At 46.7% G+C, this 109,515-nt stretch overlaps 4 protein-coding genes across 12 annotated transcripts; 1 reads left to right on the forward strand and 3 right to left on the reverse strand.

Annotated features, from left to right (window-relative positions):
• Positions 1–1,018: 1,018 nt before the first annotated feature.
• On the reverse strand, positions 1,019–47,888 carry SCARA3 (scavenger receptor class A member 3). 6 transcript variants are annotated; one of them, XM_048516513.1, is made up of 8 exons: positions 47,756–47,888; positions 43,733–43,778; positions 42,652–42,701; positions 33,339–33,395; positions 32,630–32,749; positions 20,238–20,336; positions 13,542–14,585; positions 1,019–5,035 (listed from the first exon to the last, which is right to left on the reverse strand). In XM_048516513.1, exons 3-8 carry the CDS (start codon positions 42,656–42,658, stop codon positions 4,596–4,598), a joined length of 1,767 nt encoding a protein of 588 aa, XP_048372470.1. In that variant the 5' UTR covers positions 42,659–42,701; positions 43,733–43,778; positions 47,756–47,888; the 3' UTR covers positions 1,019–4,595. The 6 variants fall into 6 exon arrangements, with proteins under 6 accessions (XP_048372470.1, XP_048372465.1, XP_048372485.1 ...); XM_048516508.1 differs by lacking the exons at positions 43,733–43,778; positions 47,756–47,888 and adding an exon at positions 43,011–43,663; XM_048516528.1 differs by lacking the exons at positions 42,652–42,701; positions 43,733–43,778.
• A 2,988-nt stretch (positions 47,889–50,876) lies between these two features.
• On the forward strand, positions 50,877–69,212 carry CLU (clusterin). 4 transcript variants are annotated; one of them, XM_048516553.1, is made up of 10 exons: positions 50,932–51,025; positions 54,086–54,131; positions 58,758–58,873; positions 60,389–60,537; positions 62,217–62,387; positions 63,310–63,721; positions 65,236–65,349; positions 66,611–66,837; positions 67,777–67,958; positions 68,974–69,212. In XM_048516553.1, the coding sequence occupies exons 3-10, from the start codon at positions 58,786–58,788 to the stop codon at positions 68,978–68,980; spliced, it is 1,350 nt and encodes a 449-aa protein (XP_048372510.1). In that variant the 5' UTR covers positions 50,932–51,025; positions 54,086–54,131; positions 58,758–58,785; the 3' UTR covers positions 68,981–69,212. The 4 variants fall into 4 exon arrangements, with proteins under 4 accessions (XP_048372502.1, XP_048372510.1, XP_048372518.1 ...); XM_048516539.1 differs by lacking the exon at positions 50,932–51,025 and adding an exon at positions 51,478–51,724; XM_048516545.1 differs by lacking the exon at positions 54,086–54,131 and having other exon boundaries at positions 50,877–51,025.
• A 2,119-nt stretch (positions 69,213–71,331) lies between these two features.
• LOC125444130 lies at positions 71,332–81,648 on the reverse strand. The gene is made up of 4 exons (XM_048516571.1): positions 81,227–81,648; positions 77,583–77,678; positions 75,388–75,799; positions 71,332–72,325 (listed from the first exon to the last, which is right to left on the reverse strand). Exons 1-4 carry the CDS (start codon positions 81,596–81,598, stop codon positions 72,111–72,113), a joined length of 1,095 nt encoding a protein of 364 aa, XP_048372528.1. The 5' UTR covers positions 81,599–81,648; the 3' UTR covers positions 71,332–72,110.
• Positions 81,649–93,310: 11,662 nt separating this feature from the next.
• On the reverse strand, positions 93,311–104,465 carry SLC35F6 (solute carrier family 35 member F6). Its single transcript, XM_048516581.1, has 6 exons — positions 104,261–104,465; positions 99,657–99,729; positions 98,201–98,372; positions 97,230–97,442; positions 96,272–96,382; positions 93,311–95,866 (listed from the first exon to the last, which is right to left on the reverse strand). Exons 1-6 carry the CDS (start codon positions 104,335–104,337, stop codon positions 95,385–95,387), a joined length of 1,128 nt encoding a protein of 375 aa, XP_048372538.1. The 5' UTR covers positions 104,338–104,465; the 3' UTR covers positions 93,311–95,384.
• Between the last annotated feature and the right edge of the window lie 5,050 nt (positions 104,466–109,515).

The following is a 109,515-nucleotide window of genomic DNA, read 5'->3' on the forward strand; positions in this document are numbered from 1 at the left end:
TTAAGATCAGGATAACAGTGTGGAGGAACAAGGCTCTGGGAAGCTCCCCCTGTATTTCCTAACTTGCAAGGCTCTGGGAAGCCATTTTCAGAATAAAATGTTTCAAGGAAAAATAAAACATTTTCCAAACATTTTGAGCAAAAACCTGTGTGGAAATCCTGTGGGAAACATTTTATTTTCTGACCTCACAACGTTTTGTGTGTGTGTTGTGTGGAAAGGGCCATTCATCAGTTTTATCCTCACAACAATCCTGTGAGATCAGTAAGACTGTGAAAGGCCATTTCTGTGCAGAATTACACTGGAGTAGACCCAGGATTGTATATACCGGGTCTATTTTATCCCAGTTTCTGCCTCTGCAGGACTCAATGCTTTTTCCCGGGAGCCGAGGCACGACTAGGAGGTAATATTCCAGTTTGTTCTGCACGGTCTGACTCTTTTGTATTTACCCCATTGACAAAAGGCAGAGGGAACGGCTCTCCCGCCCTCCAGCTTTCCCCTTCCTACATGATCCACACCTCAACGGCTCCAAAGGCAGAGAGAATGGCTCCCCACCCCAGCTTTCCCATACACGATCCAAGCCTCACTGGCCCCCCCCCCCCCCCCGAAGTGGGAAAGTGGCAAGGTGGGAGAAATGTACTGGGTCTGCTCCTGTGGTGTTTGCACGATAGTGGGGTCACCCCAGGATCTTTTCAAAGAGCCACCAAACTGGTGATTTTTGAATATTGCGGGGTAAGGGAAATATTGTGGGGCAGCACTGGGGCAGGCCCGTGTTAGCGCTGGGAGCCGAGTGGAATTCATGGCTGAACTGGGATACTTTTCTCCAGTTCACCCTGGGATATTTTGACCATGTGGAAACGGCCAAAGTGTGACTCACCAAAGATCCTAGTCTGGCACTCTGACCATGATACCCTGTTGGCTCAGTTGGTTTATTAAAAAAACAAATACGTTTTTGAATAGAAGGGAGGTCTTCCCCACCCACCCCACCCGCTGTCCCACCCCACCCAAGGAAGCCAGACAGTTTTTCTACACCTGCACATTCATAACTTTATTGGTCTGAGAATTATACATGTGGTTGTCATATGGTAGATAGATAACAGAGTTATGCAGCAGAAGGGGAAAGATGACGCAAACCAGCTGCTCCATGGAATGAATGCACACAACTACATAAGCAAATGGGCATACACACACACACATACAATGGGAAGCACAGCAACCAATTGCAACATTCACATAGCTGACATCAGAGTACTGGCTGGATGAGATTGTACAGTAGTCTTTTAGGCCTGTGGGTGAGGCAGCAACATGTTAGAGGTAAGAACTGAGAAATAAACAATTATCTGGATCTCTTGCAATATTGCAGAGATGCAATGTCCTGGCTGTATGGTGCACCCACATTTTATGCTGGTCCTGCAGGCTACATTTGACCAACTAAGGGGCTTCCCCAGCCAGTACTGCTGTTGGTAACAATTGCTTTCTCCGCCTGTGGATTATTGTAATGGAAGCAGGATAGAAAATGATAGAAAATCACCTCTCTCCATGTTGTGTGGAAAGGATATGGCTGGAATTGAATACATTCTGCCAATTCAGCCCAGAAGATTAGATTGGCGCTTGCATCTTACTCAGGACACCTGAATATTGTTGGATCTTTTTCTGGCCCAAAATGTTTGGAACAATGAGATACCTCAGGGCTCTGGAGGTTATGGTGGAAACTGATTTAAGAACATAAGAACATAAGAACAAGCCAGCTGGATCAGACCAGAGTCCATCTAGTCCAGCTCTCTGCTACTCGCAGTGGCCCACCAGGTGCCATTGGGAGCTCACATGCAGGATGTGAAAGCAATGGCCCTCTGCGGCTGTTGCTCCCGAGCACCTGGACTGTTAAGGCATTTGCAATCTCAGATCAAAGAGGATCAAGAGGATTTAATTTCTGAAAGCTATTAAGGATCCAGGTGCACTTAGTGATCCTAACCAGAGGGACTATTCCTCCCCTCCCCTGAAAAATGTATAGTGTAATTAGTTAGCCATAAATAGGGCTTTGACATTTACATGTCACTGCAAGCCCCACCCCCCAGATTGGGTGGACTGGAGGGTGCTAAATTGCTGAACATGTTCACAGCTTGCCTCCCTGATCTAGACTAGAAGAGAGCAGATGATGACAGATGTAAGTTTTTGCCTGGATGTACAGAGTGTTGTAAGAAGAGCTGGATCAGGCAGCCTGATTATAAGGCTCAAGGAAAGACGAACCAACACGCTCTGTGTAACTTTCAGAGCGGCAGAGGAGGAGACCAACTGATCTGAACTACAGGGCACAAATGTGAAGTTTTGAAATCCAGACCCTAAGCAAATTCACACAGGGGCCGGTTGGGCTGGAAGCTCGCCATTTACCCTTCATTCTAGCCATTAAGCCAGTCAGAGGTTGGAGCAGCTCCTTTGCAGACATGAAGAAGAGGGAAACCTTACCCTGCGCCTCCCAAAAGAGTTTTGGTGAACATGAGACCTCCAGCATCAACAGTAACACCATGCCCCAAGCATCTTTTGTAAGGTCTTGGGATGCTTTCAAACTTTGAATGTTTTTTCACTGCTCATGGAGCTCATTATTGTTTCCGTTTTACAGATCAGGAACTGAGGCTAAGAGATAATGTTTGGTCCTTCCAGCGGGTTCCGCTTTTTGTGCAACTCAGACGCAGTTCCTTATTCAGCTGCCAAGTGGAATCAAAACTAGAGTTTCTACAAAGCTTGTCCAGATAGGCAAGATTCTACTATAATGTTTGAAGTAAGCATGGAATACCAAAGTTTGGTTTCTTCTTGCAGTTTTCCGTTTGTTCCTTTGTTTTAGTTACTGTCTGTTCTCCACACAAGCAGCCATTTCTTTCCTGAATGAATTATTAATTATTGGGGGGGGGGGGGGTAAATACTGCCTTTCTCCTTGCAGGCAATGCCACTATTTGCTACTTTTAAAAAATATTTTTATTGTTGGTCTAGTGCAATAATGAACCTACAATTAAAAATAACGAAAGTAGCTTTGATTACAAAATGAAAAGCAATATTTATGCATCCATGGATGAGATGGCTGGACCAGCCAGGCTCTAAATGGGAAGCAACTGATTAATCTGGAAGTAGGAGGGAAAAATAAAGAGAAAGTCGACTCAGGAAGTTTCAGTAGTGCTTTGTCAGTCTACGGCTGGATGCCTCACATTGCGAATTGCTTTTATATTTTAAAAAACTGCCTCATAACAGATCTGAAAACATGTGGAAATGCAGTTAAAAAATGGCATCATCTGTTAAAACTGAGCGGATGAATCATGGCAATTCCAAACTAAAGGCTAGTGCAGAAGCAACGTTGGAGAGACAGAGATCAGCGTTTCACCCAATGCAAAATAGTTTCTGGAGTATAAAATCTGGTTTCTACAACATCTTGAAATACAAAATAAAATGAACAACCAAGTCACACCCATTGCCTCTCTTCCTTTCACTGGCATTGATACTCTTCCTTTCTGGTACAGCAGTGTCCAATTTCTTCACTTGCCAGGGCAAAATCTGTTTATGAGGACATGAAGCTTCCTTCTTCAGAGCTAGATCCGCTGTGCCTGGTACAGTCTCCTCTGACAGGCAGCAGATCTCAGGCAGTCTTTATCTGAGATCATTTTGCGTGAGGATGGCCCAAGACTGAAAGAAGGATCTTTAGCAAGCGAAGCAGATGCTCTTACCACTGAGCAACAGCCCCTTCCTAACTGGCCTACCCTTTATGTATTCCGTTGAGTGCAAAGCGAGGTGGAAAACAGAATGTGAACCTGCTCGTAGCAAGGATGCAGAGGAGTAGCTCCAAGGGGATGGTGGGGGGTGGTGGTGGTGGTGACGCACTGGGCCCTGTGGGGTGTGGCAAGTGCGTTCTGGGGGGGGGGTTCTGGGGGCATGGCATGGCATGGGCGGAGGACGCACCAATGCACCGGGTGCTTTCCCCCCTTGCTATGCCTCTGCAATGATGCCAACTTTTATTAGTGGCCCTCCACTTGTGCCTTCAGTAGCAACTTGGCATGGAGAAATGCTGTCGGCAGCCATGGAAACCAGTCAGGGGAGAAGCATCATGTGATAAGGTTCTGCACTAAAGGCGTAAATGCAGGGCCAGGAAAAATAAGATGGCAACCTTTTTATGCATATGTTCACAGACACAGTGAAATCTGTACATATCAAGAAGTTTAACTTTGCCTCTGGAACATCTGCAAGATTTCCATGCCCAAGGACAGCGGGAGTAAAGAGGTCCTCCGGTCTGGCTACAAGGAGCAGAGCCGGCTTTGTCTGTCTTGTAGGAAGGGGCAAAGGGATGAAGGTGCTTCAAACCAAGTGAGATAGCAGCAGCAGCAGCAGCAGCAGCAGCAGCAGCAGCAGCAGCAGGTCTTGGCCCTTGATGATTCCCCAGTGCAGGAAGTAGGATTTCCTAAATCTGCTGCTGGAAACAGGTCCTGGCTGCTTGGTGCAGGAGAGATGAGGGCTGGCATCTGTTGGACTGCTGTTCTTGCCACCTTCCAGAGGGGGAACACAGGTGTCTTTGGCTGTTTCACTGCCCACTCCCACTACTGTCCCTTTGTGGGGCAAACTTATGGTCCTGGAGGTCCAGGTGGTCCTGGTAACCCTGGCTTGCCTCGTAACCCAGGATCCCCTTTTGGCCCTGGTGGCCCAACTGGGCCCGGTTGCCCTGGTTTGCCTGGGAACCCTGGAACTCCTTTTACCCCAATAGGTCCAGCTGGCCCAGGTGAACCATCTGGCCCTGGAGGCCCCACATCACCCTTTGGGCCTGCCTGTCCTTTGGCACCAGACTGTCCGAAGCTTCCTTTGCTGCCTTTGAATCCAGGAAGGCCTTTTGGGCCCCCCGATCCTCTCTCACCCTGCGGTCCTTGGGTGCCTGCGGGACCCCGGGCTCCCTGTGGGCCAGGTGGCCCCATATTCCCAGGGTCGCCTTTTGGTCCTCTGCTTCCAGTGGGTCCCTTTCCACCAAGCTCTCCTCTGAATCCTCTGGGACCTGGGGGGCCAGGAACACCTAGGGAGAGAAAAAGAGCAATGATAAAAAGAGCAGGGAAAAGAGGGAAAAGAGCAACATGTGAGGATATCTACTTTGGGATGCCAATTTTGATTTAGGAAATTACCGGATATTTAGGAATGGGGCCTAAGGAGGGAGGGATTTGGGAAGGGGAGGCAGCATAGTAGGCTCTGCCCTTCAACAGTGCTATTTCCTTCAGATAAACTGATCACTGTAGAGTGGAGATCAATTGTAATTCCTGAAGAATTCCAGGCCTCACTACGAGGCTGGTAAGCCCAACTAGTGTTCTGTGCATCTGTCGATTTGGCTAGACCATACAGCTGCATGCTGTTTCTCATACAGCTATCTCCCCGTGAACACTCATTACCCAGAATCCTTTGTGACACGATCATCAGATACTGTGAGCTGCTGAGATAACCCTATAGGGAATTTTTTAAAAACCTTGAACGAGTTCTGGGTGCATATGACATGATCACATCTTAATCTTAGTAGGCATTTCACTTTTAATTCACAAGAACTAGACTTAGCCTGTACATTTGCAGATAAACCGATTTCCACACCCCAGTGCCAACAGGATTCCAAAGTGCTCTCTGAAAGGTACCCTCAATTCCGCATTACCTTTATTTAGCCACTCTGGAGAAACTGAGAGCGCCTAGTTTTGTTTTTGGAGAAAAACCATGTGTACAGAAAGCAGGCCTCTTTGCAAATGATTCTTTTTCAAAAACAAATTCTATCTGGCTACCTGGACAGGAGAGGCCAGGAACTGGGTGTACTCAACCCCACAGCCAGTGTGATAAACATCATCCAGGCTGCTTCCAGCCTGAGCTGTCTGGCTCCACCCAAAGAAAGCCAAGGAAAACCTCCAGGTGTTTTCGACCAGCCAACCAACCTTTTCAAACCTCTGTGCCCATCAGACTGGGGGATGTAGTCATCTATTGACTCAAGCAGTTCTGCCAGGCCAGGCCAAGCCAGACGGAGGCAGTACCCGCTTACAGCCTTTGCCTATGCCAGCCTGTTGGCTTGCTGTATATTGTGCTCTTTTTCCACAGTTAAAAAAAGAGGCAAGCTCAGAAACAGGAGAGACAAACCCATCTGTCTCATCTGCAGAGGCAGGGAGGCCCTTGCAGTAGGTGGATCTCAACAGGGGTTTAGCTGAAGCTCAGACCAGCAGGCTGGTGTGGAGAGGAATATGGCATCCCAAACACTTCTATTATTTGAAGGATTATTTTGATTCTGAACTTTAATCTTGGTCTGAATGCCAGGGTGCAGGCCTGGAAGATATAAGGTAGAGATAAAGAGAGCCTCTGCACATGTTCAAAGTGCCTTTATCACTGTCTAATTGCAGCTACTGCCAGGTATCTGGCTGGGCCAGAGATTTTCAAGCCTCCATTCACTGTGGTTCCCTTGTTAAATATTAACCAATGGCTGATTACCCACCTGGGCTGGGGTGAGCAGTAGGACCAGAAACGCATTGGGGCAAGAAATCTTGTCCTGATGTGCTTCCTCTTTGCAGCACGCCGAGAGAGGAGGCGTGTTGGGGCAAGATTCCTTGTCCAAATGCACTTCCTCTTGCCCTGTACATGCTTCTCGCCTGCCCTCTGCAATAGGTTCAGGGCAGGTAGAAGAATGTGTTTCTTTGTAGGATGCACAATTAATTTATGGAACTCACTGCTACAAGATGTAATGAGGCCCATTATCTTAGATGGCTAACCTTATTCATGAAAGAGAAGTAGATCCAGAGCGATTAGCCCTGATAGCTATATGGAATAACACAGTTCAAAAGTAGAAGAATCCTTTACCCCCCAGGACTGTCGTTATAGTCTCTTTTTCCAGGGTTGCCAACAGGCCTGGAGAGAACTGCCCTGTCCCTTTAATAAATGCTTAATGTGTGAAAACTGGCAACTAGAGTTTCTCACAACATCATGTGATAAACAACATCCTATTAAGTCCCTATTAAAAGAACAGGACATTTCCCCCCAGGCCTGCTGCTACTCTAGGCTTTGGAAATGGCAGCTCTGTGAGCAATCCTGAAATTGCCAGCAATCCTGGCTGAAAAGGTCCTGTCCCTTTAAGAAAGGTTTAACAGGCTATTTACCAGGAGAGGCGATTTACTTCCATGCTATGAAAAACTTCAGTTGCGTGTTTCCACACCTTAAGGCTCAATCAAAGGGATAGTAGGGATGGGGCATGGTCAATCTTAGCAGAAAAAGCAGGGCTGGTATTTGGATGGGAGACCACCAAGGAAGGCTGTACAGAGGAATGCAATGACAAACCACCTCCACTTGTTGCTTGCCTTGAAAGCACCTTGATGGGGTAGCCATAAGTGAGTTGAAACTTGATGACAGGTTTGTATATAAAGGGACAGGATATCCTTCTCCAGGTCTGCTGGCAACCCAATGACTTTCTTTTCCTTTATAACATGTAGTGAAAATTCTGACATGGTAATTTCTTTGCTAACCAAGAACAGAGACACAGGGGGGAGGGGTGTTAAAGCTATGACTCTCCAGATGTCCATGGACTACAATTCCCATCAGACCCTGCAAGCACGGCCAATTGGGAGAGCTGATGGGAATCATAGTCCATGAACATCTGGAGAGCCATTGTTTGGAGACCTTGGCAATAGACCATGTTTAACAAGCATGCGCAGAAGCTACCGTTCTTGTAAGTGTAGCTAACATAATCAGCTTGCAAGAAGTAAAATCAGTCCATGCAGGGATGGGGCCATTACAGGTCCACCTTAAGAACCCCAAACCTGTTGTAGAAATTCAACACCATTCTGAGCAAGACATTCAGTGTGCAGCGGCAGCAACAGCTGAGTGTCTTGTGAGGTCCGGATGGGAACCTCACATCGCACAGTGGACTTCCTCTGTCTGCAATAGATTTTCACTCTCTACTACCGCTCGCTTAGCTGTTTCCCACGTGAAAAGTATCTTCGTAAAATACAAATCCTATTCCTGTCCCAGGAGGCCGATTTCACAGCCAAAGAGTTGTCGCTTGGCTGTTTCCAATTGAGCATGTGCGTGTTTTACATTTGGTGTTGCAATGCCCCTTCATCAAATGGAAACCAACTGCACAGACATCCTCCTTAGATTACTTCTCTAAAGGCAGCTTTCACATGCACAGAAATCTAGCCCATGGAGCTGTACTGTAAACACCCTTTTCATGTTCCGGGAGTGCATTGCCTGCAAGGAAGACTGTGTTTGAGTGATGACGTGGGATTAGGCAGCCAACCTTGGAAGTCAGCCCACTGCATTCCCCCCCCCCCCCCCTATACATTCCTTCTTAGCCACTTGGGACCCAAAGAACTCACTTTTCCCAAGCTTTTTTGCCTGATTGCCCAGAGGTGATTTTAAAGCATCGCAACAGATCACGCAAATGGTTATTTACAAATCTGAATTGGCACGTGAGCTCCTGGGCCTCTGCAGTTAACTCTGAAAGGCTGATGAGAACATCCAGCACTGATGCAGGGAGTCTAAACTGTGAAACTGAAATGGGGCAGAAAGCAGGGTTGCCAAATCTGTGTTGGGAAATACTTGGAGATTTTGAGGGAGGAGCCTTGGGAGGGTGGGGTTTGGGGAGGGGAGAGACCTCAGCATGATATAATGCCATAGAGTCCAACCCCCAAAGCAAAGGGCAAGAGAATGTTGCCTATTTCATTTCTCTTTATATATTCTCTCCATAGTTTCCATTCTCTGCTTTTCACTGGTGGTTTTATGGATCCGTTGGTATTGTGTATGCTATATGGTTTTAATAAGCGTTCAACACACACACACACACGCATACATATTTACAGGCAATGCATACCATTTATACATATGTTACAAATACTTTTTTAAACAATGTGCATGCAATTTATGGCATAAATGCAAAAAGGCTGATCCCATTCAGGAATGTGCATGTGTTCTTGTAGCAGCAGTAGCAAGCAGAAAGGAAGCAGGTGGGTTAGAGTGGGCTGGAGATTTCCTGGAATTACAACTGATCTCCTCCCTTGTTTGTTTAAAACATTTATTCCATTTATTCCACCTGCAGAAAATGGCAGCTTTCGAAGATGGACTGCGTGACAGTTATACCCTACCAAAGTTCCTCTGTTCCTTAAATCCCCACTCTCTCAGGCTCCACCCTCTGAACCTGGAGTTGGTAACCCCAAGATGGAGACAACAACCTCATGTCCTGTCCCCTCTGCATTTGCTGCTGCTATCAACTCTCTCCCAGTGGCGTAGATGCAATGGGGAAATCCAGGGACAAATGCCCTGGACGTGCCCCATTGAGCCACGTGGGGGACCCCCACGCTTCGGGCCGAGAGGCAGGCCTCGACCCACCCCTCAGGCTGCAGACGACCCAGCCGCAGCGTGGAGTGGTCAGGTGCTGCCCAGGCAGGCCTCTCGGCATGTTGACTGCTGCCTGAGGGGTGGACTGCTGCTGAGGGGTGGACTGAGGCATGCCTGGGCAGCGCCTGGCTGCTCCGTGCTGTGGCTGCTGGCCCACCTGTTGGCGGAGTCCTCTCACGCCGCGGCCACCCCCTCTTCCTGACGGAGCAGCCGTGGCTGGCTCTCATTCCATTCCTCGTCCGGGCAGAGGAGGTAGCCGCGGCGTGAGAGCCAGCTGCGCCTCAGCCACCCCCTCTGCCCGGGTGAGCCATGGCAGTTCTCTCATGCCGCAGCCACCCCCACGCCACGGCCACATGCTCATAAAGTTAGTGGGGACGCAGTGCTCAAGGGGGCAGTGGCGAAGGTGCCTATGGGGAGGGCAGAAAACACAAATTCCGCCCCGGGTGCAGCTTTCTCCAGCTAGGCCTCTGCTCTCTCCCCCTTTCTTCTATCGCATCAACACAAATCCTGCCCCCCAAATCCAGCCTAAGTAAACCAAACAATGAACAAATCAAATGAATATTTTTGTATTCATATGATTCACAAGCATTGTTGCTGCACCTTTAAAATTCAAGGTTTATAGAGACTGCGGTCACCTCTATTTATGTAGCAGCAGACTGCGGTATTTCTAAGGTTTATATACAAGCCTTGAGCAGTATTCTTTTTGTGAAAAGGATTCAACATTAGAGAATCTGTACTGTGGGGATACTTTTATGGCTTTTGAAAGAATTGTGGATATTTGAAGATAGCACTGTTGTATTTGATTTTGTAGAATGAAACTCCCCCCTCCCACACTAGTATTGATTGCCTGAGGGGCTGTGTGGTTTGGTTTACTTGTGTGTCTTAGTCCACTTACTCCCAACCTTTGTATTGTGGTGGATTCACATATTGGGGCTGCAGCTGCTACAAATATGCTAAGCCCCACCTCCAGCCTGGCAACCCATTCCCCCTTTCCTCTCTCCCAGTTGAGCCACGGTGTAAAGCTACATTGCCCATGACCACCCCATAATTCCCCAAAGAACTGGATTTATCCAGCTCATTAAGGGATAGGGTTTTGCCAACGCTGGGCTGGAGAAGTCCTGGAGATTTGGGGATGGCTGCAGGAGGGTAGAGCTTGGGGAGAGGATGGACTTGGTTGGGGGAAGAAGAAGAAGAAGATGAAGTAGCAGTAGTTTGGATTTATAACCCCCCTTTCTCTCCTGTAAGGAGACTCAAAGGGGCTTACAATCTCCTTTTCTTTCCTCCCCCCCAACAACAAACACTCTGTGAGGTAGGTGGGGCTCAGAGAGTTCTGAAGAACTGTGACTAGCCCAAGGTCACCCAGCTGGCATGTGTTGGAGTGCACAAGCTAATCTGATTCACCAGGTAAGCCTCCACAGCTCCAGTGGCAGAGCGGGGAATCAAACCCGGTTCTCCAGATTAGAGTGCACCTGCTCTTAACCACTACACCACACTGGCTCTCACAGAGTCCACTCTCCAAAGCAGCCGCTTCCTCAGGAGGAACTGATCTATGCTGTCTGAAGATCAGTTCTAACTCCAGGAGATCTCCAGACCTCAGCTGGAGGTTGGCATCCTTATCAGGAGACACCCATGTTGTGCTTGGCTTGGGCACAATGCTCCCAAAGGCAGCAGTGCTTCCTGCTGTGCACAAAGCAAGAAAATCCTCATGGGGAAGAAACCAAAAACAAAATCACAAAGGAGAAGCAAAATGTCAATGGTGATTTTCATCTCAAGATGGCAGGGATGGGAAATTCAATTTTTCCCCTAACTCTGAGCCAGCTCAAACATTCTTTCATTTTAACTAAGCCATGAACAGCTATTTTGGATCAGAGAGTCAGAAATAAAAGTGGATGATCTTTAAAACATTCTGTCTGAGAATCTCTTTCGAGATGTTGATTCACAAGACTTAGGAGCATCCCAAAAAGCCACACGACAAATTGGACAAAATATGCCCATGAAACAGAAGCGGTTGCTCCTTAAGCCTGTTACTTGTTTCTTATTTAGGTGTCACAGCCCAAAGAAACCAACTCTGAAGCAATAATCAAAAGTCAAACAGAAAAACAACTCAGATTCATTAATCCCTGAAATGCATCCATGATAATATGTTATGCCTCCAAAGCAATGGCTGCGATCTGGGAACCAAACCCAGGCCAGAGTCCAAATCTGATCTGAGGACTTATAAGTCCACATGAAGACCCTCAAGCCAGGGAGTGAGTGAAGCTGTTGTCACTCAAAAGCCACATCTAGGCCCAAGCAATGAGAGGCTTCACTATTATAATCAGGTGCCAGGTTCTAATTTGGCAGGAGATGCCACTGAAGGCCTTCCTTTATCGCAGCCAGGAGAGGGATGTGTAATTTTGAAGGGTTAACCTTGATAAAACATCCTCTGCCAGCTGCCATTAGCCCCAAACTGGTTTGTAAGTGGCTTCAACTTAGGTGCAGCAGAAACGTATCTTTGCTCACGGAGGGAAGAATAAAACAGTTGAAAGGATTTTCCAGAATTGTCCAGTTCCACTTTCTCATCATTACCTCCCCCTCTCCTATCTTATTGACCCCCCCTCGGATTGTAAACCTCAATTTCCTGGTTAATCCAAGGCCAGTCAGAATCATATTCAAGCAACCCGGCAAGAAAGGGTCACAGAACTTTGTTCTCTCTGTTTCTTACAGGTTATGTAGGACTTCTAGCCCCGATCTGGATAGCACAGACTAGTCCAGTCTCTTTTGATCTGGGAAGCAAAGCAGGGTTGGCCATGATCAGTGTTTGGAAGGGAGACTGCCAAGGAATACCAGGTTGCGATGCAGAGGCGGCAGGCAATGGCAAACCACCTCTGAATGTCTCTTGCCTTGAAAATCCCACTGGTTCACCCTAAGTCAGCTGTGACTTGACAAAAAGAATACAGGTGCAGACAGGCTGTGCTACCAGAGCTAATAACATTTGTGGCTGTTACAGAAAGGTAGCTAAACACACCCAATTTGTATTATCTGTAAAGGTCCATATTTTAAAATGGACATGTTTCATGGAAACCTTTTACTCCAATTCTTCCTTCAGTGAACTCAAGGCAGCCTGTTTGGTTCTCCTGTTTTCCATTTAATCCTCACAACAGACTTCCACAGCAGGTTAGGCTGAGGAAACACAACTAGTCCTAGATCATCCTCACAGCTTCATGAATGAATGGGGAGTTGTATGTCAGCCCCACACATTATGAGCTGGTGTCCCCATGGTGCTCATGGGTGCCATAGCACCTATCAACACTTTTTCTGGTGCCCATCAAGTATTTTTAGAAAGGTGCTGGAGCCAGGTAGGGCTTTTTGCTCAGCAAGACTACTGATTGATGATTGGACATCTGATTGGCTGGGCAGATGTGAAAAAAAAACCTGTTTTGGCAGTAGCTGCCACTACAGCACAAGGATCCTCACTCTGTGACTAAAGGTAAGCTGGGAATAAACAAGAAAATATTTTTAAAGAATGTGTTCATTTAAAAATGCATCCTGCTAAGCAGAGCTTCTGTCTGAAATGTTGAAGAGTTACTACTAGAGCACAGGTGTCAAACTCGCAGCCCTCCAGATGTTATGGACTACAGTTCCCATCATCACTGCTGCTAGTGTTTTAATTATTGTTTTAATTGAAACTATTTGCTATATTCAAATGTTGATTGTTTTGTAAACCGCCCTGAGCCCTTCGGGGGTAGGGCGGTCTATTAAATTTAATAAATAATAATCATCATCATCATCCCCTGCCAGCATGATGCTGGCAGGGGATGATGGGAACTGTAGTCCATAACATCTGGAGGGCCACGAGTTTGACACCTATGTACTAGAGTAATGCATGACCTAACTTCTTGACATTTTGTGGTTGGCTCCGCCTCCTGTGGCAGCCATTTTGTGGTCATACCATCCTTTGCCAGAATTCCAAAGGTGCTCACAGGCTCAAAAATATTGGGGGACCCCTGCTGTAGACACTCAACCACACTGTTTTACTCAGCTTAACCAACATCAACATACACATCTTCTTTCCATTAAACCCAAGAAATAACTCTGGTTTTAGAAACCATAGCTCCAAAATCCCTCTGAATTTTGGAGGTTTTCAGTTGGAAATCCCACTTCATCCCAACCCTGTTTCCCACCATGGTGTCCCTCACCTCGTAAGATGGTGACATTCCGGAGGATTTCCCCATGCTGAGTGTCAACTGTCTTCATCTCTTCCATGATCATAGAGAGGTTGCGGATATCAAAGTCCAGCCGGGCACTGAGCAGACTAAAGCGTTCCCGTAGGAGGTCTGTGGTGCTCAACATGAGGCTGACTGATTTATTCAGGTAGTAGAGCTCCTCAGCATGTGTGTGGAAGCCCAGGGTGCAAGACAGCCGTACATCGTCAAGATACTTGAGCATGCTGTGGACATGGCTGTCAGTGGCATTAATGTTGGTGAAGATAGTATTGATTTCAATTTCATGGGAGGTCATGCGGCCTTCCAAGGTTTCAAAGCGCTCAGCTGTCCGGTTCTGGGTGTACCGTGTGTGATATTGAAAGTCGTGCATGTTTTCCTCGTGGTCATCCAAGAAGGAGGAGATGTTGTCCAGCTGCAACTGCAGGTTCATCACCTGGAGGACCAAGTCATGCATTCCTTCTGAATTCTGGCTGATCCTTTGTGAAGCAATACCCAAGCTGGTCTGGATGCTTTTAACCAAGTCCCCTGTTTTGGAAGATGTCGCTCGCAAACCACCAAAGATACGAGTGTAGTTCTGCCACTCGGACATGATCTTCTGCAGAGTCAGAGTCTCCTCGTTTGTCTTCCTCTGGATGACGTGGATCCAGTCAGTGGTCTGCCCTACAGTGAAGTTCATCTGCTGCACAGCAGCCTCAATGTCAAACCGCTCCTGCGACAACTCCTTCAGCGAACTGCCCAGCTCAGAGGTGACTGCCTGCCAACCTCGCACCTGGGCCAGGAAGAGACTCACACTCTGGTTGACCTGTTGAATGGCAGAAGAGCAGCTGTCCACCCCGCCGGTGATCTCCTTGTTGGCTGAGGAAAGCTTTTGGTGGGCTTGAGTGGTGCGGTCGAGGAGCACGTCCTGGGCTAAGAGTTTCTTCTGGATCTCCTCCAGCTCTTCCTGCAGTTTGCTGATCTCCTGGCCCAGCTGGCCTGTTTCATGACAAAAGGAACAGTTGCCCGGGGAATTCTGATCTGGACACAAGAGAGTGGAAAGAAAGAGGTGGAAAGAGGGTCTTACAGGACTGCAGAGACATAATGCAAGATCTGTAATGATGGCCTGGAGAAGAGACCTCCAAAGCTCAGTTTCCTGTCATCCTGCTAGGGCAGCCTGATGTCACATGTCAACAGGAGGCTAAATTCAGTCTCTCATTTATAATCCACAGCATCACATATAGGACTGTTACATTGCAATTCCATGAATGCATACACAGCATTCTGGGGCTCTCAACCAGTGGAGGGATTCAGCAGGTTCACACCACTTTGGTTGTTAAAATGGTGCTTGTAAACAACCAGTTGTTAAATTATTTGAATCCCACCACTGACCTCGACTGTAAGAACCTAAGAAGATCCCTACTGGATCAGACCAGTGATCCATCTAGTTCAGCATCCTGTCTCATACAGTGGCCAATCAGTTTCTCTGGAGATCCAACAACAGGCTTTCCTCAATGTTGCCTCCTGGCACTGGTATTCAGAGGTTAACAGTTAACTGGCTCTGACTGTGGTGGTCACCATGATTAGTAGCCACTGATAGATCTCTCCTTCAGGATCGAATCCCCTTTTAAAACAGTGTTTTTGTTTAGCAACAGTGTTCTACATACAAACATAGACTTGAAAACATGTACAGCTGTCTATTTCATTTTTATCCCATAACCATAACCCATGCCTTTTACCCTTATAACAAAATTGTGAAGTTAGTTAAGCTGAAAGCTTAGTGAAGGGCTCAAGAGCACGTACACCCACTCCACATTGGCCAATAAAGCCAGGTTGGGGGACGGTATAAACACTGTTGTGGGTGGGAACTTCGCATAGTTCCCACCCTGAACACGACAGTAACCTGCGCCACTGGCCTCAGAGCGAGTTATACGAAAATTGCTCAATGAGCGATTCTTTTGTTTTACCACAGAGCACTGCCAGGGCCGAGTGAATGGCCGTGGCTGTCAGCCACCTTAAACAGATTGAGCGATTCTCGTATAACCCCCTCCCCGGCCCCCATTCTCAGAGCCATCGGTGGAAAAAGGGGCTGTCCCATGGCCTCACAGGCAAGCAGGGATGAGGCGGGAGGTGGCGGGGAAGGGAACCACAGACACACCTCCATGCGAAGGCGCATCTGTCGCCCCCGGCAGCTGTGAGGCCGATCGCACGAGTGTGTGCGAACGGTCCCGGGGCTCCTCCAGTTTGATCCCGCCTCCCCGGCCTATGCGGAACAGGCCCTAGGATGTTTCATAATTTGAACCCAAATTTCCCCAGTCAAACACCACTGCAGCAGCTCTCTCTGTCTGCCTTATACTGAGTTTGACCATTGGCTTGACTACTGCAACACTATCTACTCTGACGGGCAGCATTTCTCCCAGGTGCCTGACAAAAGGAGGCCTAGCCCTGCCCTAACACCCTTAGCGGAGAAGGCTAAGGCTCCTTCTGCACATGCAGAATAATGCACTTTCAACCCACTTTCACAATTGTTTGCAAGTGGATCTTGCTATTCCGCACAGTAAAATCCAGCTGCAAAGTGCATTGAAAGTGGACTGAAAGTGCATTATTCTGCACATATGGAAGGGACCTGAGGATCGAACCTGGGACTATCACAGTAATAAACAAGGCTTCTACCAGTCAGCAAAGGCCCCTTGCTGGATTGCATCCCGATTCAGCCAGAAACATCTATTTAAAATAGCTTCCATCTTTTTTCCCCCTGCAGTGAGTCACACACGTGCTGATCATTTGCAGACGCTCGTAAATTTCATCCATATTTGCTGAATGATGAAAAACGAACCACAGTTTGCTGATTGTCACAAACGCTTTCACTCACACGCGGAAAAGAGGCTTTAATTTCATGCTTACAACAAAGCAGATGTTTTGCACTTCATCCTGAAATCTGCCTCAGAAGGATCTTCTGGTTTGCTTCCTCTGATTTTAATATCTTGCAGATTCTGGCTAAACATAGGCCTTAACACAAAGCAAACCTCAGCAGAGTTGCCCCAAGCGGCTGGTGCAAAAACCTTCAGCTTGAGCTTCATTCATTCATTTATATGACTTTTATTCATTCACCTACTCAGAGGACCCACGGAAACATACAATAAGAATATATTAACAATACGCAATATGAACTAAAAGCAACAAACAAGCAGCAAAGTACTCAGAGGCAGACAACTAAAAAGATCAAGATCACTGGAAAGATCAAGATCACTGAAAAACAATGAATATTATTTTGGAAGATATCCTAGTAGCTTTCAAAAAAAAACAACACCCCTCCAGAAGAACTGCAGTGCATTTAAACATCAGTTGCTTTCAAAGGCCTTTTGGAAATCTCCAAAGTGCTTCAGAGACCCAGCAAAGGAAAGGAAACAAACTCCACAGCTCCAAAGGAAAGAAATTCCACAATTTGGAGTCTACAGCTGACCTTCCGGCCGGGGGGAAGACGTGCAAAAAAGGAGATTTTTCTGAACAGCTGATGTTGCCTTGTACTAACTTGGAGCACAATATTAACTGGCTCAATACTGTCTATTCACGAACACATGAAACCGCCTCTGTACTAACCTTCTTCAGATGGCAAGTGTGCATGCTGAAACCACATTGAGTGGTATAACGGAACAGGCACCCCACTCTGCCACGGGGCAATGGACACAAATGTGTTTCTCCTGCATGACTGCAGGTTCATGAGCAAGAAGTCTATGTGCAGAAGTGCCATGCTTACAGGAAGGGAGATTACACACATAGACACTGTGCTCACCAGCTGGTAATTGCAAGGGGGAGGGCACTGCTGTCTATTCCCCTTCAATGCACATAATCTTGGCTCAAAAGTCTATTTTGACAGGCTGTACAAGTCTTGCAAAGCACTTGCTATCTTGACCCTGTCACTGGAGTTGCCAAGTATTGAACCTGAAACCTTCGGGAAGTGAAGCAGATATTGTGACACTGAGCCATGACTCCCCCTCTCCCAGCTCTGCTCTGAAGAGGTCCAGGGTTTCGGGCATGCAAAGATCTTTCTCAGCTGCTATTACTTGAGCTCTTGTAATGACATGCAAGGGACTGAACCCGAGACCTTCTTCATACTAGCTACGGAACCAACCACTGAGCTAGAGCCCTTGAGGTTTGTGCCAGCGTAGAAAAATAATCACTCCAGTTGTGTTCTGGACCACAGTGGTTGGCCTTAATATCTGCCTTGTAGACTGATCTGAACTGGAAATTCATGGCCTTCTTGTGCCTGAGGGAAATGCATCCTGGCAGAATGTATCGGTGGGATCCAGCCAAATGTTTATGTATTGTTTTCCTTAGTTCATTTGTACCTCACCTGTCTCCCCAATGGGTACACAAAGCCTCCTACATTGTTTTCCTCTCCTCTGTGTTATCATCACAACAACCCTGAGGGACCAACTAGGCTGGGAGTGTGTGAAAGGCCCGAGTTCACCCGCTAAATTTCCGTGGCAGAGTGGGGATTCGAATCTGGTTCATCTGACACGGACGCTATACCACGCTGGCTCCTGGGATTTCATTTATTCCCTTACTTGAGCATACAATGCTGTAAAATAAAAATGGTTGGCTTTTTCAATCTGTTGCCCATGCTGTAGAGCTTTTTCTCTCCAAGCAGGCTCAACTTTGGGTGCCTTTCAGCAGCTCATAAAAAAAGTTTCTTCTTTCTAAGGCATTATAACTCTTTTTTACAACACTACTTGAGGTTTTTTTTTCCAGCTGCTACAGTGGGTGGTTGGCACACTCTCTTTGTTTTATAGCACATTTTTTATTTTAATTGTTCTATTCGGTGGGTTTTTTAAAAGCTGCCTGTCGTCTTGTGAAAACATTCGATCGCTGTGATGAGGCAAGGAAGAGGGGAGCCTCGAGTCCTCTCTTTGGCCTTGCCCCTGGGGAAGGGGGTTTGCTCTCCATCTTGCGGGTTGGATCTCGTGGATTCATTCTGCTTGTGGTGAGGTTTTCCTCTGGCACAAGGCATCTCCCCCTGACAACGAGAGGCCCTCGTATGTGCTAGAACTTCTTGTGCTGGAGGAAAGCGCTGGAACAGATCCACAAGGTCCACCCTCTTGCCTTTCTCGGCCTTTCAGCCGCAGCTTCCCAGACATGCCCACTGGGAAATGGCAAAGCCTATTTTCTTTGCCTTGTTTACCTTGTTGGCCTTCACTCAAAAGCAGAGACCAGGAAATTTCACATACAAGCCACAAGGGTCAGTGCTATCAGTCACAGACCAGGAAAGGGATTTGGGCGTCTTAGTTGATAGTTCCATGGGAATGTCAACTCAATGCATGGCAGCTGTGAAAAAGGCAAACTCTATGCTGGGGATAATTAGGAAAGGAATTGAAAATAAAACTGCAAAGATTGTCATGCCCTTATATAAAGCCGTGGTGCGACCGCACTTGGAGTACTGTGTCCAGTTCTGGTCGCCGCATCTCAAAAAGGATATTGAGGAGATAAGTGCAGAGAAGGGCAACAAGGATGATTGAGGGACTGGAGCACCTTCCCTATGAGGAGAGGCTGCAGCGTTTGGGACTCTTTAGTTTGGAGAGGAGGTGGCTGAGGGGGGATATGATTGAAGTCTATAAAATTATGCATGTGGTAGAAAATGTTGACAGAGAAATTTTTCTCTCTTTCTCACAATACTAGAGCCAGGGGGCATTCATTGAAAATGCTGGGGGGAAGAATTAGGACTAATAAAAGGAAACACTTCTTCACGCAATGTGTGATTGGTGTTTGGAATATGCTGCCACAGGAGGTGGTGATGGCCACTAACCTGGATAGCTTTAAAAGGGGCTTGGACAGATGGATGGAGGAGAAGTTGATTTATGGCTACCAATCTTGATCCCCCTGGATCTGAGGTTGCAAATCCTTAGCAGACCAGGTGCTCGGGAGCAACAGCCGCAGAAGGCCACTGCTTTCACCTCCTGCACGTGAGCTCCCAAAGGCACCTGGTGGGCCACTGCGAGTAGCAGAGAGCTGGACTAGATGGACTCTGGTCTGATCCAGCTGGCTTGTTCTTATGTTCTTATGTTCTTATGAAATAAGGGATTAAGCTGCAAGCAGAAAGAAAGGGGGGAAATTTAAAGAGGCCTTAGTCCTGAGAAACCTCAATAGTGCTTTGACCATCAGCAATGGCGCTATACTTGCATTTTAAGTTTTTATAATTGCCACAAAACAGGTCTGAAAAAAACATGAAAAGGCAGAGGGGGAAACATCCAAACGCACCTGTTTGCCCATGATACTGTTTGGATTTTCCATGAAAACTGAGTGAACGTATCAAGGCAATTGCTAGAATTGGAATAAATAAATATTTGTACAATTAATTTAATACAAATCTGTGCTCCATCTCAGGGGTCTCCAAGATGGCTCCTGCTGGCATCATCCAGAGGCGTAGCTCCAAGGGGATGGGGTGTGTGTGTGACGCACTGGGCGTGTGCCCCTATGGGGGTGTGGCAGGGGCGTTCCGGGGCGTGGCAGGGGCATTCCAGGACAGGGCGGGGGACGCACCAGTGCACTGGGCGCTTTCCCCCCTTGCTACGCCTCTGGCATCATCACACCCATTGACACCGTCTTGGTGCCAAGCTGAAAAAGGTTGGGGATCCCTGCTCTAAAAGGTTGGGGATACTGCGCAGGTGTACATTGCCTGAGAGATATTACACTTACCGAGTTCTTGGAGGTTCCCCTGGACTGACTCAATTTTCTTCTCATAATACGTCTGAGCAGAGGTAACATCATAAACCATAGAGTCCACCTTCTTAAAAACTGAAAGAAAGATACGAAAAGTGTGAGTCCTTTATCATCTGTGCCTGGTGACTTTGAACTCAGGACTTAAACTCCATAATAATGGAGTTGTGTGACCTGCAGACCAGTGACTTTTCCCAAAGTAATGGGCATTCTTTTTCACTCCCTCTTCACACCATGACAAACACAGCTTAAAGTGTCTCAAAAACAGGCAAGTTGTACCCCAATTATTAAATCTTGTCTGCGCTAGATACAACTGGCTGCCATTCATTAATCCATAGACTAAACAGATGGGAATCTTGTTGTTCAAGCACTAATTTCCTTTAATTTGCAATGGTATATTTGCTCATTCGTCCTCCCAGAATTATGGTATAATGGTTAGAGTGGGACTAGAATCTTAGAAACTTTGGTTTGAGTCCCTTGCTTAGTGATCCTTGCTAAATGACTTTGGGCCAATTCTTCCCTCTCAGCCTAGCCTACCTCACATGGCTGTCGTGAGGATAAAAGAGAAGAGAGCCATACAGAAGAAGAAGAATTAGTTTTTATACCCTGCTTTTCTCTGCCTTTAGAGATTCTCAAAGCAGCTTACAATCGCCGTCCCTTTCTCTCTCTCCAACAGACACCTTGTGAGGTAGGTGGGCCTGAGAGAGTTCTGTGAGAACTGTGACTGGCCCAAGGTCACCCAGCAGGCTTCATGTGGAGGAGTGGGGAAACAAACCCAGTTCACCATATTAAAGTCCACTGCTCTTAACCATTACAACCATGCTTGCTCTCTGAGCTCTGCTCTGAACTCCTTGGAGGAAGGGTGGGATAGAAACGCAATGACTGTATTCATCTTGCTTTGCTTTACACCCCAAACTACATCAGCCTCTTTTTTCAAGGGTGGAGTCCCTCTTCCAGCCAAGGACTAAACAGTGCTAAGCAGAGCAGAATTTGTTCTTATTCTTCTGTAAATACAACCCAAAAATAACATTGCCGTCTTTTGGCAACTGCCCGTTTGTGCTGAGTCATGTTTAGTTTGCAGTTCACCATATCCCACCAGTTCCCCTCACATTCTGTATTTTCCCACTGGGAATTCCTTGCTTAGAGGCAACTCTTGCCTGCAGAAAAACAGGATGAAGATGACTTCTGTTGATAAATTGCACAAAACGCGAGCCTACCCTTGCGTTTGATCTGGAAGTTACAGCTGGTCCAACATGAGGCGGCCCGTTTGCTCACGGGGGGCGCCTTTCGTGATCATATTCAACCTGTGCTGCGTCGCCTGCATTGGCTCCCAGTTGAGTTCCAGGTCATCTTCAAGGTATGGGTGTTGACCTCTAAGGCCTTACACGGCCTGGGACCCTCGTACCTTCGGGACCGCATTACCCCATATGTCCCTACCATTACCCCATATGTCCCTACCCTACAATTTGCTGGTGGTTCCTGGCCCCTCAATGATGCGGCTGGCCTCCACTCTTCCTCCAGCTGTTCGGGCCCTGCGGGATCTTGGCCAGTTCCGCAGGGCCTGTAAGACGGAGCTGTTCCACCGGGCTTTTGGAGTGTCCAGCCGCTGATAAGTGCCTCCATTTTATTCTCCTGTGTTTGGGGTCCCTTACCATTTATGGGACCCTTTCCCCCCCTCTTTGGGAGGGTTTTTTAATAAGGGTTTTATTGCTGACGCTGTTTTATTATATTGACCGCTGTGTTTATTTTAATGGGCTTTTAATTGTATATGTTGTATATTTATGTTGTTCACCGCCCAGAGCCCTTCAGGGGTAGGGCGGTATATAAAACTCAATAATAAACAAACAAACAAACAAACAGACAGACAGACAGACAGACAGACAGACAGACAGACAGACAGACAGACAGACGCAAGGGTTGTAGATTATATCAAATCAAGATTGTGACAGATCTGTAGTCTGTGATAACTCTGTAGTAGTGAAAATCACTACAGTGGAAGCTGTCCGCATTAGTCATGCAGATGGAGTGATAGATTTCAAAACTGGCTTCTATATTTTGCTCCTAAGGGCCTTGTCCGTTGTGCTGTTCCTGGGACATCCTAGGGTTGGGTAGAGAGGTGTGTTCTGAAGCTCCCCATTTCCCAGATTCCCAGGTATTGGGAACTCTGCAGTAGGCTTCATGCTAGAGGAACACCAGATATAAGCAATGCAGAACAGTTCATGCACAGCTCTCAGTGGGACAAACAGTACCCCATGGATGTTTCTGGTTAGCAAAACTGGTGCAGGAGGACAGCATAATCCTGATCTGAATTGGGCATGTGCATACCTGGGAAGCATGGAGGCTCAGAACACCTCTGTCTGCCAGGCCCAGGGAGGGACATCTCGATGGAAAATGTACCGACAGGCCCTAACCTTCTATTTTATCCAGGGTACAAATGAAACCATGCATGCATTGGCAAGCTCAAAAAGGTTGAAATGTAACTGAAAATCACCCTCCCTCTTCAAGCAGTTCTGATAACCAAGCAGAGGCAAATTTAGAACTGCTTTTTTACACGTGCACACCAAGAGCAGAGGAAGCAATGAAAAGGGCTTTAAGTAGCATGTGCGAACTTAACCTAGGACTCAGTTTGAATATTTTGCAGAACCGTTGGTATCTTATGGAACAGGCATGGATGACAGGCATGCATAAGGTCTCCTGTTCCACTCCTGACAAAGTGCCCCATCCCCCATTGTTTCCAATGGGAGCTAATAGTAGATGGGGCTACCCTTTTGAGGGTCCATAAGTTTTGACCCCCTTAACCAATCTTCACCAAACCTGGGAGGTATCATCAGGAGAGTGTCCTAAAGATACCCTGCAATTTTGATGCTGCTAGCCTAAAAACTATGCCCCCTTCATGCCAAAAACTGAAAAAACACTAAAAATACAAAAAACACAAACGAAAATGGGGACAGCAAAACTCCGATTTTGCACTGGGCTCCATTTCCCCTAGCTATGCCTCTGCTCCTAGTTCCCTTCTCCTGGATAAATTCTGCTGTAGGGTCTATTCTGGGACCCCACTGTGAGGTCAAGAAAGGGCCTCATCACCATAAAATCTTGGCTGTTTTCCCCACCTCCTCTTCTGGTCTTCAGGAATTACTATAACTGGAAACAAGATCCTGAATAGGGTTCTGAGTAGAAAAAACCTTCCTGCCATATGTTTGTGAACACTGAATTATGCTGTGCGGTCTCTTTTGTGCCACCCATATAATGGCTGAGCTGCAACATTCTCAGATTTCTTGTGCAGAGCGCCTGGACAGGTCACAAACCTCAGGCCAGTGCTGTGCCAGGCCCACAGCTACAGTATGTGTTTGGGGTACACAATCTGAAGAAGGGGGTGGCGTCTCTCTGCCCAAAATAACAGGCTGCAAAAGAGACACTTTGGGTTTCTTTAAACAGCAGGAATCCCTGTCCCGGACCAATAAACAGGCCTCAAGCCAGGCCACCAGTGGTTCCAATTATGCCAAGTGGCTGTGGGTGGTCTCCGCTGTAGTAATGCACTGCTGACCCAGCAGCACCGTGGTAGAACGTTGGAACGCCAACGGACTTCCACGCCTCTGGTCGCGACCGGGCACTTTACCTCATCCCTATGAGTCGAACTGTCTTGCTCAGTCACTGGCGAGGGACAATGGTCTTGCCCCCCAGGTGAGGATTGTGGGCTCCAGACGCTTACGCCTTCCTCAAGACGTATTGTGGTGAGATCATGCATCGCTACGATGATCTCCGACCTCCCGGCCTCAGCTTCCGAACTCCCCGTCCTCCTACACCGATAGAATAACAATAAAGGTGCCAGGAACCGCATCGCTGGAGACTCTAGAACACGGACTCGGCTCCGGGCTGCTGGCTTATCTCCACCAGATGTTATCTCCGCTGCCTCGCTCCTCGTTTACGCTGACCATCGGCTCCATCTACAAGTTGCGCCGAAACCTGGAATCTCGAACCTCCACCCTGCTCACCGCCGCTTGAAAGGTCGCTGAGAATAAGTCCGCTGGATCGGGCGATCCAGGACTAATCGCTGTATCGCCGGTTCCTTCTGATCGGCGATCCAGAGACATCGCTGGCCCTAGACACTCTCTCGTCCGGCTGAACACCGTGAGTGGGAGCTTGGTAAAGCAGGGCTTATGACAAGCACGCTGGATCTAACTGAAAGCGCGAAATAAATGCGCAGGGTCCCCTCGTGAAGAGAAGGAGCTGGCGCTAAATTGGTTGAGGAGATTGAAGCCCAGTGTCCATGGTACCCAGAGTAATATCTAAGGACTGGAAAACATCGGCTTATCTTCGCGAGACAGAGCCTCGCTACCGATGTCACTGCTACTGACGTGCGGAGACAATGTTATGTCGCCATCAGCCTGCAGACCTATGGCTCCCTTTGCTGTAGGGTCAGCCCTTCGATCTTTCACCTTCAATTTCAACCCCGAATTTTCTATCCACTAAATTGGACGCTTCGTCCTCCTTCTTCTGCCCCCCCCCTGCTCCTCCTACCATTCTCTCAACTCTCCTCCCGCCGCTCAGTCACTCCCCTTTGCTCCGGCCATTTTCCTTAAAGCCACGACTCTCCGGCCGAAGCGCTATCGTAATGGCGCTGGAGCCCAAACGAGAGCCGTATTGAAGACGATCTTGCGAAAGAAACCCTGACTTAAACATCATCATTATTCCTTATCATTCCATCCATTTCATGATACCGGTGGGAGAGGGCGATGCTTGTCCCGCTGGTTGTCGAAAATTTCCCCTTAAGCTATAACATCTCACTGGAGCTCAAGAGCGCGGGATCGAGTCACCAGTCCCTGTATGCGTGAGAGGCATGCTAGAGGCAGTCAGCGTAGGAATCACTTTAATGGTTCCGACTCCACTGGAAGACCACCTTCCGCGATGCCCTGGAGCCCCTGCACACACTTTAGAAAGATCTGGGAAGCGAAGTTCCACCAGCAGCTTCATAAGGCACCGCCTTCATGGCTTCACAATCAACAAGACAGCTTTACGGCTCGATGCCTTCGCAACCCCAACAATCAGATTATCCTACCTGAAAGGCCATCCTACGATCGCCCGAAATTTCTACATGCTTTTGTCAAGGTTCCCACGCCGCCAGCCCACCCAGAGCTTCTCCATCCCGCAAAACCCAAGAACCCTATGCCGAGTTTCCAGAAAGCAGGCTCCAGGAAGCTCTCAAAAAAGGCAGGTTGGACAATCCAGGGAGGCTCAGGGCTAGCCTTGCTGCCTTGGTTAAGGAGAACGCCCGGCTGAGTGCCGAAAAGCAATCACAGGTATAGGTGGAACCCTCCTGAACTGGCCGACATGCTTAAGGCTTGCCAGGATATCGGGTCCTTCGCCCACTACGCTGACCTCCGGCCGCAGCCCTCCATTGCTAGTAGGAAACAGCCCCGGTGGCAGAGATGTTTCACCTGCTACCAGTCCCGACACTGGGAGAGATTGCAGGCTGCCTGGCAGTAGCCCTGCAACCTGCACCGGGGCCCCCCCCATGAGAGGGACTCCCAGGAGGCCCGCCCCCGGCCTTCTCCACCTTTTAAACAAGAACTATCCCTTACAGTAGGCCACTGACCTCGCTGTCTTCGAGTCTCGGGCAGACACCCCAATGTGTGTGGGCGGGTGGTATCCTGCAGGAACGCTCTCACGAGGCAGCCGCGACGCCGCTGGCTCCTACGCCTAGCATCCCACCACTTCACACACAGTTCAGAGGCCCAGGTAAACCCCAGGGTGCAGAGAGCCCTGCATCGCGGCGGACCGGCTGCCTGATCAATGGTCGCTGGGGCACATTTCACACCTGGGAAGAGAGGGAGGGAGCAGGCCACACCGAAGCCCCCAGGACCGGGCGGCACTACGCCTCCCCCATTGCCATGGGAGAGCTCTCGAGGCTGGTGTAAGCCCGCCCCCACTGCCCTCCCCGCCACAGCGGACCACGAAGACCCCAGTATGTGGGTGGTAACAGTGGCCACTGCCCAGAGAAAATTGACTGCCATGCACCAACTCGTGGAGGAACAGCTACGCGGGCCACATTGAGACCCTTAACATCACCAAGGGAAATACTGCCTTCTTGTGATAAAAAAGCAGCAGTGGCCATGCATTGCTACAGGATCTCAGAGCAGTAAATGCCTGTATCCAACCCATGGGCTCCTCTTTCACGCGTTTCTACCCAACCCCTAACCTTATCCTCGGACTACCAGGTCCCGATTGTTGACCTGAAGGATTGTTTCTTTGTATTCCTCCCAAAGACCGAAGTACATTTTCGCTAATGTCGCGTTTAATCATCAGCAGCTCCAATGGCCAGATACCAACAATGGAAAGTATTGCCCCAGGGAATGCTCAACAGCCCCACCTTGTGTCACGCTTTGTCCATCACGCCTCTAGTTCTCGCTACGCCAGCGCTTCGAGCTAATACCACCATTACATGGATGATATCCTAGTAGCCGCATCACTATCCGCAGTGGGATAACGCTACTGGCCGCACATTAAAACAGTCAGGCTCTATACATCGCCTCCCCTAAAAGGTGCAAAAGAACGAGCCATTCTTGTATCTGGGGCATAAACTCTCCACTTACCTCACTTGTCATACCAGAGATGCAAATCCCAGACACGCTTCATTACTCCTCCAGCTGCAGCAGCTGCTCGAACCTCAACTGGGTCCGTCCTTTCTTTGCCCTCACCACCTTCCTTGCTTCAGTTCCCTGTTCTCGCCTACTCCGCCAAAACCCAGGGGGGACAGGATCCAACTCACCCAAAGACAAGGACGCTGGGTGCAGGAGGTCTCATTCGCCGATGGGTGGATCGGTCCCTCAAGGATCAACCTTCTCCCTCTCCTTCTTGAACACTTCCAACCGGAGTCCTGTGGGTACAATTTACCGCCAGACAAACCCTTGGTCGAATAATGGCTCTCACTCTACCTCTATGCTCAGCAAAAAATCTCTCCACCCCGGCCAGCTTTTTATCGCGAGATCTCATCAACCAAGGCCAGACTATGGTACGGTGTAACTTCAAAACGCCATGCCTCTAAACAGAGCAGAATTCCAGCATCTCTTGAACGCTTTTCTTCACCCTTCCAGCTGGCCCTGGAGGATTTCGTGGGGAGATCCTTCCACCTCCCCCCCAGACCTCAGCCACTCTCCTCCACTCTACCCCTGTCCCGCCTTTTAGCTAGTCTCTGTCCCATCTCCAAAGCTTCCACCATCTTCGCCGACGGGAAACGTCGGCCGTATTTGCAGGATTTCAAATAAAATTGGCCACGGCATCATGGCATTTCAAGCTCAACGGAATAACTCCCCGGCCGCAGCCATTCTTGGCCTTTCAAACTTTCCCCAACCTTCAACCTTTAATGAGCCCTGCCACGTATGCGACGTGATCGCCTACCTACCCGAGCTCACGCCTCGGACCGACGAAACTCATGAGTCTTTTCCCTGACATGGAACCCCATCCAGAACTCCTCACATTGTGAGGCCATATGCGCAGCCACACGCCAGCCTCTAGGCCCTCAGCGAGGGGGGGAACCAGCGCAGACAACGCTACTCCACATCTCCACCCTCTTCTCCGGACTTCTTCCAGTCACACTCCATTTTTTTCCACCAGGGGCAGGCAAAAGCACTTCCGCCTCGATCTCAGCATCCCCAACGCACAATCTTATCGCTAAATCTTGTGCTCAATGCTCACGCTGCCCCTCGGCCAGACCCCCCGAACCCGAGGCCTTCTAGTAAATGACTTGTGGTAAATGGATCGTGAACTCCTGGTCCCTGCTCCTAGCCCCCCTGGAAGCACCTACATGTAACTATAGATACTCTTACTGATACGCCTGGGCCACTCCCACCCGAGGCTAAACAACCAATCAATACCGCCATTCAGCACCTTCTTGCATTTATAATCGCTTATGTAATTTCTCCGCTTAAACGGACAACGCTACCACAGATATTCTTTTTTCTCCGCAGCTATGCGTTCCAGTTCTGCACCAATTTAAAATCGCGTTAACACACGAATTCTACAACAGCACCGGCAAGCAATCAAGAGAGAGCAAATCAGAACTCAGCAAATTCTAGCCAAACAACTAAAGAAAGGGGAGGTAGCCCCATTTAGGCCACATACAACAGACAGTATCAAAAGTAATTTTTCACTATCAATCATTTAAATCTGCTCTCATTTCTACCATCAGGGTAAACAGACACTCCTAGAAAGACACTTCAGGTGAAGTCAGACCTCCCCCACGCCTCTGTCTACTACCGCTAGCGCTTCCTGATCGAACTCCATGGGACCGCCCCTATAACCTGGGAAGGGGGGTATGTTTAGTCCTTCTCCTCCTACAGGTCCCTCTTATGGATTCCAGCCCGACATGTCCAATGAAGCCTCGAGGAACGACAAACTAAGCCAGCCACTAATGGCGATGGAACAGGTCCCTCCGAGCCCGGCCCCAGCGCTTCAGCAGACTTTACAATCAGCATCGAACGACCCGAAGATCCAGAGGCATCCCAGCGTTTGTGAGCTACGATCAGCCTAACCCGGCGACTTCCCGCAGCAGCCGCCCTGACACCCAAGAATCCCAAAGCTGCAGCTCGCGCTATCGCTGCGGATTCCACAGCCATCAGCAGCTACTTCACACAACGCTACCCCCCCCACCGGTGACAATCGTCACCCCTGCAGGATCTTCATCTACAACCGCCATCCTTCTCCCCACTGCTGGAATTCTGAATTTACAGCCGGGAACATCCCCCCTGGATAGGTTAACCCTTGGAACTCTCCGTTTTCTAGCCGCAGTTGAATATTGTCGGAACACGCTTCACAACCTTTACCGTGAGAATCACTGGAACCTGCAATGCTAAAGACTATCGTAGCTCTCTCTACTTATCTTGAGAAATCCATGGACTCTAACGCTATCACTCTGTAGTTTTGGTAGTCAAACAGCAAGAGCCATGCATTGACAATTATGCAAACTAATGGTTGCCTTCCTTCCTCAGCATATCATCCAGCCTATGTATCATTTACGGTAGCCATGTTTTATTGCTTTAAATTTATTGCATGCCCTATCAATTTTGAAGTTGCGTTATTTGTTACGTTTTATCACCGTTCGTCTGCCGACTCTGCTACTACCATCGCCCAGCTCCCAGGCTCTACCGAGGAGCTCCGGACGCCACTTCGCCGCCGGGCTTCCGCCTTTCGGGATCCTCTTCTAGCCGAACGACGCGGTCAGCCTTCCAAAAGCGGAGTTTGTTCCCTGCATCCCCTTGTGGGAGCCTCCCCGACTGTTTCTGCAACATCGGTACATCGGTTGCCAGCCGGCCCGCGTTCTCGCGTCCACGTAACTCACCCGCCCATTCCTGCCTCCCAAAAGCAACCCCACGTAGTTTTACTCCTGTATGGCCCGTTCACCATCTGGTTTGCTGCCGCACCAAAAGCTGTGAGAATGCAATGTGGAATATGTGTTGCTTCTTTAATCTCTGATAATTCCCAGTTGATTCATATGAAAGTACGCGAGCTGCAAGAAGTTGTATCTAATCTGAAATATGATGCTTTTGCTCCATTGGTGGTCAGCCCTCTGGAGCTGGCTGCCGAAGGATGGTTGAGTGCTATTGTGCAGCCTGCATTGGTTTAATTGTGTGCCTCGCTATCGATCTTGTTTCCTGCCTCAATGTGTCTAATATTGCCTGCAACGGTGTAAGAAGCCCCTGACTTCCTTACCCCGCAACCAAGTTCTAATGTTACACAAGCAGCTCGGTCATGGACCAGACGGGCGAGGACAAGCGCCCTTTAAATCACCCCTTAGCATTTCGTCCCCTTCTAAAATGTGCGAGATGGGGTAATGCACTGCTGACCCAGCAGCACCGGGTGGTAGAACGTTGAACGCCAACGTGACTCATCGCCTTCTGGTCGCGACCAAGCACTCCTACTCCTCATCCCCCCCTATGAGTCACGGGTCATGAACTGGGTTCGGGTTCAGTCACCGGCTTAGGGACAATGGTCTTGCCCCCCAGGTGAGGGATTAGGCTCAGACGCTTTACGCCCTTCTCCTCAAGATCGTGAAGCCAGGTGAGATCATGCATCACATGATGATCTCCTCACCTCCGGGCCTCCCCGCCTTCCCCGAACTCCCGTCCTCCTCCTGCACACTGAGTATAGAATAACACAAAGGTGCCAGGAACCGGCACGCGGGAGACTCGCTAGGAACACGGACCTCCGGGCTCCCGCTGCTGGCGATCTCCACCAGATGTTATCTCCGCGTCTCGTCTCGTTCTTACGCTGACCACGTGGGTCGACTACACTCCGCTTAGCCTTCAATAGAAAGATCTCCTTGGGGAGTCTGATAGGGACTTGGATTCTCTAACAGGCAGCCAGGTTAGCCAGCAAGACGTCACAGGAATTCTTTGACTTCAGGAGCAAAGCCTTCCTATAAAACGTATTTGGTGCAGATCGAACACAGATGGTCAGTGGAAGGCACAGGATTCCTTGCTCTCTTTGGAGAGAAGAAGAGAAGAAGAAGAGTTTGGATTTATATCCCCCCATTTTCTCCTGCAGGAGACTCAAAGGGGCTTACAATCTCCTTGCCCTTCTCCCCTCACAACAAACACCCTGTGAGGCAGGTGGGGCTGAGGGAGCTCTGAGAAGCTGTGACCAGCCCAAGGTCACCCAGCTGGCATGTGTGGGAGTGTACAGGCTAATCTGAATTCCCCAGAGAAGCCTACACAGCTCAGGCGGCAGAGCTGGGAATCAAACCCGGTTCCTCCAGATTAGATACACGAGCTCTTAACCTCCTACGCCACTGCTGCTCCTGGAGTCAGGAACGGCATAACCTCCTCCTAAAAAGAGCTGTTCTCTGGAGCAAGGGGTCACACATTAGTGTGGTCCAGAGATGTATCCCGGTGATAATTTTATAAGTAGTTCCAGCATCTGTCAAGCAGCTTCATACATGAACTGGGTGCAGGTGGTGTAGTGATTAAGAGTGGTGGACTCTAATCTGAAGAACTTGGTTCAATTCCCTGCTCCTCCACATGAAGCCTGCTGGGAGACCTTTGGCCAGTCACAGTTCTCTCAGAACTCTTTTAGCCCCACCTACCTCACAAGGTGTCTGTTATGGGGAAAGGAAGGTGGTTATAAGCTGCTCTGAGACCCCTTAAAGGTAGAGAAAAGTGGGGTATAAAAACAATTCTTCTTCGTCTTTTGAGACTGTCTTGTACAGAGTCAGTTTATTGGGCCATCTAACCTGGTATCACCTAGTGCAAGGCTCTCTAACAAAACTTCCCTTGTTGCTCGCTGAGCTTTTCAGTAGGGCTTGTTATTGGCTGTGTGGCTCCATTTCATCTTCAGGCTTTCCTTCTCCCTGGGTGGTGTGACGGGAGAGGTATTCTGTTCAACTCTGCCTCCCGTGGAAGTATTGCAGCAGTGGCATAGGAGGTTAAGAGCTCGTGTATCTAATCTGGAGGAACCGGGTTTGATTCTCTGCTCTGCCGCCTGAGCTGTGGAGGCTTATCTGGGGAATTCAGATTAGCCTGTGCACTCCCACACACGCCAGCTGGGTGACCTTGGGCTAGTCACAGCTTCTCGGAACTCTCTCAGCCCCACCCACCTCACGGTGTTTGTTGTGAGGGGGGAAGGGCAAGGAGATTGTAAGCCCCTTTGAGTCTCCTACAGGAGAGAAAGCGGGGATATAAATCCAAACTCTTCTTCTTCTCCTCTTCTAGGGTGGCACTCACCACCCACTCTCAAAATTCCAAATATTCCCTCAGGCTCAGAAATGATGGGAACTCCCCGGCCTACTCTGACTGGCAGTTATTGTTCAGAGTTGTAGGCAGAAAAAGGTTCTGAAAACTTGCTCTCAGGAAGCCTTTAAAATGGAGGGACCAAATCAGAGATCTTGTGTATGCAGGGCAATTGCACTACCACTGAGGCCCCTTCCGCACATGCAGAATAGTGCACATTCAATCCACTTTCACAACTGTTTGAAAGTGGATTTTGCTATTCCGCACAGTAAAATCCAGTTTCAAAGTGCATTGAAAGTGGATTGAAAGTGCATTATTCTGCATGTGCGGAAGGGGCCTCAGTTCTGAGTTGAAGGAACCTTCTTGCCTTGTCACTAACCAGTTAGATTTGAAGAGGAATGGTGTCTCATGGGTGGGTGCTGAACACCATCTTGCAATTGTGTGTCCTCCGTGGAAAACCACGGGAAAGATTTTGCATGTATTAGGTTTATGCTCAGGATTCTCAACTCCCTGGTGTAATCTGAATTCCCGAGTGTTGTTACCAAGATCTCTTCTTCCTCTGCTTTGCCTGGAAAGTGACATCAGAGGCCAAATAAAAGGAACAGCAAGAGGATAGGTTGAGATACAAAACAGGCACACCCAGAAACTCACCCAAGGCAGCCAATACAACTACAACGATGATCAGCAGGACGACAAAGACATACAGCACCTTCACAGACGTCTGGAGGGTCAAAGTCTTCTCACACTGGCTGCAGTTGGTCCTCATCCGACCTGGGGGCAAGGGGTGAGATGAGACAAGAATAAGGAACCATTTTGTGTCTGAGTGCCAAGTTTAAATTGGATACACCTACCGTACTCATTCCCTCCTACACTAGGTTTCACATTTTAGCTATATAAGAACAGCTGGGAGTGTTGCATGCCCACTCAAGGAGAACTGATTACTCTTTAGATTAGTTCTTCCTTTGAACCAGCCTCTCTTTCTAAAATTCCCCCTCACTGCTGTTCTGTTGCACACACAAATCTGCCTAATGGATGTGCCCCTCATGCATCTGATGAAGTGAGCTCTGACATAGCTACCCACCCTGATCTAAACCCTGTGCCTCAACTTCCTCCAAGAGAATATGGGAATGTTGGGGATCCTGTCTTGGGCAGCAGGCGGATTTCTGAATGCCTATGGTGCTGCTTGTACAATCTGGCACAACCACTGCCCAATACAAGCATTCTTTACTTGCTACCAAGCCAGCCGTAGAGCCAAGGGGAAAAGAGGAATGCCTGGAAATGTGTGAAAACGCCAAGGGGAAAGAGAGATCTTTCCAAAAGCTCTCAGGCCTAGAATAAATGAGCAACTGAGGGCACTTACCATTTGGCCGGTATCTGAAGGACGGCATCTCGTCTTCTTCTCCAGTGAGGTCTCCTTCTAAAATAATAATAAAAAAGAATAATTACCAATTAAAATAGGATGCCATTAATCCCTCCCCCCCCTTAAAAACTCTATCATTTTGACTGGATTTTGTTTTCTGGAGCACTATTATTAGTTTTGACATCTTTTGCTGCTTTTTGTTTGTTTCTAGGTATGCACTTATTTGTGCAGTTCTATGCACGGCTACTCCCATTGATTTCAGTGGGTTTAGACTGGAGTATATATTTTATTTGTACCTCATCTTTTTTCTTGAAGGAGCACAGGGCAGGGGACAGTGCCCTTTCCTCTGTTTTAGCCTCACAACTACAACCCTGTGAGATAGATTAGGCTGAGAGAATTTGAGAATGTAGCTGTGTTGGTCTGCAGTATAAGTTTTCAAGATTCAAAGCTCCCTTTATCAGACTGATCTGATGAAGGGAGTTTTGGTCTTAAAAACTTGTACCTTGAAAATCATGGGGTCCTGAGGACGTCTTAAAAAGAACCGTCTTGGTGTTTTCCTACTGCACAGCACAAATAAAATGTCCTTAGGATGTTTTTAAAAGAACCCCTTTGGCGTTGTCATCTGCACAGTCAAACAGGAGACATCTTCAGGGCGACTTGCGGAAAAAAAGGTCCACATTTTAGTCACTTTTAAATAAGACGCCCTGAGCACAAATAAAATGCCCTGAGGATGTTTTTTGGGGAAAAGCTGCGCAGACTTCCTCCCCAAAACACTTCTTTAATATCCTCAAGATATTTTATGTGTGCTGTGCAGAATGGACAAATAACTGGCCCATGATCATCTATGACAGAGTGGGAAATCAAATCCAGCGTGTGGTCTTTGTCACTTTGGGCAGTGGCGTAATGTCCACTGGGAAAAGTGGGCAGCTGCCCAGGGCTCAGGAATTTTGCAGGGCATGCTCCAGCGTTTTTATTTTTTTGTGTTTTTTCATGTTTCGGCATGCAGGAGGCGCATTTTTAGAGATATCAGCACCAAAATTTCAGGGTATCATCAGGGGATACCTGACGGGGGAGAGCCACCTCTTTCCGCTGCCCATGGGGGGCATTAGCCAATGTTTTGTTCCCCTTGATAGATGCCACCATCACTTCAGGTAAAACCCATATCCTCTCACATGGGCTTCCCAAAGTCAACCTCACAGGGGTATTGCTCTGTAGCATACCAAGTGCCATATGGTTGGGTAAGGAATTGTGCAGATTCTCACCAATTAAACAAACCACTTCTACAAGGCACAAACTCAGGGTATTGCAGAGGCAGGATCTAGGTACACTAATGAAACAAAAGACAATCTCCAACTAAGTATGCACAATCCACATTACAACTGATCTTTGGCAACTGCAAGATGCCCCCAATCCAGTGGATTTGTTTCCATCGCAAAACACTCCTTTCACTTTTCTTTTCTATTTATTGCAGTATTTTTATTGTCTTGGATGGTTTTCTTGGATATTCTGTTTGTAATACTGCTTTTATCAGTTTCAAATTATACGTCATCCTGAGTCACTTTAACAGAACTGGATAGCAATCATGGTGATTTGGGGTGTTTTGAACTCACTGAGGCCAAGAAACTCTTCAGGCTCCTGGCCAGGAAGCAGGGATGGCCAAGTTGGATGAATCTTCCTTCTTTCTGTATGAGACTTCCACGTTTTTCAGACACTGCGGTTAGGTTAAGAGATTGGGCCACATCAGGGATTTCCTTGCCAGCCACAAACCGGGCACACTGACAAACGAATCACAGAGTTGGCAGGGACCTGGGCCATCGAGGGATGAAGAGAGATGCTGGATTTTAGGAGTTGTCACAAAGGGTTCTGCATGGATCTTCCAGGTGAACCCAGATTTGTAGCTTCCACTAGAGTTGACAGACAAGTCAGACACTGGATGAACCCTAAGTCTTGCTCCTCCGTTGTACATCAGGGTGGTCTGTTCTCTTTTAAATTGTTATGGTGGCACAGGGGCATTGATCTATCTATCTTTATCTACAGCAGGGGTGTCTCACTCTGGCCCTCCAGATGTTCTGGTGCTGATGGGAATCACAGTCCATGAATATCTGGAGGGCCAGAGTGGGACACCCCTGATCTAAAGCCATCCAGCCTTATTGTGTCTTATAGGTGTTGATTTATGGCAGATTTGCAGATATACAGCACTGTGAAGTCAGCAGACAGGCAACCTCTGACTACATCCAGTTTGTTGTAATAATCTGAAGGACTCACGAGTGAGCGAATTCACAAACTACCCTGGAGATAGATTATAAGCATTTTTGCACATTGTAAGTTTTGCCATCCCTTTTCCTGCATGGATTTCTTTTTTAAATACTTATAGTCAACAACAGAAGCACCTATTGTTTTTCTCACAATGCACTTTACCAAAGTAAGTATTTCACAAACTGTAAGACTGCTCTAGATGGTTTGAGTGTGTGTGTGGCTGAGAACTCCAGAGACAGTTTTCCCTTATACAAACCAATTCACTACAAAATAGGCAGAATTAATTTTTAGAGCTCAACCCAAGAACAAAACTGTGCACTGGATTGCAGAGATGACAACAGCACGGCCCCACAACACGTCAATCACACGTGAACACATGAAGGTGCCTTATACGATCTGAGTCAGACCTTTTGTCTATCATGGTCAGTACTGTCTACTCTGACTGGCTCTCCAGGGTCACAGACAGAGGTTTGTCACATCACCTGGTCCTTCTGACTGGATTGGGCCTGGGAATTTCTACATGCTGAGCAGGTGGTCTGGCCCCCAAGCCATAGTTTCCCCTATGGAAGTTCATGGCTTTGGTTCTCAGAAAATAGGGCAACTGGGGCTCGATTAGCAAAGTCTTATATTATGGCTGGTCATGAATTAGTTAGAGATGAATGTCCATCAAGGGCAGAGGAGTGAGAGAGAAGGCATCTATATTCTTACAACAGCTGACTTATGGCAACCCTATAGGGTTTTCAAGGCTAGAGATGTTCAGAAGTGGTTTGCCGTTGCCTTCCTCCGTGTGGTCTGAGAGAGTTCTGAGACAGCTGTCACTGGTTCAAGGTCACCAAGCACATGTGGAGGAGTAGAGAATTGAACCTGGTTTTCCAGATCAGAATTTACTGCTCTTAACCGCTCTGCTACACTGGCTTTCACTCTTATAGCTATTGGCTGGATTGAGGAAATTTCTGCTGGGGTCCTAGACCAGGGGTCTGCAACCTGCGACTCTCCAATTGGCCATGCTGGCAGGGGCTGATGGGAATTGTAGTCCATGAACATCTGGAGAGCCGCAGGTTGCAAACCCCTGTCCTAGACTCTTAATTATAGATCGATTCCCCTCGGTCAATTAATTGTGTGATACTCGCGCAAAATAGCCAGGTTTCAGCAAGAACTCCCCACTGCCTGATCGCCGAACACAGATTCACCCGGTTCTGGTGCTCCCTCTCCCCGATCGCGTGTTTTTTCAGAACCTGAATGAAAACCGCCCTCCCCCAAATCCAGACCCCAAATCCAGATTGGTGGGGAGGATCGGGGCTTAAATCTAGATTTAATTCCCTGCCGTTGGCAGTGACTTGGAGCCTTCCAGCCAATCAGAGCGATTTGCACGCAGCCCTTTTTTTTTGTTTCGCGCTGGCGGAGGCTGTGTGGAAACATGGCTGCGTGGAACGTGATTTCTGTGCCAACTGTAAACGAAAATTAGATTTTTGTGCCAGCACAGCTGTGTGGGTAAAGAGTACCGAAGCCGCACATAAACATAGCTTAGCGTGAAAAACAGCTACTGTCCTATCTACGCATGTGCATGGTGATATAGATGCGCCAAAAAAAAGTTTTTTAAAAATTCCCGCCCCAACACAGAGCAACAGCCAATCAGGATGAGGAAGAAAGAGCCACTCAGCAGATCGCGTGTTCGATTGATCGTGGGGAGTGCTGCACTGTTTGAAAGCGTGATAGACATCGATGTCCTCATTACAAACATGCTGCAGTGGGGAGAGTAAAACTGTGATGAAAAGGTGCCGTTTCTTTTGAAACCTGGTTGTATCTGGATTTAATTTCTTAGTGGGGATTCGACCATAGTGAAGAGAATGCGGCCAGATTCCAGTTCTTTGGAGAGGGGCTATTAATAACTTCCATTCCTTTATTTATTTTGTTTTGGAGCCTTTATCTGGCCACATTGCTCTATAAAGCCCCCAGGGCAGCTTAATATATACACACACAAACAAAGAATAAAAACTTTGTGTAATCAAACCAAACAGAGGTAAAATCAGATATCTTCATAAATAACCAGCAGCCAACATGTCCCAAATTTAAAAAAAATCCATTACTAATTAAATATCCAGGCCGAATATGTCCTGGTCCTAAGAAGTCTTTTATGATCCTTTTTATGAACTAAAAACCTTGCTAGCTTTGGAGAGAGAATTCCAAAACCGGGGTGCCACAACTGAAAAGGCCCTGTTTCTTCCATCCTTGCCATTCTCATCTTAACTGGAGAGGAGATTTGGAACAGAGTTCTGTCGATCTTAGCACATGGATCAGGGGCTGATAAAGGCAAAGGAGCTCCTACTGTAGATGCTTCCCATCACATCCTAAGACTGCCTCCTTCCTCAAGCTCAAAAGGAGAATACCATCAGTTGGTTCTTCACCCATTATTGCAGTGTTAACTAAAGAAGCAGTACCCAGTGTGGCACAGGAGCACTTTGACATACCAAACAGGGCAACCCAGTTCAGCGTGAGGCATGTTTTCCAGAGCCGGGTTGACTTTGCCTTTCAGAGCAATGTTTTCCCAGTTGCAGGTGGCCTTGCGTTCAGCAGCAGCCGAGCTTTTCATGTGGGATTAGTTCAGAACTGCAAGAAGGTACGCAAAGAGCCTTCATGTGTTTCAGCATCTGAGAGGTTTCCTTAGATCAACAGCTTATAAAACTCTCAGTTCCCTTTACGTAAACAAGAGAGGCTGCGAGGCTGGGGGTGGGGAGTGGTAGGAACATCCAGGTTCAAGTTATTTTCCAAAGCAGGAAAACTGCAGTCTGATTTTCCCTCTCTTTAGAGGATACCACAGCGGAGTGAAACAAATATTTACCGTATGAACGGATTAGGATTGCCAGGTGAAAATCTCAAAAACAAGAGACACCTTGGGTTATGGGTGGAATGGTTTTAAGTTTTAAGTTGGACTGCCCTCTGTTGGATTTTTAAGTTGCCATGATAGATTGTATATTGTTTATGGAAACGATGCTGGAAGCCACTCAGAGCCTGCTGTGACAAGGAGAGCAGGATAAAAGCCTAAGATATAAATAAACAGATAAATAAAATTCAGGAACAAACCAGTTGATGAAGTTGCCTTAAAAAGTTAGTCAGTCTCTGCCTGAAAATCTCCAGGAAGGGATCGAATGTGTCACATGATACCACGTTATTCAGTGAGTTATTCTCTCACCTGTTCAGTCAGTGCAGTGATCTGAAGGCAGAGCAGGAATGCCGCCCAAAGTTTGGAACGCTTCTTTATTGCACTTTGCAAGGTTCATTTTAATTCTTACAAGCTGACCCTAACCTGGAATTAAGGCAGAGCTTTGCATCTAGTATTTATTGATGCTGGGGAGCTAACTAGCAATCATTCCAGATTCAAACAGGAGGTGCGCCTTACCTCAAAGGCCTCTGTGTGCCTTAACTATAGAGCAGCTCACCGTGATACATATCATAATTCAGAAAGGAAAAAAATCCTGCAATCATGGACAGAGGAAAGAACCATATATTTTTGAAAGCTACGCTAGCTTTTGGGCAGTTGTGCACATGCACAGCAAACAATGATGTGTTACATTCCATAATTTTTTGTTTCTCAGCCTTTTCCAGAACGTCAAATGCTTCTACAATATCACAGTGTCCTGTTACATGTCATTTGACTGGGAAGTGACGCCACAGGATATCACAGTGTGACATCACATCCTTGCTAAGAACCACCCTGAAAAACTTCCTGGCAATCCCATTGCTGGAACAAGGCTGGAACAAGAACATTTTTTTGTTCTCTCGCAAAAACGTGCTGACGTTATGACATCAGCCCATCAGCCCGTCATCACATCTCCCCCACCCAAGTTTCTGGTTGGTTCTCATTCTCTCGTGCTCTCGCGAGAACAGCACCACACACACTGATTGGTTGTAAGGCATTTGTGTCATGCGACACGGAGGGAAATTTGAACCAAGATTAGACCCCCTATCCTCCCCTCCAAACTGGATCGAAGATGTGTTTTTTTTGAAAAAGTAGTACTTTCAAGCAGGTTCGGCAAAGATGCGGGATAAGCAGGAGAATGAGCGCCAGAACCGGGATGAATCCTTGTTCGTCGATCAGGCAGTGGGGAGCTCTTCCTGAATCCTTGATATTTCGCATGAGTATCACGCAATTGATTGACAGTGGGGAATCAGCCATAAGGGGATGTTCCAGCTCTGCCGTGGGGCAGGGGAGCTTGGTGTGTCAGAAAATTGCACCACATGCTTTGCAAAACGGTAAACATCCCTGCTGTCTTTCTGACATCCGTTGCACTCTCTCTCTGTATATATATATGTGTGTGTGTGTGTGTGTGTGCTGATCTTCTCTTTAAATGCTAATGACTCAAGAATTTTTACAGACCCTGAAAGAGTTTGAAAAATTCCAGCTATGCAAATCCCATTGTGCATTAGAAGTGAGCAGCCCCCAAGGCTGTGAGTCAATCAGACTTTGGGGTTGGGGGGCAGGATCACAAATCTAACAACAAACTCCTGAATGTTGGTGACCACAGCAAACAACATGGTGAAGGGAAAGGAATGGTGATCTGTCTTATTTTTCGGGGGGAGGGGGCGGGGCAGAGGCCCAGTGGAAAGAGCAATTTGCCCCTGGCCACTGAATCAGCTCACTGCAAGGATGGAATTTGTTGTAAACCTTGACAGGAGGTGGAAGGAGAGAAGAAGAAAAAACTCCCACTTGATGAGTATCCAGGACACTTCTGGGCCAAGAGCAGATTTCAGTGGCACTTCTGCTATTTCCTGAAGAAATCCACCCATAACATGAGTCCCAAAAAACATTGGAGGTGGGAATATCCATTTCCTCCCCCAATTTCAGGCCCACAATGGGGAGCCCTGGTGCTAAGTGAAGGGCTTTTACACGCTGGAAAACTTTTTATTTGTTTTCATGGAAATGCGCTCTCTGTGAAATCTGAGACACGGTTTTGATCTTTGAAGTCAGACCGGGAAAGAGAGGGAGGGGGACGTGCTCTGAGGGCTGCAGGCGCAAAAGCTCTGCCCACCACCACCACCAGTCTCCACTGCCTCTCCCAGGAGCTGTTGGTACTTTTGGTAACCCCAAACTCCCCTCCTTCCTTTCCAGCCAGTCCACTTTCTTCCTTAGCCTGTATACTCTCAGGTTCCGCCCCAGCCCTGACACCAATTCCTTACTATCTTATCTAGCCCCTTTCCCTCCCTCTGCCTACACCTGCTATGCATCTCCCTACAGCATTCGACTCTTGTACTGCATTGTGAGAACACAGGATCCACAGTACAACAAGCCGCTAGAGAAGAATCTTTCCAATATGAACTTCAAAGCTCAAATTTTCGTGCAACCAAGGCAGCACCTGTCTGCACCTGTCCTCAGGGTTAACCAAGACATTTTGCTGCCCACATGTATGAACTGGGCAATTTGTTAGGCATGCCCATGGTTGCTGGGGCAGAAAATCCTGGGTGCAATTCTGAGATCATGCAAATGTGCACACAGGTAACCCCAAGGTGCAGCTAAAGATATTTGAACACTAGAGGCAGATAATCTCAACACACACGCACACAGACACACACACAAAGATAAACAGGAAGATTAACTGACAAAGACATAGTGTGCTAGGAAGTTCTCTTGTAGATACCTCATGGAAAGTCATTCATGAACACTTTTGTTTTGGGCAGCTAAATATTCAAAGGCGAAACTTCCATATTCAAACAATCCATATTCAAAGGCTGGGTACAAACCTTAGCAGAAGACTGTTGTATTTTTGCCTTGCTTGCAAACATCCCAAAGAATATGGCAGATGGAAACGGGACACTAGCCTAGGTGACCCCCTGGTCAGATAAAGCTGGGCACTTATTTATTTGCATGCAGCTGCGATTCATTTCAAAGTGGGGCTTGGCTTCCACTGCAGAGATTTTGTCCACAGGGTTGTAGGTCTGGCAAATATCCTACCCTATTTGACGGCTGTGCATATGCCATAACCTGTTCACAATTTCCTACCCAGAGCAATACAGGAAAAACAACAACTAGATCTGATAGGGAATTGAAACTAGATCTGGAAGACCTACATTCGGATCCTTCCTATCTCACAAAATGAAATGAAGATCATGAATGAAAACCGTGAAGCAGTAAAAGGGCTGTATCAATTAAACACATGAAGCCGCCTTATACCTAATCAGATTGGTCTACCAAGGTCAAGACCAGGGATCTGCAACCTGTGGCTCTCCAGATGTTCATGGACTACAATTCCCATCAGCCCCTGCCAGCATGGTGCTGTCTACCCCTATTGGCAGCAGTCTTTCACATCACCTACTACCAGTGACCGTGTATGTTAAGAGCTATCAAGTCATTTCCAACTTATGGAGACTCTATGAATTACCTGCAGAACGCTCTATCTGAACAGCCTCACTCTGGTCTTGCAAACCGAGGGTTGTGGCTTCCTATTTCCTACTGTCTGACCCCCATTAAACTGGAGATGCTCTCCCATGAAGCTGCAGCAACTCCCCCAAGTCAAAAGCAGCACTGGCTCTCCTACAACAGAAATCTCACATGCAGTGTAAAACATAGGAAGGTCAAAATGGGACCACAAATCAGCTTTCCGGCCTGCCACCGCTCACATATTCTGAAACCTGGTACCATCATTGCCAAAACCCAGTACTTACACAGCTGGTTTTCACATGTGCACACTATCAACATGACAAGCGTGAAAATAGTTCCAGAACACACCCCCCCCTTTAAAAATGCCTATTTGCTCCCAGTCATCAAGACATCATTATCTGGAAGAACTGTGTTCTAATCCTACCTTGGTCATGGACCCATAACCACTTCTCCCCTTTGGTAAAATAGACTGTCCAAAGACTACTCAATCATCCATTGAATCCTCTGGGACAGCAGTATTTGAGGGGGCAGTCGAGCAGAATGGCAGCTGCTTCCTAGAATCCCTTGCAAGGGCACAGATGTTCTGAGCACGAAATCTCTTGGAGCAACCCTGGATGGCTGACTATCCATGTATACACCCCCCCTTCCCCCAGGCCATACTTTCCATCTGAGAAAAGAACTTACCTTTCATTATCCTCTTGCTGAGGAGTTCTGCAGCCAGATCCAAGGTGTTTCTAGTGAAACAAACAAGGGACAGGATTGAGGCTGGAACCTTTTGGGAGCAGGCCTCCGAGCCAGAGACTAATTCTGCCAGATGTCTCTTATCATAAGGATGGATCTGAAAGCGTTGCTCTACATTCCACAACATCACTGCTGTCCGGCTCCAAGAAATGAACATCAACATAGCTCTTAGAGAACGAGATAGCTACCCTCCCAGTGCTCTACCTTCCAGCAGTCCAGCGAATGGACTTTACAGTTCCACAGAATCCCACTAACACTATTTTTGTCATTTAGAATTGAGCGATGCCACCACCCCTACTCACCCGGTCACTGCCCCGCGAAGGCAGCAATAGAGTCCATCTTCTGCACCAGCATCCCACGCTTTCTTTCTGGAGTTTCCCGACTGGTCTTCTCCTTCAGTGTGCCGAGAGCACGCTGCCGGCCACACTCCCTTCTTTCTCTCTCTGGCTCTTGGGCTGCAGCCCAGACAAACTTCCTTGATATTTCAAAACAGGGCAAGTGGCTTCGCTGTGTGCCGGCTGTCTCCTGCTGGAGTCTCTGCTCTCGTGGATGCTGCCCCCAATCTGGGGTGGGGTGGGGGGGTTGGTTACAAGGCAAAGAGGCTTTGGAGCCTCGCTGAGATATGTGCGGCTCTCTCCCTCCAATCCTAATTGCTAACAAATGTCCTCTTTACCCATGGCAAACAGGGAAAAGCAGAGAGGAGGCGTGGGGGAGAAGGCAGGTTGTAAGAGCAGCGTGGTTGGAGGAGGGGGAGGCCTGTTGGAATGCTGGACCCTGGAGCTCGGATGCATTTCGGAAACGAAGGTGTGTCAGACCCATGAGGTCCCCCCGCCCCTTAACAGTGATGTAAACTTAGAAGAGGGCAGATGTTCAAATGCATTCATTAGGGACGTGATAGCTGGGATAAAGGATTGTGTTTCTGTGCAAATGTTATTCTGCCCTCTGCTCTCAGTTTGCCATGAGACACTGGACGGCACATTGCCGCAAGTGAATGCAAACAAGCATTCAGCAACTGGGGACTTACCTCTCTGAGCCCGTAACCGCATGGCAAGCCGGTTGTCCGTAGCAGCCTGCCAAGCAAAGAGTGGGATTTAACTGGGTGTGGGTTTGTGGTCAGATTCACTCAGCAATGTCCAGTGCACTAAGTGGGTACGCACACACACACTTTGCAGTAAAAGTATGTTTGACTTAATGGCTGTCTGTCGCTCAGCCTCAGTTTGCCATTTGGAAATGGGGAATAATTGTAGCTTGCCCCACACGATACTGGCAGTAAAATATTGGTCTGCACTTGCTGCTTCCTGAGCAGCTGGTTCCCTTACCTGGGTTGGGTCTCTTTGAAGCACTGTAGGCTTATGGTATTTTTGTAATACCGTATATATTTTATTTACAAATATACAAGTCCATGTGGCAGCAAAGAGGTAGGAGATCCACTGAGGTTCCTTCCGCACATGCAGAATAATGCACTTGCAATCTACTTTCACAATTGTTTGCAAGTGGATTTTGCTATTCCGCACAGCTGCAAAGTGCATTGAAAGTGGATTGAAAGTGGATTATTCTGCATGTGAGGGAGGGGCCTGAGACTCCCAGGGAGATCTTGCATCCCAAGATGCTTCAACCAACTCTCAACCCTCTCTCTTTTTAGACTCCGAACTGCTCTTTCTGCCTCCCATACACACCTTTCCGCTCCTCTCAGTTCGAAGGTCATTTTCTTCAAGCTCTGATGGATGCTTGAGATAGCAGTCATCTCCTCGTTATGGGGAACATCAACTGCCCATCCTCAGCCACTAACTTAAACAAGAAATGGTCATCTGGCACCTACAGCATTATGCTGAAGCAGGGGCGTAGCGCCAATGGGGCCAGGTGGGTGCGATGCCCCGGGCAAAGCAGCAGAGGGCGCATGGCTGGGCCACGGAGGGGGCGTGGTGGGGGTGCTCCGGGGTGGGCTTGGGCTATGTACTGAACATTCAATTCCCCTGCATTGCAGGGTATCTAGGACCACGAAGTGGGATAGAGGCAGCTTGACTTGAAACTCACATGAAGCTTTCTTCTATCAAGTCAAACCCATCAGGTCCATCAAGCTCAATATTATCTGTTGGGATTGACAGCAGCTCTCCCCAGTTGAGGCCTTTCACATCAACTGCTAACTATCCTTTCAACTGGAGGTGAAGGGAACTGAACCTGGGATTTTCTGCATACAGAGCAGATACCCTATCACTGAGCCACAGTCTTCTCCTCTCCCATTTGACTGTCCTGCTTGACTTGGCTTGACTTGGCTGAAGGCTGTTAGAAGTCCTAAGAAAAGACACAATCCTCACCTAGCTGCCTTACAAACCCACTATCACCACTGACGTTATTGTGTAAACAAACATATCAGCATGTGTTGGATTTGGTTCTAAACTTGTGTGAGCACAAGGGATCTGAATCAAACAGATCTTTTCCCGCCTTTCCCTTCTGACAGCTCCCCTTCCTGCTAATGCCACATGCCCAGAAAATGATGTACTCAAGGTCAGGAGACCCTAAAACAAATGCACTATTGGTTACAGTGAGGAGGGCAGATGGGGCAAAATGCCCCCCCCCTTACTGGAGGAATTTTGGAGGGCTGTTGTGGGAAAGGGAAACCTATTTGCACAAGTTCTTTCCACTCACCTAATATGAGATCCAACCCCAAACACGTAAGCACAAACACACACCGGTCCGTACAGAAATGGGGATGAAATTAACATCATGGGTTAACTTTACTAAGTATTTCCTGAAGCCACGAGACTTGCAATAAGATTATGAGAATATCCTGGGTTCTCAGATTACGAGCCAAATATGCAATTAAAAAAACCCAACCCACACCACATCAGTGGAAAAGTTACTGGGGCCCCAGATGCAGCGTTTTGGAACAGTTTGAGAACTCAGTAATTGGGGGGGGGGGGAGAGAACAATGACCAACCCCCTAATCATAGGGAAGGGGAGAATGAATAGACATTCCTGCTGAGCATTCCCCCCTACATCTTATTAATTTTTTTGGGAACCATAAGTCTAGGAGAGGGACAATTTTATCCCTCCAAGGAGGTCAAATTGCTTCTTAGCCAGTTATCACAAGATGGAGCCTCCCTGTTTGCTCAGTTTGCTAGGTGAACTCTGGATTACAGCTTGGTCCCTTCCGCACACACAAAATAATGTGTTTTCAAACCACTTTCACAACTGTTTGCAAGTGGATTTTGCTATTCTGCACAGCTTCAAAGAGCACTGAAAGCAGTTTGAAAGTGCATTATTCTGCATGTGCGGAATGAGCCCTTGTGGTCTAGGGAAAAGCATCTGCTTCATGCTTTACACCGACTGGACCAATGCAAAGAATTCTGGGATAAAAATGGCCACCAAGATAGAGTCATGCAAGTCCAGAGAAATGGGGCAGGGTGGCTGGCCCATCAAGGTCTGTACTGTCTACTCTGATTGGCAGTGGCTCTCCAGGGTCTCAGGCTGAGGTCCTTTGTCATCTTTGTCATTGCACATAGTTAAGAGCCTCCAGGGCCATCTTAATCGCAATATAGTATTTGAGGCAAAAGCCTACAACCACTCGTACCAAAATGGTGAGTGAGATATCTACATATACAGGCACGTGTGGTTGCAGAGGTGACTGTGGTATTAAATCAGAGTCGACTGTCAATGTCCACTTGTCATCATAAAAATGAACATTAATATTGTTCATTTAGTAAAACACACACATTTTCCAATAACAAATATTTATAGTTTAGTATAGTATTTATTTATTTATCTATCGACAGCAAGACGCATGGGTGTGGCGGGGCCCCAGGTGTAACCTCCAACATGCCCATCAAGGTGGCCTGGTGAGGACTCTCAATCTTACTCTTCCACATGAGAGGCGGACTCTTATTTGGTGAACTGGTTTTCCCTGTTTCCCTGCTTCTGCACGTGAAGTTTGCTGGGTGACCTTGGGCCAGACACAGTTCTCTCAGAACTCTCTCAGCCCCACCTACCTCAGAAGGTGCCTGTTGTCAGAAGGGGAAGGGAAGGAGTTTGTCAGTCACTTTGAGACTCCTTATGGTTGAGAAAAGCGGGGTACAAATCCAACCTCTTCTTTCCTTCTGCCTGATCGTTTTTTTAACTGGAGATGTTGGGGGCATTGAACCTAGAACTTTTTGCATATCAAGGAGATGCTCTATGACTGAGCCATGCCCCCACCCAAGACAAGAGGATGAGTCTTCTGAAGTGCAGCAGAAATATTAAGGTAGGGCTGGTGCACAAGGAACTAAGAGGAAAACTGATGGCATCAGGTCTTCATCCCTGTGGCCAGAAGTCTCCATGCCTGGTTCTGTAGGCGCTATCACATAGCATCCCAGCCTAGAGTCAACTGAGGGAGGGCTGACAGGCCAGCAAATCTGCTTGTTCTCACTGCTCGCTAGTTCTAGGAATGGACAGCATGTGCCTGCTGCCCTCTGGTGATGGAAGTCAGGACATCTGGTGGAAACGGAGGTGTGCCTTCAACCACTGGCCTGCCTTTGCTGTGGCTTACTCTTCTCTGTGCCTTTGTCATATCAAGCAATTACACGAAAGCCAGAGTTTCTTTTGCAACTCTGAAGGGTGGGCCCACCAAGTCAGGCTGACTGACCCCTGCAACACCACAAGCCATAGTGCTATTGGGGCTTGACTCTGCTTTCTCCTGGCCACCAGGGCTTGCACAAGAGACCATGAATTCGGAATTTCAGTGGCCAGTTCTCCTGCAGAGTAGGAAACAAAAAGGGACGCAGAGGAGCCCCCAAACAAGGGCATTTTAATAAAAGCAACCAAAAGAACACAATACAGGGAGGCAAGGATTTTGTGCATTATTCTGCCTGTGGTAACTTGAGCCCAGTTGAGCAGTGAGGGGGTCAGCCTAAATAATATTGTTCCATGCACCTGCCAAGACAGGTCCTCGTCCACTATCAGGATGGAGTGACCATAAAAACAGCCCTGCTGGATCAAATCAAAAATAATCTCCCTGTAGTTCGGCATTCTGTTTCCAGCCCACTAGTAATAAGCGTGGAGAATCTATACCTACCAATTCAGGAGACTTCCGCATGCGACTGATGGAATTGTATCTGATGGAAGCTCCTGCTGCAATAGGAATGCAGTTCTCTCAGGAGAGCACAGAATCGAAGCCCAAGTTTTAAGGGGCCACAAGACTCTCTTCCTTTCGGCTGTAACGGATTTTCTTGTGCATCCCTCTGGAACAAATTTGCTCCCTTTTAAGGCCCCACAGGGCTCTTTACGGTTTTGCCTCAGCAGGCTGACACAGCTCAGCTTCTGGAATGTGTCCCTAATTAACACATTGTCTGCTTCTTGGTTCTACATGGGATCAGACATGGCCTGGTACGCATCAGCGGCAATTCAGCATCAAAACCGGTCTCTAAAATACAAAGAAATCTGTAGCACATTCCCAACTGGATGGATCTTCCCAGATTATTTGTTCTTTCAATTGTACTGCATTCACAATGGTACTCTGTAGTGATGGGAAGGGAAACAGTTTTTAAAAATGAAATTATGTTAAAAAAATGTAATTTCCCTCCCGAAGGCCTTCCTGCTCCATAGTTACAGGCCTGCCAAGAGACTTCCCAATGTTCCCTAACTTCCTTCTCTTTTCCATTTCACTCCTTCTGAAAAGATCTGTGTAACTCAAAAACATCCCTATTGCTACACACAGAGCAAGACAAGCGTTTTCCCCACAGACAAAAAAAGTTTGTGAAACATTTAGTGCGGTGAGACCAGTGGTGGGATTCAGCAGGTTTGCCCCACTTCGGCAGAACCGGCTGTTAAAATGGTGCTTGTAAACAACCAGTTGTTAAATTATTTGAAACCCACCACCGGAACCAGTTGTTAAATTATTTGAATCCCACCACTGAGTGAGACTCTATTGCTGGTGTAGAAAAGCCCTCTAGAAATACCGTTTTCGGACAGTTGGTGGAAAGCCAGGAGACCGGAAGTCTTCCTGACCTTCCCAAGCAGCCTACAGCATCAGGTAAAGGCCACAATGGAGAAGAGACACGTATGGGCTGTTGCTGATTTTGTCCATATGCAGGTTTGGTCTCTGCTGTCTGTTTCTGACTGGCAGAAGTTCTCCAGGGTTTCAGAGTTCACCTTACCTACAACCTGGTCCTTCTAGCTGAGATGCTGGGGCTTGAACCTGGAATCTTCTGCACGCTGAGCAAATGCTCTATCACTGAGCCACAGCCGTCCTACACTTTTAGCCCTATGGAATAAGTCTTGCTGAACTCAAAGAGAACTTATTGTTCTGTATACAAACATAGGGTTGTGGAGCAAATGGCAAACTGAAGTTGATTGGGTGAAGACAAACAGACATGAAACTGCCTTACACTGAATCAGACCCTTGGCCCACCCTGATCAGTATTGTCTACTTAGATAGGAAGCCACTCTCCAGAGCCCAGGCAGAGGCCTTTCCCATCCCCATACCGATGGCAGGAACCAAACCTGCACCCTTCTGCATGCAAAGCAGACACTCTTCCCCTGAGCCACACAGACCCTATAGAGACATCTGTTTTCAAAACAGCTCTTTTCTACATGACATCATCTTCACACTTTTTCCCCAGTAGCATTTTAAAAGGTAGCCATGCGTGCTGCCACAAGTACCAATACAGCTGAAGCGTGTGCGCACGCGTGGCTTGTTGCTCGAGCTCACATAAAGAGCTTCTCCAACCCTTCCCTTCTTGCATGAGGCGTAATTAAGGATTCCTGGTGAGAAGCAAACATTGGTTCCCTGTGGCAGAGGCAATTCAGTTGGGTGCCTACATTCATATACTACAGGAAACTGGAGCTTATTTCTAAAACAAGAATCTTTAATTGGGCTCTGTATGAGAAGACCGAAGGGTGGTGGTCAGGGAGAATCATGAAGGCAACAATACTGTGTTCCTACCCAAGTCTTGGTTTATTGTAGTTTGTTGTGACATTCAAATGCTTCCGGAGTGAAAATCTTTCTTAAGACAGCTTGGTATGAAATGCATTCTTACATAAAGCCTGCCACATCTTACAGAGCAGCAGTTTCCAGCCTGGGATACATGTATTATTATTATTATTATTATTATTATTATTATTATTATTATTATTATTATTATTATTATTATTATACATATAACAACACAGCACAAGTATGTATAATAATAATAATAATAATAATAATAATAATAATAATAATAATAATAATAATAATAATAATAATAATAATAATAGTAATACATGTATCCCAGGCTGGAAACTGCTGCTCTGTAAGATGTGGCAGGCTTTATGTAAGAATGCATTTCATACCAAGATTTTATTATTATTATTATTATTATTATTATTATTATTATTATTATTATTATTATTATTATTATTATTATTATTATTGTTGTTGTTGTTGTTGTTGTTGTTGTTGTTGTTGTTGTTGTTGTTGTTGTTTGTTTGTTTATTAATTAGATTTTATAAACCGCCCAATCCCCGAGGGGCTCTGGGCGGTGTACAATAACAAATTATACACAATGAATACAATAAATACAAAATATAAATATTAGACACTAAAATCCTTAAAATCAGCAGCATTATCATAAAATAGCAATTTTAGGGCAATGAGATGCCAAGGAAGATGCAAGTGAAAACAGGTTGGGAACCACTGATATAGAGGAAGGGCCCCCTGCAGTTTCCTTTTCAATTATGCGTCAGCACTTTTTAAATACTAAAAACCCCTTTCATGAGACTTGGGTTCAGTTCTCCCACCTTCGCCACAGATTCGTGGAAGGGTGGTGGTGGTTAATTTTGTATAAGGTCTGAACCCTTATTGATTATCCTTCTCCCCCAGTTCCAGCAAAGCAATCCTGGCTCACCATGCAGGGCTGTTGTCAAGAAGTGATGAGCTGCGAAAAAACAAGAACCTCTACAGACGAAAGCACATTTTATGACCTCATTTTACAGATGGAGAAGTGCAACGGAGAAACAGTGGTGGCTTGCCGGGTATTTTCCAGCAGGCGGTGGCGGCTTTCGGGCTGATCCCGCAGGGATGCGAGGAAACCCAACAAGGAGCTCGGCGGCCACTGTAAAAACTAACTTCGGGATGTGAAGGAACAGCCTGGTTTTTCCGTGCGTGGAACGGGGGCGCCCCCTGGCGGCGCACCTGAGCTCCGCACTTTGTCAAGACAGACTCTTCGGCTGCGGCTCCAGACCTTTCGCTCCGCGACGGGGGGCGGCGGACGACGAGGAGGAGGAGCCAGCCTATAAAAGGGGCTTGTCGCCGGCCACTGCGCCAAGGCTCGTCCGGGTGAAGAAGGACCGGAGCGACACCGAGGTGGGGTGGAGATGCTGAGTTTGCGTTGCAAGGCTGGGGGAACGAGGGTGCTGCTGTCTCTGGGCTTGTTCTCCATCTTCCATCCCCGCTGGATCTTCTTGGTCCCTTTTCATGCAAGAGCGCAATCAAGCGCCGGGTATTTGAGCCCCAGGCTGCAGAGCACAGGGGTGGGAGTGGGAAAGCTCTGCCTTTGCAAAAGCGACTCGTGTCAGGGCATGTTCCCACGCACGCAAAAGGGGAGGGAGCGAAAAGTGGGGCATGGCGCAGTTCTCCTCTCTCCAGCAAACGAAAGCTGGGAAAGGGGTCGAGGAAACCCAGCAGGCCACCGTTTCTGCTCCGCTTGGGGATGAAGAAGCCGCCGCGGTTTTCCCAGGCATAAATAGAACCGGGCGGGCCCGGTGGGAAGAAGGCTGGGCCGTGGACCAGGTTTCGGAGTGGGTGTGTTGGAGAGGGAGCTGTGGGAAAAGATGGACCCGGTCCAGCCTGAGCTGGAGCAGTCGGGGTGCTGGAAGCCTGGGGGGAATGTTGTGTTGCCTAGTGGTTACATTTGCCCGGGTTGTTCTTTACCAGATGCTCGAACGTGCTTAGGTTCGGAGGAACTGGGAGCCGAGGTCTGTTGGGCTTGCTGTAATTCACTGCAGGGAGGCGTGTGGAGTTACACGCAAGCTAGATCCTTGCAAGAAGGACTCCTGGCTCCTGGTTTGTATATACAAAAGCAATGTTTCCGGGGGTGAGTGGGTGGGTTGCAGTGTTCTGTTTGCCTTTAGCGCTTTATTTACTTCAGCGCAGGAATAGAGTGCATGTTCAAGCCCTGGTCTTTTTCTGCAATCAGAGGCTCTTCCTGCTGCACATCCCTGACCACACTTTGAGATGAAGTGGCCCAGGTTCAAACTGTGCATTTAACATTTGGCCATTATGGTGCGGACTGTTGCTGCTGTCAGGTCTTTGAAATCCCACCTAACAATAATGCTGACTGTGGTTCTGGAGTGGTTCGCTGGTCCTCAGAATCGGTGGCGCATCTGTGTCTTTTCTTTCTGCTGGTTTTGTCATCTTTGTAAGCAGATTTGACCCCTGTAGTGTTAACAGGAACCCACAATTATGACTGAGTTCCAAATGGATAGCGTCAAGCTTTCTTACAAGATCACCAGTTTCTCTCTACAACCCCCCTGTGAAGTTCTATTGCCAAAGAATGTTGGCTTCCAGATTTGCAGAAGAACAGTCTTTGGTGTCATGTTTGTGTTCATTTATTCTGTTGTGTTGAGGCAGATCTCTGTGTCACATGGTAATGGTAGGGCCTTATTGACAGATAATGGTGTACATTACAGTGGAGGGTGAATGGGTGAAGAAGCCCTGATGGTATGAAATGTGAAGCAATTTGAAAATCGAAGGCTTTCACGGCCACATTCAGCTGGTTGTTGTGGGTTTTCTGTGCTGTGTGGCCGTAGTCTGGTAGATCTTGTTCCTAACGTTTCGCCTGCATCTGTGGCTGCCACAGATGCAGGCAAAATGTTAGGAATAAGATCTACCAGACCACGGCCACACAGCATGGAAAACCCACAACAACCAATTTGAAAGTCCCTTGCTGGGAATTCTAGGACCAGTTTCTGTATAACGAATGGACGAGGCCCTGAAGCTAGAACAATCCTGTCGGTATGGGGTATGTAGCAATTTGCATTTTCTTTGATCTTGCTTTGAACTGGACTTGCCTGAATAGCTGCTACACATGAGTGCTCAAAGAGCAGGAAGAAGGAGATGCCAGGTTCAGGGGCTATAGGAAATTGGTTTGACATATTCTGATGGAATGTGGGACTCTGGTTTATTATTAGTACATTCAGTGTTTTTTGTTTGGAACACCTGTGGCAAAAGGTTTATTTTCCAGAAAGGCTATAAACCTTATCTAAGCTTGCAGGAATTGCTAGCATGTTCTTGGACCTTTCCTATGAGCTTATGATGCTTGCTTTAAAAATTCTGTGAGAAAAACTCTGTAACGTTCATATAATTGGTTTTTAAAAAAAAATGTTTTGGCCATCAGTCGTATCCCACTTATGGTGACCCTGGAGGGCTTGCAAAGCAAGAGATTATCAGAGATGGGTTGCCATTGCTTGACTTTGGTAGCAACCCTAGACTTCTTTAATGGTCTCCCATCCAAATACTAACCAGGGTCAACCCTGCTTAGCTTTCAAGTGCTGACAAGATTGGACTGGTCAAGGCTCCCTAGATCAGGAAATTAACATCCTCCCCCATCCTCCTCCAATATGTACCCATAGCAACTTGCCTGAACTTTAGGGCTGATGAATAAGATTGAATTGAATTGAATTTTTAATTTCTATACGGGACCTACATCTTCTAAGTAACATCCATAGCAACTTGCAGGAGGGTTTAGGGGAGAGTTGTTGCCCCCCATCGTATGAAACGCTTTTCTGCGAGTGAGATTGGTGCTGTCCTTCTCGACCTACTCGAGGAAGCTGAAAATGCAGGACCACCTTTCAGTGATTGAACTGAATTGATTGTTATCCTCTGACATCTTTTGTGTTTGTTTTGTAGTTCTATTTTGTGTTTGTTTTGTAGTGCTATTAATACAGTTTTGTGTGAGTGTTTTATATGAATCGTCAGCTGTCTTGATTTCTTCATTCAGAAGAAAGGGACCATATATATTGGTCAAAGGAATATTGCAAAAAAAACCCCAAAACCTCAACCCGTTTTTCTTACCTGAACGAAGCAACTTGCCTGTGGCTAAACAGACAGCAATCCTTTGGCACAAACTGCATGAGTCAGACTGGAGGGTTTAGCCCGTGTCATTCCAAGGGCTGTGTTATGGTAGATGTTTTGAAGCTGTGAGGAAAAGAAGGAGACCGTTCCAAAACAAAACAAAGGGAAAGAAAGAAACAATCCAGAGGGAAACAATTTCCCCTGAAAGAAGCTGCTTGTGAAAAGCTAAGGGATTGTAAAAAGTATTAAACAACTTGTTCCACCTCTCCACCATTTCTTTCTTTGCCTTTAATCTGAAGCTATGCCTGCACCACAACATTGTGCAAGTGTTTTGCTTCCTTTTTTTGGCAGGAAGCCCTTTCTGCACTGAAGTCTTGACACTGCTACATCCTATCAGGTGAGCCTGGCACTCTTGAAAGTACACGATGGGGCCCGACACAGAATTCATGGCTTGGATGCTGGTTAGACTGTCTCATGGATGCATGGACTTCCACCCGTGGAGTTCAGCTCCCCTGCCTCCTCTCTTCCCGTGGCAGCCCAAAATACTCCCTGAAGTCCTGTTTCTGGACAGAAAGAACTGCCTGCTTGAGCTCGTTGACAGCTGCCAATATTTCTGGACAGCAGGAGAAAGCTGACCACTGAAAATTGGGAGTGGAGGAACCTGCAGAGCTTCAGCCTGTGTCTTAATCTGTCAGTTCTCTGCAAGTGTGAAAGGGAAGGGATGTGCCTGTGATTCAAAATGAAGAAGTATTGAAGATCATGGGGGCGGTAATGTAGGGATTCCCACTGCTTTTCACACAAATAGGAACAATCTTGACCTCCTCCCCAACTGGCACCTTATCTCTAGGAGCCACTGAGCTTGTTCCAGCATTCCCGTGTCTCTTTTGTTTCCCAGGCTAGGCAGAAGGGCACGTTTCCAACTTTGCTGGCTTTCCACAGTCTCCTCTCTCTGTCCTTCAGCTTCTGTTGAGTCAGTTGATGCTTTGCTGGGCCAGGGAAATGACGAGAGACAAAGCAGGCGCTGGCATGCCTTTCGGCCAGACCGCTTTCCTTCTGATGTGCATGATGCAACCTTGGCGTTTGTTATGCTGTGCTTGGTAGAGGGCACATGTTTCACCAGCTGGTTCGGAGCTGCTTTGCAAATTGGCTGGTTTCACATGAGGAGTCCTGGGACTGTGTCCCACAATCCCTTGCAAGATGCCGGAAGATACTGATGAGGAACACAGAACATCCCAGGGCAGAGCAACGATGTATCTTGGCCGTGGGTGTGAGGAAGGCAGCTCTATAATAAGGGGTCAAAAGGTAGCATTTGGAAACAGGAAAATTATCTGCAGAAGGTGTCGCTAACCACAGAGGTGGAGTCTGAATAGTCCTGACTAGATTGAGCTTGTCAGAGCTTGGAAGCCAAGCAAAGTTGGCCATGGTTGGATGGGAGTCCACCAACGAAGACCAGGATTGCTATGCAGGGAAAGGCCGTGGCAAACCACCTCTATTCACCTCTTGCCTTGACAGCCCCACAAAGAGTCATCAGAAGTTGGTTGCGAGTTGATGGCTCATTGTTGTAGTGAACTAGAGAGAAGGAGGGGAGTTAGCAGAAGTGGCTTCCCCCTTAGTGTGTGGCTGCAAGTGGAGACCCGTGTTGCTCAAGAAGCTAAATCTGCCTATTGGTCTCCTAGCCTAGAATTTTCTTCATCTGACTCAGCAGTTCTCCAGTGCTTAAGGCAAAGCTCTTTCAGTCAGAACTAGTGGAAACTGAACCTGGGACCTTTCACAGGCAAAGCACATGTATTGACCGTAGCTTTCCCCCTCGACAGTGTTTATCCTGGTCCCATTTGACTTCTTTGTGTGTTTGTTTCTTTCACTAGAGAGGGCCCTTACCAGCTTTTGCATAAATATGCAGTTGATGATTTAAAATAATATTTGTTTGTGACATTTAATGTAGTGACTCTTAACCTTTAGCTTGCCTTGTGGCGATTTGCAATTTTAAAAATTGGGATTTGAGCCAGATAGTTTTTCTTAAAGTGAGACTTCTGTTCCGGGCACGTTATTCCCCAGTGCTCCCCCCCGCCTCCAGTCAAAGTGAAATGTGGAATAGTACAGTGTAGCCTGAGTAACAACTTCTCTGATAGTGTGTATGCATGTGACTGCAAGTCAGGGAAATTGGTACTTGGAAGGGAGACCTCCAAGGAAGTCTCTGCAGAGGAAGGCAATGACAAACCACCTCTACTTTTATCAGCTGCCTTGAAAAACCCACGAGGGTCACTATGGGTCCACTGTGACTTGGCGGCAGTTTACACACATACATTCAAAGAACAACCTTTTATCATTGGAAAAGTGCACATTCTGCACACATCCACCTTCACATTCTAGCATGTGTCCCACCTTCTGTTAGAGGATGTTCCTCTAAAAAACCTTCCTTCAACTTCAGTGGCCCTTTCACATAACACTTATTCAGTGGAAGGTTATGACATTTGCCACAACCATTGGGACTGAGTTTGCTGTTGCAGTAGCAGTATGGAATGTGCTACATGATCAACTCTTATTGAGCAGTGCTTGTGACATCACTAGCAGCACAGCTGTCCTGGTCAAACCCCTACTCTACCCTTTTTGTGTACGCTTGCAAAAAGTTTAGAAAAACAGTCTGGCAAGGCCTTCCATGTTCCTTCTAACTGGATCCTTAAAAAGGTAGAAGGACCCTGTGGCTGCTCCAAGTCCACTTGGTGACACATCCCTACTCCTTGCTCCCCAAGGGTGCCGATTGTAAACTGGGTACCCACCAACTGCCACCACCAATGGCTTTTTGAAGTGTCTTCTCCCAGATGGAGTCATACATCTGACACTCCATACCTAAGTTGCTCTTTAGAGGCCCTGCCTAGCTGCCTTGCCTCCTACCATGCTTCTGCAAACAAGTGTGAGGCTAGGAAGGCTGGCCAAGTCCCGTATCAGTTGTTGTGTCCCACAAGGAGGGTTTCAGAATCCCCTGAGGTGGGCAGCTCTCGGGGCTTCTGGCAGGGCTTACTGCTGAAACTTCACCCACCCATTCTCTTGCTAGCATTCGACCACCCATTCTCCCAGATGATTTCATTGCTAGAGCCATTGCAGAAGGGGCCGTGAGCATTGGCAGGGAGAGGGCTCACAAGTGGGTAGGGGAAGAAGACACACAGGTGAGTGGAAGGCATGCAGGTGGGTGGAAAAGAAGCAGGGGTATTGCAGGCCTGGGGGAGCAGAGGAAAGCCCAGAGATCTCTGTGCCTGGGGGCCTGCAAAACCAGCCCATGTCTCTGCATAAGACACTTCCAAGATGATTTCTTTGACAACCTCGTGTGCTTATTTTCCTTTCCGTGTGTGGATCTTGGCATCCTGGCTGGCTGGCTGGCTTGTGCTCAGCTATTCCTGGGGTTGGGCTCTTCCTATCGCCAGCGTGAGAGGAAGCCACACAAACCCTGACCGCTTTCAAGTGTGTGTTTGGAGGAGCACCAGGAGACTTTTTGGCCACTGTGAAATGTTTGTGCCCACTGTTGCAAAACAGAGGCTTTGACACTCCCACCCCCCACCCCCCCGGCACCCCCACAAGCAACCCAGTACTGTGATGTTGAACTCCTGGTTCCAACAAACCCACTCTTGAATCTCAATAAATGAAGTTAGGTTTGCAGACTGTGAACATTTCATGAACAATAATCCAGAATTCAAGTGTCTTCTCCTTTCTTTTCTTTTTCGGCTGGGCAGATTAAATAGACTTTGAGCCTCTCGTGTTACGTATTTGACGTGATTTGTTTGTAACGTGAAACAGGAATCAACAGAGAGGTCTTTGCAACTTGAATTAACACTCTGGCTGATGTGGGTTTTTCAATTTGGGTTATGAAGTAATATAATGAAAAACTGCCCATGTCTGAAAATGCCCCATGAGGCTGTGGGAAGTTTATTTATGTACTTAAACTTTATTAGTTACCTTTCTAACAAATTAATTAAGTGAATGTCCTGGAGAGCTACCTGCCCTGGAAAGCAGGAAGAATTTGTATGCTGCACACAGGTACCTCTCCTCCAGGTTCTAGAGAGCTGCTAAATATCAGTTTGTTTAAAAGGGGGAGCAGAGACGTAGCTGGGCCAAACTGCGCTTGGTGGGCAGTCTATATTTTCTTCCCCTGTAAGCGTGACACCCCCCCCGTGGCACCTTTCCACCGTATGGATTCCTTGTTCTCTCTTTTCCCAGAATTTTTTTCAGGGTGAAAAAAAGGCCTATTCACAATTCAGGCTTAAAAATGGCCTGATGGGAACTATACTTCCCAGGAGACCTTGTGAGCCCCAAGGTCTCCTGGGAACTGTAGCTCCTTAGGCTGTTTTTAGCCTGTACTGTGAACTGACTTTTTTTTCACCCTGAAAAAGTTCTAGGAAAAGGAAAGGAACTAAGGTCAGTGTGGGGCGGGGGCGCTGTGGGGGGAGGGGCCTGGGAAGGGGGAGGGGTTGGGGGGAATATTGCACCCCCACGTGACCCAAAACCATGCGCCCGGTGCGTGGCGCCCCCCTGCCCCTTGGTAGCCCTGCCTCTGAGGGGGAGCAATCTTTTTTCCTTTTCAGCTTATGCACACAGCATCCCCATAACAGTGACATGCAGCCATCCTCTCTCTTGGTCAGAGTGTCCATATGACTTCTGATAAGAAACATACTCCTTTTGATCTGAGGAAATGGCTCTAATCTGGCTGCTCCCAAACATTCAAAGCTCTGCATGGTTACAAGAACTGTAGGTGTAGGTTGGGGGAGGCAGGAACATAGCAGAAGGGAGCTGATGTGCTCACTTCTCCTGGAAGTGGTTGGTGCTGTCCAGAGCTGTATAGAGAAATGTATTTCTGTATAGATGCCAAGACCTCTTTTGTGCTTTTCCCAAAGGAAAGTGGGTCATTCAATGTCCTACTGCTTGGAAGAACCACATAATAGGGGCATCCCTCCCCTCAAAACTGAGGCTTGTTGTAATTCAACCTTATTTGATTGGGCTGTTTTTTTAATTTCTATTGCTTTTTTTCCTGCAGGATTCTGGGAATTTTTTCTGGAGGCAAGATGACCCTGACTTTCCTGCTCCCCCTTCTGGGGCTTTTCCTCTGTGGGGAGAGGGGCTTTTGCCTTGTTCCTCCCAACAAACTGCAACGTAAGTAGGGGTGGGTGTTACTCTCCATTCATGGCTACTGGCACAGTGTGTTGCTACAGTCTGTGGATGCACATAGAGGTATGTGTGTGTCTGTGCATCAGAATGCCAGTTAGACAATATAAGGGAGAGGAGTTGCAATCAAGTTAGGTTCTGGATGAACCTCGATTTAAGTCTTGCATCCGTTTCCAGATTTTATTTTAATCGTGGAAACTTGGTGCAATTAGCTTGCTTAGACTCATCCTGGGTATGTAATAGGTGCAAACAATCTGTGCTGACCACAAAAACACCCACATCTGCCAGATGTGCTTTAGCTATGAGGGCACTGTTTCCTAACCAGACACCTGCATCATGAAGTCACTTCCCAGAGCAGTGAGTCATGGGCAGCTTGTGGCTGGCTAGCAGAAAATTTTGCTTGACCAGTCACAATAGTCTGCAGACACTGCCAGATTGCGCAACAGGGTTGGCAATCCAGTAGGCTGGACAGAGGTTAACTTCTGTCTTTTTGGAGCAGTAAAACTCAAGGACGCTGTGTTGTCGAAGGCTTTCGTGGCTGGAATCAACTGGCTGTTGTGGTTTTTGTGGGCTGTGTGGCTTTTTAATCAGTTTGCCTTTTTAATCAGATGTTCTTAAAACAGCAAACGATTTAAGGGGAGTGCTTAAAAAACAGATCTGCATTGGCGAGTGAGTATGTGTGGTCCTGGATGTGATCTTTAGTCTGTCCCTTGAATTGTGGAATATGTCTACAGCTAGCTCAGTATCTCATCTAATGTAGCCATCAAAGACACACGTGTTAAGGTTTCAGTAAAATGCAAACGAGCCAATTTGGTTAAATTCCTTAACAGTTATAAAGTCATCAGAGAGAAATTCCTGAAGCAGGTTTTGATGGTAACCAATGAATTTGCCAAAGTAACTTTCTTCAAAATGTTGTAGGCAGTAGTAGGTGACTGAGGACTATTTGCCTAGTTCGAGGGTTGCACATGTAGCCCATTAGCACACATGCAACCCCTCATTGGGGCAAATGATGCCCCCCTGGACCATTTCAGGTATGGGGAAAACATGGTGGGGGGAGGATGACATCACTTTACTCCCTGTGCCATGGATCTAATCCAGATTGGGGCCCAAGGTGCTTGGAAACCCAGGCCCTTGTACTCCTGACATCCGGCTGCTGGTACCAAAGTCAGGTTTGGAGAATTCCAATGCTGCCTTGTAGACTGTAGCATGCAGTATGGACCTTTTTGGAGTGGTCACTGAATAAAATCTTGGTAAGGGGCTGCCCCTGAAAGATTTATTCAGTTTCCAATACTAGACCTGTCGGACACTGTTGTAAAATACACAAACAGTGTCTGAAAGGAATGGTCAGCCCTCTTTGTCTTCATTATAAATGACTTTTTGGTACCATTTTAGCACTACAAAACCTTCAGTATAGAAATCTTGTATTGTGTGAAGTGGTTCCTAGAGGGATAGTACGGTGGAGATAACTAAAATAAACAAAGTCTTCCCTTTTCCCTACCCCAGAAATGTCTGAAACGGGGAGCAAGTACATTGACAGGGAGGTGGAGAATGCCATTAGTGGAGTCAAACAGATGAAAACTCTCATGGATGAAACAAACAGTGACCATCAGAAGATGCTGAACACCTTGGAAGACACGAAAAAGAAGAAAGAGGTTTGTGTTGGTATGAGGGCCCACAAGCTTGGGAACCAAAATATTTTCCCCTCCAAAATGTCTCTCTCTGAGGGCCACAGTCCTGTTTAATGTTTATTAGTAATCTCAGAACACACATTGGCTGAGATCCTTACACATAAAAAGAGTAGAAACAGGACAGATGGCTTTAGACGCATGTTTAGATATGGTGTGGTTATTCTAGCTGATGTTAAGTGACAGTCAGAATCAAGGGGTGTATATAATTGAGTAGAATGGCGAAACCCATTCTAGTCCAGGTTTTTATGACAAAGTGGCTGGATTTTTGAAAAAACTGCGATGCTTTTATGGTTGCTTAAGAGTATGCCAAATTTGAGATGGCAAGCAAAGTATCCTTCCCCTGTATTGTTGAAGGCTTTCACGGCAAGATTCAACTGGTTGTAGTGGGTTTTCCGGGCTGTGTGTCCGTGGTCTGGTCGATCTTGTTCCTAACGTTTCGCCTGCATCTGTGGCTGGCATCTTCAGAGGTGTATCATAGAGAGAAGTGTGTCACTGTGTTACACTGTGTGTTACACTGTGTAACAGACTTCTCTCTGTGATACACCACTGAAGATGCCAGCCACAGATGCAGGCGAAATGTTAGGAACAAGATCTACCGGACCATGGCCACACAGTCTGGAAAACCCACCACAACCAGTATCCTTCCCCTCTCCTCAAATTAAGCCTTGTCTAGGTGTGGCTGCTAACTCCTATATGGTAGCCCAATCCAGAGGGGGTGGGGATTCCCCTCTGGAGGCAGCGTGGGCCTGTGCTAGCAGAAATGCCTTTCCTGGGGCACTTACTATGCCAAAGGGGCAAATCCTCTGGTGTCTGGCTGTGGCGCCCATCTTTGCAGTGTGGTGGGGGCATTCCCGGGGATAGAGCCAATGTTGGTTGGCTTCCACCGTGGGGTTTGGCACCAGTTGTGCTCCGGCCCTGCACTTATGCCACCATTTTGGGTGATGTAAGTGCATAGGGCTCCATTGGGGGAGTCCCAGTGGCGAGGAGGATTTTTTGAGTTTCTTCCTTTCCTGCGCTGCTGGGGAAGCTTGCTGGAGGCTGTGCAGCACTGCTTCCATCACACCAACCCCGCCTGTGCCAGACATCAGTATTGGGCTGTCAGAGTGCCTCTTGAGGGCTCCCTCCCTCCCTTTCTCCAAGAATACTCCAGTTGGTGAGAAGACAGGCACTATATTGGAATCATTTTTTGTTAATGTTTGAGATAATTTCTTTCAAATGCTTTGTTAGGCTTCTCCCAGCTTTAAACAGTGGGGAAACTAGCATGTGACCCTTCCATCAGTTGAGGATTTTCCTTGTGAAAAGAGAAGCAATCTCTGGAGAGTTGTAGAGTTTCTGGGCCGTATGGCCGGCCGTGTTCCTGTAGCATTTTCTCCTGACATTTTGCCTGCATCTGTGGCTGGCATCTTCAGAGGATCAGCCAGCCACAGATGCTGGCGAAATGTCAGGCAGTAGGTAATCCAACTGGAACGTGGCTATGTACAGCTCCTGGTATTTCCTCAATGTTCCCAGTGATTCTGGCTGTGAAAGCCTTCGACAATACACACAAACAATCTCCTTCATCTCTTTCAACTTCTGATATGATCTTGCCTATGAAGGCCCCTTGATGTGTTTCAGAGGAATTGACTTCCTGGTTTTGTCTGCAGGAGGCTCTCCTCCTCGCCAAGGAGACCGAGCAGAAGCTGACTGCAAAGCAGGAGGTTTGCAACGAGACCATGTTGGCCCTTTGGGAAGAGTGCAAGCCGTGCCTGAAGCAGACCTGCATGAGATTCTACTCTAGGACGTGCCACAGCGGTGCCGGCCTGGTTGGCAGGCAGGTGAGTTGGCCAGTTAAGTGTTGCCAGAAGATGCACTTGGATGTGTGGTGGAAAAGTGTGGGATGCTCAATCTGTGCTGATCCAAGTGTTTTGTAAGAGTGTGGGGTAAAGATGTTTCATGTTCTCCTGGAAGAAATCTGTGTTCTGGTGGTCCTGCCTTAGAGAAAGAAATGATTCCATCTGCATTTTATCTGTAGCTATGGGTGTGGGGAGCATTAGAGGCTAGCAGTGCTTTTCTTGGAGAATGTGAGGTGAAGACTGTCCTCAGGCTATGCTAATGAGTGGCCAAAACCTTGGGTGAGAGACTGATTCACTCATGGACCATCAGCATGTCTGTCCATTGCCTCAGGGGCTTGCAAAGCCAGGCATGCTTACCTTACTCTATCAAAATAATTTCATCAGCAAATGCAAGTCTTCCTGAGTGCAAAATCTAATTATTATCTAACAGCCAGGTGAGCTGTTTACATTTGCTCACCTTCTATCTTACCAGCCTGCCCCAGGCATGGGGGAAGAAGAAGAGTTTGGATTTATATCCCCCCTTTCTCTCCTGTAAAGAGACTCAAAGGGGATTACAATCTCCTTTCCCTTCCACCCTCACAACAAACACCCTGTGAGGTGGGTGGGGCTGAGAGAGCTCCAAAGAACTGTGACTAGCCTAAGGTCTCCCAGCTGGCATGTGTGGGAGTACACAAGCTAATTTGGTTCACCACATAACCCTCCACAGAGCAAGTGGCAGAGCGGGGAATCAAACCCAGTCCTCCAGATTAGAATGCACCTGCTCTTAACCACTATACCAGGCTGACAGCATTGGTGTAGTGACAGCACTTTCCACCCCCATGTGCTATTGAGAACTGTGTCATGAGACAGTGTGGACTCCTGTTACTCTGTTTTGATGCCAAGAACCTGACCTTGTTCCTTGCAGCTGGAGGAGCTTCTGAACCACACTTCTCCTTTCTCCATCTGGGTGAACGGAGAGCGTGTTGATTCCCTGATGGATCAGACTGAAGAGCAAGACCGGAGATTGCATGACCTGGAGGAACGCTACGGCGTGATGGCGGATGGCGTGGATGACCTTTTCCAAGAGAGCAGGCAGGCCTCTGGGCGTCTCCCCCCCTCCTCCGGTTTCTTCCCAAGTAACTTTTGGAATCCTTTCAGTGGCATCGGTTTCCCTTTTACTCGGTCCAGAGTTGCCAGAAACGTCCACTCTTTCTTTCCAAGCCGTCTTTTCCCCACTGAGGACTTCTCCCAGCTTTTCCGGCCATTGCTTGAAGCTTTTGAGCATGATCCGTGGCTGGGGGGAAACCACGGAAGTTGGCTGGATAGATTCCCGACAGGTAAGGATCAGGGGAGGGGCCATGGTTTAGTGGTAGAACATCTGCTTGGCATGCAGAATGACCCAGGTTAAATCCCTAACATCACCAGTCGAAAGTACCCGGCAGCAGGTGATGTGAAAGAACTCTTCCTGTGACCCTGTAGAGCCACTACCAATCTGAGAAGGCAGCAGTGATCATGACGGACTGATTATCTGACTCAGTCTAAGGCAGTTTCCTGAGTGCACTGAACTGAGCTTGCCTTAACCGTTTGAATGCCCTGCCTTACCCGGTCCTATTTTTTGCATTTTTATTCTACCCTTGCCAGATATGGTTCTCTCCATCTCCATTTTTATAGCAATCCTGTGAGGTATGCCAGGCAAAGGCGAGAACAACAGGCCCAAAGTCACCTCGAGGGCTTCATGAGATTGAACATGAGTCCCCTCAGTCTTAGCTGGTACCTTTAACCGCTGTTCCACACTGTCCATCCCTTCCATGTGGGTTTTGCTATGGAAATGCTTACCAGAATATTAGAGCTTGATGCATAGGAATTTGTTCTAGGGAAAAGAGCAGTAGTCTGTTCCATTTCCATAATTTGACACACATTCAACAAGATTATTCTTCAGACTGGGGAGACTTGGTTCAGTGAATGGAGCATTGCTAGTGATCCTTTGTGTCGAATCCTTGGTTTTCTGGTCATTGCCTCATAAGCTTACCTTACTTTATAAGAAGGGCATGGGAAGAGCGGTATAGTGGTTAAGAAAGTTGGACTAGGATCTAGGAGACCCAGGTTTGAATCCCTACGCGTGCCATGGAAGCTTGTTGGGTGACCTTCGGCCAGCCACATTCTCTCAGCCTTACCAACTTGGCAGGGTTGTTGTGAGGATAAAATGCAGGTGAGGAAAATGATGTAAGCTGCTCCGAGTCCTTGTGGAGGAGAAAGGGGGAGTATAAATGGATTAATTAAAACTCTTATTTACCTATAAGATGATCTTGCAAGATAGGTTAGTATTCCGTGTTGCAGATGCCTGTCAGCAACTTGCACAAGTCCAATTAGTGAGTTTGTAATAAAGGTCTGATTTTATTCGAGGGTTTTCCTGACTCCCTCTTGTCTAATGATAACAAATGGAACTCTCTTTTTAAAAATCTGCTTTTGTTATTCCGCCCATGATATCTGAGGAAGTGGTTCCTGTATTCTAATTGTGAAGGTAAACAGAAACAGATTTATGCCATTTAGTGCCTTCTAGATTCCAGCAGTTGCTGCCAGATGTTCACAGGAAGCTGACAAGCAGGGCAGGAAAGCAGTAGCTCTACCCCAATATTAATCCCCAGCACTTGGTATTTAGAGAGATACTTCCCCTGAATATAGAGGCTCTAGTTTTATCATATGAAGGCTGAAATGTTAAACTGGAGGCTTGAATGAAGCAACGCACTCAAAATGCTAAGATCAAGTTTCACTACTGATCCTCATGACTTAAACGTATCTAGTAGGGCTGGAGGCTGTTAACCTTCAAGTGATGCTCCCTTGCCCCTTTCAGAGGCACGCAATTTCAGCAATGACCGCATGGTGTGTCGTGAGATCCGACGAAATTCTTCAGGCTGCCTGAGGATGAAGGGGAAGTGTGAGAAATGTCAAGCAATCTTGGATGTGGGTAAGTGTGGGAAGGTGTTATGCTTTGCTATAGGAAAAATGGCACCCAAAGTGTTAAATGCCAGGGATCTCTACTCTCCTGCATTGCATCTGGTCGTCCTCATTCTCTGTATCTCTCTTTTTCTAAGTGACTGGTGGCATTGACTAAGTGACTGGGCCCACTTAGGGGTTCTGCCCAACAGTTGAATACCAGCATTTTCCTGCATTTGGCTAGACTGCTACAGAAGTGAACCATGGATGGTATGGTTTTGCTGTGGCTCTCCAAAGCTGCCAGATTAGGGTGATTTTCTAAGTGAATAAAAGTTTGCAAAGATACCCTCTGAACCAAATTCCACAAGGGAGAGTCCTGGTAACTTATTTTGAATGTCTGATTGACTGATGGAATATGCTGCCACAGGAAATGGTGATGGCCACTAACCTAATCCTTAACTTAAATAGCTTTAAAGGGGGCTTGGCCAGATTTATGAAGTCGATCTATGGCTACCAATCTTGATCCTCCTTGATCTGAGATTGCAAATGCCTTAGCAGACCAGGTGCTCGGGAGCAACAGCCGCAGAAGGCCATTGCTTTCACATCCTGCATGTGAGCTCTCAAAGGCATCTGGGGGGCACTGCGAGTAGCAGAGTCCTGGACTAGATGGACTCTGGTCTGATCCAGCAAGGCTCCTTCTTATGTTCTTATGGTGGTAATCACTTAAAAGCAAGCAGGCTTACCTTCAGCTGGCCTCTTGTTTAGGGTTGCCAGTTCTTTTATGCACAATAATGCTAGCATGCCAGTGTGACATATATCTGGACTATCAGTCTTTGCAGAAGGGCCAATAACCCAATTTAAATGGGAGGACTTGCCCTGGGCGATTCTGCATGTTATTTTGTCTTTTTGAACGAGCTCAGCATAGCATTTCATTTAAACTGGGCCAGAGTTTCTCTGTTCCTGCAACCTCACAATGGGGAGCTGGCATTCATTTGGGGTAATTTTGCTCCCTGACGCGATGAATACATCATTAGAATTTAGAGTTCAAGGCTTCAAAGATAAGAGCGTTGGGATTAGTTTTGGAGAGTGACTATGTTGATCTGCGGTAGAAGAAATAGACTCAAATACCTGAGAATCTGATACCTGACAAAGGCAGCTTTGACTGTCAAAAGCTTATAACCCAATGATTTCATTGGCCTCTAAGGTGCAAGTGGACTCAAATCTGGTTTTGCTTTGGGATTGATCCTAAGACCACTCTCTCTCTCTCTCTTGATTTTCCCCATTACACACAGATTGCTCCCAGACAGATCCAGATCAGAGCCGGCTCAGGGAGCGCTTTGAGGATGCTCTGCGAAGGGCTGAACAGTTCAGCCGGACGTATGACAATCTCTTCAAGACCTTCCAAGAGGGAATGTTCAACACCACAAGTCTTCTTGATCAACTCAATTCCCAATTTGGGTGGGTCTCTCGCTTAGCCAACCTCACTCGGAGCAACAACAGACCTCTGCGTGTCAGCACGGTGAGTCCCACTGTGTAGACATTTGTGTGTCGACGTGCTTTCACGCTAATCTGTATGCTGTGCCTCGTTCTGGTCTGGGCGAATTCAAGTAGGGGGCATGGATGTTGATGTTTCCAGGTTCAGTCTTTGGCATATTACATTTTTCAGAAGGGATTTTAATAGTATTGTTGAAGGCCTTCATGGCCTTAATCAACTGGCTGTTGTGGTTTTCCAGGCTGTGTGGCTGTAGTCTGGTAGTTTTTGCTCCTAATGTTTCGCCCGCATTTCTTTTCAGAGGTATGTCATGGTGAGATGTGTTTCTCTCCATGGCACTCAGTGGCACTCGCTGTGACATACCTCTGGAGATGCCCGCCATAGATGCGGGCAAAACATTGAAGCAGAAGCTACCAGGTCATGGCCACAGAGCTTGGAAAACCGACAACAGCCAGATTTTAACAGTGCAGGGAAAAGCTGATGCCATTTGTACTAACATTATGGTACTAGAGAGGTACCACTGTATATGGCACGGTGCTCTTCTGCTGGAATGGGACACAAAAGCTGAAATACTTAACACAGGCAAGTTATGACAAAACACCCGTTTATCTCTTGCCTTGAAAACTCTGTAAGGTCTCTATAAGGTGCCTGTAGCTGGACAGCACTTTTCACCAGCTATTATGCTTTTGTACCATGAAGGACATGAACAGCAATGAACATTTGTTTTGCTTTCTTGTTTTTAGAGGCTGGGAAGTGAACTTAAGCATGTGTTTTGTCCAGGGTCAACTAGTGAGTCTGTAGCAAGGCTGGAATGCCCTTAGATGGATTCTGTTAAACGCAATGTGTTGTCTGTATCGCACCTTCTTGCCCACAATCAGAAAAGATGGCTTGCTTGTTTCTGTATCAGCACTGGTTTTCCAGATGAATGACTTGTGCTTAATAGCCAGCGGCTTTCCTCTCTTGAAGGTTCTTTCCAAATCCTCCAATCCAGAGGACCCATCCAAACCATCTGACACTGAGGTGACCATCCAGCTCTTTGATTCCGAGCCTCAGCATCTGACTGTGCCAGGAAGCATTCCTTGGGAAGATCCCAAGTTCATGGAAATAGTGGCAGAAGAGGCACTGCGCCATTTCAAAGACACTGAAGTGTGAGTACGTCACTGAGTGAGATTCTGGGTGTGGTGGAGTGGGACTGAACCTGGAGGTTAACTGTTTAGCAGCAGTGCATTGTGGGAGGTTCATCTGGTACAGCTATGGCCAAGTTCATGTTGAGATGAACAGCCAGTGTCTGAAATGTACCATTTCAGATGGCAGGTAACAGCTTGCATGACTGAATAATCTCTCATGTAAAAAAGAACGACCCCTGTATGTGGGGAAACTGGAACATTGGGAAGGCAGCTAAGACTGAATCCTGATGTTTCGTTTCCGGTGGAGCGATTGTTAGTCTAAAGCTGTCAGTTATATGGAGCCCAGCTTGCAATTTGAAGTGGTTCAGTCTGGATACAGTTTTATTTATTGATTTGTGAGATTTATAGACCACTCTCCCCCATCAAAACAGGCTCAGAGTGGTTTCTCCTACAGATTATTTCACAATAAAACACTACATACATTCATCCAATCTAATCTTATGGCACCCTTCTCTTACACATAAATCTGGTGAGGAAGGAACTAATTAGAAGCCTTGTTGAGCAAAATAATAGACATGTCGAAACATCTCCACTAAATACTGGCTAGAAAAGGTCCTAAAATCATGATGTGAAAAGTCGTCGTCCCCCTTCATTTTGTTACATCTGGCTTAATGAAGAATTCTAGAGATCTTGAAAGCTTGTGTTCTGCTATGTGTCAGTGAGGTTGGTCTTCATAAAAGGTAATTGGCTTTTTGGATTTTGCCCCATGAAAAGCCTCTTTTCAGGGCATCAAGAGATGATACAGCAAGAAAGGAACCTCCTCCAGATATTGGATTTCAAAAGTGTTGTCCCTTCACTGGAAATGAGAACTGAAAAGGCAAAAGAAAGTTCTCTCTTTTCCTCTATATTTGCTTGTGACCTGGAACAATGCTTACCAAAGGGCTGTGCTCCATAGAATCACACAGAAATATCCATTTTTCCCCCTTAGTATGATATAATCTGCTCCTCATAAAAGCGTTTTCCTTCTTTCCACTAGGCTGTAGCTGTTTCTGCTGCTTGGATCTTTGGCAAAGACAAAGGAGACAAAGAAGCCATAGCCTCCTGCCATTCCTGCCTTCCCGCCTCGTAGCTGTCCTAGCGCCACAGCAGAGCTGCACCCACCAAATCCCATCTGTTTGCACTTGGTAGTTCATACACTGTGTCGCCTGCCCTACTTCTGCTGCTGGGTCTTGGCTGACCCGAATCTGAAATAAAAGATTTAGGCCTGACATTGAACACTGGCATGTCTAGATTCAGTTTTCTTGAGATTTAAAAGTGAATTCGTAAGCATTGGCTTTCATGGCCAGAATCTGCTGGCTGTTGGGAATTTTGGGGGCTGTGTGGTTGTGGTCTTGTAGTCTTTGCTTCTTTCGCCCAGATCTATGGCTGGCATCTTCAGAGGCATGTCATAGCGAGATCTGTTTCTCTCTGTGGAACAGTGTGGAGCGATTGTGTGGTATGGAGAAGAATTAGGACTAATAAAAGGAAACACTTCTTCACGCAACGTGTGATTGGTGTTTGGAATATGCTGCCACAGGAGGTGGTGATGGCCACTAACCTGGATAGATTTAAAAGGGGCTTGGACAGATTTATGGAGGAGAAGTCGATTTATGGCTACCAATCTTGATCCTCTTTGATCTGAGATTGCAAATGCCTTAACAGACCAGGTGATCGGGAGCAACAGCCGCAGAAGGCCATTGCTTTCACATCCTGCGTATGAGCTCCCAAAGGCACCTGGTGGGCCACTGCGAGTAGCAGAGAGCTGGACTAGATGGACTCTGGTCTGATCCAGCTGGCTTGCTCTTATGTTCTTATGGATTTTTCTCATACATGCAAATATCTGTTGGCATTCAACCAATGTGCTGTAGTCAAAGCTATGCTCACAATCTGAGTTCAATCCTGACAGAAGTTGGTTTCAGGTAGTCGGCTCAAGGTTGACTCAGCCTTCCATTCTTCCAAGCTTGGTAAAATGAATACCCAGCTTGCTGGGGGTACAGTGTAGAAGACTAGGGAAGGCAATGGGCAACCACCCTGTAAACAAAGTCCAACTAGTGAACGTTGTGATGTGACGTTACCCCGTGGGTCAGTGCTTGCAAACACTTATATTTTAGGATTTGGGAGACCCAGTTTCAAATCTCCCCTCTGTCATGCGGTTAGCTGAGGAACAGTTTATTGTGGAAAGCTTTCATGGCTGGAATCAACTGGATGTTTTGGGTTTTTCATGGTCATACAGCCCAGAAAATCCACAACAGCCACTTGCTGGGAAACCTTGGGTTAGATGGATGCTCTAACCTTAACCTGCAGGTCTGTCGAGGATAAAATGGAGAGATTGTAAGCCATTCTGAGTCCCCATTCAAAGAATCGCACGATATAAATGGAAATAAATAGAATTCATCTACATAGGAATTGTAAACAAATGAAGATCCACAACAAAATGTAGTAGTTAGTTTTCATAAGTACTGTATTTGTGGGGGGCAGGGATACTTTGTTTTCCTTTTTGGCATACTGTTTTACAACTTTGCTTAATTTTTGGCAGGATTGTATGCAGGGTTTATAAAGGGTCATTCCTGGTTTTAGTGTTTTATTGTTGCTGTTAACCAGTCAGTTTGGAGACAGGTCCTTTATTTAAACTGTTCCCAGCTACTGACATCCACTTCTGCTTGCTTGTCCCTCTTTGTCAATTTGCCACAGCTTCCCGAGGGCTGTTTCCCTTGTTATGTGGCTGGAAAGGACCTCTAGGGAAATCTAAGTCAGACCCCCTGCACAACAGGGAAAATACACAGCTGCCTCCCCCCACTCCCCCAGTGGACCCCCCCCTCTGTTCAGAGGAAGGCAAAAAACATCTAGCATCCCTGGCCAGTCTGGCCTGGAGGACAATTGCTTCCTGACCCCAAAGTGATTGCATTACTGTGGGCATGTTAAGAAAGGGCCAAGAGAGCCCAGCGCGGATGCACTCCTTCCTGCCCTCCCTCTCACAATCTGCCTTGGTTCACAGAATCAGCCTTGCTTTCATGTAGCCATTTAGCTCTGCTTAAAAACCTCCAAAGGAGATCACCACTTTCCAAGGAAGTCTGTCCTGCTGAGAAAGTGCTCTAACTGTTAGGTGATTCTTCCTAATGTTTAGCCTTTAACTCTTAATTTCTACCTGTTGGTTTTAATCTGACCTTCTGTGGAAATAGAAAACAACTCCGCACCATCCTCTATATGAGAGTCCTTCAAGTAAAGATGTTATAGATACTTATATAAAGAATGTCATAGTACAAAAAATGTCGTATTTTAGTGATTTTACAAGGGATATTTTATGGAAAAAATTTCAATGTTCCCTGAAATTTCTAATGTTTCACTGGAAAAACAATTAAAAACCAAGTTTCCCATTTTTTAATGGCCTTCCCATATATAAGCTAGTTTTCATACAAAACAGAATGCACTTCTTGTATCTTCATCTTGAACAGCTGTCACTACATTCACGTCACATCTGTACAGTTGATATAGTGAGTTGAGCCCTCCCAAAGGATGATTTATTTATACCAAACAAGAATTTTTTGTTGGAGAGAGAAAATCAACTCCTGCCAAAGAAAGACTCACTAAATAGAAGGAAACTGTTGGATCCAACCCAATTCAGCATTTTTTTAAAATCTCAGGCTGTTCAGTGTATTTTAATGAGGGAATTAATTCCGAAACCCTTTGTGAAAATGAATGAGATTGCAGTTGCTCAGGAGATGATTATTCTGCTTTGATAATGCTTGAAACTATTGACCCGAATTAAGTTAAATGACAACTTTCTATCCTCGGATTAAGACAGTATCAAAATAAATCTTGTTCCCTCCTCCAATAGCCTTAAACATCTATAAAATTTCACTCTAGGGAAGGGTTGGAGAAGCTCTTGGTATTGAGTATTCCTGCCTGTATTCCCAACACGTATTGCACCGAGCTTCCTAACTGCTTGAAAAAGACTCTTCAGTTCTTCAGCACTGTTTCTCCTTGATGGGTCTTCCCTCAGCTACTGTGTCAGAAGAGTTCTTTCCATGTTTAAAAGATGGACATTCTGCCTTTCCACAATGACCTTGAACAAACATTTTTTTTAAAGCAGATTAAAATCAGTGAAACGGAACCTCAGAAGTTGCGCATCTTGCCTCAGCTGTCTTGGGTAAACTGCATGATGGTAGCTGCCACAGACTCCACGGCATCCTGATTAATCTGGCAGTGGTAGAATCCATCTTGCATGGAGAAGCAGGCGTGCACAGTTCCCACCAAGGCCGGGTGTGGAACTTTCGGCTTGATGTCAACAAATAATTTAGTGTTGTTCTTTTGCTTATAATGGAGAACAACCAAGAGGGCCTTTCGAGTACCTGAAAGGGGATTCAGAGCAACACAAATTCAGACACAGTCAAGAGCAGGCTATTGGTTGAAGTGATTTGCTACAGTTCCCAGGGGGAGGGAAGAGATCTAACTGCTCATGTATTTATTTAAAATGCCTTTTCATCCAAGTGGGATCCCCAAATTCCAGACATCAAACATTAATAAATTTCAACATCGAAAACTGTAAAAATAAAGTATGTGTATAATGCTTCAATAAAACATAGCATAACGCCAATACCGGGGAGGAGGCCAATTGGAGTTAGTGAGCATATACCAAACAGAACAAAAATGTTTTCACCTTTTGGTGAAATACAGCAATTGATTAATCTCCCTGGGGAGGGAATTCTAACATTTGGTGCCATGACCAAGAAGGTCCTTTTTCAGATAACTGCCTTTTAAAGCTTCAGATGGAAAAGGGCACTCACAGCAGGGCCTCCACAGATGGCCACAATGGATGGGCAGGTACATATGGGGGAAGTTGGCCAAGCCATAGGGAGCTTTAAAGGTCAATACCAGCAACTTGAACTAGACACAGAAGTAAACCGGGAGCCAATGTTGATGGAATAAGACTGGAATGATATAGTCCCTATGACCCACTCCAAATTCAGTCAATAGCATTCTCTGCCAACCATAGCCACTGGATTGTCTTCAAGGACAGTCCCATATAGAGTGCATTGCAGTGATCTAATCTAGATGTTATCAGAAATCTTTGAAGTTGGCCAGAAAGCACCTGCCCCGTTCCCAGTCACCTTGCTCAAAAATGGTACATTGGAGACTGAATACAAAGATTTGTTACCTCAGCTCTCCTTGAGTCTCACAGATTTCTTACCAAGAGAGTACAAATTGTATAGTGTAGTGGTTAAGAGCAGCGGATTCTAATCTGGAGAATGTGGTTTGATCCCCCACTCCACATGAGCGGCAGACTCTAATCTGATGAATCAGTTTGTTTTCCCCTTTCTCCACATGTAAGCTGTTTTGAAACTCCTTATAGTTGAGCAAACCCAAACACCTCTTCTTCTTCAAGGCAGTAGCAAGCACCTCCTCTTTCAGGGAGGCATTTCTAGTTTCACAAACCTACCCCACTAGCCTACACCAACAGATTTAAGAAGCCAGGAAGGGCACAAATTATAAAAGAAGGTAGCAGGTCTCAAATTTCCAAGAAACCTGTCCCCATCCTCAGACTGTCCATGCTGAAAGTATCCCACACCACTGGACAAATCAATATCCTAGGACTTGCTACTGTTACTGTTCATGCAAGGTATTTTATCTGCAAAATGTGTCACAAAAAGGGTTGCAGTTGGCTGCAGAGAAGTCCACCTCCTCCTGTGGGCTGAGACTCCAAAAGCCCTGAGCTCCTGGAAGAGTTTCACTAGTTTATGCTGTGTGGATGAAAAGGTGATAGAGAAATATTGTTTACATTTCACATACTGTCCTAAATCATCCCCATGGAATAGTCAATTTCCACTTCACCCCAGAGTCCCTCTTTTGGGTTTTGCATCATCTGTAAGGTGCTTGCTAAAACTCCTGCAATGGAAATTCGAATTTTCATCTACACAGGGCACAATTTAGATTGGGACTACGATAGGCAAAGAGAAGAGGCCACAGTGCCTCCCCTTCCCAGCCATTTCTGTAACCTGAAATAGCTGTGCAGGACTATTTGTCCCAATGGGGCCTCTAAGTATACAGATGGCATATACAAAGGTTTCCTAATGGGGAAAACAGCACTCCCTGAGGCAGTTTGGGGTTGGGAAAACAGAACAGCAGGAAAGCTGAGTAGGCACCCTCTCTCATGTTGCCAGCTCACAATCTGAATGGGACTCTGGCAATGCGTGGAAATTAATCTCCCTGGCAACCAAATATCTGGACTGGACGAGGTCCTTGTAGTGGACTCTGATGACTGTGTTTCAAGCAGTTATGTCTTTGAATAAGGAGAACAGCTGATAAGCTGGGAATAATGACCCTGTGCAAGTACCCTATCTCCCATCAGAAATAACGAGAAAATGGCTCCTGGGAGGGAAGGGGCACAGAGGCTGCAAAAAGTTGTATTTGCCTAAAGCTAGGCTCTGATGCCAGTGTGATCCAAAGAAACCTCTGGGAAGCCAAGGGAAGAGGCCAATTGTCATGAACAACCCAAACTATCTCACAGACCTGACTTGAGCCCACACAACTTAAAAGACCTACTTACTTTTGAGCCCATCAAGAGGCAGTAGTCGCCAGATTCATGCAAAGTTCACGGGAAGATACGTGGTAGAAACGCCACTATCAGCAGAAGGTGCCCCTGAATCCCTTCTTCCTTGACGTTACTTCCACCTGGGAGTGAGAATCCTGCTGGCCATTGCCAGCAGCTTAGTCCACCCTTTCTACTCAAGAACTGCTTCTCTATAACCGCAAATCTTTGCCTTTGGTTACTTGTCCAGGAACTCTGCACAGGGGAAGGCCTGGGAGGAGAAAAGGTGGAGGAGAGGGGCAAATCTCCATTAATATCCAAAGGAAAGTCTCATCTCTCTTTCTCCCCACAAGAATACAGTGGCAACTTTCAACCTCCCAGCAGCCCCTGCTGTGAAAGGCACACAGCAATTCTCCTCTGGGTTGGATGCACTCATGTCTAACAGAATGCACTTTTATATATTTTTGGTGTCAGCTGAACATGAATAACTACTAATGTCCATTCCAGACTAACAATCAGCACCATGTTAATCCATAAGCATATGTTGAATTGTATCTCTGTTCATAGGCATCTATCTATCATTGCCATTTTTATCCTATACTTTCGGCAAATAGCAGTGGCATACAGGGCTTCCCCTCCCTATTTTATCATAAGGTAAAACCATAACAACCTTGGGAAGTAGATCAGGATGAGCAAGTCAGACTGGCCCAAAGTCATCCGGTAATCCCATGACACAGTGAGCAGCCAGGTCCCCCAGGTTCTTGTCTAACCACCACCCCACTCTAATTCCACACTGTCATCGTAGAAAGCCCACAGTTGAAGCTGAAGCATCTAAGCCTCTGCTCTTGACCATTATCAATCCCTTCTAGATGCTTTCATATATACCTGTCATCTGCGGGACTGGTGGTTCATCAGCTTCTGTCTTACTCTTGGGTACCAGCTGCCTCTGAAACTCCTCAAGCTCTTCCCGGAGATCCTGATTTTCAACCTGCAGGTTGGCTATCACAACTTCCTGGACATTCTTCACTTCCTCCAACTCATTCAGCTCTTGCTGAAGCCTTTGATTTTCAGCCACCAGGCGATTTTCTGAGACCTTCTTGCTGTCTTGTTGCTTCAGCAACTCTTGCTGAAGCCGCTTAACTTCAGCTTGCAGAGAACGTACTTGCAGGCCCTGGCTGTTATTTAGCTCTTTCTGAAGCCGCTGATTCTCAGCCAACAACTCATTCATAATTTGGACAGGCCTCTCCAGAGCCTGCAGGAATTGTGAGGACTGGGGGTGGGAGGAACTCCTCAGAACCTGAAGACAAGAACTACTGTCAACCACAAGCTAGGGAAATAAGGATTATCCTAAAGCACAGAGACATTATGGGGAAAATCCGCTTAGTATGGGCACCAGGGTGCCTGAGAAGTAAGCCAAAGAAGTACAGGATTCTATCTCATAGGATTTTAATGGCCAGACTAGATGTGAATGCATCCATGGTTCTGACCAGCAAGCAATGACACCATTTTAAAAACAAATGAGACAATTTTAAAGGCTGCAAGTTCCATAGCATGGGGGTCCCACGCCATGCCTTTTATGTGCCAAAACAAGGAGGGAGTGTGGCCATTTCAGGATCTGAAAAGACCCTCAGCCTACCACGTGACATTTTAAAATTGCTTTAACGTTCAATCATTGTCCATGGACTAATGAGGATCATCACATCTGGTTTGGCCACAAGACCCCTGATAAATCCCTCTGGCCTAGCACCTGTTTCCAGGAGTGGCCAACAGGATGCATTTACAAGTGGGCATAAACACAACAATCTTCCCTTGTTAATTGTCACAGCATCTGGCACTCAGAGGTATATTGCTTCTATTCAGTTAGGGCTAGTCACAATCGATAGACATCCCCCCCTCCCCTATTAAGCTGTATAATTTTTTAAAAGTTGCCAAAGACAGAAATCTTTTGCAACAGACATTTTCATGAAATAGCCAACTCCCTCCCACTCGGGTGCCTCATTTTCTGCACCCCTGCAATGACCTGGGATGGGAGGAGACAGAGATATCAGAAAAAGCATTCTTTGTGTTTGAGGGGCTCACAGACACATGTTGTTCCCCTGCTGGATCAGGCCGTATGATTGACATGTACACATTGCTCATAGATGACTGCAGTGTCAAGGAATGACTTGCCTGTGTGAACGAGACTCATAGATGTAATGCCAAAGAGAAAAGCCTTCTGAAGGTGCCACCTGGCAAATAATTAAAACTGACAGCTGCCTTTGTTGTGGTTTCCATTTTGTGGAATGACCTGCCTGAGAAAAGGCAGTAAGGGCCTCCCTGCTTCTGCCATTCTGCAAATTATGTCAAAGAGGCCATTTTGCAAAACGGGAATAGGGCAGCAGTGGGTCTAATGGAAGGGTCTAAGGGGGAACTTATGCAAACAGAACAGGATTCAAACACATTCCACTGCTTATTGCATCTTGCTTTGACTGTAATGTTATCAACTGTTTATGTTCTGGTTGTTGTGGGTTTTCCGGGCTGCGTGACCGTGGTCTGGTAGATCTTGTTCCTAATGTTTCACCTGCATCTGTGGCTGGCATCTTCAGAGGTGGATCACAGAGAGAAGTCTGTTATACACTGTGTCCAGGAAGAAGGGAATGTTTAGCTCCCTTCTCACTAAACATTCCCTTCTCACTGGACACAGTGTATAACAGACTTCTCTCTGTGATCCACCTCTGAAGATGCCAGCCACAGATGCAGGTGAAACATTAGGAACAAGATCAACCAGACCACGGCCACACAGCCCGGAAAACCCACAACAACCAGTAGAATCCGGCTGTGAAAGCCTTCGACAATACATTGTTTATGTTCTGTTGTTACCCCACTGGGAGAAAGACAGGATGAAAAAAATCTAACTAAATAAAATAAATCTCTCTAGTGCATTTTTATCCCAGTCTTTCTCTAAAGAGCTCTGGGCAGCATTCTCCTTTCCCTATTTTATCTGCAAAATCACCCTGCAATGCAGGTGATACAGACAGGAATTGCTTCATGCCAGAATAAGGACTCGAACCTGTGAACATTTTGTTTTAAGGTGTTTTTACCTTCAGCTCTGCCTCCAGTGGGTTAGTTTTTGCTAGGGTCTTGTCTGTTGCTAGGCTCAAAGAGGTTCTGGCCTCCACTTTGCCTTGCTCCAGGTGCTGCAATAAATAATCAAGCGCATTAAAAGCAGAAAGAAAAACCAATCCCAAATGAAAGACTAGTCTTGCGAGGGGAAAAAAAGGATGCCGGACTAGGATCAGTTCATTTGGGAATGCTGAACTGGAAGACAAACCCACAAGACTTGCACTGCACATTAGGAGAATGTTTTCCATTCTGATTTGACTTCCTCTCAGACCAGTCTTGTCAGGTACAAAATACAAGTGGGAAATGGAAGCTGAAAGTGACTTGCCTGAGGACACAGAACGAATCACTGCAGAGGAGGGAGTAAATTCCCACATCCAAGTGATGTTGTCCCCAACTATTGTTCTGCACTGGTCCAGCACATTCTTTTTGGACAGTACCTAGCACCACAGCAATCCTAGGCGTCTTTGTACAGCACTGACAACATAAGCATTCTCCAACAAAAACTGGGCTTTTGATTTGGCCACATCTGGGACTGTGTTCATCCCCTGGACCTCTTTCCTTCCATGAACTTTATTTTGAAAATTGAAGACCGGGGGCGGGGTCTTTGCAAGTGTAGCCTGGTGACATGAACCCTGGAGGTCAAGCCCTGCTGCCCCATATCTCAACACCCAGAATCCATTTCAATCTTTATATATCTTTGTATACCTTTCCCCCTCCTATAAACCAGGGAATTAGAATGATACTCTATTTTGTCTATATATGTTTCCCTTATACTCTTGTTCTCCAAGAACGTTTTAATGGAGACATTTTACAGTTTCTGAAAGCAGGTGAAGAGATAGCAGAGGTGTATCTAGGGAAAATGTAGCCCGGTGCAAAATCTGAGCCCCCCCTCATATGGGTGGCTGTCCTCCCTGTGTATGGACTCGGGGGAAGGAGGAGGGGCATGGGGGGCGATTTTCCGTTCCCCCACGTGACTAAATGGCTGAAGCCCAGGGGCATTTGACCCCCTATGTCCCCTTGGGCAGTACATCCTTGAGAGACAGTCCTGTAAGACCTACCCCCTTTTGTACTGTGGCCTGTATTAACTCTGGGAATTAGTGATGCTCCCTTATTGGAAGTGTGTGGGAATTTCCAGAAGACCCTTGCAGGGAAGTGAGCTGTTTGGACTCAGTATCACTTTCACTCTGCACTTGGAAGCCAGCAGCGGGCCTGGAACAGATCCAAAATGTGCAGTTCAAAATCAGGATTCAGTTTTGAATTAGTAGTGCACAGTTTTGAATTAGTAGTCAAATACAGAAGAGAAGACACACTTCTTTATTGGACAACATTCGACACCATTATATTTTTGATTTTTTTTTACTGTAGCTCCCCAATATTTTGGCCTTTAGCCTGAACACATGAAGCTGCCTCATACCTGAGATGAGGATCTTTGGTCACGTAAAGGTCAGTTTTGTCTTACTCAAGACTGAGCAGAGGGTTCGCTTTACAGGGGCCTCCAGGTGACAGGGAACTCTTCCACATCACCTGGATCCTTTCACCGGCTGGGAGATACTGGGGACTGAACCTCAGACATATGAGGGCGTGCATGCCAAGCATAAAGCCTATAATTCTCTGAGGCCACCAAGTCTCACCCTGTATGAGTTTCTTCTGGCATTCATTTCTACTCCAGTAAGGAGGTAAGGAATTCGTCTTCACAGGCTTTTACTTCAGCCTAGAGACACTTTGGAGACATGGGAAGTCTTTTGCCTCTGGAGCCTGCTAATTTGGATATTGCTGACCCTGGGATGCCCACAGTCCTACCTTCCTGCATGCACCGAGAATTACCTAGCAACAGAAAGGTTTTCCTGGTACCTATAGTCAGAGTACTCCACACATCTAAGCCTGTGTAGGGGCGGTGCTGATAAATGGCACTATACAACAGCCAGTTATGCTACGTTGAGATACAGCAAGTGAATTGGATAGAGGGATGGTGGTGATTTAGGAAGGAAGCTCTCTTGCCTCAGTGATAGGAATGAATCACCGCTTGGCGGCTTTACCAGAAGAGTCCCGAAAGCTCTTCAATTTCTGACATCTCCAGCTGAAACGATCAGGTGGTCATTGGCTCCTTCCCCCTAGGATGGGTGGGCCTCAACCAGATGATGGGCTCCCTTCCCCCTCCCCTACGCCCCAGAGTGGGTGATCCGGGTCTCTACCAGATGAGGGGCCCACTCCTCCTTCCCTATTTTGGAGCAGCAGTGGTGTAGTGGTTAAGAGCAGGTGCATTCTAATCTGGAGGAACCGGGTTTGATTTCCCGCCCTGCCATTTGTTGCTGTGGAGGTTTATCTGGGGAATTCAGATTAGCCTGTGCACTCCCACACACGCCCCAACAAGATGACCTTGTAAGCTAGTCACAGTTCTTCAGAGACTTCCTCTCGAAGCCCCACACACCCTCAACAGGGTGTTTGTTGTGAGGGGGGAAGGGTAAGGGGATTGTAATCCCCTTTGAGTCTCCTATAGGAGAGAAAGGGGGGATATAAATCCAAACTCTTCTTCTTCATCATCTTCTATCCCTTCCCCTGAGGGTGAGTGGGCCTCAACCAGATGACGGGCTCCCTTCCCCCTCCCCCCAATGATGGCCCCTCACCCTCCCTCTAAATGAGACCCTGCTGCCAGTTTGAGTGGACAATACCGACCTTGATAGGCCAATGGGGTGACTCAGTATAAGGCATGTGAGCAGTGGTGGGATCTCACAGGTTTGCACCACTTCGGCAGAACCGGTTGTTAAAATGGTGCTTGTAAACAACCAGCTGTAAAATTATTTGAATCCCACCACTGCATGTGAGGGTGTGTACACATACCATGAAAATAAATAGGTGTCTTGAAACTCTACAAGGAGCATCTTAGACCAACAATATTTCCAGGGTAGAAACTTATTGAGAATCAAAGCTCCCTTCCTCAGATACCAGAACTTTGGCTGTTGAAAGCTTGTACCCTGGAGATTTTGTGGGTCTCTAAGATGCTGTCGGACTCAAACCTTGCTCTTCTACTGCAGATTAACAAGACTTTCCACCAGAAACTAGAGTCCTGGTGAATGTCCACCAGCCATTCTCCCCATGCATTTCTCAATTCCCCTTAGAAATTTCTGGGCCAGTAAAAATGGTTCCACTGACAATGTGTCATGATCACACCCACAAGGGAAAAGGGTGCTCAGCACATGTCAAATGTTCATGCATGCCCCTTGGGAGTAGTGGTTAAGAGCAGGTGCGTTCTAATCTGGAGAACCAGAGTTAGCTAGTGAACTCCCACACATGCCAGCTGGGTGACCTTGGGCTAGTCACAGTTCTTCGGAGCTCTCTCAGCCCCACCTACCTCACAGGGTGTTTGCTATGGGGGAGGAGGGAAAGGAGAGTGTAAACCCCTTTGAGTCTCCTTACAGGAGAGAAAGGGGGGATATAAAGTCAAACACTTCTTTTTCTTCATAAACGGCGGGGCGGGGCGGGGCTCCCAAAACTTCCCCGCCTCCCAACATCTATAAGACGCCTCCCTTCCAGAAGCCTCCCCGGCCCCATTAGGGCTCACTAGAGGCGGTTTTCCAAGGGGCTTGAGCCCCGGAACCTAGTCTTCCCAGCGGCTTATTCTCACCTTAGGAGGGGAGCTTCCTGGACACTCCCTAGAGAGCCGGCTGGCACTCAAGGAAGACCCCGCATCTCTGCTGCTCCAGAGCCAACGGAACCGGGAATCCATGTCCTGCGCCTTGTGCCCAGCGGAATCCTGTCTCCGGGGGGCAGATCTTTGATCGCTCCTCGGATACACTGTTACGCCAGATCCTCCTTTTTGCCTAATGGGATCTCCTCGAGCTATCCCCTCACAAGCCAAACCCAGAGCCTGGTGGGAGGTGTCGTAGGAGTGGAGGCTCTTAAAAGAATCCTCCGAGGAAAAGTCTTCTGTTGGAGGGAGGATCCCCTTAGCGGTGCCCCGGGGCCTGCAGACTGGCCTTGGAGGGATCCCTCGCATCCGATTCCCCTCCCCGGTGGTTCGCTTGCACTTTCTTCTTCGGTCGCGGGTTTCATTGTAGGGGAAAGTGAAACCGAAACCCGCGAGGAGGATTCGGGGATCTCCTCGGAGGACTCTGCTGCCCCCTAGCGGCCGTCCTGGCTGCAGCTTTTGGTTAGTCGAAGTGAGGCTCCGAAAGTCTCCGAGGGTGGGCGAAGTTGCTTCCCTCCTGGGAACGCGCGGACACACAGCTTCCTGCTCCGTCCAGGTGTGTGGTGGAGTGGTGCACTCTGTGTTCAGTCATGGCCTGATCCTGGAAGCTAAGCTGGGTCGGTTCTGGTCAGTCTTTGGATGGGAGACCAACAAGGAACTCAAGGGTTGCTAGGCAAAGGCTGGCAATGCCAAATCTCCCCTGTGAGTCTCTTGCCTTGCAAACACTGCAGGCTGGCCGTAAGTCGGCTGTGATTTGACGCCCCTCCCCCGCCTATTAGAGAAGAAGACTTGAAGATCCAGTGGTTGCCCTTTGGGGAGGCTAGCAGAACCTGTGATACGCACTGCCACAGTAAAAATCTGGACCTAGGGAGGGCAGCAACTTCAGTGGGGTATAATGTCATATAGGCCTGGCATCCCTATTTAGCCCTTATCTGCCTCCTGACCTTTCCTGTCACTATAGCCTTAAAGATTAGAAACTTGCTTGGGGTAAAAATCAGTAATGGCTATAAGCTATGGCACGGAAATTCCTGAATTTATCCACTGTTCATAATATGGGTTTGCCGTTCTTCCTAGTAGCACTTCCTGGGCTCCTATCTGCATAACAGCCTCCAATGTAGTTGCATGTTCCACTCGTTCTTCGGGATGCCATTTTAATGTCCATGAAATAGAATTCTTCTTTAATTATCTTACTCTGGAATTCACACCTGGCTCCAAAGTCAGAAATCCCAGATTGCCTAAGAAATGTAAGTGCTAGAATGGTGGTCCCACTCTTCTTGAATAGGAGGACCTCTTTTTAAAATTAAAAAAAAACACAACCAATTGCCCCCCGCCCCCAATTATAGTAGTTCTATTACTAGTAACCATTGACTAAGAAAATATGTAATTACACAAAGATCAGGTGTGCATATGGATTTATTGATGCTTTGCAGTAACAACCCCAGCATCCCCCGCTCTCTGGTTCCAGGACTTTCAAAGTGATTTGAATCTATATCAGATTTCCTTATGCTAATACGTGTGATGATTCAGACGAAACTAGTGCATGTGATTTGGAAATACCGAGTTCGTGAAGCCTTTTGGAAAGGTGTCATTTAGAATCACCTTAGTATTATCATTAGAGTGAACTCTTCTTTGATTATATGCCTCCATGCAAACCTAGCAGCTTCCCAAAACCTGGCCATCATTTGCATCAAAGGATGCCATTTTACAGTTATGGAAAGCAATCATTTTCTGCACCGTTGACAAGGGGACTGGAGGCCTATTAGACCAGATAAATCAGATAACGTGAATGCAGTGTAACTGATTTTTTAGAAACATTATGTGACTGAAGATTAATCTTGTACTGTACGAAAAGTCCTTCCTCGTTGCACCCGCCCTCTAATTTTATACTTCACTAGCGGGCCTGGCCACGCATTGCTGTGGCAATTGTCCTTCTCATCACAGTCCGCAACCCACACAGATGTCCATGCAGGTCCAATGATCCCCAGCAGAGCCTTTTGGGGTGGTCAAATGGAATCCCTCTTTCCCTTTTCAATGCACATCGTTATACGGTGCTGTCTTGATTTTTTAGTATAAGGTAACCCTTCCCATTCCACAACAGAACTGTCCAGAGTGTGAATCCCGCTGTGGCGAATATGGGTGAGGAAGTAGGTAAGTGGTGGTTGGATGTGAGGGAGGGCAGAGTGAGGTGTGTGAGGATGAGCTGGATGTGTGTTGTGTGGTAGCAGTGGGTGAGGCACAGAGAGTGAAAGTTACCTGGTTTTTCTTTTCAGAGGGCTTTTCTTAAAGCCACATCTTTTAAACAGTGTATTTTAAACAGGGGTTTTCTCTTTTTTTTCTCCTTGTCCTGGAGCTGCTGATTGGTGGGGGCTGCTGAGGCTGCTGATTGGTGGGGCTGCTGAGAGGTGGGGCTTTTCAAATTTTTAAATCTTTTCAGTTAGTCTCTGGAACCAGCAGAGAAGAGTAGCAGTGTGTTTTACTAAATAAGAACATATTTTAAGGGATAGTAGAAGGTATAGAAACCTTAAGAGGGAGGCAGGCCAGAAATGTATTAACAAAGATCAGAGCAGCAAAAAGAAACTACTCTGAAAAGCTAAAAAATCAGTTTTCACCAAACGAAACAGCAAACATGTGGAAAACTCTCAAAAATATCACCGGTTACAGCAAACCACCTTCCCAAGCTGAAGGAAATCAGCAATTGGCAGATGACCTGAATGTGTTCTACTGTAGGTTTGAAAACAATCTACAGTCACCTTTCTCCACAACCTCTATTTCAGATGCACCAACAATAGCCAAACTTCCTACAACTGAACCCATTTCATTGGTTTTACAACCCCTGGTGATCTCAGAAAAGGAAGTGCAAGATCTATTTCACAGACAGAAGCCTGGAAAAGCACCAGGCCCAGACAAGATAACACCTTCTTGCTTAAAAGTCTGTGCTGTCCAATTGGCCCCCATCTTCACCCAAATCTTCAACAAATCACTAGAGATGTGCTACGTTCCTTCCTGCTTCAAACACTCCACTATCGTCCCAGTGCCGAAGAAGCCTTCCATCAAGGAACTGAACGACTACAGACCAGTTGCTCTAACATCTGTAGTTATGAAAACTTTTGAAAGGCTAGTGATGTACCATTTGAAAACCATCACGGATCCACTGTTGGACCCCTTGCAATTTGCATACCGAGCAAATAGATCGACAGATGATGCTGTTAATATGGCTTTGCACTATATCCTACAGCATCTTGAATCGCCAAAGACCTATGCAAGGGTCCTTTTTGTTGACTTTAGTTCAGCATTCAATACTATCATACCGGACATTCTTCTAACCAAACTAAATCAGCTAGCAGTACCTGAGCATATTTGTAAGTGGATCACAAGCTTCCTAACAGATAGGAAACAGCAGGTGAAGCTAGGAAAAATTACATCAGACACCTGTAAAATGAGCACAGGGGCCCCCCAAGGCTGTGTACTTTCACCACTTCTCTTCTCTCTGTATACCAATGACTGCATCTCAAATGATCCATCTGTTAAAATACTGAAATTTGCAGATGATACAACAGTGATTGGTCTCATTCGAGACAACGATGAAACCGCATACAGACGGGAGGTTGAACAACTAGCCTCGTGGTGCCACTGGAACAATCTAGAACTGAACACACTTAAAACCGTAGAAATGGTGGTAGATTTCAGGAGAAACCCTCCCATCCTACCTCCTCTCACAATACTAGACAACACAGTATCAACAGTAGAGACCTTTAAATTTCTAGGCTCCATCATATCTCATGACCTAAAATGGTCACCTAACATCAAAAATGTCATCAAAAAAGCACAACAAAGAATGTTCTTTCTGCGCCAACTCAGGAAGCTCAAACTGCCCAAGGAGCTGCTGATACAGTTCTACAGAGGAATCATTGAGTCTGTCATCTGCACCTCTATAACTGTGTGGTTTGGTTCTGCAACTCAACAAGATCGATACAGACTTCAGAGAATAATCAGAACTGCAGAAAAAACAATTGCTGCTAGCCTGCCTTCCATTGAAGACCTGTATATTGCACGGGTCAAAAAAAGGGCTGTGAAAATATTTACTGACCCCTCGCATCCTGGACATAAACTGTTTCAACTCTTACCCTCTAAACGTCGCTATAGAGCACTGCACACCAAGACAACTAGACATAAGAACAGTTTTTTCCCGAATGCCATCACTCTGCTAAACAAATAATTCCCTCGATAATGTCAAACTATTTATTATATATTTATTATATAATTACTGCACTACTTTTTTCATCATTCCTATTATCTATCTCCTCCCACTTATGACTGTATGACTATAGCCTGTGCTGACATTTCATTTTATTTTATGATTTTACATTTTATGTTTTCATTACTATTGATTGTTTCCTGATTGCTTACTAGACCTATATGACAATCATTAAGTGTTGTACCTTATGATTCTTGACAAATGTATTTTTCTTTTATGTACACTGAGAGCATATGCACTGGAGACAAATTCCTTGTGTGTCCAATCACACTTGGCCAATAAAGATTCTATTCTATTCTATTCTATTCTATTCTATTCTATTCTATTCTATTCTATTCTATTCTATTCACTAATTAAAATCAGTATTTGAAAATCTAAACAAAATTAGATATGAAGGCAGGAAGCCAGCAGGGGGGTGAAGGCTTTCCAGTGTTTTGCACTAAGTGTCACATGTATGACTATCTGCCACTAGGACAGAAGTCGTGGGTGTGCCCTCGCTGCAATGAGCTCCTGGCACTCAAGGAACACTGATGCAGAGAGTCTTAGGCGACCCCTGTAAAAGGGTCGTTCAACCCCCAAAGGGATCGCGACCCCCAGGTTGAGAACTGCTGCCCTAAATGCACAAGCAAGACACATTAGCCCCTCAGCCCTTGGTGGTTTTCTCCCATTTCTACACCAAAAGGTGCTCAGTTCCCCACGTGCAGCAATCGCCCCACAGCAGCTGCCACAGAAGCCACCGCATCCTCGTTAGCCTTGCAGTGGTAGAACCCATCTTGCATGGAGAAGCGGGCATGCACAGTCACTATCAGAGCTGGGCGCAGCACCTGCAGCTGGCTGTTGGGGAAGAACAACTTGGCATCCTTTGGCTTATGGTGCAGCACGACCAGGAGGATCTTTGGCACACCTGAAAGCAGAAGGAGAGAAGCAACAACTGGCAGGAAAAGATGGAATAAAAAGGGACCAGGAGCAAACAGCTGTAAAGAGCAAAATGTGGACGTTGTCTTTCAAATGAGGTAATAAATGTCTACGGTGCTGTCTAAACATCATAAATGCTTATGATGCTGACTAAATTGGCACTACGCTGCATTGAAGAACTGAACATGAAAGTTGAGTGCAAACAGAACTGAGAACCATGAACTTCAAGGCCAGCAGAAGCAACCTTGCCTCTGAAAAGCCAGAGAGAGAACTATTTACAGTAGAAGGGTGGCAATGGCATGAGACTGGGAGGGGCACACCGAGGCTGCTCTTAAGCCGTGCATGAGTTTTACTTGGATCTGTTGTAGGCAACATGAAGGGAAACAAGCTGGAAGGTGGGAAGCCAATTGTGCAGAACAGGATGTTGACAATAAAATCCTTCATGTAGCCTGGGAAAGAACAGCTCACTTTGTTGCTAGAGTGGGGGCATGAAGCTCTCCTGAAGTTCTGACTGATCTACAGAGGTCAGTTCTTGAGGGAAAAATGGCTACTTTGGAAGATAGACTCTATGGATTATACTCTGCTCAGGTATTTCTCCTCCCTAAACCCCACTCTCCCTAGACCCCACACCCAAATCCTGAAATTTCCAATCCTGACTTTTCGCTGAGACTGGATTAAAATGTACAGCTCCTGATCCCTAGGTCCATCCTACTTGGATATGGACTTCTTGCTGAGTTTTCTGGATCCATAGCTTATGTCCACAGTAAAGCTGTCAGGAACATTCAGAGGCGTAGCTCCAAGGGGGCCGGGGTGCGCGCAACGCACCAGATGTGCATCCCTGTGGGGGTGTGGCGAGGGCGTTCCGGGGCGGGATGGAGATGGAGGACGCACCAGTGCACTGGGCGCTTTCCCCCTTGCTACGCCTCTGGGAACATCCCAGACCATCTCTGCTTATCCTGGCCTCCCTTCTGGATGAGGTTTTGCCTGCCTAGCTTCAAAGTGGCATTTACCTTCAAGTCCCTTGAGACAGTTGTTTACATCAGCAGCCATGTTGGTAGCTACTGAACAGAAGAGTAACAGGAGGTGCTTTGAATTCTCTTTATAGTCCTCTGCCTGCAGCAAGATCTCTTGACCAACCAGGAGCTTAGTCACATCATCCAGGATTTGCTTCTCACAGCCACCCGTCTCCCCTCTGACCAGGACTTGAACAGGGAAGTCTGGGGCAGAGGAAGGGAATGGGGTGAGGGATGAGGACAAAAATAACTACATTGACTACATGGTTGCATCTCTAAAAATTTTGGTCAGCCTAACTTGACAATCTCCATTCCATTTGAGATAGAATTCTGTGCTGGCACAATAGGCCAAGAATGCATCCACGGTCTGTGACACAAGCAAAAACCACTCCCCCCTTCACTTGGATGAGGCCATTGGCTGCCTTTCATCAGTGCTGATGGGGAAGGTGCTACACGACTGAAAAGGAATTTCCTGATCGATCCAAGTAACTTTAAAATCTTCTCTTCTCTAATCCTAACCTCTAGGTGTAGAATATATTGTGTGGAACTGACACAGCCCAGGTAACAAGTAAAAGATTCTATTTTGAAGCCCTTTGCTATGGCTTGAAAATAAAAGAAGTCTTGAAACCAGCCCTGTTTTTGTTGGAAGCAGCAATGTCTAGTGTGCAATAGATCTGGGTCGTCAGCTAGATAGGGCTGCTGTGAGATTAGAAACCCTTCTATCCTTTTGTGTCACTTCTTGTCTAGACTGATACTCTCCAGTCTAAGATCCTTCTTCTTGGAAGTAGAGATTTCTCTTCACCCTAGCTAACAAAGTAGTGGCAGGCTATCCTACCTAAAACATAGTTCCCTAATAAACATTTACCTTTAATTGTGCTTAATCTGCCACCATTTTTTGGGGGGGGACGGGGACAACACCATGCAGGCTGTGTAATACCTTGTGCCAGGCATAGCCAAAAGGAAGTTGCCTAAGGTACATGTTGGTAAGGTCCTTGTTGGTTTCTTTTCAATTTTAGAAATATTTTCTTCTTTCAATGTTTGAATGTACCCTCATTCACATGGCATTTTACCTTCAAGTTTTATCCTATGCATGGAGCAGGGGTTCAGATATCTGCTATCATGCCACTGTGGTGCTCATTAATCATACCCAGAGGAAACGGGTCTCTTTTAGCAATGGGAATTTTTTTGAGTGGCTTGACGGACAGTCATTGTCGGGGCAGCTTACAAAGACTTTTGTCTGTTTTCGAACAGCATTTGCAAGTGCAGGAGATATTGTATAAACATCTTCGTATGGACCCAGAATTCAAGTACTTTGAAAAAAATGTAACTTAGTATGGATTATCTGCCCTGGCACAGCTGCTATTGGTAGTGCAGAGATATGAGAGATAGACTAAGGAAGATATGGAGAAACATGCGCTGTGGACTCCCTATTGTCACTGAACTGTACCAGCAGCCACTGCAGCAACCAGGAAACCACACATGCCTGTTCCTGTAAGAAAAACATCTAAGTGAAGAAAATGGAGACCATCCACCCCTTGGATAAAAATACCCCCATTATTCAGGTCACAACCTGTGACATTGAGGTCTAAAACAACCAAGTTCTACTTGCTGCCAAACAAGTGGGGTAGAAGAGATGCTGGTTTGACCTGAGTGCCACCCTAATATTTCTACAGGGCCCTGGGGAGGAAAGACTCGTGTTGCCTTCTACATCTTTATAGCAGCTCCTTCTCTTGCCCATTACCAACCCTGTCCAGATGCATTGCTTCCTACCTGTAGATTCTGGAGATGGCACTTGGGGAGCAGTGTCCTCAGGTACCTGAGTCTTCTTACCGTACTTCCGCTGTAGCTCCTCCTGAAGCTGCTGGTTCTCAGCCAGGAGGGCCTGTTGGCTACTCTGAAGATTCTGCACCTCTTGCCGAAGCTGCTGGTTCTCAGCCTTAAAGGCATCCAGAGTGCTCTGGAGACAGTGGATGATATCCACCAGTTGTTGTTGGAAATGGTTCTTAGCAAGTTGTGAAAACATACTTTTCAGTTTCTGCACCTCCTGCTGAAGGCTCTGGTTCTCAGCCCCCAAGGAGTGTTGGGGCCTCTGGCTGTTCTTCACTTTCTGCAGGTGCTCCTCTTGAGTGCTGCTGATTCTCAGCCAGAGGGTGGAGTTTGGAGGACCCGGTCTCTTCTCAAGATCCACCTGCACCAAATTATGGTATTAATACCAACTAGTAGCTTCAGACACCATGATCTTGTCTGATCTCAGAAGCTAAGCAGGGTTGACCTTGGTTGGTACTTGGATGGGAGACCACCAAGGAATACCAGAGTTGCTATGCAAAGCAGTATAGCCTCTGTAAGTCTCTTGCCTTGAAAACCCCACTGGTTTGGCTGTGGCTTGAGAACACTATACATGCACAGTAGCTATTGACCGACCCATCACTCTGAAAAACCACCTAAGCTGGCGACTTCTTTTGCATAATGTCAAACTCTTTCATGGTTGGAATCAATTGGGTATTATGGGTTTCCCGGGCTTTAGATTAGTAGATTTTGTTCCTAATATTTCACCCACATCAATGGCTGTCATCTTCAGAGGCACATTTCATGTTTCTATGTTAGTGGGACGTGCCTCTGAAGATGCAAGCCATAGATGCAGGCAAAACATCAGGAGCAAATACTACCACACTATGGCCACACAGCCCAGAAAATCCACAATACCCAGGTTCTTTTGCATTAGCCAGTACATCTCCCTTCTTAATATTCTGCACAGTATTTGTGTAGGGGTAGTAGGAAACAGATACATATGATTAGCAAAATCTTGCCTCTGTATATGAGAGGCTCACAAGTGCAAGCCGGCAGAATTCACTTGCTGGCTCAGATTCCACAGGCTGGTGTGGTTGACACATACCTATTACACATCATAATTGTAACATCAAAGAATGATATCTCTCGGAACAGAGCCCACAGACCTAGTGGCACACAAATAAGTTTTATTCACATTTTTATATCCCACTTTTCTCCCCTGTGGACTTTCAAAGCAGGTTTCAACCATTTTCTTTAAGCACTAGGCCATGTTAGGTCATTTGGAAGTGACAGATGAGAAAAGGCTGTGCTGGTATGTTTCATTCTGATGAGATGGAAGAAATCAGGTTGGAAGGGGAGGGTTTGTAAGCCCACAATTTTCTGCCCACCTCTCAAGAACAATATGCAGTAAACGTATCTCTGACATGCCCCTGCAAATCTGCACAATCCTAAAGTAAAGTTTCCCCTTCAGTCGTGTCCGACCCTGGGGTACCACTGTGAGCAGTGATTTCATAGGCAAGCCTCTTTTGTGGGGTAGTTTGCCATTGCTTTCCCCAGCTACTCTTTACCCCCTAGCTACGAGCCAGGTACTCATTTACCGACCAAGTATGGATGGATGGCTGAGTTGACCATGAGCCAGCTGCCAGGATATCTGACCCGCAGGGGGGCGCGAACTCCTGACCGCGTGAGTGGCAGTGCAAGCACTTAACCACTACGCCACGTGGCTCCTCAACACAATCCTATACTTTGGGGAAAAAATCAAATTCAATGTTTTCTTGAGTCTCCTTTCAAATCAAGATTATTTGGTGATGCTCCCTCTCTTGAAGTGTATGTGACTTGTGAGACAAGCCCTTAAGTGGCCCATGTTAATCTATTTTGAATCTGCTGAAAACAGGTTTTACAGCCTGACCTGGGACTTGTTTTCTTTGCACTTGGAGAGTTGGGCAGAGCCATTGTAAACTGCAAAAAAGTGTGTGTGTGTGGGGGGTCAACCTCCAGATAATAGCCTCGGGGAGGAGGTCAGTTCCGGTCCTGACTCTTGATCCCAGATCCTACCTGTTTCCGATTGTGCGAGATTCTGCCAGGAGACCTATTCCTTTGTAAAGGAGAATCTTGCAGATCCTGCCTCTGGGGCTTGGGAGCAGATCCAGCCCATTGGCAGTCAAAGTGACACATATGAGACCCCCCCCCCCCACACACACACACTTGCCTGGTTGGATCCACTCGATTTTGTAGAGTCTTGATACCATCAGCAAGAGGACCCAGCTGTTATCTGTTCTTGTCTCGTAAGGGGATTTGGGACAGGCAGGCAGGAGCTCTGGGGAGCGAAGTCCCTTAGCAGGGCTGTCGATCTGGTCTTTGCTCCCGAGCAGGTTATATGATCTTTCAGAGCCTGGTCTAGGGGAAAATGAAACCTGACAGAAAGATCAGCAGCTGTGATCCCACTTAACTCTCCTGCCCCTTGGTGGCTGCCAGTGTCATTGCTCCCGATGCCCTGGGGCTCTGGGCACATCCCCATGGTGACAGACGCAGGGCTCGGCTGTCCACTAGACCAGGCTGTCTGTCTGCAGCTAGGAACATACCAGTACTTAAACTGACAGAGATTGCCCATAGAGAATAATAGAAAGCATGATTGTCCATAGGGAATAATGCAGGGATCCCCAAACTTTTCCAGGCTGCTGCCCTCTTCGGCTCCCACGCCACATCCCTAGTGCCTCCTGCTCCCCATACACACACATGGACACATACTTCTTTCTTGGTATTAGGTCTACTGCAAATTCAAAACAACTTCTAACACTGTAAATGTATGCATGATTTCACAAAAGAAACATAAAAAGAAATCAATATATTAAGCTGTTTTAGCAACATGAAAAGGTACTGGAAGGAAGGAAAGAGCAAGAGTGCGTGTGCGCGCTTTGGCTGCTACCCAGAGAATTCAACATTCGTGGCCACTTCTTTGGGGAACAGAAGGCCGTCTGTGCCCTTTTGCCAGTAGCGTATCTACAGAAAATGGTGCCTGGGGCAAAAACTGAAAATGCTGGTCGCAGTGCAAAGGTTGCCACACCTGGATCAGGGCCACAGCTGGGTTCTGCCCCTAGAATGTGCCAGCTGCCCAGAAATCCCAGTTCTGCCGCCCTACTGCTCCAAAATTCTCTGCAACCCAGCTACCACCACAAAATTTCTTACCACCCCCCTTGATATTCCACCATCCCCAGAGGATGGAACACCCACTTTGGGGGTCCCTAAATTAAATTAAATTACCGTATATACCGGCGTATAAGACGACTGGGCATATAAGACGACCCCCCCACTTTTCCAGTTAAAATATAGAGTTTGGGATATATTCGCCATATAAGAGTACCCGGCGTATAAGACGACCCCACACTTTACAGATGATTTCCCAGGGTTCAAAAGTAGTCTTATACGCCAGTATATACAGTATCTTAGCCCCGGTTACCTCTAGACCCCACACACTAATGTGGAATTTGTAAAGGAATTCTTCCATTATTCCTTATGAGCAATCATGCCTTCCATTATTCCTCACGGGGCAATTGTTCTTTCCATCGTTCCCTATGGGCAATCACTGTCCTTAGGTTTAGTAAATCCCCTGCAGCCCCATAGGAAAAACATGGCTGGGGGTGGGGACAGCATGCTTGCTTGTATATTCTTCTGGTCTGTAATATTCCTTTTCCCCCCGCTCTCAAGTCACAACTGACTTATGGTGATGCTGAAGGCCTTTCAAAGGAATGGATGGGTTGCCCTTGCCAGCCTGCAGATCATGAGAGGTCTCCTGTCCAAACACTAGGCAGCCTCGGGGCTGACTGACAGCATCAGGGTCCTGGGTGGGGCTGGAGGGACACTAAGGGCACCTTCAAAATCAACCAGTTTTTTTTTCTAGTACAGAATACTTTTATCAGCTCTATGTAGTCTCCATAGGCAGATAAGCGCGTGGGGTTCAGCTAACCTGTGCTGACTCACTTAAGAGGCTCAGGGTTATAGTAGATTCAGTTATTACTGTTGAAAAAGCAATTAATATAGCTGCAAAAATGCTTTATTCCAACTCGGTCTTTATTCCAAATCCCAGATAGAATTCAGGAGAGCTTTGTGGACAAATATTTTCATCAGACGTTCAGATGTAGGAGGGCAGACCTCCAATCAGGCTGTGTTTATTGATTACAAGGAAAAGTTGCTTGTTAACATTCTAAGACAAAGAGAGTGCCCATTCTTCATCTGTACCCTGATAGAATCAGTAGTGATCAACACTAAAAACAACTCCCCCTTCCAACAACTAAAAACAGAAATCACTTATCAAGAATAGAGTTTCTCTGTCCAGATAGCTCAGCCGCTTCTATGGCTTCATCCTGGGTACACTGGAAAAGACAGGGGGTGGACTCTGCCCAACTGAAGGGAAAGATGCCTCTCAACATGCAAGAGCCAACAGCATGCCAGCATCTCTCCCCTAAGCTGAGGTTTGCTGCAAAAACTGGGTAGTAAGAGTAGCTCTGCCTGCCTGGATAAAATCACAGTTTGCAGACAAAGGCTCAGATGGCAAAAATAAGAATACAATAAACGTTTCCTTCTCTTATCCATATTAGACATCTGACAAGGACAGATGCAATAAATTTCTGTGAGGCTGCCTTTCAAGGGTTCAGCCTGCATTCCTGCTTCTAAAGAACACTCCAGAACTCTTTCAACCTTAATTGTTGCCCTTTCAAAACAATTAAAGAAAAGAGCAGCCACCAGAATACTCGTTTGCTCTTTGTGATATTCTCCCTATCCTCCACCCACAACTGCAACTGGAGGATTCCTGAGATAACAAGCCTCTGACAACTGATTGTATTGGACCACCAGATGAAGTGGTGTGACATTGAGGGCCATTTCCCCAGGTGGCAAAAGAGACTGGGCCACAACTCTCCAAGGGTGCACAACTGCTCACCACGTCACTGGTGCAAGTGTTGAATGGTCCTGCCATTCACACGCTCCAAATTTAGACTCTGAAATAGGGCCTCATTTTAAGTCGGGTGCCCGATCTGTACAACTGCTCCCTTCTTCATGGGAACTGGGGACCTAAAAGCAGATTCTTGCTGATCTTGTTTAGGAATTTTCTGCTAACAGGAATAGAGAGAGAAGCTTGCTGGTGAGCAAGAATTAGAGAAAGCAGTGTGGGCATGAAGTTACATCAGTGGTTTGTTGCATCACAGAGGATTTTGGAAAAGATGCCGCTGCAGAAGAGAAATCATTGTTATGGACTGCATGAATACAGCATGGGTCTCTCTAAGCATCTTTAACCTCTCCTTCTGGGGAGACAACAGGAAGTTAGAATCTGTTTCACAACAACAAGAACAAAAGATAATCTTTATGTTAAAGCACTATTAAAGTATAGTCGAAGGCTTTCACAGCCAGACCCAACTGGCTGTTGTGGGGTTTCTGGGATACGTGGCTGTCGTCTGGGAGTTTTTCCTCCTAACATTTTGCCTGCATCTACGGCTGGCATCTTCAGAGGTGTGTCACAGCGAGATGTGTTTCTCTCTTTGGCGCAGGAACACATCTTGCCATGACATGCCGCTGAAGATGCCAGCCGTAGATGCAAGTGAAGCATTAGAAGCAAAAACTATGAGACCATGGTTACAAAGCCCACAATAGCCAGACTATTAAAGTCTTCACAAAACAGCTTACCCATCACTGTCTGATGTTACATGAGGGGGGGGGGGGGAATAGGAAGCCTTATTGAAGAGATCAATCTACAGTAACCAAAGCCATGTCTCCATGCAGGTGGTCCAGGAATTCAGCTGACAGAGGCAACCACCTTAAGCTTTCCTAGAGACAACAAAAGGTGGTCCCCTTTCAATTTCTGGATTGCTAAGAAGCAGAGAGCACTGCCTTGGCCACTAAGGAAACTGCAAAGCACTTTGTTTGGTTTCTCCCATCAGAATCAGCACAATGGCCAGACCGTGCAACAAAAACCTCAAATTAAAAGTGAAATGTCAACCCAAAGCAAGGCATCTCCAAGTGTACCAAGTCTGTCTCATGACCAGTTTGACGTTCCAGGCCTGAATGGTCCAGCAATAAAATCCATTCGATAGAAGCCCAGCAAAGTTCCAACGCAATAAAAGTCCTGTGGCTATCAGCTATCCCCATTAATGGACGACCCATCTGCAGCCAAGAGGCCCTCTCTATCTACATCTGTGCCTGGGGCATCTGCTGGTGCCCTGCCCCACGGCAGGTGGGCAAGAAGGGGCTGGTGTAGACCATTGTAGAGAGCAGCACCAACTAGGAGGATGATGAACCCCAGGATCTGTAGTGCATGGAAGACCTCCCAGCCAACAGCCAAGCTGACTGCCCAAATAACCACGGTGCGCAAGCTGTCGAGCACCATCCGGGTGGTGGCGCTAATCTCCTTGGTGACGCTGATGCCAGCGAAGTTGAAAAAGGCGATGCTGCTGATGTTGCCTAGCAGGGCCACAACAATGAGTGGGGTGTGGCCTATCTGACAGAAGGCCTCCAGAGCATCTTCTAGCACTCTTCGTGGGTTGCCGCTGAAGCTGCCACCAGGAATGTAGTACATGGGTACCAAGAGTAGAGAAAGGATGATGAAACCGAAGAAGCCTGAAGGGAAGAAGAGGGAGAAACCAAAGGTCATAAAGAACCTGGGCTTTGTCCATACAAATGCTGCCAAGTGACAGAGGCTTTCTAGCAGTCATCCAATAGTTTAAATGCACAAATGGTTTAATACATTTGAAACTTCAAAACAAGATGGTATTTTGAAGATACTGGAGAAAGAGTAAATCCTTTATAAACAGGGAATAAATTTTGCAGTGAGAAACAATTAGTCAAACTTCCCCCCTCTACTCTGTTCTTCGAAGAAGAAGACATTAAGGTAGTCCACAGATCCTCCAAGTCTCACTTAGGATCAAATATCTCAAGACCAGAAAAGACAAGCCAGAAACCCTAACAAATAGGTCTGCAGCAGGTCTGCTCCTTGGATCCCTCTGCACTCCTTTCCTGGCCTACCTTCAGTGCCAACAGCCCGCAGAGGGTGAACATCATGCTTGTAGACAAACTTCTCCTCCAGCACCATCTGGATGGCAACAATCACCTGAGCCAGGATGATAAGAAGGTCACCTGCAGGAAAGAGTGAGGTTGGTCATTTCAGAAGCAATGTTCCGCTTGCCTGTGGTATAACTGGAAGCAGAATTATTGCCTCAACTGGACTGCTATCCCTATCCTGCCCAACATTGGAAGAAAACAAACTGCTTAGAGACTGAACAATTCATTACACACCCCTCAACACTGCCCCCTCTCTCCGAGCCACAACTCTGCTCATTTATCCTCACAAGTATACCCGTCTATGCTACTGCCCAATAAAATAACTGCAAATGAGAACATAAGTTAGATTCCCCATGTCCATGTAGTTCAGCATTATATTTCCTAATGGCAGCCTGTCAGAAATCTCTGGGAAATCCACAAAAGAAGGGTGTGAAGACATTGGTATTTGTTGGTATGCTGCCTTGGTTCCAGGAAGTTGTGAGGAAGAAGAGAAGAGGGAAAGAGGGTCAGGGAGAGGTTTGAAAGAAGAAGAAGAGAGGAGAAGAAGAAGAATACCCCCTTTCTCTCCTGTAAGGAGACTCAAAGGGGCTTACAATCTCCTTTCCCTTCTCCCCTCACAACAAACACCCTGTGAGGTAGGTGGGGTTGAGAGCTCCAAATTACTGTGACTAGCCGAAGGTCACGCAGCTGGCATGTGTTGGAGTGCACACGCTAATTTGGTTCACCAGATAAGCCTCCGCAGCTCAAGTGGCAGAGCGGGGAATCAAACCCTGTTCTCCAGACTAGAGTGCACCTGCTCTTAACCACTACGCCATGCTGGTTCTCAAAGAGGATGGAGAGGGGAGTCCCTGAAGGAAGGGGAGGAGCCTGGGTCCAAAAAGGAACACACGCAGCAGGACGTGACCCTGCCCACTCTAAGTACCTGTGATGACTTCACTCAGCTTGTGCGTCTCGTCATTGTTGTTCAGCAGATCTGCCAGGCCAACCACCACCAGCCCAAGGATGGTCACCAGGATGCCCAGCCACTGGCTCAACACCAGCTTCCGCCTGAGAAAGGCCACCGAGAGCAGCCCTGTGAAGATGATCACAGCCCCTCGCAGCATCTGGAAGCTGGAGGCACTGGTCATGTTGAGAGCTGGGTTTGTGGGGGGAAAAAAGATAAATTTGGTCCAACATAGGAAGAACATTTACATCATATGTCTCTCCTTATTTACAAAATGGCAAAGCTGTAATTGTAGTAGGTGTAATAGGTCTTAGTGTAGTAGGTCTTTGTAGTAGGTCTTTGGGTGAAGTAGGTCTTTCAAATGGACTCTCGAAAACCTGAACTTTTAATTAAAATTGGATCTCCGGAAGAAAAAAAATGGCAACGAACTGTTTGAAAGTGAACCTGGCTCCAAATGGCTTTTAGGGATTGAAAGCAAAAAACCAACACAATAAGCAGATCAGCTCCTTCCAGGCAGCAAGTGGGTGTCTGCCACTCTGTCAATAGCTGTGAAGCTTCTGGGACCTTAGGCAACTGGTGTATTAGAAAGTCTGGTGAACCAACTGATGCTTATGGTTCAGTCCAAACTAAGGGCTGATTCTGAGCCAAACAGAGATAATTTCTCAGTTTGTGTCAGATGATGGTCTCTCCGCCTCACAAGGCCATTGCAAGAATAAAAATGGAGCTGGGAAGAACTGCATATACTGCCCTGAGCTCCTTGGAGGAAGGACAGGATATAAAGACCCCCCCCCCCCCCGCACACACACACACACAGGGACTGTGGTGATGGGTAGGAAATAACTGTACAGTAAATAAATAAATCCAACATATTTCTTCTTTTGTATTCTTCAATTTCTATGCCTCACATGAGCCTTCATGTTCCTCAAAAAAAGACAAATCCCCTCACTTACCCACATACATCAGGCTGGTCCCTGTCATGTCACAGAGAGCCGGGGGTAGGAAAAGCAGTGGGTTAAAGGACTGAGCTGGTGCCATGGTGGGCTCTGGTCTCCTCCGGTCAATGCAGAGCAGGAAGTAGAAGGCAGCCAGGCAGGAAAACTCCCCCAGGAACATGCCCACGGCCTGGAATACAACCAAGATGGCGGATGAATTTTTGGATCTCAAGAAACAGTAAGATGCATTGGGCTGTATCTGACCAAGCTGGCTGCTAGTGAAAGGAGTCCCTTATTGTAGTAATGCACCGCTGACCCAGCAGCACCGTGGTCGAGCGCTGGAACACCTACGCTCCTACGGCCTTCTGGTCGCACCGCACCCCCACTCCTCATCCCCCTATGAGTCACGGGTCATGAACTGTCTGGCTCAGTCACCGGGCGCAGGGACAATGGTCTTGCCCCCAGGTGAGGATTAGGCTCAGACGCTTACGCTCCTCTCCGCACGTAGCCAGGTGAGATCATGCATCACATGATGATCTCCCGACCTCCATCTCCCCTCGAACTCCCTCCGTTCCTCCCTTCTACACGCCCCCGATAGAATCACAATAAAAGGTGCCAGGAACCAGCACGCGGAAGACTCGCTAGGAACACGGACCTCCGCGCTCCCGCTGCTGGCGATCTCCACCAGATGTTATCTCCGCGTCTCGTCTCGTTCTTGCGCTGACCACGTGGGTCGACTTCACTTATAATCACCAAAAAGGCTATGCAAGGGATCATGGGACATATCTGGGCTACAGCTGGGGAGGGAGGGGTATTAAGTCGAATTAAATAGAATTAAAAAGGGAATTAAATAGAACCAGGGGGCATACATTGAAAATGCTGGGGGGAAGAATTAGGACTAATAAAAGGAAACATTTTTTCACGCAACGTGTGATTGGTGTTTGGAATATGCTGCCACAGGAGGTGGTGATGGCCACTAACCTGGATAGCTTTAAAAAGGGCTTGGACAGATTTATGGAGAAGTCGATCTTTGGCTACCAATCCTGATCCTCCTTGATCTGAGATTGCAAATGCCTTAGCAGACCAGGTGCTCGGGAGCAGCAGCAGCATTGCTTTCAAATCCTGCATGTGAGCTCCCAAAGGCACCTGGTGAGCCACTGCAAGTAGCAGAGTGCTGCACTAGATGGACTGGTCTGATCCAGCAGGCTGGTTCTTATGTTTAAATAATAAAAATAAAATGAATTCACATGGGACAGTAGCTACAATGGAGGGAAATCATATGAGAGAGAATTCAGTTGCCAGCTCTCACAATTCTGGAACTGGTTTGGAATTTTCTAGCCTGTGTTTGCAGGAGGCTGCAGAATTTGGGGAATACTTGAGACTGTTTAATCTTCCATCTGTAGTGACACACAGGTGCAAGATGCTTCTAGTTACACCGGGGAGGGTAAAAATGTCAGAATTCAAGTGCCCTTACCTGGAGGAAGGGATGATCGAAGGTATATGGATCTTTGCCATCGCAGCCCGAAGCACTCAGCTTGTCAGCCCACCTGAAAGATAGGGGCATCCTTTATGTTCTATATGCCATGCAGTCCTACTGACTACGCGAACACACTTTGCAAGGAAGGAAATTTCATAAACCATCTGGCATCTGAGCAGCTTTCTCTATTTTGTTTTTCAAACCCAAGACAATGAAAGGGGCAGTCTAATACTGCCCAATCAAGCCCATGAAAGCAGCGCCACATCATCTTAAAAAAATAAAAAAAACCCTTAGGGTCTTTAAAAGTCTCAGTGGCAAATTCATATATTTTGCATCTAGTTAGAACTACAGGGTGCGCGGAGACCTCCCTGCTCACAAATCGGTTTAACGTTGCTCATCCTTTCAAATACATCCTTTCAATTCAGTTTTATTTTGCAGCTTTTTAGTCCAGACATGTCCCCAACGCTCTGCAGTGAACACAGATGCAAAGTCTTCCAGTTGACATCAGGCCAAGACTCTCCTTGGTGCTTGTAACCAGAAACCTCAGTGTAACAAAGAGCAAAGCACAAGAACTGCATCTCCCATAGATCAGATGCTGGGGCTGCCATTCATTTCTGCCAAAACTGCCATGCTTAGAGACAAGGCTTGCTGCTTCGCGTAACAAGACTGACAACAGATACCCCACAAGTCTTCTTGGCTGGGGAAAAAAAATGTAACTCTTGCCAATTCTGAATCTGCCTGATGTTTTCACCTACAGGAGGGTAGGGACACAAGGAAGGTCTGAAAGAGTGATGGGAGGGATGTTAGACAACCAGCATCGTGCAGTGGTTCAAGTGTTAACTAGGATCTGGGATGGCTGAATCCTTGCTCTGCCATGAAAACTTGCTGAGTGGCCTTGGGCCAGTCATGCATCCTCTGCCTAATTTACCTCAGAGGGTTTCTATAAGGAAAAAAAGGAAGGAAAGAACAATACAAATTGCTTTGTGTTCCCACTGGAGAGAAAGGTAGGGTATTCCTTTGTACAGTAAATAAATAAAATTGTTCTTAGGATTACACTTCAAGTTGCCATTTTAATTCTTTCCTAGGAGTACACTCAGGTGACTAGTTTTCAGTAGGTTTTTGAATAGACATGCTTAGGATCCCATTGTCACCTTCTAAAATAGAAGTATGCTGAATCTTAAGATGGGGCTGGACCAAAGTGACCCTGAAGCCTCAGAGTCTCAGACAGAATATCTTTGTCTTGTAAGGAAGTAGCACCAAGAAAAAATCCCTCACCTGCTCACCCAGTTTATTTATTTACTTTGTTTACACCCTGAATAACTTTCCAAAAAAGGAATATCATTATTTATTTGATTTATGCATGGCACTCCCCATAAAACAGGCTCAGAGCAGTGCAAACAATAAATTAACAATTAAAAGCAACCCAAATACTCACATGATGGCACCCATTCATATAACCGAAAGTCTAATAATCAAAGAAAGAGCAGAGGAGAGGCCAGCTGATGGAACACCCCTGCTGCTCTCAAAGGCCTGGAAGAACAGCTCTGTCTGCAGAACTGTGATAGATTCCACAGAGCCCTGGACTCATTAGGCAGAGGACACTACTGAGGAGACCCAGACAGATGGTTGTTATTTGCAAAGCATAACATTCTCGGGGACGGGGGGGGATATATTGGGTATCCAAAGTGGCTTACGTCACTCTCCTCTCTTCCATTTATCCTCACAACAACATTGGGAGGAGGTAAGTTAGGTTGAGAGCGTGTGAGATTCCACAGTTGTGAGATTCCATGGCAAAGTCAGCATTTTAATCTCTAATTACTACATGACTCAGAAATGATTATTATAAATAAAAACAGCAGTGGCAAATGACCAGGGACTTTGCAGAATAGTATAAGCAGAAAAAATATATCTTTGTCTAAGTAGCCTACAGTCTGAATTCCACTTATGATCAGGAAAACAATGGATCAGGAAAACAATTCCCATATTTACAGTAAGAACTGAGGAAACCTGATTTCCCAGTCTAACCCTCTGGGAACATCCAGACAAGAAGTCCCTAATCCACAAACAGATTGAATGTGAGAGTCCAAGATCCACAAGTTTTGTCACCAGTCTTTGTGGTAAGATTGTATTAAATGCGGAACTAAAGTCCGCAAAGAGCATTCACACATAATTCCCGTTGTTCCAGATGCGTCAAAGCAGTGTGGAGACTAATGGCAATGGCGTCCTCCATAGAGAAGAGGGATAGGAAGAGAAGGCCAAGAGAAGAGGGATAGGAAGGAAAGAGGTGGTATTACTATCCAGATGTTTCAGATATATGGAGAACAGGGAGAAAATTGGGTGTTACCATTTAAGCTAATAGGATTCCTAGTTTTATTGGCCTAGATCTCACACAGAGCAGATGAGGCAGGCAATCTGGATCTGGCTGTACCACCACAGATTACAGGTAGGTGCTCTCCATAAGAAGATATTCCCCACACATAGAAAACCTGAGTGCAGGGAGAAAGGTTCCCTGTACACAGAGGGAACTTTGTTGCATAGGAGGAGCATTCAGTTTCACGAGCCTCCCTTTCTTGCAATCTGTACTGGTACTTCAGCCTAGGCGTAGGTGGGCCATGGATAGTGAGCTGTTCCTGGTGTACACATGCCTAATTCTAAAGAAATATTTTGATAAAGCTGCCTGATTTCTCATACTCACAGGGTTGTGTCACAACTATACAAAGTACACTGTGTGGTACACAAAGTAGGCAAAAAAAATCTAGAGACAGCTGTGATAACTTCTTTTAAACCAGGTCAGCAGAATTTCAGGTCATGGGTGACCTCGTCTGAAATGCCACCGACAATGCAAATGTTGGGATATTTGCTTAGACTTGAATTTTGTAAGAAGGATCCAAGAGAAAAACAGCTCAGTGTTGTTTTTGAAGGTGTGTAAAACACAATACTGCTTCAGGGTTCAAGTGCCTCATCTCTGCATTCACTTTTCACAAATATCAACGATATGAAAGTGGACAGAACAAAGTTGCAGATCATAGGAGAATGCATCTAAGAAATAGAAGTCTACTCGCTAAAGGCTGCCTGTTATAGGCCCCATTTGAATGCTTTTGAGACCCTTCATTATAATGAGATATAGAAACTTGGGCTTTTAATTTCCAAACATTAACAGTTCATGGATTATATGCACCATCCAAAATACCATGCAGAAATGTTTTTAAAGAATCCTCTCTACACTAGGAAAGCACTATTTTGTTTAGACAATCCATTTAAATAAGTCCTCCAAACCAGAAAGCTACCAGACTATCACACTCCCTCCCCTCCAAGAAGTCAGCCCTGACTCTCACCAAAGACAGGCAATGAACCAGAAAAAGGGCACAAGGAGGAGAGGAGAAACAATCCCTCTGGCAAGACATTTGAATGAAAGAGGTATATCTTTCAATCTATATCCCAATTACAAAGAAGTATCTTTGAGTGAATCATTCTGCCCTAAAGGATCATAGAAGAAGCCTCATTAAATGAAGTTATGAAAAGCTGGAAATGCATTACTACTTCTTTTAGACAAATGCACTCTCTCCTATTTGCTTGTCTGTATTTCTGCAAATATTTTTCCCAGCTGGTCCACCAAGGTCTTTCTGGAATCCAATGACTGAATAAAGATAAAGGAAGTCAACAGTATTTGTTGGCTTCTCAGACCCTAATTCAGATATTCCCAATCAACAACTGCTCCCATTGGTTGTTGTGGGTTTTCCTGGGTGTGGCTGTGGTCTGGTAGATCTTGTTCCTAAAGTTTCACCTGCATGTGGGGCTGGCATCTTCAGATGTGTATCACAGCAAGAAGTCTGTTACACACTACTTTTCTCTGTGATACACCTCTGAAGATGCCAGCCACAGATGCAGGAAAAACGTTAGAAACAAGATCTACCAGACCACGCCACACAGCCTGGAAAACCCACAACAACCAGTTGAATCCGGCTGTGAAAGCCTTTGACAATACAGCTGCTCCCATCTTTGGCAAAGACTCAATGAACAACTGGCAGAGCAAACAAGGGAAAAGAGAATCACGAATAACCCCCCCACCCAACACACAAATGAAGGTGGAAGCTACTTTCTTGATCCCCCAAGAATGCTTGAAAACGAGATGCCAGTTCACCCCAAATTTCCTTTAGGCCCAATTCTTCCTCTCCAGCCCAAGAGAAAACGAATGGGATGAAAAAGTACAGCAAGAGAAAGGTGTTAATGAACAGCTCTCCCCCCCACCCCTCATTTCAGTAGCCTCTTGATCCCGGCCCACCAGAGTTCATGTCACACTAAACCTGTTAGTCTTTAAAGCACCACAAATTTGGGTTATAGCTTATGCATGCAGGCATTCAGCTACCTCTTCCTTCTAGGAAGTTCATTTGCAACCATTCCCAATGTCATGTCAGACAATTTTCGAGACTCCCACCTTTGCCATTTTGCAGCACCCCCCCCCCCCCCCTTTCGGGCTCTTCTACTAGACACCAGAGCAAAAAGGGAGTTTCTACAGCAGCTGCCCCTTAAAGCTAGATACAAGATCCCTTAGGAGCTGTCTCCCGGCAGCACCGGAAGCCCATTCCCCCTCTCCGACTTACTTTGCAGAAAGGGTGTTGATGGAGCCTGTGATGAGCATCAGGCCAGCCAAGAAGAGCTGGTACTTGGTCCAGGCCATGCTTGCCGCCCCCCACTACCAACCTCTTCAATGACCACCACGAGGCTCAGATGCCGCTCATTGCATTTCCTCTTGGGTAAAAAGAACACTCGGTCACATGACCGCAGCCGGTCAGCTGATCGCAGGAGGCGACTCTCAAATCTGACTTTCTGCTTGCGGGAGGCTGTAGAAAGGGCGCGTGACTTCCGTTCGGGTCACGTTCAAAGGTGCTTTGTTTGCAGGACTGCGCGTTGCACAAACCCAGACAAATGAGGATTTTCTTTTTTGCCGTGCAGGGAAGAGCAGTGCTGTAGCCCTCCATAATGGCAGGCGGAAATTCAACCCGTCTAGCTCGTTCCCCGCTCTTGGTTTTTATGCGGCAAAAACAGAACTTGACCTGGTGATTTATGTCCGCTCTGCAGCATCTAGCATTGGGAGCATGGCGCTTGGGAGCATGGCGCTTCCTTGGGTTTTATTACTTCCCCCAGTCATCCACGGGGGCGTTTGTGCTGCCGGGCCAGTTCAACTGTGGTTCCAATAGCAGAAATTGGTCACGTGGGGGGCAATTTTGTGCCCCCCACGTGACCAGATAAGTGGCACCCGGGGACATGGGGTGACCCCATGTCCCTCTAGCACACAAGTGTCAAACTTGCGGCCCTCCAGATGTTATAGACTACAGTTCCCATCATCCCCTACCAGCATGATTCTGGCAGGGGATGATGGGAACTGTAGTCCATATCATCTGGAGGGCTGCGAGTTTGACACCTATGCTCTAGCAGCTGGTATGCCCCTGGTCACTCAGCTGACCACTTGCAAAAATCCTGTCTTAGAACATGAGCAATTAACATGACGGCAATTTAATGTCTTTGGCGGATACCTTTGTAGAAATGGTCTCTAGCCTTATGCAAAAGGAAGTATGCAGTTAATTTGAGTATGCAGTTAATTAAATACAAGAAGAGATTGAATTAGGGAGGAATTTAGAAGAAGAAGAAGAGTTTGGATTTATATCCCCCCTTTCTCTTCTGTAGGAGACTCAAAGGGGCTTACTACTTCCTTGCCCTTCCCCCCTGACAACAAACACCCTGTGAGGTAGGTGGGGCTGAGAGAGCTCCGAGAAGCTGTGACTAGCCCAAGGTCACCCAGCTGGCGTATGTGGGAGTGTACAGGCTAATCTGAATTCCCCAGATAAGCCTCCCCAGCTCAGGCGGCAGAGCGGGGAATCAAACCCGGTTCCTCCAGATTAGATACACGAGCTCTTAACCTCCTACGCCACATCCAGGAAGACTGGATGATTCATCAGAACAGACCTGTATGAAGTTGTCTGTGGGACACTGTAAAAGGAGAGAGGAAGGAAAAGTATCTAATTTGCAAAGGAATGTAGCAGCTGCTTTTGAAAAGGCTTCTAATCTGAGAGGTGTATCATAGGACAATCAAGAGAAAAAAAGGTCTTCTAATTCTGCTGTAACATGTTATAGGTGTGGCTCTAAACCAAGGCCAAGGATGACACACCTTGGTATACAATATCCGGTGATCTGTTATATCTAGGGTTGCTACCTCTGTTTTGGGAAATTCCTGTTGGATTTGGAGGTAGAGCCTGGGGACCTTAGGGTTTAGGGAGTCAGTGGGGTACAATGCCATAGAGTTTATCCTCTCCAGCTAGCATTTTTCCCCCTCAGGAGTGCTGATCTGTGTCGTCTGGAGACCAGATGCAATTCTGAGAACTCTCCAGGAGATTGGTAGTCTTGTTCCTATTTGTCTGACTTGCTTGCTGAAACAGACCCATTCAGAAGTGCTTTTGGGGAGTTATCAAGATTTGGGTGAGTTACATTGTGATGATTTACAGTATTATTTTCTGTAATATATTTACACATAAAGAAGGATTCTGTATTTTTACAGTTGTCAGAGCTGTTGGAAGAGACCTATTGTATTGTTTTCAAGCTGGGAAATGCAACTTGAAGGGCTGCCAAAATGAGCGTGCTTGGAATCTTAAATTATCGAGTGAGGCTCTTTTGTGCATCTGCACTATCAGAGCTTCAGCTGATGGCTTTTTTGGTGGGTGCATTGAGCCGGTGGTATTCATTCAACCATGAGGCACATCTAGCACGTCTCTTTGTGTGCTTTTTTTCAGAGCAGCCTTTAAACTGTACTCTTCGATATCTTTTTCAGCATGGCCCCTTCCGCACACACAGAATAATGTGTTTTCAAACCACTTTCACAACTGTTTGCAAGTGGATTTTGCTATTCCACACAGCTTCAAAGAGCATTGAAAGCAGTTTGAAAGTGCATTATTCTGCATGTGTGGAAGGAGCCCACAAAGATAATAGGAGATCTGAGAACTCATCTGCCATTTCCTGGATGGTCTTTCTTCTAGAATGCTCCATTTTGGTCCTGATGCATACCTAGTTCTGCCCCAAGGCACTAGAACCCAAACAGAGCAAACTAAAACACAGATGGTCCAGGGAATGGCAGATGAATTCTCAAATCTCCTGTCATCCTTATGTTGAAAAAGGTATAGCAGATAATTAAGACTGAGCTTAAGATGCTATGTGTTTTGCTTTGTTGGCTCCCCCAGTTGCTGGTTTTAAGAAAAAAGGCTGCATCTCCTGGTCCCCTTCCACACAGCAAAAGTACAGCAGGTTGCAGTTGGGATAAAGCAGGGGTAGGGAACCTTTAACACTCAAAGAGCCATTTGGACCCATTTTCCATGGGAAAAGAAAACGCTTGGAGCCGCAAATAATTTTTGACATTTAAAATAAAGATAACTATATATATAGGGTTTTTTTAACCTTTTACTCCGCTCATTCTGAGAAGCGCATGGATGTGCCCGCCCTGCTGCCTGCAGGGCGGGCAAGGATGAAGCCGGCGGCTCGGCCTCGCCGGCTGCCAGGAAAGCACCCGCCCCGCTCCAACGGGGCGAGCGAGAGGGGAAGCCCGTGGGGCAGCCCAGCCGACCGTGGGCAGTTGATGCGCCCGCCCTGCTGCCTGCAGGGTGGGCAAGGATGGGACCGACGGCTTGGCTCGTGGAGCCACAGTGCAAAGGCAGAAGAGCCGCATGCGGCTCTTGAGCCGCAGGTTCCCTACCCCTGGGATAAAGCAACCTGCTGTCCAGCTGGCGCATTTGCATGCCTCCGTGCAGGCAGCAAACAGTGCCCATGGAAAAAATGCGAGTTGCTATCATGCCTTTGCACAGAGGTGCAGGTTTTTTTAAAAAAAACCCCCACTTTCCACCAATGTGTGGCTATGGAGGCATGCACGATTGGACCCCCACAGCCATGCTGACAAACATTATGACCCTGTGCACCTGCGTGGCTATGCAGATGTCAGGCAGGGAAGAAAAGAAAAATGGAATGCGCAGTTGCATTACAGGCACCTCCTGCCCAGCCATTTTCTTGGAAGCGGTGCAACCCAGGCTATTTAAAAAGAACCGCGGATAGTGCGATTCTCGAAAAACCCAGGTTTGGGGGGGGGGGGACACAGGGCAGACCCATGTTGCGAGCGAGATCCTTGCAAATTCCCCCCCCAATGGGTTTTATACCGTTGTTAGCTTGTATTTATTGTCCTGTACTCAAACACTAGTTTCACTGACCTCATCAACACTTTCTTTGTATTACCTCATCGTTTGGTCTGCTGCGCTTGAGTCTCAGTTGTTTCTGTGGTTGCCCATTAGGAAACAGCATGCCTGAGTACGTGGAAAGGGTTTCCTCCACACTGAGTTTTAGGAACAGTTATGTGGTGGAGATTTCTGCAGGGCTTTCTCACCTGCCGTGTACATTGGGCAGCACTTTTACAGGGTTGGTTTTTGTGGTTTTTTAAAGGGTGTGTGTGTGAAATTAGATTAGTTTTATGCAAATTATCAATGTGGTTTTGTACTTACTAGATTTTTATGGCTCCTATAAGCTACTGCATTTCTTCGTAGAGTCATAGAGTTGGAAGAGACCACAAAGGCCATCAAGTCCAACCCCCTGCCATGCAGGAACACACAATCAAAGCATGTCCGACGTATGTTCATCCAGCCTCTGTTTAATAACTTCCAAAGAAGGCATCTCCACCACTCTCCAAGGCAGTGAATTCCACTGTCGAACAGCCCTGACAGTCAGCAAGTTCTTCCTAACGTTTAGGTGGAATCTCTTTTCCTGCATCTTGAATCCATTACTCTGTGTCCTAGTCTGAGGCAGCAGAAAACAAGCTTGCTCCCTCTTTGACATGGTATCCCTTCAAATATTTAAACATAGCTATCATGTTCCCATTTAACCTTCGGTTCTCTAGACTGAACATACCCAACTCCCTAAATCTTTCTTCATAGTGCATGGATTCCAAACTTTTATCATTTTTGTTGCCCTCCTCTGGACATGTTCCAGCTTGTCAATATCTGCGGGGCCCAGAACTGAACACAGTACTCTAGGAGAGGTCTGACCAATGCAGAGTAGAGTGGCATAATTACTTCCCTCAGTCTAGACCCTATAATCTTGTTAATGCATCCCAGAATTACATTGGATTTCTTGGCTGCCATATCACACTGCTGACATGTTTAGTTTATGGTCTACTAAGACTTCCAGATCCCTTTCACATGTAGTGTTGTCAAGCCAGGTGTCACCCATCCTTTATCTGTGCATCTCATTTTTTCTGCCTAAGTATAGAATTTTACATTCATCTCTGTTGAAAGACAACTTTTATTTAATGACTGATTGTGATGCCAATTTCTTGTGCGTTCAGATGTTGTACCAAGAGGTGAAGTGGAAAGGGTCAATCATTTAATGAAGAAAAACCATTCTGAAAATTATTGTAAAGTTCAGTGTGTTTACATTATGGAACCTTTATTGGCATATAAATTTAAGCAAAGTTATTCTTTAAAAAACTTAGGCACAGCAGATATAAAACAGTTAATTTTAAAATAACCATAGTGCTAGTATTAAATAGTTAGGAGCATTTAAAAATTGCAAAGCCAAGAAATTTAGCTGTCTGTTCAAGAACATCTGTAACTTCATTGTCTAAAAGAAATACAGTCTTTTATTGCTCAGTTCACTGCTACCAAATAATAAAGGTTCTGGCAACCTAGACCTAGCAGTATTGTACACAAGGTAATGATGTGTAGTGCATGATCAACTGTTTCTTGACCTTTCATCTTGCGAATGCAGTCTTTCATGGTGAGGGAGTTTCAGTTCCCTCCCCTGCCTCAAAGAAGAAGGAAGGATGTTGCAT

This window comes from Sphaerodactylus townsendi, linkage group LG01, assembly GCF_021028975.2.
Source record: "Sphaerodactylus townsendi isolate TG3544 linkage group LG01, MPM_Stown_v2.3, whole genome shotgun sequence".
Taxonomy (NCBI): domain Eukaryota; kingdom Metazoa; phylum Chordata; class Lepidosauria; order Squamata; family Sphaerodactylidae; genus Sphaerodactylus; species Sphaerodactylus townsendi.

Coding starts and splice junctions, on each gene's coding strand:
- SCARA3 (XM_048516495.1), bottom strand. CDS start 42,871: ATGTTGATGTTCATTTCTTGGAGCCGGACAGCAGTGATGTTGTGGAAT. Junction 33,396..42,651: donor CAGCAAGAGGATAATGAAAG/GTAAGTTCTTTT, acceptor TTATTATTTTAG/AAGGAGACCTCACTGGAGAA. Junction 14,586..20,237: donor GGGGAACCTCCAAGAACTCG/GTAAGTGTAATA, acceptor TCTTGTGTCCAG/ATCAGAATTCCCCGGGCAAC.
- CLU (XM_048516539.1), top strand. CDS start 51,493: ATGGACCCGGTCCAGCCTGAGCTGGAGCAGTCGGGGTGCTGGAAGCCT. Junction 54,132..58,757: donor ACACTGCTACATCCTATCAG/GTGAGCCTGGCA, acceptor TTTTTCCTGCAG/GATTCTGGGAATTTTTTCTG. Junction 66,838..67,776: donor GACCTCTGCGTGTCAGCACG/GTGAGTCCCACT, acceptor CCTCTCTTGAAG/GTTCTTTCCAAATCCTCCAA.
- LOC125444130 (XM_048516571.1), bottom strand. CDS start 81,598: ATGCGAGGGATCCCTCCAAGGCCAGTCTGCAGGCCCCGGGGCACCGCT. Junction 77,679..81,226: donor CAGGAAGCTCCCCTCCTAAG/GTGAGAATAAGC, acceptor TATTTATTGCAG/CACCTGGAGCAAGGCAAAGT. Junction 75,800..77,582: donor CACTGGAGGCAGAGCTGAAG/GTAAAAACACCT, acceptor TCTTGTCTTCAG/GTTCTGAGGAGTTCCTCCCA.
- SLC35F6 (XM_048516581.1), bottom strand. CDS start 104,337: ATGGCCTGGACCAAGTACCAGCTCTTCTTGGCTGGCCTGATGCTCATC. Junction 98,373..99,656: donor TCGATCATCCCTTCCTCCAG/GTAAGGGCACTT, acceptor GTTGTATTCCAG/GCCGTGGGCATGTTCCTGGG. Junction 96,383..97,229: donor GCTGAGTGAAGTCATCACAG/GTACTTAGAGTG, acceptor TCTTTCCTGCAG/GTGACCTTCTTATCATCCTG.